At 53.9% G+C, this 109,489-nt stretch overlaps 4 protein-coding genes across 6 annotated transcripts; 2 read left to right on the top strand and 2 right to left on the bottom strand.

The window, feature by feature from the left end:
- The first annotated feature begins 581 nt into the window (after positions 1-581).
- On the top strand, positions 582-13,046 carry CDC6 (cell division cycle 6). The gene is made up of 12 exons (XM_084863706.1): positions 582-690; positions 1,727-1,916; positions 2,810-3,091; positions 3,215-3,414; positions 3,664-3,839; positions 4,801-4,907; positions 5,353-5,492; positions 7,009-7,109; positions 8,267-8,331; positions 11,002-11,204; positions 11,871-12,011; positions 12,315-13,046. Exons 2-12 carry the CDS (start codon positions 1,739-1,741, stop codon positions 12,402-12,404), a joined length of 1,683 nt encoding a protein of 560 aa, XP_084719832.1. The 5' UTR covers positions 582-690; positions 1,727-1,738; the 3' UTR covers positions 12,405-13,046.
- A 5,790-nt stretch (positions 13,047-18,836) lies between these two features.
- Positions 18,837-64,386, top strand: RARA (retinoic acid receptor alpha). Of its 3 annotated transcripts, none has more exons than XM_084863711.1 (9): positions 18,837-18,923; positions 40,567-41,085; positions 56,097-56,245; positions 57,516-57,657; positions 59,813-59,973; positions 60,133-60,309; positions 61,813-62,017; positions 62,679-62,837; positions 63,614-64,386. In XM_084863711.1, exons 2-9 carry the CDS (start codon positions 40,908-40,910, stop codon positions 63,829-63,831), a joined length of 1,389 nt encoding a protein of 462 aa, XP_084719837.1. In that variant the 5' UTR covers positions 18,837-18,923; positions 40,567-40,907; the 3' UTR covers positions 63,832-64,386. The 3 variants fall into 3 exon arrangements, with proteins under 3 accessions (XP_084719837.1, XP_084719836.1, XP_084719838.1); XM_084863710.1 differs by lacking the exon at positions 18,837-18,923 and adding an exon at positions 27,708-27,844; XM_084863712.1 differs by lacking the exons at positions 18,837-18,923; positions 40,567-41,085 and adding an exon at positions 50,715-51,350.
- Positions 64,387-66,282: 1,896 nt separating this feature from the next.
- GJD3 (gap junction protein delta 3) lies at positions 66,283-70,164 on the bottom strand. Its single transcript, XM_084861858.1, has 2 exons — positions 69,992-70,164; positions 66,283-69,249 (listed from the first exon to the last, which is right to left on the bottom strand). The coding sequence occupies exon 2, from the start codon at positions 69,243-69,245 to the stop codon at positions 68,337-68,339; it is 909 nt and encodes a 302-aa protein (XP_084717984.1). The 5' UTR covers positions 69,246-69,249; positions 69,992-70,164; the 3' UTR covers positions 66,283-68,336.
- An 8,940-nt stretch (positions 70,165-79,104) lies between these two features.
- On the bottom strand, positions 79,105-107,088 carry TOP2A (DNA topoisomerase II alpha). Its single transcript, XM_084863694.1, has 34 exons — positions 106,933-107,088; positions 105,516-105,671; positions 105,180-105,270; positions 104,572-104,635; positions 102,606-102,751; positions 102,083-102,180; positions 101,766-101,978; positions 101,446-101,619; positions 101,167-101,268; positions 100,925-101,062; positions 99,121-99,259; positions 97,818-97,975; positions 96,954-97,079; positions 96,521-96,631; positions 96,272-96,377; positions 96,070-96,179; positions 95,753-95,845; positions 94,663-94,777; positions 94,438-94,559; positions 92,864-93,012; positions 91,591-91,822; positions 91,270-91,404; positions 90,959-91,159; positions 90,584-90,779; positions 87,543-87,634; positions 87,283-87,441; positions 87,078-87,161; positions 85,798-85,980; positions 84,524-84,614; positions 82,057-82,209; positions 81,695-81,818; positions 81,535-81,578; positions 80,613-80,812; positions 79,105-80,051 (listed from the first exon to the last, which is right to left on the bottom strand). Exons 1-34 carry the CDS (start codon positions 106,951-106,953, stop codon positions 79,929-79,931), a joined length of 4,449 nt encoding a protein of 1,482 aa, XP_084719820.1. The 5' UTR covers positions 106,954-107,088; the 3' UTR covers positions 79,105-79,928.
- Positions 107,089-109,489: the final 2,401 nt, after the last annotated feature.

Here is a 109,489-nt window from a genome sequence, read left to right as displayed (position 1 = left end):
AAAGCTCCTAGCATCATACCTGATCCCCAGAACCGTCCCCAAAATGATAGGGATATACCCTGTTTCCCCGAAAATAAGACAGTGTCTTATATTAATTTTTTCTCCCAAAGTTGCGCTAGGTCTTATTTTCAGAGGATGTCTTATTTTCGGAGAAACACGGTAGTAGCTCTTTAAAAAATGTAGCCATTAGGATAAGGAAAATGATTTAAGTGCAGCCCTGAGAAGGAACGACCACATCTTTGTACCTCCCATCGAGAGAAAGGCAAAGTCGCGTGCGGTAAAGACTACATCTCCCGCCGAGCTTTGCGGCGTGACCAGTTCGCCTTACGCAGAGTCGCTCCCTTCACGTCTTTCCGGCCGAGGTCCCGGATGTAGATGCCTTCTCTCTCCCCCCCCCCCCCCCCCGCCGCGGCCCGCTCCGCTCAGTAGGCGTGGCCTTAAGAAGGCTCCGAGACACTCTCTCATTGGCTGTGCATTGGACGCAGGGGAGGGTGGGCGTTGGCTTAGGCGCGCGGCATTCCGGCGACAGCCAATCGGAAACCTGCCTGGCCTTTGGCGGGAGGCCGGAAAGCTGCGGCTGTGCACATTTGGCGCGAATGTGTCAGGACTTCGCTGCCGCCGGTGTGTTCAGGGGCTTGTGAAGAACCCCTGGAGCCCTGTGCGGAGAGGAGGGAAGGATCCGGCCCTGAGGTGACGCAGCCCTGCGGGGAGGAGGGAGAGGATTGCCCCGGGAGGCTGGGGGCAGAGGGGTGGGGGCGATTCGTGACAAGGCCCGCTGGTGCAGGGAGCGGAGCGGAGCGGAGCGGAGCTGAGCTCAGATCCCGGGAGATGGGAAGGGAAGGGAAGGGGAAGGGTTGGGGAAGGGGAAGGGGAAGGGGAAGGGGAAAAGAAAGGGGAAGGGGAGTGTGCGCTGTCGGAGCATCCTGGCAGTTGTGCTGAGGTGAGGTGGGAGGGAGACGTGCCGGGTGGGGTTGAGAGCTGTGTGCCGTGGAGGCTGAGTGCTGAGTGGGGTCAGGGGGTGGGGGTGGAGAGGAGAGAGACTGTAATTCTGGAAGATGGTGGGCTGGGGTCAGGGGGTTAGAAGTGGATAGAGATCAATAAGGATAAACCTCTTGCATCGCTCCGGGGAAGTACTGGGAGCCAGAGTGCCCGGTTCGCGGTGACTTCGGGCCTGTGTGCTCTCAGTTTTCTCGTCTTCGGGGTCATTTTAATAATAGTACCTACCCCTAAGGTAGTCATATTTGTGAAACTTTGATGAGGCTATACCTAAACTGTTCTCTTTTAAAATACATATATATATTTTTTTTTTATTGATTTTCCACAGAGAGGAAGAGAGAGGGACAGAGCTAGAAACGTCGATGAGAGAGAAACATCGACCAGCTGCCTCCTGCACGCCCCCTACCGGGGATGTGCCCGCCACCAAGGTGCATGCCCTTGACTGGAATCGAACCCGGGACCTTCCAGTCCTCCGGCCGATGCTCTATCAACTGAGCCAAACTGGTTTCGGCACCTAAACTGTTCTTAAAGCTTTGTACACATAGCTGGTAGACAAGTTTTTGCTATTCTTGCATAGATTTGGATGGGAAGCAGAACTGGGTGCTCAAGTATTGCTATCATTTAGGTATGAAATAAGTGCTGGTCACCAGCTTGAATTCTATGCGAGGTGTTTTTCCTTCAGTTTTACCTGTTGACTGGCTTTCCTTCCTGTTCTCTTTCCCGTGCCCAGTGTGTTGCCATCATGCCTCAAACCCGATCCCAGTCACAGGCCACCATCGGCTTTCCAAAAAAGAAGCCGCCTCGGACGTTGGACAAAGCTAAAACCTCGAGTGACACCAAAGTAGAGCTGACCAAGGTCAAGGCCAACCCCCTTACTCCGTGTGCAAAGAGCCTGCCTCTCAGCCCCAGGAAGCGCCTGGGTAAGCCATCCTCTGTGGCCTCCCTTCACTCAGTAATAAGAATGCTTCATCCTTTGAAGCAGGGAAGTTCTGTGAAGACCACTTGATTCACTTTGGGGTTTTTTCCAGGATGGTTGCTAAGTTCTCACTGAATTTCAGCATTAAGATCACTTATTCAAGTATGTTTTAGGCCTGATCTCCAGTGTCTTCGTTGAACGTAGTTCTGTCGGTATTTTAAATGACCTTACATGCATAGCCCATGGACCCAGAATAGTGGGGTGAGGGCTTGGGGTGGGGGAAATATTGGGGACATCTGTAATACTGTCAACAATAAAAAAAAATAAACTTGTTAAAAAAGGGACCTTGCCGTTAACTGTACTGGATAGTATTTGTGTATTTTTGAAACCTGCCTGAATGGTGGTGAAATTAAGAGACACGGGGATGCTCTTGTTTTAGAAAGGTAGTTGGTAATCCTTTCTTGTGTTAGAGTTTGTTTTTAAGGAGGGGTGATTGGATAGTCGTATCTGGAAACATTTTTGCTTGTGGAAACTGGGGAGTGCTACAGGCATATAGGATAAAGACCAGGGATGCTGCTAAATATTCTACAGTGCACAGGGGACACACCCAAGGACCATTTGGTCTAATATATTAGTGGTGCTGACAACGAGAAACCCCGTTTCAGAGCCATCTTAGAATGTCATCCCACCGAAACCCGTTTGCTTTCTACCCAACAACAGTAAGGCTCAGTGCCGCCACCTGGTGGCCAGCGTTTGCTTCTACAATGAGAGGCGTTTTATTTTGGCGGCTGTGGCTGAGGCGGGAATTCACCTCTTTCTAGGGGAGGCCGGGGCCTTTGCAAGTCCTGTCCTCATCACTGCCACGAATGACCGCGCTTTGATCTTAATGTGTTTCAGGTGACGACAACCAATGCAATACGCCCCGTTTATCATCCTGCTCGCCACCAAAGCTGAGCAAGAAAGAGAACGGTCCCCCTCACTCCCACGCATCCAGGGGACGCAAACTGGTATTTGACAACCAGCTGGCAGTTAAGTCTCCGGGCAAGAGAAGACAAGCCGGAGTTCACCAAAACAAAACGTGTTCCTCTGTTCGGAAAGGTCAGGAGATCACGGCACACCCTGAGCAGAGACGGCCCCCGGAGAAGGAACCTGCGTGCGTGAGGCTGTTTAAGCAAGAAGGTTCGTCCTCCCACAGCAGCTGTCTGTGCAGCCTCGCACCGAGGCTGGTGAACCCGGAGGAAGCCCAGCGGGTCTTCCCGGTCGCCTCTGTCGTATCTAATTGTCCTTTCCTGTCTGGAGCAGGCACTTGCTACCAGCAAGCAAAGCTGGTCCTGAACACAGCTGTCCCCGACCGGCTGCCTGCCAGGGAGAAGGAGATGGATGTCATCAGGAGTTTCCTGAGGGAGCACATCTGTGGCAGAAAAGCAGGAAGTCTTTATCTCTCTGGTGCTCCCGGAACTGGAAAAACAGCCTGCTTAAGCCGGATTCTGCAAGACCTCAAGGTACCTCGAGCGTCTTGAGTTATGATGCTCTTGCTAAAATGGCACTTTGTTAGGAAAGGTTAAGAAAAAGTCAGAAGTCTTACGTGAGATTTTCCCCCCAAAAAAGACATTTTCGGTTTCGTTGTCTGAATCTTTCCCGATGAAAGTGGGGCTTATTCTTTCTCGTTTGCTGTTAACGCCTCAGACACGTCAGGTCCCATCAAGTCTTTATCCGAGGCTAAAATTACTCCTATGTTTGCATTTTTCTAGAAGGAGCTGAAAAGTTTTAAAACTATCATGCTGAATTGCATGTCCTTGAGGAGGGCCCAGGCTGTATTCCCAGCGATTGCTCAGGAAATTGGTCAGGAAGGAGCATCCAGGCCAGCTGGGAAGGACATGATGAAGAAACTGGAAAACCATTTTACTGCAGAGAAGGGCCCCATGGTGTAAGTATTGCTCTGCTGCATGTTGTTCTCTCTAAATCTGCAAGGTCTCTCACCCACAAACTCACATGCTAATCTCTCTCTCTCTTTTTTTTTTAAAATATATTTTATTGATTTTTTTACAGAGAGGAAGGGAGAGAGATAGAGAACTAGAAACGTCCATGAGAGAGAAACATCGACCAGCTGCCTCTTGCACACCCCTAGCCGGCGATGTGCCCGCAACCAACGTACATGCTCCTGACCGGAATTGAACCTGGCAGGCACCTTTCAGTCCGCAGACCGACGCTCTACCACTGAGCCAAACCGGTTTCGGCTCACATGCTAATCTCTTGAATTGAATGTATTGGTTTTTCATAAAAAGACATCCTATATAATAAAAGCCTAATATGCTAAGTATCAAACTGTTTGTTGGACCGGTCACTATGACACGCTCTGACTGGTAGGTTAGCTTGTTGCTGGGATCCAGCCAATAGGGACTGGGTGAGACGGGCCGGACATGCCCTAGAGCCCTCCCTGGCCCCCATCGTGCACCTGTGGGGTCCCTTGGCCTGGCCTGCACCCTCTTGCAATCTGGAACCCCTCAGGGGATGTCGGAGAGCCAGTTTCAACCCAATCCGCACAGGCCAGGCCAAGGGGAAAACACAATGATGTACCAGGTCTCTAGTTTCCCTATATTTGCTCTGTGAATGGTAGTTACATAAGCTTGAAAGGAAAAAAGGAAGGAAAATAACATCTAATTTTAAATTGGAAAAATGTTTTTAAACTAAGTGCTTGAAAAACATATAATGGTACATTTTCATGATGGTGGAGGTGAGACCATTTGTAACCATGACTGGAGACAGGACAAATTATGATCTTCAAACTGGTTTCTGCTGTAGGAATGTGACCTAGAGCCAGCCCAGCCCAGACAGATGGAGAGCTGGGGAAGTGCATGCGGGTACTAATGGTTTCTCCTTCCGTGTAGCGTGCTGGTGCTGGATGAGATGGATCAGCTGGACAGCAAAGGGCAGGATGTGTTGTACACACTGTTTGAATGGCCGTGGCTGAGCAATTCTCGATTGGTGCTGATTGGTGAGTGCTCACTTGTTACTGTTACATGGTGATTCTTAAGAATTCCTTTTTAATTTCTTGTTTATTTATCACCTATTTTATTTTAAATCATCTTTCTTATCAAAATAAGAACATTACTCTAAAATAATAGTAATTTTCATCTAAGGAAAATCAGTTTTGTTAAGTCCGAATGGAAATGACATCAAACTACATTTCAGAGGTGTGCAGCGTTGATTTTTGGAGTGTCTGATTCTGCTTTCCGGTGAACAACCCTAACTTGAAAAGTGCATTCTGTGCTGACTATATACATCTGACCTAATGAGCATTGGGCGGGGAGGAGGGGGCAGCAAGTGGGAAGCAACAATTGGAATGCTGGATTATAACTGGAAAATTTATTCAGCTTTCAGGTGGTTTATTTTTCCTCGTAGGATAGTTTGATGGTTAGTGTTATTTATCTCCTCCGCAGGCATTGCTAATACCTTGGATCTCACAGACAGAATTCTGCCAAGGCTTCAAGCTAGAGAGAAATGTAGGCCACGGCTTTTGAACTTCCCACCTTACACCAGGAATCAGATAGCCACTATCTTGCAGGATCGACTTAATCAGGTGAGTGGCACATTGTACCAAGTTGTGTGTTCCTGGGGGGAAATCTAACAATAGCTCTAAAATGTTTTGTTTGGATGGCATTACTAACCATGCAGTTCCTATGGGCCGTAGGGAGGACATTTTTATAAGAATTTCACCCATGGCTCCATTTATTGGGTGCCTCAGTGTTGAAATAAAAATAAGAGAGGAATCACTCAAATGCTTCTTTTTCAAAAAGCGTTCTCTTTGGAAAATGACCAAATAGGTTTTATTAGTTTTGTTAATTTAAGGTCTGATTGCTTTCTTTTTTCCATTTATGAACATGCTAGTGGCCCAGTGCATGAAATTCATGCACATTAAAAGGGGATTAATTAGAGGAAATATTTTAATATTGCTATTTGCCCTTTCTCTATAATAGAAATGTCAGAGGAAAAGAAAATTAGTAAAATGTATATGAAAATCTCCCTCCTGTCAGAGTCTGGGTGTGCTGTGGGACCCAGAGTCAAGTCCCTACTCACACATGCCTTGAAATTGCATGAGACCCAAACCTGCTAGGCCCACTCCCAGTGGGTGAGATCCAGCCCCAACCAGCCCCATCCCTGTCAAACTCTGCCCCCTTGGGGGGTGCACCCTCAGGTCCCTGCTGGTCACTTGCTACAGGAACCCCACCTCCACTGTGGGTGTGGCCATCTGTGATGGTGTGAGAGTTAATTTGCATATTATCTCTTTATTATATAGCTATACCAGTCTCATAAGTAAATCTCCATTTACTTATTTTTAATATATATATATATATATATATATATATATATATATATATATTATTTATTTTTATTTTTTTTACAGAGAGGAACGGAGAGGGATAGAAAGTTAGGAACATTGATGAGAGAGAAACATCCATCAGCTAGCTGCCTCCTGCACGCCCCCTACTGGGGATGTGCCCACAACCAAGGTACATGCCCTTGACTGGAATCCAACCTGGGACCCTTCAGTCTGCAGGCCGATGCTCTATCCACTGAGCCAAACCGGCCAGGGCAAATCTCCATTTACTCTAGAGCAGAAAAGGCATCTCTTAGACCAGTGGTTCTCAACCTTCCTAATGCTGCGACCCTTTAATGCAGCTCCTCATGTTGTGGTGACCCCCAACCATAAAATTATTTTTGTTGCTACTTCATAACTGTAATTTTGCTGCTGTTATGAATCGTAATGTAAATATCTGTGTTTTCTGATGGTCTTAGACTCTACTCGCCTAAGACCATCGAAAAACACAAATATTTACATTACGATTCATAACTAACAAAGTGACAGTTATGAAGTAGCAACAAAAATAATTTTATGGTTGGGGCTCACCACAACATGAGGAGCTGCATTAAAGGGTCACAGCATTAGGAAGGTTGAGAACCACTGTGCCTTAGACCCTACAGGGTGGCCAAATCCAACATGGACTTACATGTGAACATATTTATGCCTGGGATCTGAATTACAAAGCGGGGGACTCTTATAGTTCAAACTGTCGCCTTCTATGTCTTGTCCGAAGGTCTCCCGAGATCAGATCCTGGACAGCGCTGCGATTCAGTTCTGTGCCCGGAAAGTCTCTGCCGTTTCCGGAGACGTTCGCAAAGCGCTGGATGTTTGCAGGTGAGTGATGGCCCCGCTGGCTGCTTTTATTAAAAAAAAGAAATGCTGCTTAATCGTCTCGCGTAACTCAAGTGACTGTGGTTTAAGAGGCTCCGTTCTGCCACTTTTTTACGCGCAGAAAAGAGGGCTTGCTTCTCGGCGGGGAGTTCTGCATGTTTCCCGTGTTAATGTCTGAAACATTATCAGTCCATTACCTACCGAGGGAGGAACAAATGAGATGTTGCTGGCACTCCCCGTGGTGATTATAGATTGGTTAATTACACTTGTATTAAAAAAGACTCCAGTTTACTTTTCCATTAGCTGGTCTCAAGCAGGTTTATTTATGGACCTGAACCATCTTTGCCTTTAGACATTTTTTTTTTTTTTTTGGCCTTCCTTTGCTTTTTTTGTGAGCACCCCTTCAGCCAGCGGTCCCCACAGTGGTGCTCCAGACCTCTCTCCCTCCCCATCCCCCTGTCCCTCCCGCTGGGGACAGCCTCCGCACTGACTGATGAAATCTCTTTCTTCCCAGTAGGGGCACTGGGTCCATTAAAATGATACTTGCTGTGCTGGCCCGCTCGTCCCACCTCCCCCTACTGCCATACAGAAGATCCAGGTCTGGCTTGTGGCTTCCTGTGGGCAAAGCAGTTTGGAGAGAGCAGTGGGAGAGGAAGCTCTTCCTGCTGCTAGATGGCATGATCCTAGCTGGATCTGAAAGTTTCCCCTAGTCAGCAAACTGCCTGGGTAAAAACCAGCTCTGAGCTAGAGTCCTGCCGGCTGGCGTGGTCTGGCCTCCACAGATGGCAGTGTCTGAAACGGAGGACTCTCTTGTCAGGGCTGGTCCGGGCTGTCTGTAGTCCACTGCCCACGCTCTGTATTCTCTCTCCTATCCGTGATGTTTCTCCTCATCGGAGTTGTTCTCATTGGCTCCATGTATGATGGCCTACTTGGCATCCATCAGAGGAAACGGTAGTGTGGAAGTTCTCGAATTGCCTGGTCTATGAATTATTTCAGGACAACTAAGTCGCCTTCCGCTGAGACATAGCCTAGTTCTGTGTGGGGGCTTTTAAATGATAAAACATGTCTTTCTGTTAATATGTCTGATTTCGAGCCGAGTGGTTTGGTGTGGTGTTTGGTTTGGCTCAGCCTAAATTAATTTTAGAAATATTTCTTTATAGGAGAGCTATTGAAATTGTAGAGTCGGATGTCAAAAGCCAGACTATCCTCAAACCACTGTCTGAATGTAAGTAGTTTATCTCCTTCCCATCTTCCTTTGTAATAGAAGCTTAGCTTTTTTTTTTTTTTTAAGCTTGCTTAACTTTTCCGAGGAAAGAGCTAGAAAGGTGTAATGAACATGGTTAAATCTACGTAAATGGTTGGGACAGAATAAATTTTCTTTGCAAGCTCTATGAGTGGGAACTGTAAACAGCAAGGTTGGATCAGCTTCTCTCCCGGGAGCTTAAGTTGTGTGGAGTTTAGGTATCCGCATAGGTAAAAGCAGAGCCTGGTAAATAAGAGTCAGACAGCGAGAGAATTGGGTTCCACTTGGGATATCTCAAGCCTCGAACCAAGTCTAGGAGGGTGCAGGTGTAAGGATGATATTGCTGCAGTAAACGGCAAGCTATTACCAAAATGGAAAAATTAATTTTCCTTTTCCTCGGCGGTGGCAGATATAAAACAGCCACGAATGACATACCGTGACAGTGTTTAATATCCAGGGTTAATCTTGAGAAGCCCAGCACCCTGATTTGATTGTTTCTCCCTTCCTTCCTGCACTGGCTGAAAGTTATTGAAATTGTTTCGAGCACTGTAGTTCCACAGAGAACACTTTTTATTTTTTCATCACCTTGTTGAAAGGAAATTAATAAAAATACTTCAGAAGTAGCCAAACTTAGTGCTTAGGATTGTCTCCTCCGCCCCCCCCCCCCCCCCCCCCTACCAAATGTGTTAGTGAGCACTGCCAACACACACACAGCTAAAATGGGTTATAAGTTCCTGGTGTAAATTGTTAGGCTAATCTAATTCCTTGACCTCTGGAATATATGATCAGCTCTTAATGGCTCTAGGAAGCTATAGGGAGCCTGACTTCAGCTATATACAAGTGCGGCAGAAATAGGTTTACAGTTGTTCATATGGGAAAATAATACAGCCCTGGCCAAGCGGCTTGGTTGGAGCGTTGTTCCAATATGCCAAGGTTGCGGGTTTGATCCCTGGTCAGGGCACATACAAGAAGCAACCCATACCTGGCCGGTGTGGCTCAGTGGTTGAGTGCTGACCCATGAACTAGGAGGTCCCAGTTGGGTTCCCGGTCAGGGCACATGCCTAGGTTGCAGTCTCCATCCCCAGTAGGGGGCATGCAGGAGGCAGCCGATCAATGTTCCTATCTCATCATTGATATTTCTATTTCTCTCTTTTTTTCTTCTCTGAAACCAACAAAAACATATTTAAAAGAGAAAAGAATCAACAAATGAATGAATATAAATAAGTAGAACAACAAATTGATGTTTTTCTCTGTCTCCTTTTCCCTCTCCCTTTTTCTCTCTAAAAATCAATAAAAATGATAAAATAACACAATAATTAATACAAAAATAATACAAGAACAAACGCTGTTCTGGGTACTCACAACTGTAAACCTACGTTAGCCCCATCCTGTATAAAAGACTCTAATAAGTAGCACTGACTGAGCTTTTTTGACACGTCGTGGGCTGCCCAGCATTGAAGATACTCCAACAAAAGCTGGATAGATGACCGCTGGTTGGTCTGTTTTAGAGCGGGCTCAGCCATGGGCACAGGAGCCAAACCGGGCCTCTAAATTCTTCCAGCCTCAGATTCTGCTACTTGATCAGTGATCTCCAGTTTCTCCACTACTGTTAGCCCTCCGCAACGTCCCATTCGTTGTAATAAAATAGAAGCAACTGGTTTGGGACAACTGCACATGATCTCAGGAAGTAACTTCAGGCAAAGGTTGTTCCCAAGCAAACCCCTCCCGCCTTGCAGTTCATGCATCTCCAAACAATGGGGCCATAGTGCCAGGCAGCCTGTTGGCTGTTTCCCAGCCTCCGGCTCTGAGATGCTGCTATCTGCTGAGATATCCAATGACATTTTCTCAAGTGGAGAGATCAGCTTGGGCAAGTGAACCAAACCTCAAAGGTCACTTGTGGAGGCTCTCTCCAAGACGTACTTAGGCTTGACTCTCCTGCCCACATTTAGCCGCGTGTTTGATTCAACATATGAGGTAATTTCCCCGGCTTTTTTCTTTCTTTTTTTTTATTTTTTTTATTATATTTTATTGATTTTTTACAGAGAGGAAGAGAGAGTGATAAAGAGTCAGAAACATCGATGAGAGAGAAACATCGATCAGCTGCCCCCTGCACACCCCCTACTGGGGATGTGCCCACAACCACGGTACATGCCCTTGACCGGGATCGAACCCTGGACCTTTCAGTCCGCAGGCCGACGCTCTACCCACTGAGCCACACCAGTTTCGGCTCCCCCGATTTTTTCTTCCTTAATACCTGGGCATAGCCATCTTTGCTTCTAGGTTCTGTTCGTCTTCACCGTTGAGATATTAGGAACCCCCAGGGCAAGATACACTAGCTCTTTGTCTGGTCCTTATTCTTTTAGGAGGTGGGTTTTTGTCTCTCTGAGGTTAAATTGTGTTCTGCGGGGCAAAACAGCTCCCCATTCTGCCCAGGAAAAGGATGAGCCTCCTTTGAAGTCACCCACGTTATCCTGGTCCCTTTGGGAGGACAGCATCGACTCATTCTTCCGTTTCTAGTTACAGAGCGGGAACCTCTGCTTTGCCCCTACATGACTGCACCTGAATTTCCTTCAGCTCAAACTTAGTGTCATCTGTCATAACGCACTCCGTTTTAAAAATCTAATTATGCCCGACGTATTTATTTATTTATAGGTAAGTCATCCTCTGAGTCACTGGTTCCGAAGCGGGTTGGCCTTAGTCACATATCCCAGGTCATTTCAGAAGTTGACGGAGACAGGATGACTTCGATCCAAGACGGAGCACAAGACTCCTTCCCTCTGCAGCAGAAGATCTTGGTCTGCTCTTTGCTGCTCTTGACCAGGCAGTTGAAAACCAAAGAGGTCACTCTGGGGAAGGTGAGCTGGGGGTGTCGGCAGATGGCGCTGGGGGAGAGGTGAGACTCTGCAGAGTAGGTAGATGCTTTCCAAAAGGCCCATGGCGCTCCAGCTGATAGGAATTAAAAACGGATTTTTTAAAAAATATCAATATATATTTTATTGATTTTTTACAGAGAGGAAGGGAGAGAGATAGAGAGCTAGAAACGTCGATGAGAGAGAAACATCAACCAGCTGCCTCTTGCACACCCCCTACTGGGGATGTGCCCGCAACCAATGTACATGCCCTTGACCGGAATCGAACCTGGGACCTCTCAGTCCGCAGACCGACGCTCTACCGCTGAGCCAAACCGGCTTCGGCTAAAAACGGATTTTTAACCGTAAGAATAAATACCGGAACCATGTAAAAGGCAGCTGACTGATTTCTCTTGGGTTGTGGTTGAGGATTCAGTTAATCTCCCCAGCCATTTCTGCCTCTTGACGAAATATAAAGCCCCTTTCCTGCATGACAGCAGAGGTTTTGGGCGGTATCTACGGGATGCCCGTCCAAGGATCCTGAGGAAGAGGGAGGATTGGGCATCGAGATAACTTTTGTTTGCAAACCCAGACTCACATTTTTGAAAGATTATAACTAGGCTGCAAGAGATAGGACTAATAAACAACACTTGTTCTCCCTCTTCCTCCCAGCTCCACGAGGCCTACGGCAGCGTCTGCCGCAAACAGCAGGTGGCGGCGGTGGACCAGTCCGAGTGCCTGTCCCTCTCGGGGCTCTTGGAGGCCAGGGGCATTTTAGAGTTAAAGAAAAACAAGGAGACCCGCCTCACCAAGGTACAGCCGGCTGCCGCTCGGTGGCATTCCCTTTAATCGTCCTGTTTGGAGAACCTGTGTTTTGCTAAAGAGTTTAAAATGGCCGTAATTAGATCAATAATTTGTTTCTTGTTGCAGAGAGTGTAAGACCTGTGAGGATGGGACTGGGGCGGAGTGAGGTGGTCGTGTGTGGGGGCCATTGGAAAAGCAGCGTTGAACCCGCTGGGCTCTCGGGAGGACGGTTTGATGGGCAGACCTTTCTGTGCTACGGACTTGGCTTTTGTGAGTTCTCCGCGGTGATGTCTTTTTCCCTCTTCTTTCCAGGTGTCTTTGAAGATTGAAGAGAAGGAAATGGAGCATGCTCTGAAAGACAGAACTTTAATTGGAAATATCTTAGCTACTGGATTGCCTTAAATTCTTTTTTTTTCCTACACTAATACCCCACCTGAAAGTAATCCAGTGTTATTTAGACCGTTATGAAGTCTTCTTGTTAGTACTTTAATGTATTCAGGTCTGAAAACAATCCTTTTTTTTTTTTTTTACTTGAAAGTGATCGATTTTAATTTATAGATTCAAGAATGTTTACACAGACTATAACATCTTTGGGTCTTATTATTTGGGGGGGAGGGTGTTCTTTTTTATGCATTAAAAATGAAGGTCTTATTATTCTTGTGCATTAAAAATGACCAAGTAGACCCTTTTAAATTATATTTACTACCTTAAGCTTGCAAGGATATAGATTTATGTTGTGGACTGTGCATATATTTACCCCTTTGTTCCCTCAAACATTGGTGTATTTGAAAGAACTTTGGTACTAAAATCAGAAGAATGGAAAAGGGCGATCCAGCCAAACAAGCAAGTCCTCGTGGCAACATGGAGGACACTTCGTGATCAAAGGATTTCTTTCTTTCCGGAGCTTCCTGTGTTCGCGTTGCAGATACTTCCACATTGTGGCATTTTAAAGACTCACTGCGTTTCTGAGGCCCTCCCCACGGAAGTGGGGGTAGTAAACAGAATGTAACTCTACAGATTGTGAATATATTTATTTTCAAGTTGCATTCTTTGTCTTTTTAAGCACATTTCCAGAGGAGAACTCAAGCTTTGGTAGTGGGAATTCTTCCCTAAACTGTCTCAGCAGTCTCGTTGCCCTCCATTGAAGCTGTTTGTCTCAAGACGCCTTCGTGTGGGGTTGGATTTTTATCTAGCTCTCCTTTTTCTAGTCTTGTTAGATAAGTTAGTTCATATGGTTACCCGAGACTCCTCTCTTCTGGGTTTGTTTTCTGGTGACATAAAATGGCAATTTGAGATGGGAACGCCAGAGGGCGCCATTACAGCACTGACCGCCTTGAGAGTGCAGGCATGGGGCTGCAGTGTTGAGAAAGGGGGAGGCAGGCTTAAGTTTGATTCATTTGGGAGATGGCTGTAGTTTTATAACTCGAGCAAATCCTTGGAATGCAAACCATATGTGACATGGATGGTCTGAGAACCAGTGACCAAGCCTGTTCCCTGAGCTCTCCTGCCTCCTGCCTTTCCAACACGGGCTTGAGTTTGGGAACTTGATACGTGTACAAGTGATCTGTTGGCCACTGTTTCATTCATGCTGCCCACTGTATCCCTGCAATGCGATCTGGGCTGCAGCAGGTGGTACGGGATGGAAGGAGGGCACGCAGAGAGCCCTCTGAAATGCACACTCCCCACGGGTGGGGAGCAGAACGCGGTGCATAGACAGGAGTCTGTCTGAGTGTTCCCACACTCCTGGCGAAGGAGTCACTCCCTCCGAGGGTGACTGGCGAGCGGAGAGCACTGTTATCCCGCGCAGCGTGGAAAGGGTCTGGGGCGACAAGGGTTAACAGGCATAATTGCAAAGATTGTCCGAAGGCTGATGGAAAGCAGAGACTGTATGGGATTGGGAACAGATGCGAGGCTTGATTTAAATTACATTTTATTGGATGCTGCAGCCTTAAGAGACGTGACTGCTTTACAGTTTGTTTCCACACTGTGGGCAGCTGCTGTCTGTTCTGTGTCCACAGGAGGATCCTGCCCAGAAAGGAGTGGCCTCCCCACCTCGGCGGAGCCGGGCTTGGCGCCTTCCTCGCTGTGGGGCTGGAGTCGGGAACACGGCTTCACTCGCAGAGGGGCCGCTCTGGATCCTCCGGGGCACGGAGCCAGGACTGCATTTGCAGATCCGAAGGGGCCAGATTTCTTTCCCTTCTACCTTCTTTCCCCTCCCTTCCCCCCGATGTTTGGAAACGGGGTTTTCTGCGTGCTGGTTTGTTGGTTTCTGTTCCTTCGGCTCTCCCCCCGCTGTCAATTTCTAGGTCACGGCTGCTCTTAAGACTTCAGCAGTCGGAACAGGGCTGGTCTGTCAGTGATGCGTGAAGCGTCCCTGCGTGGCTCCCGCCGCCCTGTGGGAGGAGGGAGAGCTGATGTACGTTTGTCAGTGAGTCTTCAGCGTCACTCAGGCAGCCGGGGAGCAGGCTGAGAGGAGGAAGGAAGTCCTTCTCTTGCGGGGTTTTCTCTCTGAGACCCGAGAGCTGGGGGAGGAGTGGGATTGGTGGTGGGGTGGGATGGGATGGGTTTGTGGTTCCCGGAGTTGGCCAGGACCATAGGCTGTTTCCCGTAGTGTAGCAGCACAGACGCTGACCTGCGTTCTTCCTGGTGAAGGGGGTGGGCGCGAGTGTCCATATCCTGGTTTCCTGACTTCCTTTCCTTCAGAGAAGCAGATGAAGCTTCCACAGCGTGTTGTTGGGGATTGCCATGGAGAGGACGCAGACACAATAAAGCTGGTGTGAGTTCCAGCCCCGGAGTTGCCGCCGATCTTTCTGCTCAATGAAGACATGCCTGTGGCCAGATAACTGGCAAGTGTGTGAGGTCCAAGCTACCCAGAGGTCAAAAAATTGGCAAAGCTCTCCTCTCCCCCACCACCCGCTGCTGCTCATGGCCTTTATGAAGTGCCCTAAGATACACCAGTAAGAACTGAAGAGACAGGCCTGGAGATTATTATTTTTTTTAATCATATAAGGGTATATTTTTATTGATTTTTAAAAAATATATTTTATTGATTTTTTATAGAGAGGAAGGGAGAGAGAGAGCCAGAAACGTCGATGAGGAACATCGACCAGCTGCCTCCTACACACCCCCTACTGGGGGTGTTCCCTCAACCAATGTACATGCCCTAGACCGGAATCGAACCTGGGACCTTTCAGTCCACAGACCGACGCTCTACCACTGAGCCAAACCGGTTTCGGCTATCGATTTTTAAAGAGAAACATTGACCAATTGCCTCCCATATGCACCCCAAGCAGTGAGCAAACCACAACGTAGGTATGTGCCTTGATGGGGAATCGAGCCCACATTTCTTGGTGTGCTGGATGACACTCCAACCAACTGAGCACTGGCCAGGGCCAGACTCGGAGGTTTTTTAAAATACATGTAGCCCAGCCAGTGTGGCTCAGTGGTTGAACATCAACCCACGAACCAGGGGTCACGCTTCCTGGTCAGGGCACAAGCCCGGATTGCCGGCTTCTTGCCCAGTGTGTGGGGCGTGTGGGAGGCAGCTGATCATGGATGTTTCTATCTTCTCCCTCTCCCTCTCTGAAATCAATAAAAATATATATTTTGAAAGTATACCTCTGTCAAGAGGTGTCACATTGCCTACCGAGAGAGAGGCGGAGACTGCCAAGCTTGAGGCTTTATTTATATTTGTATTGTCCCTAGGACTTAGCGCCTGGTACCTGGTAGGTGTTCAATGGGCAGATCAATAAACCAAATAAAACGCCGCCTTCCCCTCCACCTCGACAGGTCTGATCCGGAGATAAACATGGCTGGTGCTTTTCCACGGAGGTGGAGCAGGCCCCCGTAAAAAAAAAAAAAAAAAAAGAGGTGCTTCATCTTAAAAAAATATGTCTTGGCACAATCCTGGAGGTTTATTGGCCTCCCAGCTGCGTTCCAATCGCTCCCTGTGATGTGGTGTCTTGCTGGAGGCGATTCCTACCTTGCTCCCAGCAAGCCCTGCCTGTGGAGGGCGTCCCACACCGGCAGGGAGCGGGGTGCCTGCCTGGTTGCTCCCTCTGTCCCTAACCCTGGCCGGAGGCTGTGCCTCTAGCTGGCAAGGGATGAAGGAAGAACTCACCTTTGATGTCTCCCCCCCCCCCCACTTTTTTTAACTTTTGGGGAGCATTGTAACCTCAGGTCCCTCCCGAAAAGGTGTCCTCTAGACATCGTCTTTTAAGCCGGTCTCCCTCTTCGCGGGAAAGGTGCGTAGGGGGTGGCGGTGGCGTTCCCTCCGGCCTCCCCTTGATTTCCAGCCCCAGCCCCAAGGCGCTGGCGGTGGAGACTAATTGGGCGCAAGAGGCCCGGGCACAGGCTGTCTGCAGACTGGCAGGGGAGAGCCCTCGCTCCCTCTTTAAGGAGCTCTAATTGAGTTCTGAATCAGCCCGCTCCCTTTGATCCCACCTCTTTTTCCCACACGGCCCGAAAGCGCTGGATCAGCACTTTACAGCCAGGGTGCGCCTGCTCCCCACGCCGCCCCCCTCCTGACGCTCTCCCCGCGGCCGCCGTCCCCTGCTTGTCTCCTTCGGTTAAGATAATGAAGATGCTGAGAGATAAAATGTGTATTTAATAAGGGTGGGGGCGGGGAGCCGGGAGGGGGCAGCCAGGGCCTTCCCTCGCGCTGGGGCCCGGCCAAGACTCTCGAGCTGAAAGCAAAGCTCCAGTAAGACTTGGCCCCAGGGTGTGGGGGTTTCTGGGCCTCCATCCAGCTGACTTCACTGCCTGCTGTTTGCCCTAAATTCCCCCACCTCCACCCTCTCACCCCCACACTCTTTTCTTCCCTCTCCCCTCTCTCCCGGTGGGAAAAGGGAGGCTTGCTTCAACTCCGGTTTCAGTTGGTAGCGTGGCCTTTGGTGTGGGGTGTCCCCCCCACCCCACCCCAGAGTCAGCTGCGAGGTCGGGCTGGGGCAGCCCCCCGCCAGCCTGAGCCTGGAGGAGCTGCGGGTTCACAGTGTGGGGTGCAAGACGCTGGAGCTAATGGAGACCAGCTGCTCGTCTGGGCGCTGCCGGGCCGGCCTTCGGAGGTGGTTAGAGGTGTGGGGGTGCACGGCCCCATCCCTGGGCGCCAGGATAGCCCGTGGCAGCGGAGGCTGGTGCTCTCGGGGCCGGTGTCATCAGTTTGGAGGAGAACAGTCTGTTTCCCTCTTCCCCTGAGCCTGCCCTCCCCACATCACACTCAGCCCTTCTGGAGCTTTCTAACTGTCGTGGGGCCCAGCTGAGATCTGAGGATCTCCCAGCACCCTGGTAAACACTCATTAGCTCCCTGGGAAGCACCCAGGGCCCTGTTTAACAGCTGGGAGGGAACTGAGGCACATCGGGGTGAAAGGCTTGACCTGAGCTCACCCTGTACCGGGCTCCACCCTGGGGCCCTCGGTCCTCTGGTCGGTTCCTCCCGCGGCGCTCCCTGCAGCACGCAGAGAGAAGTAGGGCAGGCCGCTGCCCTCTCCGCTTCTAGGAAGAGGCCGTGCTTCCCGCTCCCTCATGTCTGTCTGACTCTCCCTGGCCCTTCACCCCATGACATTTCCCCAGCTCTGTGCCTGCTGCCCCAGCTCTGCGCAACTGCCCTTGCAAAACACTGGCCCTCCAGCCCGCCGAACCCTTCGCACCCACCTCCCCCTGGTCCTTCCCACCCACCGGGCCCACCGACCCCGAGTTCTCCCTTTGGAGCGACTGAGGTCAGCTCGCCTCTGCTGGGTCTGTACTTGTGCTTGAAGTTGATGTACTTGTGCTAAGAGGCCCTTCTGCCCCCTTTATTTATCCCCAGTGCTACCTGGGAAAATGCTCTCACTTACACATTCTGGAAAAGTTTCGGGATCCTGTTAAGGACTGGGACCCTGGCTGGTTTGGCTCAGTGGATAGAGCAAGGACCAGCCGACTGAAGGGTGTGGGGGAGGGGCAGGGTTTGATTCTGGTCAAAGGCATGTGCCCGGGTTGGCAGTCCATCCCCAGTAGGGGGCGTGCAGGAGGCAAGCAGATCAATGATTCTCGTCATGGATATTTCTCTCCCTCTCCCTCTCTGAAATCAATAAAAATATATTTTAAAAACCTACTAGTTTCTAACTAACATCAAGTTGTTCTGCTCCGCCCTGACTGGTTTGGCTCAGTGGATGGAGCATCTCCCTACGGACTGAAGGGTCCCAGGTTCGGTTCCGGTCAAGGCCATGTACCTTGGTTGCAGGCACATCCCCAGTGGAGCGTGTGCAGGAGGCAGCTGATCGATGTTTCTTTCTCATCGATGTTTCTGACTCTCTGTCCCTCTCCCTTCCTCTCTGTAAAAAAAAAAAAAAAAAAAAAAAAAAAAAAAATCAATAAAATATATATTTTTAAAAAGTTGTACTGTTTCTTTCCTTGCTGGGGTGGCCCCCGGGGCATTTAGGAACAGAGGGGGGGATGGAGAGGGTGCTGTGTGTGTGAGGGAGGGTGGACGGGAGGACCTCTCCCCAAAGGGAATGTCTCCTTCCCCCAATCCTCAGTAACTGAGCGGTAAGGAAAGCGGTATCAACCCCGAATTCAGCACCAAAGCCCTCATTCATTTCCTCTGGGCGGCCAGGAAGACATGCCCAATTCCTCCAGCCTGGTCCTCAGCGGAAGTCATCCATGCACTGTGTCTGTGAGGCCGGACTGTTCCCGTCCCCATGACTCAGACCCCGTCCTCCTCCCGGTGCGTCCCCCCCTCCCAGCCCCCCGCCCCCCCAGCCCCGGCGGTGGCTGCCTCGCACCCGCTGACCCGCCGGCGGCGCGGGCGGGCGTTAGGACCCGGCGGAAGCCGCGCCTCCTGCAGCAGTCTCACCCAGAAGCAAGGGGAATCCTGAATCGAGCCGAGAGGGCTTCCCCGGTCCTCCCGGGAGCCCGCCGCCCCCCTGCCGGCGCGCACCTGAGCAGGTAGGACCAGGCCACCCCCTCCCCGCGCCCCGGCCGCTCCCGCCGGGCCTCTCTCTCCTCTTCGGACCCGCGGCTTCCTCCTCCCGGTGCAGGCTTCCCCGTCCTCCTCCCCCACCGCTCGCCGTGGTCCTGAGCTGGGAGCCTGGGACCGTGGGTGTCAGAGCGGTCAGAGCACCCCCCCCCCCCGTCCCTCCAGCCGCCCCCCCTGCACTTCCTGGGATAGAATAGAAAGTGGGGGCGGACTGCCCAGGCCCCACGCCCTGGCACCCTCCGGTGCGGGATTGCCCAGCGCCCCTTCCCCCACCGCGCCTCCAGGGCCGGGTGCCCGAGGCCGAGGGGCACGAGCTGGACGGAGCTCCCCGCCCCCCCTCCCCTCCCCTCCCCGGGGATTTCTGCCCTGCTTCCTCCTCGCCGCCCGGCCTCCGGCGCTCAGGACTTTGCCCCCCGCTCCCTGCTCACCTTGAAGGAGCGGTAACGTCTCCCGCCCCGCACGCCGCGCCCTGGGGTGGCAGAGGCGGTGCCGGAGGGGGTGGCGGTGAGGGGGAGTGGGAGGACCTCTCCTCCAGGGAAAGTTCTTTCAGCTCAGAGCCCCACGCCTGCCTGCACCCACTGCGTGTGTGTGTGTGTGTGTGAGTGTATGTGTGGACCATGCGTTCGGTGGTGAGACCTGTGAGCTTTGGCTGGAGGTGGCTGAGTGCATGAAGGGGAGAGGTCCCAGAGGACCGCCCTGTCCGTCCGGAACAGGCTCAGCCCAGGTGGCTGGGGCAGGGGGTGTGGACCAGACCAGGGGGACGCCCAGCCCTGCCAGCTCCCTGGGCTCCTGGGCTTTCAGAGCCTCAGCTCCCGTGTTACACCCCCCCCCCCCCCAGCTTCTTCCCTCCCGCAGGCTCCGGGGAGAGGGCTGCATGGCACCTACTGATGGCAGCGGTGTCTTCCCCTCCAGCCTGGGCTCTGCTCCCATTCTGGTTCGGTGGGTTTGCAGCGGGGTGTCTGAGTAACCGCGTGTGAGCGTGCCCAGGGCCTCCGGGCATGGCGGGGAGACTGGGCAGGGAAGTGACGCAAGAGGCTGGTCACACTTTGGGGGAAACCCCGCTGGGTGGTGGTGGTGGGGTGGCATGGCCTCCAGGGGTCCAGGTGTGTGTGTGGGGGGGGTGCTCTGCAGTCCTCTCAGCTCCCCGGGTCCCCTAAGGATCGGTCCTGGGGGGAAGAAAGGGTGGAGACAGCCGTCACTCTGCTCTTGGCTCGGAAAAAAAAGTGGAGATTCTGAGTGTGAGCAGAGGCCTGCCTCTGAGGCTCAGCCAGGCCGAACAGGGTACAGCGTCTTCGTTGGTAAAACGGCCTATCAGCAAAATTGGCCCTGCAGGATGAGGCTGTCAAGACCCCGTAAGACAATTTATCCTGAAGCTCCGTGCACAAGGCAGTGATGGCGGGGAGGGTGCCCGGATGGGGTTCTCCTCCCAAATCTAGGTCAGTCTCTGTGCCGTCAGTGTCCTTCCCCATCCTGGCCCCTGGGGAGCAGGGGGGGGTGGTGGAGGAACCAGGCAGGGCTGCTCCCCCGGGGCCTTCAGCACCCCCCCCCCAGGACAGGTGGCAGCTGTCCAGGGAGCCGTGGTCAGAGGGACGCACCCTCCCCCGCCCAGGCTTTCCTTCCTCCGGCTGCACACCAGCTCCGCCATCCTCCTGCCAGTCCCGCTCAGCGTCCTTGTCCCCGTCTCTCCCCTGCCCGGTGGCCTCCTTGCCCGGCTCACTGGGCAGGAGACCTAATCGGGTTGGACAGCGGAGATATGTGCGGCGGCCGGGAGCAGGCGGGAGGGAAGCCAGTGGGAGGATGGCATGAGGGCTGCCCCTGGCACTGCCCAGGCCTCCCGGGCACCACGTGGAGCCGTGCTGACTCCCGGCTTGGCGTGGCTCCAGGGAAGGTACGCCCGGGGAGGCTCAGGAACGGAGGGGCTCGGGGCTGGAGGCGAGGGGCGGAGGAAAGACACCCCCTTTGAGAGCCGGTGGCCTTCGTGTCCGCATCCCTGGCACTGCCAGGGCAGAGAGGACAGACAGCAGGCGAGAGCCAGGCTCCTTCCACCCCCACACCTCGCTCTCCTCTCTCTCTCTCCTTCTTCAGAAACGTGTTCCCTTTCCCGCCCAGCCCCTCGGGCCATTTCCTCCTGGTGGGTCACCCCGGGAGCTGGGGGCCCCGTGTGTCTGCCCCCCTCTGGGCTCTGCGCTCCTCCCGCTCGCTCTCCCAGGTACTCCTCTCACTCGCTCTGGGCCGGGCGCCAGGCCTCCTGGGTTTCCCGCCGCCTCCTGGCGCAGGGCTGCCCTGCCTGCCGGCCACCAGAGAGTGGCTAAGCTGGTTTCCTTCCTCCGTGTGGGGAGGGCCTTCTCCCGGGCTGGGAGGTGCCAGGAGTCCCGGGTGGGAGATGGGTGGGGGCCCCAGAGCCCCTTCCAACCCCTGACTGAGTCGGGGGCAGCACATGCCCAGCCTGACCCTGTGCAGCGGGCCTGTCCTGGCCTCTGGGCGTCCATCCTGACATGTGGGTACCCCAGCTCTCCGGCTGTCCTCTTCAGCTTCCCCCCATGGCATCGGGGGCGGGGGGTGTTGAAACCCCTCTCTCTGCACCCACACACGTCAGGATTAGCATCCTTGAGGCTGGGCCCGGCTTCGTCTTCCCTCCGGCCGGGCCAGGATGCAGGGAGCCGATTCCCTCTGCCCTCAGGAGACCGGTCCCTGCAGCCAGCCCTGCCCTCTGGGTGCCCACAATGTGGCTGGCACTGATTTGTCAGAATTGGGAAGGCCGCTCGCCTCCTCTCTCTTCCTCCCCGGGGCTGGGCCCGCTCTGTGATTGTGGGCACTTATGGGCAGGCCCCCCCCTAGGGAAGGGGTGTGGGATGCCCCCGAGACGGCCAAACTGGCCCGGGTCCCAGGCCGGAGCACTGGCCGTGGTTCCGAGCCGGGAGTTTTTGGGGGGGATGGAGGAGGACATGGGCGCCCTGCCCCCTCGCTTCCTGCTCTCTGGGCAGCTGTGGGCGAGAAAGGCTGCGGGACTATTTTTAGTTGGTCTGTCCCCTGGCAGGAGGGACGTGCAGAAAGGCACGGGGCAGGGAGAGGGGCTGGCCAAGGTGAGGGTACGGAGGCAGCTGCAGCCTCGGGAAGGGCCAGCGGGGCCGCAGGAGACGCATGGGGCAGGGTGGGCCCTGGTGGAGGGGTGCCCACCCAGGGAGATGGGCCGGGCCGGGCCGGGCCGGGCGGAGGAGTCCTGGGGGTCCCTCTGGTGGACTCTGTCCAACCAGGACTGGACTTAGGACCAGAGGGGCTTCAGAGGCCACATCTCCCCTTACAGAGGGGGAAACTGAGGCACGGAGAGGGGATGGGACTCAGCTGGTCCTGCTCCCCACACCTGTCTGCGCCTCATGGCAGGCAGGAGGCCCAGGCCAGACTGGGCCTGCCTCCCTCCGCGTGTTTGCTGGGGTCTCGGGCAAACCCCAGCTGGGTGTGTTTACGGGCCTCGGCCATGTGGAGAGCGTCTGAGTCCAGGTTGGAAGGAGGTCAAGGTTGGGGTTTGCTTAGGTGGCCGGTGGCCACTGGTGTGAATGGAGGGGCTGGGCAGGTGCCAGCAGACTCCCAGGCTGCGAGCTTGGGGAGGAGCTTCCTGTCTGGCTCCATGCAGAGGCCCAGGAGGGCCACCGGTCTGCCCCCCGCGGTGGCGGGGTGGGCCGGGGACAGACCAGGGACCCAGGGGCGAGGATCTGGGAGGTGGGTGTGCAGGTTCAACAGCCCCCCCTACCCCCCGTGAGCCCCCATCCTGCCACGCCTGCCTGCTCACGGTGGTGTTTGCCCATCCCCTCGGCAAAGGAGGGGCGCAGGCTGAAGAGCGGGGAGCGTATCGGAGGCCCACCTTGAGGCTGGGAGAAGGGTGCCGAGGAGAAAGGACGGTGGAGCTTGGTGGTCCCTCCAATTCAGCCTCCTGCGCAGCCTCATTTCCAGGGCCACCGCGTTGCATGGCTGCAGGAGGTGCCCTTCTGTCGACTATGGTATCAGTGGCGCCCTCTGGAGGTGTTCGGGGGGGGGCCCTGCCTGTGTAGCCCAACAGGACGCGCTTTAGCGCCCCTCCCCCACTTCTTCGAATCACCTTCAGATCCAGCTGGAAAGAGATGCTTGGCCTGGTCTTAATGCACCACCCACTCCCCCCGCAACCTCCCCACTCCCGCCTCCTGCCACTCAGCCCATTCCCCTGCCCCCCCCCCCCCCCCCCCCGCCCCAAGCCCATCTCCCTGGCCACACACTGTGGTGCAGCAGCCCCTCCCCCCCTCCTCTCCGTTTCTGTCTCTGGGGGGCTGATTTATCATGCCCCCCCCAGGCCTGCCACAGAGTGTGAGAAATCAATAGTGCAAATGGATTGAGGTTGTTCAGCCTGTCAGCCCCCTTGGGCCCCACCTACTCCCCCGGGGCCTGGGGCGTTCCTCTGTCCCCTCCTTCTGGCTCATCCTGCAGACAGACCCACCTCCACCTCCCGGCGGCAGCCGGAGCGCCGAGCACAGAGCCATTCTTTCTTTCTGTCCATCTCTGTCTGTGTGTCTGTCTCTCTCTTCCTCTCACATCCCGGGCTGGTCTTAGCGTGACAGACACCCTCGAACATCTCCCTTCCAGCTTGGGCGGAGTGGGGGCGGAAGGGCCTCGAGGGCAGCAGGCTGCCAGCCAGCGGTGGGAGGGAGGCAGGTGGGTGAGGGAGCCAGTGCCCGGGAGGAGGCCTCGCTGGGGGAGGGATTGGGTGACAGCCCACCCCATCAGCCTCTGGTAACCCAATCCCTGCACCCACCCTCCCGGCTCCCCTCCTGCTCCACCGCTCCAGCAGCTGCTGGCTGGAGCAGGGCTGGCGGGAGGGTGTCTGAGTGCATGTTGGATGTGGGGGTGGGGGGGTGAGAGGGGCTGTGGGGGCAGGAGGTGCTGCCAGGACATGTTAAGGGAGACTCTTAGCCTGGGTACAACTTGGGTGGCAGGAGGCGGGAGGGCTGGTGGGGGAGTGGGTGGTGAGTGATGGGCAGGGGGCAGGGCAGCCCAGGGGGTCTCACACAATGTGTCTGCCCTGGAGCGGGGCCTGGCGTGGTGAGGGTGGGCATGGTGAGGGGGCAGGGGCCGATCCAGCCATAGATCCCCCCCCACCCCCAGGATTCCTGTTCTTCGCCAGGGGGCGCATGTACCCATGAAGGACACAGCCTGTCTCTGTCCCCAGGGCCCCGGCAGTGCCTGCTGGGCATCACAGTCTGGGTGACTAAGTCACTTCTGTCCCGGGGCTGGCGAGGGGCCAGCCATAGCTCTGCTCCTCTTCTCGGTAGGTGACTCACTGCCCTGGCATCTCCCCCGGATGCAGCTGAGTCACCCGGCTGTGCCTGCTGGGCAGGTGGGCACCACGCTTGGGGTGGGGCTGGGGGGGCCCTTTGCATGGTCCCAGTGTCTTCTCTGCTCTCTCTCTGCCTGTCCTGGCCCCACGCAGGGACCTGCAGAGCCAGCCAAGGGCGTGCTGCTCCCGTGTGCCCTGCTGAGGGGAAGAGGCGGCAGGTTCTGTTTGATTTGGAGGGAAGGGGGGTGAGTTAAAGAGGTGACTGCGGGTTTGAATTATCTTAGCTCTGCCACTGACAAGACGGTTTCCTTTTTGAGCCTCAGCTTCCACATCTGTGCAATGGAACCAGGAGCCCCCCACCCCCACCCCCAGGACTGTGAGAACCAGAGGGGGCGGGGCCCGGAGGGTGCTTGTGGGAGGCGCTCCTTGGGATGAGCTGGGAGGCTGGGGAGGGAGGAGTGGACTGAAGCCGGGTCCAGGTCCAGCAGCATCTCGCTTGCACCTGCGTCCAGGTGACTGGGCCTGCAGTGTCCCCGGCCTCTGCTCACAGGACCGGCAGTGCGAGTCCGCGGGGGCTCCCCAGAGACTGAGGGAGGCCTTGTTTTGCTAGAAGTGAGGGCCTGCTGGGTGTGTCAGAGCTATTTTGTATCTCCTTGGACTGCGGGGGGGGGGGGGGGGGGGGGGCTGTCACTGGCCTCCCTCCTATCTGGGCTCTCAGGTTTCCTCTTGTTTGGAGAGAGATCCCTGTCCTGGGAAACAAGCAGCTCGGACTCCTCCCTGGGCCCCCCTCCTGGGAGCTGGGGGCAGGAGAGTCTTTCCCGAAGAGGGAGCCATCCCAGGCCTGAGGCTTCCCCGCTCTGCTGGACTCCGGCTGCCTCCTCCACTGTCTCCCTCCGGCCTTGGAGGGTGGGGTGTGTGTGGGGGTGGGGGTGGGAGACCCACCGTGGCCCCAGCACAGCTGGAGTGCAGCTGCTGCTGCAGATCGGCCTCCTGGCCTCCTTCCACCTGGGACCTCTCCTGCCCCCAGGAGACCAGCCTGAGGAAGGCTGATGTTGGAAGGCAGGCAGGACAGGAAGGGAGCACACCCAAGGCCTGCAGGGTGGGTGCTGGGTCACCTGCGTGCCAGGCTCAGGTGCGTGTGTGTGTGTGAATGTGTGTGTGTGTGTGTGTGTGTGAGTGTGTGTGACCCCGGTGGGAGCAGGTTTGTGGATGCATGAATTTCTTCCCTCATCTGCACGTGGGTCTGCTGCTATGTCTGCTCAGGAGTGTGCCCCACCCTCTGCCTCCTGTCCTTGTGTGTGCACAAGTGCCTGTCTTGTTTTTCTTTTGTAAAAGAGAAAAAAGGAGAGAGAGAGAGAGAGAGAAACATGGATTTGCTGTTCTACTTCTCTATGCACTCATTGATTGACTCTTACATGTGCCCTGACCGGGGTCAAACCTGCAACCTTGGCATATCAGGCGATGTTCCGACCACCTGAGCTGCCCGGCCACGGCACACATGCCTGTCTGTGTGCTCATGGATGTGCACACATGGGCGCCCTGGGCATGCACACGGGGGGTATACACATGTGTGTCCTGAGTTTGCATTTGCACACCTGACTCTCCTCATGTGCTCGCAGGTGTATGCGAAGGCCTGCACGGTGGGAGGCGGTATGCCTGTGTTTGTGCACGCTTCCATTTTTGTGTCCATAATCCTCCCCCCTGGCCCCTCAGCTGGAGGAAGACTGGTAGGATCTAGGCCAGGGGGAGCCTGTGCAGGCCAGGGGGAGCTGACCCTGAGTCCCCCCTTGTGCCCCCCCCCCCATCCCAGGCTGGTCCTCACCAGGTGGCGCCCCCTGCTGCTGGCCGGGCTCATGCTGAAGGCCTGGGTGTGGGGGGGGGGGGGGTGAGGAGAAGGGGTTAAGCGTTGGCGTCCACATCTGGGAGCCATTGGCGCATTCCTGCCGGCTGAGCGCATGTTTGCGGATGGATCTGGACGGGACGGGGCGGAGGGCGGGGCGGGCGGCTCGCACCGGCGGACGGAAACCCAGACGGAGCGGGAGGCCGCCGGCCCGCGGGCGGGAAGGGCCGGGGCTGCGGTGTCCGGGCACCTTTCCCTGCGCAGCGCGTCCCACGGAGCCGGCCTGTCTTACCTCCCCGAGGCGGGGGCTGAGGCTGGGGGAGACCACCAGATCCCTCCAGCCCAGACCTGGGGTGCAGCCTGGGCAGCAGGGGACCCAAACCCGAGTCCCATCCCGGCCTGGGGTCCCCTCTGCAAAGCGGGGGGCCTGTCGGCTGAGGCGGAGTCTGCTCCCCGGGCTGAGGCTGGGAGGGTGGCACTTCCCCTTCCAGCGGGAAGTCCGGTGCGGGCTCTCTGGCCACTTCTCTGATGGGAAAGGGGGTTCCCTAGTGATTCCGCTTTCTGCCCGCCCCCCCCGACTGCCAGGAGAGCAGCAGGCGGGGCGGGGCGGGGAGCAAGGGGCTGTGTTGGGGGCTGGGGTCCTGCAGATGGAGAGTGAATCAGATCCTGCCCAACTGGAGCAAGAATTCGAGCTTTAGTGGCTCCCAGCCTGGGCCCGGAGGGAGAAGCTGAGTGCTCTAACATGGGGTGTAGGGTGTAGGGGTGTGTGGGAGGGTGTAGGGGTGTGTGGGAGGGTGTAGGGGTGTGTGGGAGGGCGTAGGGGTGTGTGGTCTTGCCGCCCTTGACTTTGGAAGATGCAAGAGCCACTGCTCGTTTTTTTGGTTTTTTTTTGGGGGGGAGGGGAGGCTGCTGAGCGGTTGCAGTAGGCCAGAGATCCTCTGACTGATGACCCACTCGGGCTGGAGAGGTTTTGGGGGGGAAACTGGGAGGAGTGCACTTGAGTGAGGTCTATCTACTCTTGTACTCCTTTTTTTTTTTTTTTTTTTTTCAGATGAGAAAATTAAGATTCAGAGAAAGGAAATGACTTGTTTAAGGTCACCCAGCTTTCAGCTCCCTCTGTGGGGCGGAGGATTATAATCTGGGGAGTCTGGGTTTGACAGCTAGGGCCAGAGGCACTGCCTTCACTTCCCAGGTTTGTGTGTGTGTGTGTGTGTGTGTGTGTGTGTCTGGGGAAGGGCATGTGACGCCACACACTGCAGTCCTTTCTCCAGCCAGCCCTTTTCCCACTCTCCCCGCACCATTCCAGCTCCTCAGGGCTCTGCAGCTCTCCCTTTGGGGCGGAGGGAGGGATTCTCGCAGGTTCCCACGGTCCAGCCTCCCGGAGAGGCGCGGCTCCTTTAAGACTCACCCAGTCTCGGGTCTGTTAAGGCGAGGAGCGTGGGGCGTGGTCCTGCGGGCCCGCCCCTGGCTGGTGATTGGCCAGTGGGCGGCCGGGGGCGTGGCCTAGGGACGGGCCTCCCTCAGCCCCGTACCCTCCGCCCCCCAGTCTGGGGCTCCGGGTAAAGTTTCAGCCTCCGCACGTGACTCGCCATGGCCGCTGCCTCCGGCCCGCGCTGCTGAGCTCGGCCCCCCAGACGGCTGCTCCCGGGGATCCCGCACCCCTGACGCCGGGCGGTGCCGAGGCGCGGGGCCAGGGCAGACGCCGGACCCGCGGGCGCACGGACGGACTGCGTCGCCCCAGCTGCGAGGTACCCTCTCCCCCGGGGGGTTTGGAGAGCCCCCGGCTCCCACGGGCATCGGGGACCCTCGCTCTCGCTCCGGATGGGAGCTGCGGGTGGGGACCGGGAGCCGGGCGGGTTCCGACGGGAACCCCGGGGTTTCCTGGGCTTCCCAGCCCGCGGCCGCCGCGCCCGGGGTTGGGGAGCCCCGTCTGGGCGCCTGTCTGCGCCCGTGTCTCCGCGCGCGGCCGTGGGGCGTCCGAGGCCGCCTCGCCGCGCGTGTCCGCGGCGCCGGAGCCGGGGCAGGGCCGCCGCTGGGGACTCCCAACTCGCTCCCCTTTCTCTTCGGAAACGAGCAAAACAAAAAAGACTTTCAAACCTGTTTGGGGAGAGATCGGATGCCCAACGGACTAGCCCCCTCCTTCTCTCTCTCCCTCCTGTTATCTGAGCTGCTCTGTGGTTTGGGGAGAATCAGCCCGGGGGCCCACCCCCACCCGAGGCGGCCGGCGGGGGGGCGGGGCCGCTCAGCTGGTGAGCCCGGCGGAGCGAGGGGAGCCGTCAGCATGGGGTGGGGGAGCCGGGACGGCCGGCCCGGAGAGGGAGGACTGGGTCTGGTGGCTATCCTGGGGTGGTGGCAGCTTTCTGGGTGAGAAGAGGGTGGAACAGACTGGCCGTCTTTGCTTTTGCTGAGGGTGTCTGGGACATGGTGCCACCCACGAGGCCGGGAAGCTGCTAGCCAGATGTGTGTGCGGGAGGGGGGGCGCTGGAACACCAGCTTGGCTGTGCCCCCTCTCTGGGCACTGCCCTATTGTCAGGCTGCTCCGTGGGAAGGAAGGGGGTCGGGCCACCAGAGTGCTAGGCTGGGGATGTGCCCCAACCCATATGGAAATCATGCCGAAAAGCAGCCCCCCCCCCCCCCCCGCCCCCTTCCAGCCGCTTTCCCATCCATTCTCTCTGGGATGGGATACCCACCTGGTGTGGCTTCCTCTTCTGCAGCTAGCTGTGTGCACATGTGTGCGTGTGTGCGTGTCTATGTTCTGCAAGGGACTTGTTCCTGAGAACATTCCCCCACACCCCCACTCCTGCTGTGTACCCCCAACCCTCACTCCTACGGCCTACTCCAGGGTCCTGGTCAGGGGGCTCGGGCATGTCTCCTGCCCCCTCCCCTGGCTGCAGTGGTCGTGGGGCAGGGTTGCTCTGGGAGAGCGGGGTGTCTGTGGGGTGTGTTGGGGAGCACTGTCTGAGGTCTGGGGTTCAGTAAGAACCCCGGGTCTTCCTAGGAAACGGGCTCAGGCCTTCAGCTCCCCCAGGGCCTTGTGCTTGGTGGGGAGGCGGGCGGGGAAGCCCCAGGCTGGAGCAGGGATGCCTTGGAGCCTCGGGGCTTCCCCTGTGGAGAGGGGGCGGAGAGGGAGTCTGGAGCTGGGGGAGAAGGTGTGTGTGTGTGTGGGGGGCGGGTTGAGGAGTCAGGGAGTTTGTGGTCAGGGAGGTGGTGGCGGTGACAGATGTGGGTGCTCTGGGAGGACTGGGACATAGTTCTGTCCGGGAACCTGGGCCGTGTGGGGCCTGGGACAGAGCGGCCCCTGGGAGCTGAGGGTGTTGGATTTTGCGGGATTTTGCGGGTGTGAAGGAGCCCCACCAGTGTGCACTGTCCCTGCAGGAGTGTCCCCACCAGACCGGTGAGGGCGGCGGAGGCATTGGCAGTTCTGCGGAGACGCTGGGCTTGGCACGGCTGGACGTGGGCACCTCCTCCTCTAGCCCCCAAATCTCTGCCCCTCAGTTTTGCCCTCGATGCCCCGGCTGCTGTAGGGTGCCTCCCCGGTCCCCCTCCCACTGCCAACCATGTGGCAGCCTGGCAGGAAGCTAGCTGTGGGCAGCACCATCCTGATCACCCCCATGCATTCCCCGTTGGGCACAGTCACCCACATGTGCCATGACGTGGTTCCTGCCGCCCTGTCTGGTGTGGGGAGAGGGCATCGTCTGAGTGGGCCTTCAGGGCTGCTTTGGGGGGGACTGGCCCACGCTCCTGCCAGTTAACTTTCCTTCCCCTAAATCACTTGGTCTGGTGTATTAGGAGGCTCGAAGCTGGCTGTGCCCTCTGGCACCCCCCCCCCCCGCCAAGCCACTCCTTGCTCAGACTCTAGGGTCTTAGGTGGGGTGCTCTTCAGAATGGCGTGGCATGAGGGTGTGCCCGGTCCCTGTCCTCTGGGTGGCATGGGCAGGGCAGGACCAGGCTGGGTGTCTGTCTGTGGGGGCTGTGGGTGAGCTCTGCCTGAGGTCTGGGGAAGGTGACCCCATCCCTGGGATGGACAGACAGCCCAGCACCCCGCACCCCGTTCTGACGGTGGTGGGTGTGGGGGGGTGGGAAGCTGGCGGGGCCCTGGCAGGATGACCAGGGTTGCCTTGACGGACTGGGTTTTGGGGAAGGAGTGTGGCAACCCGGCTCCAGCTTCCAGGGCCCTGGCTGCACAGCCCCTGCTGCCTGCTCTCTCCTCCCTCCGCCCCCTCCGCCCTCTGGCTGCTGTCTGGAGCCCACACGGGTGGGGGGGCGGGAGAGGGAGGGCCTGGATCTCCGTGTGTGTCCGGGGAGTGTCCTGGGATTGGCAGGGCTGGCTGAGGGTGTCTGGGTGTCCCCGCAGGGCGGGCGGTGTGCGGGGACCAGTGTGAGAATGTGTCAGGCTGGTGCATCTGTCCCAGTCTGGCCCGGGTGTGGGTGTCTCTTGCTCCGTCTGGATCTCGCCTCCCGCTCCAGTCCCCGCCCCCCCTCCTTCCCCAGCTGGGACCGCCTGCTCCCTCTCCCTCTCTCTCCGCAACTGGAGCCTCCCTTGCTCCTTCCTGGAATTTGGAGAGGAGGAGGAGGAAGAGGCAGCAGACAGACCTCCCACACGCTGGCCTGCCCGCCTGGCATCGCGGGGAAATGAAATAGGCGCTCTGGAACCGAGGGCTCCTTGGCTGCCCAGGGCCTCCGACACACAGCTCGGGGCGGGGGCAGGTCTCACCGAGGGGCATGGCTGCCCCGCACCCACCCAGTGGGAGCCAGGCCTCCTCCTTCCCCCCAGCATCCTGCCCGCCCGCCCGGGCCCTCTGGTGGGCCTGAGAGGGGGGTGGGGGGATTAGGCTGCTGCCAGCCTGGCCAGCACCTGTTGCCAACCCCCAGCCCTGTAACCGGAGCTGGCTGGGAGGGGGCTGCAAAATGACAGGTGGAATTTCTGCAACCAGGCAACCCCCCCACCCACTGGGTCTGCCTTTCCCTTCCCAGAAGCCTGCCCCCGCCCAAGGGCCAGCCTGATCTCCCGGATGGTGTCCCCTCCTGAGGGTGGGGGCAGGGCCCGGGGGATCGGGAAGGGGATGGTTCATTGCTATCTGCCCAGGGACCCCCCCCCCCCCCCACTGGCTGCAGAGCCGGGCGGCCCTTGTCCACGTGTTCTGAGCTCTGCTGCTCTGGCAGGGCCGGGGCGGGGGGAGGCGGGTGGGGGGGCGTGTGGATGGAGGTGGTGGTTTTCTGTTAATGTTTTAATTGCATAAAAACTGGGAGCTCAGCTCTGGGCCAGTGGGGAGTCTGGGTCTGGCTGGCCTCCCGGTTTGGGCTAAATATAGTCTGGGACATCTGCAGAGGAGGGGAGGGGGCAGAGGGAGCTTCCATTCCCCCCACCTCTGGCCAAGGTGCCCTCTCTGGGCGGGCACCTTGGAGCAGGGAAGGGGATTCTTCAGCACAAAAGGCAGGGGAGAGGCGGGTGGGGGCTGGGCTCCGCAGGGACCTCTCGGGTCTGGAGGCCGGGATGGACCCAGAGGCTGGGGACGGCGCCTGCCGGCCGGAGTGGGGCACCCGGGGCCGGAGGGGGGGCTCCGCTCGCCTGCCCGCCGAGATGCCTCCGCGTGTCACCGCGCCCGGCTGGCTGGTGTCACCGCGCCCCGCTCGCCGTGTGCCTGTGTGCACACACCTACCGCGGAGCGGCTCCCTCCCCCAGGGCCGCCTCGTCCCCCGGGTCCTCCTGCTGGCTCCCAGCCCTCCTTCCTTTGTCCCTTGCCCCACAGTGAAACCTCCAGCCCAGGAATCGAGACTTGAGAAGGGGAAGCTGCGGTGGGGAGTTCTCTGATCTCCAGTCACGGCAGGAAGTGGCGGGGAGGGGGGCCGAGGAGGGGCCCCGGGCGGCGGGCGTGGAGGGTGGGCCCGGCAGGTCAGCCCTGCAGCCGGCCTTGGACGCGGTGGTGGGAGGGGGGGGGGGAATGGGCGGCCAGCCGCCCGGCCACCCCTCGCCCCTCCGGCTCCAAGCAGGGCCAAGCTCGGGAACAGCTGATTTCCCAGGGGCTGCTAACCATCGCATCACCCTCCCCACGCTGGGAAAAAAAAGCCTTCCTGTCATGTGACTGTCACTTCCTGTCCCACTGTGGTTCCCGGGATGTTTGTTGTTGGTTGCCATGGAGACGGCCGCTATAGGCTTTACCCTGGTTCTTGTGGGGAGGAAAATGCCCCCCCATCCTGGACCCGCAGTGGGGGGCGGGCTGGGGGCCTGCCTTGGGGGCTGTGTCAGGCTGGGTGTGGGTGGTCTCTGGTGTCCCAGCCCCCAGGGCCCCCCAGGCTTGTGTCTGTGGGAAGGCGTCACAGCTCTCTGCTCCGATGGGTGCTGGGGCGGCTGTGAGCATGTGGCTGAGCAGACCTGTCCCCTCCGGCCTGGCTCCCGCGCTGCCAGCTCCTGCCTCCTCTTACGTTCGTCACTTCTCCCATCCTGTGTGCTCATGGAAACTGGCCTTCCCGGGGAGTCTCCGTGACGCCTTGGGGTCCAGGCTGGAGTGGGGGAGGGCTCTGGGCAAGACCTCTGGTGGTGTGTGTTTGGGGGGGGGTGGACAGGGAGAGTGGCGCCCCCCCCAGCCTGCACCCGCTTCTCCCTGACCCCAAAGGCCCTGTGGACTCGGTGACCCATCCTCCCCACCCGCTCCTGGCTCCTGGGCTCCTTCACTGGGAGTGGAGTGGAGAGGGGGGTGATTCCCCCAGGTTTTAGCCCCGGCTGAGTAGGCGTGGAGTAGGAAGTTCCTGGGGGGTTGCTGGAAGGGGGGGTGTGGGGCCCGGCAGAGTCTGACTCAGGCCTAGTCTGGGGTCAGAGCCAAAAGGATATCCTGAAGCCGGGGAGGGGGGCGTTCCCGGCTTCCCTGCAGCCGGGTCCCCGGGGAGGGTGCCGGCCGGAGGGGGCTGGGGCAGGAGTCCTGCTGGCAGCCCGTCTGGCCCAGGACTCAGCACTGGGGTATAGGCTCTGGGTTGGGGCAGAGGTGAGGGGATGGGGATACTGCTGTCACCACACACACACACACACACACCCCAGAGAGAGACACACACACACACACACACACACACACACCCCGGAGACACACACACAGACACACACACACACCCCGGAGACACACACACAGACACACACACACACCCCCCGGAGACACACACACACACACACACACACACACACCCCAGAGAGACACACACACACACACACACACATCCCGGAGACACACACACACACACACACACACACCGGAGACACACACACACCCCGGAGACACACACACACACACACACACACACACCCCGGAGACACACACACACACACACACACACACCGGAGACACACACACACCCCGGAGACACACACACACACACACACACACACCCCGGAGACACACACACAGGCACACACACACACACACAGGGGCACACACACACACACACACACATCCCGGACACACACACACACACACACACACACACACAGGCACACACAGGCACACACGCCTCCTGCGTGCTCCCTCCACCCCACACCCCCGTCGTGGGAGGCGTGCTGCCTGCACGGAGGAGGTTGGGAGACGGTGGTGAGGGGGCAGCTGCCAAGGTGAGGGTGGGGAAAGCCCGTGCCAGGATGGCTGTGAGGACGGTGGTTTCCACGCTGGGGGGTCCCCTTTGTCTGCGCCCCCGGCCCCCCTGCCCGGACAGGGCTGCTTTGTTTGGGCGCACACTCCTGTGGTCTGGCTGTGGCCTGGGCTGGCTCATCTCTTCCTCTTCCTGTTTCTGCCTTCCCCAGGCTGCGCCCTGCTCCGAGGCCTGGGCTGCCCCCTGCCCTTTCACCTACTCTCTCCCGGCGCCCAGGCTTCCCCGGGCCTGGCGGCCCTGAGCACAGCTCCCGGGCTCCGGGGTGTGGTCCCCGGGGTGCAGGAGTTGGGGCATCGCCCCGCCCACCAGAGACCCCCCCCCCCTTTCCTCCTCCTGGAACTGGGCCTGCCCTGGCCTTGGGCTTGTCCAGTTGCTCTTTCTGCCCGTGGCTCAGTCACTGCTGCGCGTGTGGCCCTGGAGGGCAGGCAGGGCCCAAGCTGGGGAGGCATCAGACCCTCTCTTCTCGAACCCGAACCCATTGCTCGTCCTGACACCCTGGGGCAGGGCAGCCTCCAGAGGAAGAGCCTGGACTGCAGCCCTCCCCGTGCCCCTCGGAGGGTGTGCTCAGGGTGTGCTCAGGGCCGTCACATCCTGGGAGCCGCTTTCACACGGGTCCGAGCCCCAGCGGGGCGGCCTGGGGTTCTGAGGGGCCGGTGGAGGAGGGCTGCCCTCCAGCTGGCCTGCCCCAGGGGGTCCTCTCACACACCGGGGGGCCCGCAGCCCAGACCCTGGTAACGGGACCAGAGTGGCCAGCGCGTGGGCCTCCTGGGAGGAGAGGGACCCCGGGAAAAGGGAGTGGTGGTCAGCACTGCTCCCCAGCCCTCGCCCGCAGATCGGAGGAGCGTGGGGGAAGGGGGCGGCTGTGGCTTTGTGTGTGCGTGTGAGTGTCTTTTCCTGGAAAGTTTATAAATAGACACCCAGCCCACTGCTGGGGTTTGAGATCTGCCCTCTCCCGCCCTGCCCTGCTCCAGGCGGGGAGGGGTCCAGAGGGGCCAGGGGTTGTCGGCTCCCAGGGCTGGAGTTCCCATTGCCATGCCCGCCCCCCCCCCCCCAGTGGAGCTGAGCCTCGGGTGTCATTTGCATATGATTCATGGGCTGTCTAGAATTGTCAGGAAACCCCCTGTGCCCCCTTCTTTGAAGCTCCCCAATCCTGGCTTCCTTCTCTGAGCCCCTCTGGGGCGGCCTGGCTTCTACTCACTGGGAGCCATGGTTTCAGGAGGGCCTGGGGAGTGGAGAGGAGAGAGTAAAAGGGGGGGGGAGGCCTGGGCCAGCTGGGTTTGGGGACCCCCGGCTCCTGTCCCCTGACAATAGGGAGGAAATGGTCAATTTCTCTTCCCCTCCTCCCCTCCCCAAATCCAAAGGTTTCCCTTTTTTGGTTTGCGAAATGAAAGAAGGGAATTTAGGAGAGGGTTGTGGTCAGGCCTCCGCCCACACCCCAAATACCCCTCTCCCCACCTCCCTCTCCTCCGTCTGGGGGAAGCAGCCCCTGGAGAGTGGGCAATGCCCGCCGAGGCCGGGGAGAGGAAGGGAGGGCAGGCCGCCCGGGAGGCCCTGGGTGGCGCTGGGAGGTGGAGGGGTGCGGGCAGCGGGTGGGGGCTGTCACCCGGCACCTCCCGGGTGGTGTGCCAGGCACGGTGCTGGGTGCTTTCCAGGACTTTATCTCTCCAATCGCACAGCCAGCCGCTGAGGTAGCTGGTGCACAGGCGAGTGAACAGCTGCCGGAGAGGTTAAATGACTTGCCTAAGGTCACCCAGAGTGGCAGAGCTGAGATTTGACCCTTCAACACCTCTGCTCTCTTCTGCCACCTTCAAGGCCCAGCCAGCTGCTGCCTGCTCCTCCGGGCGTGTGGGCCCGGGGCACCCGGCCCTGGCAGGGATGTGGCACCGCGGGGAGGGGGCCCCGGGGGCAGGGGCGTGTGGCTGGCTGGCGGCAGGTGCTTGGGCCCCCGCCCCTTTCTGCTGGGCTGAGCCTCGCGGGCTCCGTGCAGGGGAGCTGTGGGCCTGCGGTTTCTATCCCTCGAGGGAGGGTGCCCCTGGGCCGTGGAGGTGGCGGGCACAGGGTGGGGGTGGATGTGGGTAGCTTGTTTTCCCTTTCGTGGGTGCCGGTTTCGATTCTGTGATGGTGTCTTCTCCCCCCTGGGGCAGGGCCTGGGGCCCAGGCGTCTGTCTCCTGGAGGGTCGTGGCTCCAGGCGGAGCTTCCAAGGCTCTGGAGCTTCCGAGGCAGAGCCGGGCGCCTTGGCTCTGCCCCCATCCTCTGTGCCCTTGCCCATCCCCGTTCCCTCCCCAGCCTGGCCCTCGGCCCGTGCCTGTGATCTTTACCCCTCCGGCTGCTCCGGGCCCTCCCCGGGGCTGAGTGACTGCACTTGAAGGTGGAGCTCCGATGGGGTGGGGAGACCTGCCGCCTCTCCCGGGGTGTGTGTCTGTCTGTGGGGGAGTTTGAAGTTCGGTCCAATTTCAGATTCCTCGGGGGCAGAGGAGTTGGGGCATCCAGGGACTGTAGTTCTCTCTCCTGTGGGGGGGGGGCAGCAGTGGGTTCCAGAGGACTGAGGGGTCCACCCCCAACCCCCCCCAAAGAAAAAAGCTGGGTCAGGACGCCGGAGTCTGAAGCGACTGGCTTTCTGGGCCTCACCCCGGGCCTCATCGCGGGGAGGCGGCCGGCGTGGATGTGGGTCCCCCAGAGTGTCTCTTTTCGGGGCACCTCTGTGTTCGGGGAGCGCGGTGTGTGGGGGGCCTGGACCCCAGGGGCAGGTACGGAGGCCCCCGGCTGTGTGTCTGCGGGGAGCGGAGGCCGGGGCTGGCACGCAAGCCCAGAACTGTGTTCTCTGTGTGGTGGGGCCCAGGTGTGGAGAGATGGTATCTGCAGGTTCCCTCTTCTCCCGAGTGTGCTCCCCCCACACACAGGCCGGGTGTGTGTGCTCCCCCCCCAGACTGGGTGTGCGTGCCCACACACACACACACACACACACACAGGCCGGGTGTGCGTGCCCCCCCACAGACTGGGTGTGCGTGCCCACACACACACACACACACACACACAGGCCGGGTGTGTGTGCTCCCCCCCAGACTGGGTGTGCGTGCCCACACACACACACACACACACAGGCCGGGTGTGTGTGCCCCCCCCAGACTGGGTGTGCGTGCCCACACACACACACACACACACAGGCCGGGTGTGCGTGCCCACACACACACACACACACACACACACACACACAGGCCGGGTGTGCGTGTCCCCCCCCCACAGGCCGGGTGTGCGTGCCCACACACACACACACACACACACAGGCCGGGTGTGTGTGCCCCCCCCACAGACTGGGTGTGCGTGCCCACGCACACACACACACACACAGGCCGGGTGTGCGTGCGCGCGTGCGCACACACACACACACACAGGCTGGGTGTGCGGGCTTCACACACACACACACACACACATACACTCTCACAGGCACACACACACAGGCCGGGTGTACAGGACCCCCACACACACACACTCACAGGTCGGTGTGCGGGCCTGCTCTGGCCCACCTGCACGCTTCCCATAGCCCTGCGTGCATGCATTTCTGTAAGTGTGTGTGTGTGTGTGTGTGTGTGTGTGTGTGGGCATGCACACCGGCCTGTGTGTGTGTGTGAGTGTGTGTGTGTGTGTGTGTGTGTGTGGGCACGCACACCCGGCCTGTGTGTGTGTGTGTGTGTGTGTGGGCACGCACACTGGCCTGTGTGTGTGTGCGTGCGTGTGGTGTGTGTCTTAGTCTGACTGTCAGCGCTGATGAGGCTCCGCCAGCCCCTCCTTCCCTCGCCTGAGTTCCGTTGTGTGGGGCCCCACAGGGGTGTGGGGGCCTGGGTGGCAGTTTGCCCAATGGGTGGGGCCTGGTTCCTCTGACGTCAGCCCTCGCACCCGGGAGGGGATCCACAGGGGCCTGGGCGGGGAGGGGCACTCCTCGGGCGTAAGGACAGAGTCCGATGGTCGTCACTGTTAGTAACGGCGAAAATCACGCTCCTTCTCTAGGCCCAGGCCTCGCCGGACTGACTCAGTGGCTAGAGCATCCATCTGCAGACCGAAGGGTCCCGGGTTCAGTTCTGGCCAAGGGCATGCACCTCTGTCGTAAGCTCCCCTCCCTGGCGTAGACCTCGGGGGCTCTCTGTCTTTCCCTCTCTCTTCTACTCTCCCTAAACATCAAGGGGAAAATGTCCTAGGATGAGGATTAACAAAAACAAAGACAAAACAAAACAAAACAAAACAAGGTCCAGATTTCACTCCTAGGACCGAGGCCCCCGCCCAGCACGTACCTGTCCCACCTCCCCCGCCCTGGCACCAGCTGCCCGGCCCAGCTGGGCCCCGGAGCCCTGGCCTCGTCCCCGGCGGCCTTGGCAGGAACTCCCCCTTCGCAGGCCTGGTCCTCGGCCAGATGCTGGCCGTGTGCGCGTCCCGGACTCCGGGACTGAGCCCGGGGAGCTGGGGGCGTGGAACCTGGGATGGCTGGAGCTTGGGGGGTGGGGTTGGAAAGAGAAGCAGTCCTTACTTGGGGTCTCTGTGGCCCCGTTACTTTGCCCTCCCTCCCTCCTCTCTGTCTTCTTCACAGCTTTATTGAGATGGAATTCGTGTGCCATAAAATTCACCCTCTAAAGTGTGCAGCGGAGCGGCTTTAGTGTGTTCCGAGTTGTGCAAACCACCACAGGGCGTTATAGAAAATGTCCGTCCCGGCAAACTGAGGTGCCATCCCTCTCGGCAGCCACTTCCCACTTCCCTCAAACCCACACCCAGCCCCTGGCGAGCCACCATCTGCTCCGTGTCCTTGTAAGTGGCCTGTTCTGGACATTGTATGTAAATGGCATCAAACACTGTGTGGTCTCCTAGACCCAGCCGATGTGTTTCCGGGGTATCCGTGTCGCAGTGATGTCAATGCCCTAGTCCTTTTTCCTGGCAGAGTAATACTCCATGGTACGGATCTAGGTGTCCTTTACCCATCCCTCAGTGGATGGGCATTCGGGTTACCTTTTTGGCTGTTAGGAACAGTGCCGTATGCACATCTGTGTGTACATTTTTTGTTTTTGTTTTTTTAAATATATTTTATTGATTTTGTACAGAGAGGAAGGGAGAGAGATAGAGAGTTAGAAACATCGATGAGAGTCATCCATCAGCTGCCTCTTTCACACCCCCTCCTGGGGATATGCCCGCAACCAAGGTACATGCCCTTGACCGGAATTGAACCCAGGACCTTTCAGTCCCTAAGCCGACGCTCTATCCATTGAGCCAAACCGGTTTCGGCCCATGTGTACGTTTTGTGTGGACTGATGTTTTCCTCTCTCGTGGGCAGACACGGAGGAGGGGATGGTCGGCTCGGTATAGGATAATGCCGTCTGACCTTTTGAGGAACTGCCGCCCTGCTGTCCAGAGCAGCCGTGCTGAGTCCCCTTCCCTCCAGCAATGGATGAGGCTCCAGTTTCTGACATCCTTGCCAGCACTGGTTATTATTATTATTATTTTATTTTTTAATATATTTTTTATTGATTTTATACAGAGAGGAAGGGAGAGAGATAGAGAGTTAGAAACATCGATGAGAGAGAGTCATCGATCAGCTGCCTCTTGCACACCCCCTACCGGGGATGTGTCCGCAACCAAGGTACATGCCTTTGACCGGAATCGAACCTGGGACCCTTCAGTCCCCAAGCCGACACTCTATCCACTGAGCCAAACCGGTCCCGGCTAGCACTGGTTATTATGTCAGTCTTCTTTACTGTAGCCGTCCGAGTAGATGTGAAGTGGTATCTCATTGTGTGTTTTTTTTTTTGTTTTTGCGTTTTTGATTGGCTGTTCTCTGTGTGTGTGCGTGTGTGTGTGTGTGTGTGCCTTTTCTTTTATCTTTCATGTGTGGACTACATATGTATGTATAGATGCATGCATGTATCTGTTTTCGGTGTGTATGTGCCAAGCGGATTGGAAGCCTCTGCCTGTGGATCTGCTTCCTTTGTCTCCCTTGGCCGTCTTGCTGTGTGACGGAGTCTCTGGGTTCACCGCCGTCTCTCCCCACCCCGTGGCGTTATCTGTGCGTGTCCTCTGGTCCCAGCTGTTCAAACAGGGTGTGGATCTGTGTACACACTGGTGGGGGACAGACATCTGGCCTTTCATCTGGGGCCCACCCCTCACCCCCTCGGGGGATGCTGCTCCTGCAGACAGTATGTGAGGGAACCGAGCTTAGCCTCCCTCACCCCTTCAGGGCGGGCCCTGCCCTCCGGACACACCGCCCCCCCCGCCCCCCTGCTGTCAGGCTGGGCACTGGGTGTGATGCCCAGGAGCCCTCAGTTCGCATTTCCCTATTTTCACGTGTGTAAACAGGCCTCCTCCCCTGGGCTGTGGGACAAGCCCATCTGGGGTGCTGGGGCTTGGATTTGGGGGGGGAAGTGGTGTGAGAGGGGCCCCGGCTTAGGAGTCACTTTTCTGAGAAGTGCCAGTGCTTTGGGGAAGCGGCCTCTCCTCCCCTCCCACTCCCCTCCAGCCTCACTCTCTGCGCCGTGACCTCAGGTAACCCACGCGGGAAGGCGCTCCTGCCTGCGCGGCGGAGCCTCGGGGGTGGCACCGCGGACCCTGCGCCCGCGGGATTGTGGGTGAGAGCCCTCTGCGGCTCCGAGCGCGGCCCCGGCTCCGCAGCCCGGCTGTGCCACCCCCAGCGGCGTCCGGGCCCCGCTCCCGGGCTGTCTCTGCCCGCCGGCACGGGGCCAGCTGTCTGCTCCGCCGGGTGCCACAGGAGGACCTCCGGCCGCCCAGGGCGGGGAGCTCCGCGGGGAATGCCCGTGCGCCCGCTCCTCGGTGCCCACTCACCTGCCTCTCCTCTCTCCGCAGCGCCCCGGGACATGGCCCCCCCAGCTGCCTAGCCGGGGCCCACCTGGGAGAGGCACCCCGAAGGCCAGCTCTGGACCCTCCCGGGGAAGGGCCAGCTCTGCAGAACTGCTCGACCCGAGGACCAGCTCGTGGGACGGCCCCCAGCCCCTGGCCCCCGGGGGCTCCGGGCGGCGGAGATTAGCCTGCGAGCGGCGGACTGCGGCCCCGGGACGGACAGGGGGGGTGGGCCGGCCACCCGAGCCCCCTTCGGGCCCCGGCCCCATGCCCCGCGGAGGGGCGGCCTGAACCCGCCGGAGCGCCCGCCGGACGGCCCGCCCGCCTCCTGACTGCGGCCGCTGGGCATGGCCAGCAACAGCAGCTCCTGTCCGACGCCCGGGGGAGGGCACCTCAATGGGTACCCGGTGCCCCCCTACGCCTTCTTCTTCCCCCCCATGCTGGGCGGGCTCTCGCCGCCAGGCGCCCTGACCACTCTCCAGCACCAGCTTCCCGTCAGCGGCTACAGCACACCCTCCCCGGCCAGTAAGTGGGGTGCAGGGCGGCTCGGCGGAGTGGGGCGGGGGGCCCTGGCGGGGGCCGGCCTGGGGGTCGGCCTCGGGGTACGTCTGTCCTGCAGCGGCCGCGAGGTCTCCTGCGGACGGGGACGCTGTCCTTCGTGTGGGGGCTCCGGGAGGGGACGCGTGTGGGCCGGTCACACGGCCGTTGGATGTGGGGGCCGTGGAGGGAGAGATGAAACAGGGTTGTACCGAGGTGCCCCCCGCCCCGCTTCTGTGCCGAGCCTTTGAGGGCCTTATAAATAGCTCCAAGGCCTGGACACAGCCCCGAGGCGAGTAAACAAACCTCTCGACATTTGGTGGAAATGGCAGCTCTGCCGAGCGTGCACCCACCTCCTCCTGCCGATGGGATCGGAGTGGAGGGGGGCGGGCTGCTGGAGCCCCCTCCCCTGCCAGCTCCGCCCGAGGGGGGGAGAGGGAGGGAGGAACAGGAGCAGCCCCGGGGACAGGGCCGGTGTCCCAGGAGGGGCGCTGGGCTCGGACTGCGGCTGTGGACACATGCATGGTCTTGGCAGGGCCTGTGTTTGCTCTCCGCCCCTCCCTCTGCCCCGGGGGCTGCCTGAGTGCCGGGCGGGGGTCTCAGTGCCCTTCCCCGGCCGGCCGAGCCAGGTAGTGGGAGGTGTCGGCAGCTCCGGCCAGCTGGCAGAGTCCAGACCTCGGGCCTGCCAGGCCGCTTACAGTAACTCTGGCCCCCAGGGCCCGGCTGGGCGCCCGGCCAGGGCTGGGGGGGAGGAGGGAGCCAAGCCGGGGCCTGGCCCGGGGCTGGAGGAGGGGAGGAAGCAGCCGGATAGACCATGGACCAGCGGCTGCACAGACCGGCAGGCTGGCGGGCCTGGCGCTGACCGGGGAGACCTGTCCCTCTCTCCTGGTGGGCAGGGACCGAACGCCCTGCCCCGGGCACCCCCTGCCCCTCCCGCAGCCCCTGGCACGCTGCCCTGCCTCCCTGCCGGGAGCCTGGGGGGGGCAGCGCCCTCTCCCCAGAGCGGGGAGCCTCTGTCCCGGGGGCAGGTCCTGGCGGGCGCCTCGCTGCCCTCACTGGCCGGGCGCCCACCGCCACCACCGCCTCCCGGTGGCCGCCCCTGGCTCCGCCGTGGCCCCCTTGCCCCGGGCCCCGCCAGCTGCTGGGGCAGGAGCCCTGCCTGTGCCCCTTTAAACCCTGGGGATCAGGGGGCGGGGGGTCCCTGTCAGACACTGCCTCAGTTCCCACCACCGCCCCTTCTCACACCTCCGCCGGCTGCTTCCGTCCTCTCTGCCTTCCTCACTCGCGGAGGATGAGGCGGTGGCTCAGTGACCGGGAGCCGGGCACTGAGTCTGGCCGGGCCTGGCCGTGGGCGCCGGTGACGGCGAGGCCGGTCGTGGGCTCAGGGGTGCCGGAGGGGGTGGGTGTGGCGGTGGTTCTCAGTCTCCCCCGGGGGCAGTTGCTGTGTCTGCAGGGCCTGGGCTCATGTTTCCACCTTGGATAAGGAGCATCTACCTCCTGCGGGGGGGGAATTAGGGAGGAAGTCGGGGCTGTAACCTGCTGTCTGTGGCCCGTCCTTCCCCAGGTGATGGAGCAGAGTCCCCCCCCACGGCTCCCCGGGGCCTGCTCCCTGCGGGCGGGAGGGGCCTGCCGGCAGCGGGCACGCTCTGCCCTCCTTCGGGTGTTGCAAGCTTCTTCCTCTTTCTCAGAGGTGGGTGGGGAGGGCTTCCGGGTCCCCACTTCCCACCCTGGTAACCTTTCCCCCCCGGGGTGGGGTGCCCACGGTTCAGGCAAGTGAGGGCTGCTCTGGCTCTCTCCACCCCGTTAGGCAATGCCCCTTCCGGCCCCTCCCCGCTCCTCTCCCCTCCTCGTCAACAACAACAAGATCTTCCTACCCAGGCCCCGGCTTCTGAGCTTCTCCCTAACCTCCCCCTTTCTGGGGCATCTCCCTCCTTATGCAGAGCTGGCGGGGGGGGGGGGGGTCTGGATCCCAGCTCCGGGTATGGAAGCATGACGGATCAGGATTCCCATGCATGGGTCAGCCTCGCCTTCCTGCTGCCCCATTCCTACAGGGAGCATCGGCGGACTCGGGCCCTCTGCCCCCCCCTTTTAAAAAAAATATTTTTATTGATTTTTCACAGAGAGGAAGAGAGAGGGATAGTTAGAAACGTCGATGAGAGAGAGTCACCCATCAGCTGCCTCTTGGATGTGCCTGCAACCAAGGCACATGTCCTTGACCGGAATCGAACCTGGGACCTTTCATTCCGAAGGCCGATGCTCTATCCACTGAGCCAAACCGGCTTCGGCTGCCCCCCTTTTGTAGGAAACCCCGCTGATGAGGCTCCCTCCCCCCACTTTCCACCAACAGCGGTGCTGGGACATCCCTCCTCCCCCTCCTGTCCTTCTCCCCAAGAGGAGGCTGGGCCTGGGGGGTCTTGGGGGGCCCCTTCAGAGAGACCCGATGGCCCATGGAAGGACTTAAATATACTGGGGGTGTTTGCCCTGCTAGCCTCTCAGGAAGGGCCCCGAGACGGTTCAGGAGTCTCTACCCCAAACCAGCCCCGGGGCCCGGTCTCCTCCGGGGCCTGGTGTTTACCGTGGAGGGCTGGACCCTGTGTGCGTTGTGGTGCGGGTCAGGGCCTGTGTGCTTAAGGGGCGGGTGGGTCAAGGCCGGTGTGTGTCGGGGAGGGAGTTAATGGTTTATGTGTATTGGGTGAGAGGGTCACAGGGCCCCCCCGGCGTGTTTTGGGGGGATCCAGTCGGGGGAGCTGGGAAGGGGTGTCACAGCGTGTGTGCGGAGGGAGGGGCCTTGGCTTAGGGCTCAGCGCGCCTGGGGGGCGGGGCCTGTGGAGGGTGCTGGGGGGGGGCCTCCCTTTCCCATCATCCAGGTGGCAGGGGGAGCTAGCCTGCCTCTTCTGATGCCCCCCCTCACCCCCCGCCGAAAGCCCCCGGCGGGGCAGGGCAGTGTGAGCTCGGCTTTGCCGCTTGCTGATCGGATGGCCTCTCTGAGCGTGCTGCCCTGTCCGTCCGTCTGTCCGGCGGGGATCGGACCGGAGCCCCCTCAGAGGGCTGAGACCAGGCCAGGCCATCCACGCCGTCTCCTAGCCGTCGCACAGCTGTTGGGACCGTGAGAAGGGCCGGGACCTCGGGGCCCTGGGGGCCTCCTCGGTGGGTTGCTAGCGTCGCTGGAGCACCTCCTGTGTGTGGGACCTTATCTTCGGTTCGCCGTCCTAATCCTCACAGCCGGGGAGCGGGGCGCTGTCTCCTCCGTGGAGGGGGAGGCTGGTTCCAGGGCGGGGAGCCGGGCTCTTTTCCAACAGCCGGATTGGCAGCTCTGGGGGGGGGTATTTTGAGGGGCACTCCTGGGTGTGGGAAGCCCGGAGCGGGCAGTGCCTCTGCCGAAATCCCCCCATGGCCCGGGCCCAGGCCCTGCCTCCGGAACTCCCGCCTTCCCCCAGCAGGGGGCGAAGGCAGCACCCCCCCCCCGCCCCCCCCAGCCTCGCCCTCTCTTCTCTGTGTTGGATGCTGAAGGCTGGAGGGAAAGAGCGATAAGAGGCCCGGGCCAGATCTCCATCCTGTCCTGGAAGCTGCGGATACAGTCTGTTCACACCCATCCCCGCCCCCGAATCTGCCCTCTGCCGCCGCCCGCGGGAGTTTGCCGGGCTCAGCTCAGCAGGCAGCCTTCCCCCGGCTCCAGACAGACACTGCAGGAACAGAGTGTAAAAACCACAGTTCATAGTCTTATTTTGTTTCAGTGTGTGGGGCGGGGGCAGGGAAGCTGGAAGCAGGCAGCGGAGGAGCCGGAAACGGGAGCCCCGAAAGGCGGGCAGGGTCTTTCCCTCCCTGTCCCTGTGCTCGCTGTGTGTGCCCTCAGGCTGGGCATGGCCCTAGGGCCCGAGACCTGGGGAGACAGAGGGAGGGGTGTGCCCTTCTCCTCTGCCACCCTGTCCCCACCGCAGGCTGCACCCTTTCCTCTCCCTCCCTCCCTCTCTCTCTTTCCCTGGACAATATGGGGGGGGGGGGGGAAGCCCAGGGGAGGTGGTACAGCTTCAAACTATGGCCCGCGGGCCACATGCGGCCCGCAGAGGAGTCTGATCCGGCCCGCCAGGTTTTTTGGGCAGTGAGCGCAGCCGAGGTGTTACAGTAGGGATTAGTAGTTCATATAGTCCGGCCCTCCAGCTCTCTGAGGGACCGTGATCTGGCCCCCACTTTAAAAAGTTTGAGGACCCCTGAGCTAAGCCATGCCTTTGCTGGGATCCAAAATGTAGAGTCAGCCAAGACCTTTGGATGGAATGTTTTAAAAATATATTTTATTGAGTTTTTACAGAGAGGAAGAGAGAGGGATAGGAAGCTAGAAACATCAATCAGCTGCCTCTTGCACACCCCTCCTGCACACCCCCTACTGGGGATGTGCCCGCAACCAAGGTACATGCCCTTGACCGGAATCGAACCTGGGACCTTTTAGTCTACAGGCCAACGCTCTATCCACTGAGCCACACCGGTTTCGGCTGGATGGGATTTTGAATGAAAAGGGGGCCCTCACCTTTTACCTGGCGGCATTCCTCATGCACAGGCCCTCTCTGGGCAGGATCCCGGCAGGGGCTGGGGGCAGGGGGAGACTTGGGGAAGGAAGCCTGCCCTCTTAGACTGGCCCGGACCTGGGGCACCGTAAGGGCCCTGTGCCCGCGGGGACGTGCCGGCGAAGACCTGACCATCTTCAGGGGTAGCCATGTAGAAAGAGGAAGAGGTTTCCCTTCTGCAAACGGCTTTGGGGTGGTGCCCACCCCGCCTTCCTCCTCCTCCTCCTCCTCCTCCTCCTCCGTGGAGCGAGCAGGTGGACGGCCGGCGGAGCTGTGGCCCTCAGCCCTCACCAGATCAGAAGTAGAGCGCCCCCCCCTCCCCCCGCATTTTGACCGCTGGGCGCTGGGAACCTCAGACCGAGGCGCTGTGGGCAGCAGTCTCACAGGGAGCGCTTTCTGTTTGGCTTGGGCAGGTCACCGAACGCTCTGGTCTGCTTCCTCCTCGTTAGAGCAGTGCTCCTCGCCCTTCTGGCCGCGGGGACCTGCGTGCTGTGCAGGCTGGGGGAGCTCAGAGGACCTGGACCGATGAGCCGTGGTGATGAGGGGCGGGCAGAGCCAGGCATCGTCTTGGGCAGGGGTCCTCAAACTTTTTAAAGTGGGGGCCAGATCACGGTCCCTCAGAGAGCTGGAGGGCCGGACTATATGAACTACTAATTCCTACTGTAACATCTCGGCTGCGCTCACTGCCCAAAAAACCTGGCGGGCAGGATCAGACTCCCCTGGGGGCTGCATGTGGCCCGCGGGCCGTAGTTTGAAGACCCCTGATCTTGGGGGATGGCCCCCCGGTCCTGGGACCTGGTTCAGGGCCTCATGGCTTCCTGTTTGTGATCCCCTCCAGATGGGGGTGGGGACAGGAGGGAGCCCTGCCTGGCACAGTGGGGGCCAGTGCAGTGAGGGCCCGCTCGGCACACAGCCCTGGGGGAGCTGTGGGGGTGCTGCGGAGGGGGGCCCAGGCCTGCAGCCACCGGCCAGCTGGCCTTCCTTTCCCCCCCTCATCTCTCCCTGCCCGGGACTCCGGGTTCTGCTCTGACCCATGACCTTGCTGTCGCCCAGAACAGGTATCTCACCCCCACGTTCTCCCCTTCGGGTCCAGAAATCCTATCCCTCCTCCAAGGAGCACCCAATCCAGTCTCTTTCCAGAAACCTCCAGAGACGCTCCCCTCAGCTTGCTGCCCTTTCTCCCTCATTGGAATGCCTGTGGGTCTTTATTTTTTTTTAAAAAAATACATTTTATTGGCTTTTTACAGAGAGGAATAGAGAGTTAGAAACATCGATGAGAGAGAATCATCGATCAGCTGCCTCTTGCACACCCCCTCACACACACACTGGGGATGTGCCCGCAACCAAGGCATATGCCCTTGACCGGAATCAAACCCGGGACCTTCCAGTCCACAGGCCGACACTCTGTCCACAGAGCCAAACCGGTTTCGGCGGGTCTTTATTTTTTTTCTCTTACAACACTCATCCCTGCCAGGAAGGGGCGGCTCCCCACCCGGCTCCTGCTACGAGCTCGCATCCTTTAGGAGACGGTGTCCCTATCCCAGGCCTGTGGTGGCAGGGCCAGTCTCACCTCCCGTGGTGGACACAGAGCCTGGGCCAGTGGTCGGCAAACTCATCAGTCCACAGAGCCAAACATCAACAGCACAGCGATCGAAATTTCTTTTGAGAGCCTAATTCTTTAGACTTAAACTTCTTCTAACGCCACTTCTTCAAAATAGACTCGCCCAGGCCGTGGTATTTTGTGGAAAAGCCACCCTCAAGGGGCCAAAGAGCAGCGGTTTGCCGACCGTGGGCCTAGAACGTAACTGATGCCCAGGAGCTACATCCTTTGGGAGGAGAGACACCAAGGGCGGTGGAAGCATCTGCCTTCTCCCCAGCAGTCTCACTCACTGCCAAGGCTGGCGTTCGTGCCCCGGACCCTGGCATGCCACCGGCCGCTCAGACCTCACGTGGGTGCGTCTCACTTTGCAGCCCCACACTCGCCTGCTCCCCCGCCCAGGAGGCTTCTCTACTTTTAGTCTCAGGAACGTGGCTGGTGCACAGGCCACACACGAGTCCTCTTTGCTATCTCCTTTCCTAGCCCCACTCACCCTGCCCCCCACCCCCCATTCTACCCTCAAAAACTTTTAAACCTGACTGTGTTGTTCAGTGGTTAGAGCATCAGCCTGCGCATCAAAGGGTTGTGGGTTTGATTCCTGGCCAAGGGCACATACCTGGGTTGCAGGTTCCATCCCTGCCCTGGTTGTGGCATATTCCCCGAGGCAGCCAATCCATGTCTCTCTCTCACATTGATGTTTTTCTCTCTCTCTCCTCACCCCTCCTTCCTGTCCACTCTCTCTCTCTCTCTTTTTTTAAAAATATATTTTATTGATTTTTTACAGAGAGGAAGGGAGAGAGCTAGAGAGCTAGAAACATCGATGAGAGAGAAACACCGACCAGCCGCCTCCTGCACACCCCCCACCGGGGATGTGCCCGCAACCAACGTACATGCCCCTGACCGGAATTGAACCTAGGACCCCCTCAGTCCGCAGACCAACGCTCTGCCACTGAGCCAAACCGGCTTTGGCCTGTCCACTCTCTTTAAAAATCGATGGACAGCCGAAACCGGTTTGGCTCAATGGATAGAGCGTCGGCTTGGGGACTGAAGGGACCCGGGTTTGATTCCGGTCAGGGGCATGTACCTTGGTTGCGGGCATATCCCCAGTGGGGGGTGTGCAAGAGGCAGCTGATCGATGACTCTCTCTCATCGATGTTTCTAACTCTCTCTCTCTCTCTCTTCCTCTCTGTACAAAATCAATAAAATATATTTAAAAAAAAATAAAAATCGATGGACAAATGTTCTCAAGTGAGGTTTTAAAAAAAAGTTTCAAGAATCCACCTTCCCCTGTCTATCAACACAGCCAGTTTCCTAGACTGCACTACCGTTGTGTGCTGTCCAGACGGCTGCAGGAGCTTCTAACTGGTCTCTCCTGCCCTCCGACAATCCCTTCCTCACCTATCTGCCAGAAAGATCTCGTAATGCCTCTCCTCTGCTTGGGATTTTCCTGTGGGTTCTCCTTGCGTTTAGGATAAAATCCGAAAGTCTGAATGAAGCTCACAGGCCCGTTTTGTGGTCTGAAGCCTCAGCACACCTCTGCAGCCTGGTCCTGTGCCCCTTTTCCTCTTGAGTTTTATGCTCCGTCTACTCTGTTCCTCTGCCAGTTCCTCGAATGAACTCACCAACTTCTGTAACCCCAGGACCTTTGCACAGGCTCGTTCGTTTTAAGAGACTGCCCTTCTTCCTATTTTTTAAAAAAATATATTTTATTGATTTTTTACAGAGAGGAAGGGAGAGAGAGAGAGAGCCAGAAACGTCGATGAGAGAGAAACATCGACCAGCCGCCTCCTGCACACCCCCCACCGGGGATGTGCCCGCAGCCAACATACATGCCCCTGACAGGAATCGAACCTGGGATCTTTCAGCCCACAGACCGATGCTCTATCCACTGAGCCAAACCAGCTTCGGCTTCTTCCTACTCTTTGCCTGACTAACCAGGTCTCTGCTTTGAGGTCCTCCCTGACCCATCAGTACCTACATTAATTCTTCAAAGCATGCGATACTTGTGTCCCACTACCCATTATGTCAGTTTGCAAACACACACACACACACACACACACACACACACGTATAATCAATATTTGCTTAATGGCTGTTCCTCCATAAGGACTGCAAGGGCAGGCTCACCAGTGTCCACATAAGAGGTGCTAAAAAAAAAATACATTTTTATTTCTTGAATGGGCCCGGCAGGGTAGGAATATGGGCTTTGACAGCAGAAAGTTCCAACACACGGCCCTTTCTCGGTAGTGTGGCCGGTGGGCAACCCACCTCGCCTTGCTGAGAAACAGGATTAATGCCTCTTTTCTCTGGGATAGCTGGGAGGATTCCGTGACCATGTGCACGTGTTGAGAACCGGCTTCTAGAAGAATGTCCTTGGGAAGCAGGTAGATCCCATCCCCTGCGGGGATGAGGGAGGGTCGGAGGGAGTCCTGGGATACCCTCTCCTCCAGGAACACGCCCCCCTTCCCGGACCTACCCACCTGGGCCTTTCCTCCCGGGCCTTTCCCCCGGGGAGCAGGCGCCGGAGCTCCCAGAGGAAGTGGTCAGCTGGAGAGCACCGGCCCGTCCTCGGATCTCCCGGGGCTGGGCGGTGCGGCGGGCCGATCCCGGTTCCGAGGTGGGAGACACCCCGGGCCGGGCGCGCTCTGCTCACCGGAAGCGGCGGGAGGGGAGGCTCCGCGGGCGGGCGGGCGGGCGCACATGATGTCACAGACAATGACACAAGCCGGGTGTCTCCATCCGACACGGCGTCTGAGCCGCACAATGTCACACCCGGGACGCCGCGTCCCCGTGGCCACACACCGGCCCTTCCCGCCGCCGCCGGGACCGCGCTCGTGCCTCCGGGGGAGCCGGCCCGGGGGATGGGGGGCCGGCGGCGAGCCCCCGGGCGGGCGCGCGGTGATGTCACGGCCGCGGTGGGTGGGTCACCCGGAGGTGAGGCGCCGCCGGGCGAGTTCAGCGAGAGTTCAGCCGCATGGCATTAGGCAAATGAGGCGGCGGTGCGCCCGGGACCCCGGCCACCCTGCGCCCGCGCCCCACCGTCCCCGCGGCACCGCCGCTCCGGGCCGAGCTCGCCCGGGGGGGCCTGGCAGCCGGAACTGGGGTGGGGGCGCCGCCCCCTTCCATCCCCGCCCCGCGCCCCCTCCTCCCCGCGCACCGGGCACCGGCCGCAGCCTGAGCGGGCGGCTCCCCCGGGCGCCCGGTCCTCCCCGCCCGCCTCTCCGCCCTCCCGGCCCCCCCGCCCTGCGCGCCCGCCCCTCTCCGGCCCCGGCTCCCTCCCGCCGCCGCCGCCGGGGAAAGGGTTAAGCGAGGGGCGGCGCCGGCGGAGGGGGGAGGGAGGAGTGGGTCCGGGGAGGGGGCTCGCGGCGGGGGCGGGGGAGGTGGGGGAGGTGGGGGCGGCGGCGCGCCCCGCCGGAGCCCCAGCGGCGGGTCCGGGAGGCGGGGCCGCGCGGGGTCCCCCCTCCCCGGTGTCCCGGCCCCGGAGCAGCCCGGGCGCCCCGGCGGGAGGAGGAGGAGGAGGAAGTGCCCGGGGCTCCCCGCCTCCCGCGCCGGTCCCGCCCCCGCCCGGCGCTCGGGGCGCCGCGGGACTCTGCCTCCCGCGCCCGCAGACTCCGGACGGCCGGCCGGGAGCCCCCCTCGAGGTGAAGCCGCCGAGTCCGGGGCTCGGCCTGGCGGCCCCGGGGGGGAGCCGAGGGGCCCCCGCCCCCCCGCGCGCACAACTTGCCCGCGTCCCACCCGGAGCTGGCGGAGCGGCCGGCCGAGCGGACGCGGGACCCGGGGCGGCGGGCGGGCCCCCGGCCGGGCCGCCTTTCGGGGCGGGGGACGCGCCCCGCGCCCCCGGCCGCGCTCCCTGGATGGCGCCGGCGCCCGAGTGAGGGAGGCGGCTCCCGGGACCCCCCCGCCGCCCGGACCGCCCGTCTCTGCGGGGATGTACGAGGGCGTGGAGGTGGCGGGGCTCGCCCCCGCGCCCAGCCCCTTCCTGGTGGTGGATCTTTACAGCCAGAGCCGGGCCTGCCTGCTCCCCGACAAGGGGCTCCCCGCGCCCGCGCCCTACTCCACCCCGCGGCGGACCCCGCTCTGGACCGGCTCCAACCACTGTAGGTACCGGCCCCGCTCCCATTGTGAGGGTGGGGGGGCCGGGGCGTCCGCTCCTGGGGGCGTGGTGGGGTCTCGTCTCCCCGCTTCGCCGTCCCTGTTCTCTTGCTGGAGCCCCGGTGCCTTTGCTGGACAATCGGACTCCGGGAATACCCCGGCCCGGTCCTGAGGTGGTGTACTCCGGGGCTCGGGAACTTTGGGGGTTCCTCCCTCCAGGAAACATTCGTGCGCTGAGCCTCCCGCTTCTTGGCGGGGAGAGGACGCCCCCGCCCCGCTCCAGGTCTTCTTGCCTGGAACCCAGTCGCCTCACCGCAGCGTGGTCCTTTCTCCCACCCTAGAGGGTGGGGTCAAGGTCCCGTTTGTGGGCCCGTCTGCCCCGAAGTGGAGGGGCCTCCTCCCCGGGTCCCAGGCCTTGTCCTGTGTCCTCAGAGGGGGTGTCCGGGAGGCGCTGGCGGTGGGGTGTGGCAGGCCGGGGCAACTTCACCGACACCCCTCTGCCATGCTGAGGCACCCTGCCCTCTTGGGGAGGGCCCCTGCCCATCGGGGTGCAGCCCCCGGCCCGAGCCACTCCGAGCTGGCATCCTGGAGGGTTCCGTCCCAGGAGGAGGGGGAGAGCTGCCCTGGGCGGGAGTGTGTTTTTGGGCTCCTCCGGACCCAAGTACCTCCCTTCCCAACCAGCCGTGTCCTTTTGTTACCCTGTGCTCACTTGGGGGCGGGGGCAGGTGCTGGACGCTCCCTTCCTGAGGGGGGCTGCTGAGAACCCCAAGTCCTGGCGGGCTGCTCCCCTTCTCACTGCCCGTGTCAGGGTTCAGGTTCCTCTGGGGGGGGGGCGGGGCTCTGGGCCCTAGGGGAGCGGTGAGCACCGGGTGCAGGGCTGGGTGTGTTCAGACCCAGCGCTCAGACCTGGGTGGGTGGGAGCTGGCACCCCGCTGGGGAGGGGGGTGGTATTGTTACAAGGCGGGGGTTTCTTCCCCGCTCCCCTCGGGCTTCACTCTTCCCGGGAGCGGCTCCCATCCCCCTGAACCTGCTGTCTCCCTCCGGAGGGCCGAGCAGGTTCTGGGGGCCTGGCAGGTTGGAGAGGGGTGCAGGGCAACCCCCAGCTCCTGTGCGCTGGGAGAGAGACAGAGAGACACCCCACCGCTGCCTCTCGGAGAACCACCGTAACCTCAGCCTTCGCTTTTGTCCCGGCCCTTGACCTTTGCCTGGGGGGTGGCGGTGCAGACCGGCCGGGAGGCTGCAGGCTGCAGGCTGTGGGAGGGACAGGGGTGTGAGCGCGGGTTTGACTTTGGAAAAAAAAAAACCACACAGAGAGGTGAGAAGTATGACACCAGGAGCCTTCTTCCGTCCTCCCAGAGCTGAAGGAAGGTACCCCCACCCCCATTGGGTCACTGGCCTTGGCTGCCTTCCCAGAGGACTGGGCCTTGGGTTCCAGCCCCAGCTCTTCCTTAGCTCCGGGGCAGCTCAGCTCTTCCCGGTCCCAGCGGAAGGGGGTGGGGGAGCGGGGAGTCCAGGCGTCTGAGGAGCTGGGGGGCAGGTGACCGGGAAGTGGGGGCCTGTTCACCCCCCCTCCCCCCCCTCCCCCCCCCGTCTGGGGGCAGAGCTGCAGCCTGGCCTGGGCCTGGGCCCTCTAGGCCGTGGCGGTGAATGAATGCATGTGGGTGGGTGTCAGTGGGCTCCGCTCCGGGCTGGGAGCTGGGAGGGGGGTTCCAGCCCTGGGAAGACCCGGAGGCCGGAAGTGACTAATGGGGGGGGGGGGCGGACAGCACCCTGCCTTGGGGTCCTCTGGTGACAGGAGCCCTCTGCCTCCGCCACCCAAGGTGGGAAGCGACAGCAGGCCAGTGGAGACAGTCTCCGTCCTGCGGGGCCCGGGACGTTGCCATCCCCCGCGGAGCTCTGTTTGGGGGGCACGCGAAGACGAGGGGTCCACAGGATGTGGTTCCCCGTCTGTCCCCCGCCGATCTCCGCTCGCGCCTCCGCCCGCTCCAGACGTCCAAGAATGCGAAGCACGTGGCCCGCGGGGGAGGGGAGATGTTATCGGGCCGCGGCCCGGGGCCTCTGCCTCGCCCCCCACCCCCGGAGGGAGGGGAGCACGGAGGCCCCGCGCCCCTTCCCGGCCCGCCAGGGGCTGCCGGGGAGCCGCCGCGGGGCGGGCGCCAGCCGGGGCGGGCGGGGAGCTGCTGGCCGGGGGCCCGGCCTGTTTCCTCCGGATCCCCTCCAGGAAGCCGGCCTGTGCGGGCTGCGGGCGCTCCGGGGCGTGGGGAGCGGGCCCCGCCTCCTGCCCGCGGGGAGGGGCGGGGGGCGGGGAGGGGCGCCCCGGGACCCCGGCTCCTGGGCCGCTGCCAGCCGCGGGCGCTGGAACTTTGAGCGGAGAAGGTGTGGCTGCTCCGCTTCTCTCTGCCGGGAGAGGGGTTGGGGGGCTGGGGCCTCTGGGAGGGAGGTGGTGGGGCGGGGCTGTGTGGCCAGACCTAGAGCTGTGCGTCCTTAGGGTGCCCCGGGCTGCTGGCTGGAGGCCTGGGGAGGTGGGCGCTGGGCCCGGACTCAGGGTGCACTAGGAACCCTCAGCTGTCACCTGGTGACAGGCAGGGGCGTGTGTGTGCTGGAGGCGGGAGCACAGACCAGGTCAGAGCCTCCAAGGCAGCCAGGTGGGTGGAGGGGGCCTCCCCCAGGCCACACTGTAGCCCCGCGTGGGGTCAGGGTCATCCGCCCTAACCTGCCGAACGGACAGGCACATTCTTCCGGCCCCAGAAACACCCTCCGGACTTTGCCTGAGCTCCGGATTTCTGCAGACCTTTGCCCCACTGGTTTGACTCTGACCTCAGAGCTGTCTGTCTGTCATCCTGGTATCCTGTGTGCCTCCCCATGCCCCTCCTCCCCTCCTCATCCCGCTCTGGACTCTCTCCCCCTCCAGCCTGGTCCATTTCGGGGGGGGGGGGGGGGGGCGCGGCAGGCCAGTGCCTTCACCCTCTGCGCCTGGGATCTGGGACTGGGATTCTAGGCCACAGCCCTTCCACCCCCTGCCCCGTGTCCTTGACACCCCCCCCCCACACACACACACACCAGTCTGGATTGTCTATTGTTACTCCTTTTACGTCTTGGAAAAAGTTAGCACAACAAAGGCCTCTTTTGTCGCTCACCCCTCTGCCTCCCGGCCTCCCCCGACCCCCCAACCCTGCCCCCAGCCCGGCAGCTGTTCCCAGGCCTCTCGCCTGTCTGATTCGCTTGTCTGGCCTCCAGGAGAGCGCGGTGGGGCGAACCAGGCCGGGGCAGTTTGGTGTTGGGTGAGGGCTGGGAGGGGAGGTCAGCGGGGAGTCTGTGGACCGATGGGGGTGTGGGCGCCCCCGGTGTCTTTGCTGTGGGCTGGCCTCTGGGCAGGCACGGGGCATGGGGCCACCACAGCGCTGGTTGGCCAGGCTGCCCAGGGACGTGGTGCCCGGGCCCTACTGAGAGCCAGGAAAGCCCTGCCAAGGTGGTTGGCCTGGTCCCCTGCCATCCACCTCCTGGCCATGCGTGGGTGGTGTGCCTGCAGGTAGGGGGCGGGGTGCATGCATGCAGTGGGCCCCCGCGTTCAGGCTGCTTTTCTCTGGGCCTGGACCACGGGGGGGCAGGTGACCGATGGCTGTAAGGTGCTCGGGCCAGGAGCTCTGGGCCCTTTGGCATGCCAGAGCCTTGTGTGCTGGTCTTTGGGGTGAGACCGGGTAGGATTCTGGGGGGTGGGGGGAGGTGGTCAGGCATGCACCCCGCCCCCTGGGGAGGCATCCTTGAGCTTGGACAAGCGGGCTTAGCAAGGCCTCAGGAGGGTGCTGGTCACAGTCCTCCATCCAGCACAGTGTACCCCCGGCTGCCCGGGCTCTGGGCACAGACAGCCCCCGCCCAGCCCAGTCCTGCCCTGCCTGGGGTGATGGGCACGGGGCCAAGCACTGGGGAGGGTTTGGCTAGTGAGGGCTGCCTTGCTGGCTGGGTCAGCCCTCCTGGCTGCCCTGGTGGAGCTGAATAACGGGAGGGGAGGGGGCAGTAACCCGGACATAGTGTTGAGGCCAGACAGACAGAGCATTGATGGGAACAGACCCCCCATTGTCACGCCGCTCCCCCCCAGACTGGGCACCCAGAGCCAGGGGCTTCCGGGGCCCGTGGGGACCCCCTCCTCGTCCCCTGCTTATCAGGAGGAGTCCCGCCTGCTTCGCCCTGAACATTTGCAACTTTTCTTTGCTCACCGGGCCTCAGGCCGGGGATTGTTTGGGTGGAGGAGGGGCTGTGGCTGCCGTCAGCGAGGAGGGGGGAGCGGAAGCCGAGGGGGTGGGGGAGTGGCCGCCTTTGAATATCCTGTTGACCCCAGTTTCCTCTGCCCCTCGCTTATGTCCTCTTCCCTCCCTCCTCGTAGGCCTTAACTCCTTCCTCACGGGAGAGGTGCGGCCGCCCAGGTGCCAGGCGCTCTGACCAGGCCCCCTGCCCAGGTGTAGCCGTGTCCGCACACGGTTTATCCGCCGGCCTCTCTGGGCTGGAAGGTGGGGTCTGGGGAGCAGCCAGGAGTGTGATGGGGTGCCGAGGGGCTCGTTGGCAGCCTCCTTCCCCACGTCTGGCTGGGGAGGCCCAGCGCTCCTGAGCCCGCGCTCCTGCCCCTGAGTTTGAACCCTGGGGCTGCGGGAGGGGCTCCGGGAGAGAGCGGGAGGCAGGACTGGCGGGCGGGCGGGCGCGGCCTTGAGGATGGCAGCCTGGGTCTCTAACCGCCCCTCCCTCCTCTCTCTCTCTAGCCATCGAGACCCAGAGCAGCAGTTCCGAAGAGATAGTGCCCAGCCCCCCCTCGCCTCCCCCCCTGCCCCGCATCTACAAGCCCTGCTTCGTCTGCCAGGACAAATCCTCGGGCTACCACTATGGGGTCAGCGCCTGTGAGGGCTGCAAGGTGAGTGAGCCCCTGGGGAAGGCGGTCCTGATGAGATCAGCCAGCATCCCCGCTGTCCCATCCCGGGAGTTGGCTGTTGGGGGTGCAAGGGGGGTGTCCTTGAAGCTTCTGCACTTGCTCCTACGTGGCAGGTCGCAGCAGCTATGGGGGGGGGCCTGCAATAAACCCCCCATGGATGAGCAGGCAGGGGGTCCCCCAGACCCAAGAGGTCCCCTCCTGCCGAGCTCCTTTCCCTGTCTCCATCCTCGAGTTGGCAGGGTGTAGGTCTGCTCTGCCACCGCGGCCCAGGTTGCCATGGTGAGCTGGCTGCCGGCCGGCTCTTGGCTGGGGACCCAGGAGGCCTGCCCCCAGTGGCCCTGCCTGAACCTCCCCACGGCGGCCTGGCAGGAGGCAGCAGGAGCAGGCGCCTCGCCGCAGCCTCTCCTTCAGACTCCCAGGCCGGGGGCTCCCCGGGGTCTGGCTGGACTTCCCTGCGCCCACGTCAGGCTCCAGGGTCCAGACGCCGCTGCCACCTTCCCGGCGGCTGTGGGCATGGCCTCGCCGCACCTCCCAGGGCCTGAGCCTCGGTACCTGTTTCTGCCCCGGAGGCTGGGGGCTCAGAGGCTGTACAGCGTGGGGGCTTGGGCTCCTGCCTGCCTCTCCGCCTGGAGCAGCTGTCCCCCCAGGTGTGGGGCTAAGATCAGGGGCAAAGCAGCAGGCCTGGGGGGGGGTGTCTTTGCCTGTCCTGCCTGTCCCTGGTCTGTCACGTCTCCTCCAGTTAGCCCGAGTGTGGAGCCTCTACCCAGCCGGGGGTCACGTGCGACCAGTCCGTACACATCCCCCTGGTTGGCAAGCGTGCGTCCTGCTGCTGGTTCCTGACACTGTGTGTCTCCATCTCCATCCCCCCTCCAGCCTGCCTGTGTCCCTGTGTGCCTCCTCCCCCTGCTTTCTCTCCCCGTGCTCTGAGCCGGGGCGGAGGGTCCCGGAGCTCTGCCTCTCCCCTCTCTAGCCCCGTCTCCCCTTTTCCTGGCGCGCTGGCAGCCCTGACATCCTCTTCCCAGGGAGGGAGGAGGCAGGTCTGTGGGTGTGGGTTGGGGGTGCTCGCAGTGTGGGGGCAGGCATTGCAGTTCTTTCGGGGGCGTCCTAGTAGGTGAGCCCTCTCCCACCTCATCTGGCCTGCTCAGGCAGGTGACGGCTGAAGGCTTGGCGGCAGCCGCGGCCTGGCCTCCGGGCCCCTGGCTGGGGCCCCGGGCTGGTGTGGCTGATCTGACTCCCTCCCCTCCATGCTCAGGGCTTCTTCCGCCGCAGCATCCAGAAGAACATGGTGTACACGTGTCACAGGGACAAGAACTGCATCATCAACAAGGTGACCCGCAACCGCTGCCAGTACTGCCGGCTGCAGAAGTGCTTCGAAGTGGGCATGTCCAAAGAGTGTGAGTGCCAGGGGCCGGGGGCCAGGGGCGGGGGCCAGGCCGCCCGCTGGACAGGGCTGTGGGGCTCCTGGAGGCGAGGGGAGCGGGTGGGGGGAGTGTGGGTGTGTGTGTAGGGGTGTGAACTTGCATGCTCGTGGTATGGTGTGTGGGCTCCTGGCTAAGGATGGTTTGTGTATATATAGCTGCAAGGACCTGCCTGTCTGTACATACACCTGGCTGTGTCCGTCGCAGACTCCGTCCCTGTTTGCACATGGCTGGCTGTGTGCTCGTGTGTCTCCTGCAGGCCAGTTGGCTTCCGGGCCCTGCTGGGCTCTGGGGCAGGGCTCAGAAGCTTCCCCAAGTCCCTTCGGATTGTGCATCTTAGCGAAGGGCCTGGACCGAGGGTGTGTGTGTGTGTGTTGGGGGCGGTGCGGCTGGCACCGGGATCTAAAAGCCATTGTCCGGTGACAGAGCCTGGGCCCTGGGGCTTCCAGAGAGAATCAGGATGTCTCAGACCCCTGAGGGATGGGGTTTCCAGTTTGGGCTCAGCTGAGGCTGGAGGGAGGAGGGAGGAGGGAGGAGGGAGGGCTGGACAGGGAGACCCTCTTGTGTTGAATCATGAGTGTTGCCGTGGTGACCAGTGATTGATGATGTCAGAGATAAATGACGCTGACAGACGCCTCCTTGTCTGCGTGGCCGTTGCCATGGAGCCTGAGCCGTGGGGGATGGGGTGGGGGAGGGGGCCGCAGGACCCCCTCGCCCTTTGTAGGTTGGGCAGCGGAGGAAGAAAGTGGGGACGGAGGGGTCCTGCCTCACACTGCCGAGGGGGGTGGAGGGCAGGGGCTGCCGGGTAGGAGCCCAGGAAGTGAGGGCTCCGTGCTGCATCAGGGGGACACTGGGACCCTTCAGGGCCCAGCACCGCCGCCTCCCTCCGCTCCGCCACCTTCCGCTCCCAGAGGAGCTTCTGTGAGCAGAGGGACCAGGGTGGGGACCCTCTCCCTCCCACCGCCCTCCCCCCTTTCCCTCCCTCCCGCCCTCCCTCCCTCTGGTTGCTCTGTGCCCCGGAGCTGAGCAGCTGCCATTTCAATAGAATTAAAGCTTCCGAATGATAAACGTCTTGTCACAGCTGCAATTTTCTCTTCCCAAATTATCCCCCCACTCTCCCTCTCCCCTCTCTCCCTTGCACTTTATTGAATTTGCAGAATCGACATGAGTGATCTCCAAATTATGCCAGCTCCCCCCACCCCCCACCCCACTGCCCCCCTCCCGGGGCCCCCACCCCCACCCCTCTTCCTCCAGCGTCAGCAGCCGCCGCCACTGGCCCCGTGAGTGATGGTGTGTCTGGGATAATCGGCTGGTAACGACCCCATCGCTTCTTTAAAGCCGAGTGGTGTGTGCGGCTCAGCGCCCCCGGTGATTTGTCAGCTCCCCCAGCTAATGGGCCGCGAGACTCTCCCACCCGGCCCCCCACTCCCAGGCTGGGGAGCCCTGCGCAGCCCCTGCCCCAGGAGAGGAGCTGCCTCCTCTGCAGGCCAGTCCCGGGCCCCCCCGGGGGACACTGCCTGCAGGGCTGGGCCCGGAGGCTGCTTGTTCTGGGGCAGAGGGAGGGGGGGACGGGGAGGCAGAGCGCGAAGGTGGGGACCGCACACTCGCCTTCAGACGGGACCCGCGCTCCCGGAGTGTGGCTGGAGCGAGTGTGGGCACAGCGGGCGGTGCCGTGGCCGCGGGCCCTCGGGCAGGACGTGTTGTGGGTCAGGTGGGCATGGAGGGGTAGAGCGTGAGTTGACACCTTGTCCACCTGCACACACGTGCGTCTCTGTGTGTGCGCACATTGTATGTGCATGTGTGTGCACATTGTTGTGTACACTGCTGTGTGTGCACATTGTTGTGTACACTGCTGTGTGCACATTGTGTGTGTGTCTGTGTGTGTGCACATTGTGTGTGCACTGCTGTGTGTGCCTGTCTGTGTGCACATTGTTGTGTGCACTCCTGTGTGTGCACATTGTGTGTGCACTGCTGTGTGTGCACATTGCTGTGTGCACTGCTGTGTGTGCGCCACCAGGTAGTGACTCCTGCAGCCAACACCTCTGGTGGGAGGCGCTTGGGCTGAGGATGGCTGGGGCCTGGGGATGGCCCCCTGCCGGCACCTGCTCTCACCACGGCCTCGCCCCCACAGCCGTGAGGAACGACCGGAACAAGAAGAAGAAGGAGGCGCCCAAGCCCGAGTGCTCGGAGAGCTACACGCTGACGCCGGAGGTGGGCGAGCTCATCGAGAAGGTGCGCAAGGCGCACCAGGAGACCTTCCCCGCGCTCTGCCAGCTGGGCAAATACACTACGGTAGGTATGCTTCCCCTGGGCCCGGGTCCCCCCACCCCCCTCCTCCCGCTTCCTCCGGAGGAGTGCTCAGGAAGCCCTGGCGGGCGGGGCGGGCGGGCCGTGGGGGCTGGCAGAGGCGGAGGGCAGCCTGGAGAGGCCTCACTCTCCCCGCCCTCTCAGAACAACAGCTCAGAACAACGTGTCTCTCTGGACATCGACCTCTGGGACAAGTTCAGTGAACTCTCCACCAAGTGCATCATCAAGACGGTGGAGTTCGCCAAGCAGCTGCCCGGCTTCACCACGCTCACCATCGCCGACCAGATCACCCTTCTCAAGGCCGCCTGCCTGGACATCCTGGTGAGGGTCTGGGCCCTGCCCCTCCGATAGCCACCCTCCCACACAGCCGCCTGGAGGGGACCTGCCCCGATGCCCCGCCCACCACACAGCAGCCCCCTCTCCACTCCCGGTCAATTTGCTCACTTGTCTCCCTGGCCACTCACCCCTCCATTCATCCACCCTCGCCCCATCTTTCTATTAAGCCTTCCCCCCAACCGCCCATCGTCCCCTCTGCTCCGTCCGGAATAAAGGCTCACCTGGGACCCTGCGCGGGCAGGCCCGGAGCTGGCTGTCAGGAGCAGAGGGGACACGGCGCTACCCCCTCCCTGGAAAACCTCCTTTAAAAATAAATAAATAAATAAATATAAATATATATATATACATATACACACACACACATATACACACAGACACACACACACACACACACACACACACATATATATATATATATATATATATTTTTTTATAGAGAGGAAGGGAGAGAAAGAGGGACAGAGCTAGAAACATCGATGAGAGAGAAACATCGACCAGCTGCCTCCTGCACACCCCCTAACGGGGATGTGCCCGCAATCAATGTACGTGCCCTTGACCGGAATGAAACCTGGGACCTTTCAGTCCGCAGACCGATGCTCTATCCATTGAGCCAAACCGGTTTTGGCAAACGGTGGCGAGCTGTGATAAGAGCTGGCTGGAGGGGGCGGGATGTCCTCCCTCATGCAGACGGGAGCTCCAGCTGTGGGCCCCGGGGAAGGTGTCAGAGGGGATGACACTGAGGGTGCGGAGGGGGCCGGGGAGAGGGCGGCTGACGGAGGGCAGGCTGTGCGAGGCCTGCTGCGGGAGGTCCTGCTGGAGGCGGGACATGGGGGCCAGAGGCTGGGCTGGGCTGGAGGCAGAATTGGGGCTGTGGGGATGCCCACGCCTCCACTGACAGGACTCTCCTCCCTGCCATTCATTCATCCTGCCCGGCTCCTCCCTCTGGCCCCTCCAGGCTGGGGAACCGGGGTGACTTCCCGGGAGGAGCGGGCAGGTGCAGTGCGTGCTGCCCCCACCCCCACCCAGGCCCCGGATGCAGAGGCAGGGTCAGGGTCTGACACAGTGGAAGCCGATGCACATTTATGGAGCGCCTGCTGTGTACCCTGCCCTGCGAACGGCGGCCATACATTCGCTACGACTCTTGCCCGGGAATTCCCGTGTCTGAAGAATTCTAAATCCTCTGCGTGGAGACAGGGCAAGGCCGATACAGAAGCCGCGTGCCCGGCGTGGCTCTTGTAATTCACTAAAACGAAATCCAGGCGGCTCCTCGGGAGCCCTGGCGTGGTTTTAAGGGTTCGATGGCCACGCCGTGGCTGGCAGCCCGTGTCTGGACGGTGCAGACTCAGGCCGTTTTCATTACCGTAGGAGGTTCTGTCGGGCCGCACTGGGCTGGCCGCCTGCCAGGTGGGCCTGTGGGGACGGATGCTGCTGCTGGAGCTGCTGGGGGGAGGGGCCGCGTCCCTAACCTCGTGCCTCCTCTGCACCCAGATCCTGAGGATCTGCACGAGGTACACGCCCGAGCAGGACACCATGACCTTCTCGGACGGGCTGACCCTGAACCGGACCCAGATGCACAACGCCGGCTTCGGCCCCCTCACCGACCTGGTCTTCGCCTTCGCCAACCAGCTGCTGCCCCTGGAGATGGATGACGCCGAGACGGGGCTGCTCAGCGCCATCTGCCTTATCTGTGGAGGTGGGCAGGGGCTGGGGTCCCGGGGCTGGCGGGGGAGCCCCTCACCAGGGAGTCCAGGGAAGCATCAGCTCAGGAAGGGACCTCGGCCCCTGTCGGGTCCTGTTCAGAGGGGGGGAATTGAGTCACAGCGAGGGGGTGGCAACGGAGACCTGAACTGGGGTTCCCTGCCTGGTCAGACCACCCAGGTTCACATCCCGGCCGGCTCTGACCTTGAGCAGGTTTGCCAAATCCTCTGAGCTGAGCCCCCGTGTCTGCAGGACGAGGCCAGAATGGGCCGAGGAAGGTGGTCGTTAGTAGCGAGGGTGCGCTGTGCCAAAGGAAGACGGGGTGCATGCTGGCTGCTGTCGCTATGTCATTGTTACGAGCTCTGCCATGTCGGGCTGGAGACCTGCCATGTCGGGCATCTTCCTCTGCTGGGTCCCACCCCCATGAGCTGGGCCGTCAGGGCCGGCGGTGGGCAGCCACAGCCTCCGCTCCTCTGCTTATTAAGAGCCTGTATCCGAGCACACAGACCCCGCCACTGCCCTCTGCGGGGAGGCCCCGGGAGCAGACGCCCAGCTTGTGGCCTGGGCACGCGCGCCCCCCAGTGGCCGCGGCCGGGAGCGCAGGTGTTCCTGGCCGGGCCAGGCAGAGAGGTTCAGGGGCTGCTCTGCTCCCTCAGACCGGCAGGACCTGGAGCAGCCGGACCGGGTGGACATGCTGCAGGAGCCACTGCTCGAGGCGCTCAAGGTCTACGTGCGGAAGCGGAGGCCCAGCCGGCCCCACATGTTCCCCAAGATGCTCATGAAGATCACGGACCTTCGAAGCATCAGTGCTAAGGGTGAGTGAGGCTCCTGGCGGGATGCCCCCTGTGCCCGGCCGGGCTGGGCCCCAGCAGCCGGCCTCCGTGAACCCCGGGGCCTCTGTGCCCAGGACAGTGCCCCCCTCATCGGGACCCGGGCTGTCCCTCTCCGTCTAGGCCCCGACCCCAGAGGCCCCGCCAGGCCCGGGCGACCTGCCCCCTGTGCCGGGCGGGGCGGGCACGGCTCTGGAGCCAGATGGCAGGGGAGCGTGCCCTTGACCAGGTCACTGAGCAGCTCTGAGCCCATCTGAGGGGAGGACGGGGATGGTGTTGACAGGGCGGCTGTTTGGAGGCGTCAGCAGGAGATGCCGTAGCACACGGCACACGGGCAGGCCCCGGTGTCAGGCCGGGCGGTCAGAGTCAAGAACCACGTTCCCTGGCCGAAACCGGTTTGGCTCAGCGGATGGAGCGTCAGCCTGTGGACTGAAAGGTCCCAGGTTCGATTCCGGTCAAGGGCATGTGCCTTGGTTGCGGGCACATCCCCAGTAGGGGGTGTGCAAGAGGCAGCTGATCGATGATTCTCTCTCATCGATGTTTCTAATTCTCTCTTCCTCTCTGTAAAAAAAATCAATAAAATATATTATAAAAAAGAAAAAGGAAAAAAAACCCACCTTCCCCGCTGCCTCTCGGACTTGGGGACTCGGAGAGACGGGCCCCGAGGCAGTGCACGGTGGATGCTGAGCGGGGGCGCTGGTCCCCGGGGCGCCCCGCTTGCCCCCGGGGCGTGTGCTGACCTCCGCCCTCCTCTCCCACAGGGGCCGAGCGGGTGATCACGCTGAAGATGGAGATCCCGGGCTCCATGCCGCCTCTCATCCAGGAGATGCTGGAGAACTCCGAGGGCCTGGACACTCTGAGCGGACAGCCGGGGGGCGGGGGGCGGGAAGGGGGCGGCCTGGCGCCCCCACCCCGCAGCTGCAGCCCCAGCCTCAGCCCCAGCTCCAACAGAAGCAGCCCGGCCACCCACTCCCCGTGACCGCCTGCGCCCCACGGACACGGCCCTCGCCCTCGCCCTCGCCCGGCTTCTCTCTGCCTTTCTACCAACCGCGCGGCCCCGGCCGGCCCTGCCCCTGCCTGTCTCCCCTCCGGGGACGGGGGGCAGGGGGAGGCGGCGGCTCTGGACAGAGGCCCCGTGCCATGGACTGTTCCTCTGCGGCCTGGCTCGCCGGGGGCAAGGCCAACGGACGGACTGAGTGGGGACCCCGGGTCCTGGGTCTCAGGATGGGGCCTGGGGGCCTCGTGTTCATCCAGACACCCCTCCGCCCGCCTCGCCTCGTCGTCATCACCAGCAAACGCCAGGACCCGGCCCCTCCGTCCTCAGAACTTGCAAGCCATTGCCCCCCGGTTGGGGACCCCCCCATCGCCTGGGTGGGCGACGGGGGGGGTGGGCCGGGGCGGGGGGTCCCCCCTGTATATACCCCGCCATACCAACCCCCAGGTATTACCGCTGGTTTCGTTTTTATTTTAAATTTTTTTTTTTTTTTTTGGTTTTGATTTTTTTTTTTTAATAAGAATTTTCATTTTAAGCACATCTATACTGAAGGAATCTGTGCTGTGTATTGGGGGAGGGGGCGCTGGATCCAGAGCTGGAGGGGGTGGGCCCCGGGGGTGGGCTGCGGCTCCAGGGGGCTCCCACTCTCTCCCCATGTCCCCGTGTGCCCCCGGCCCCCTCCCCCCAGCCTCTGTCTCCTCAGTTTCCTCTTTCAAACTGTGAACCACTCACTTTCCGGGGCCCGCGCTCCCCTCGGCGATGGGGGAGCAGCCAGCCCCCTCTCCCCGGCCTAACGGCTGGGCGTGGGCAGCTCGGGCCGCCCCGAGGGGAGGGTGCCCCCCCAGAGGCGGGTCGGGGCCCGGCGGGGGGGCCTGCAGAACATACACGTACACGTTCCCAACCTGTGTCCTTCGCTGAGCTGCCCCTCTCCGGGCCCCCAGGACCTCAGCCCTCCTGCCCCCCACTGTGAAGGGGCTGGCCGAGGGCTCTGAGCTGTCCCTGCCCCCAGCCTCACAGCCACCAGCACCCCCACAGGGCCCCCAGACACACACACACACACACACACACAGGCCGGCGGATAACGGCCTGAATTCCTCCACTTCCCTGGCCGCCCCCCCAGGCCCCCCCCACACCGTGCTCCCTCCTTGCCCCGCAGGACGGGCCTAAGGGGGGCCCCTCTCATCCCCCGCACCCCTGGGCTCCGGGAGCTGGCTCTGCCCCGCCCCCCTTGCCCCAGGGTTGGGGTCTCGTCCCCCGGAGCCCGCTGGTGCACCTGTTACTGTGGGACTTTCCACTGAGATCTACTGGATAAAGAATAAAGTTCTATTTATTCTACGCCTGCCTCAGCCTCGCTGCCTCACTGCCTTCCCTCGGCCTCCGGGCAGGGGCTGGGCCGGGGGGCCCGAGGGGAGCCCTGGGGGCCCCTGTGCTGTGGCCCCTGAGACCCCGTGGCTGGAGATGGGGCTGCTCTGAGGAAGCCCTTCGCTTGCGTCAGGGAGCCCCCGTCTGGAGGTGGGGAAGGGAGAGGGGGAGAAACTGCCCGTCAGGGAGGTGCTGGCCCCAGATCTCAGGGGAGATTGGGTCTGGGGCTTGTTTAACAGCAGAGGAGTTTGCGGCCTGGGTGGCTCAGTGGTTGAGCGTTGACCCATGCACCCAGGGAAGAGTGGTTTGATTCCAGGCCTGGGCACATGGCTGGGTTGAAGCCTGATGCCCAGTAGAGGCTGTGTGGGAGGCAGCGGACGGATGCTCTCTCTCATCAATGTTTCTCCCCCCACCCCCTCTCTAACATCAATTTAAGAAGAGAAGAGTTCTATTTTTGGAGCGAATACAGATGACCTTCACTGCAGAGAGGTAGTTGGCATGGGGACCTGGATCAGGGGCTCATGGCCACCTCACAAGAACACAGGATTGGGAGGAAGCTCAGGAGGCCAGCCTGTCATCCCGCGGCCCCCAGGAGGACCGTCCTGCCCTCTGCCCCCCCCCCCCCCCCCCCCCGCGAGCAGGGAGCAGGAGAGCCTGGTTGTGAGGGTTGAGTGTGGCAGCCCTCAAGGGTCCTGAGGCCAATTATGCCCACCTCTCAGACACCACACATCAGGGCTCAGAAAGGGCAGTGCCCTTGTCCGGGGTCACACAGCAAGTTAGGGGCAGATGGGGGGCAGTACTCAGGGCCCCCACCTCTCAGCCAGGGCTCTTTCCTGGATCCCTGCGGCCCCGAAGGAAGCGTCCAATGCCGAGGTCGGGGGGCTGGGAGGTGGCAGTGGAAGCTGAGTTTGGAACAGTTGGCATCGAGGTTGGGCAGGCTCCAACGGGTTTATTCCCCCCCCCCCTTCCGCCTGCCATTTCTACATCCAGCCACCAGGTGGCGGCAGCGCCTCGTTTATCTCACCACCTGGCCGTGGCTGGCGTGAGCATGGGACAGAGTCACATTTTCTCACGTTTTCTTTGTGAAACGGAAATGAAATTTAACACAACATACCTACACAGGAGGCGTGCATTTCAGTCTGTAAATGCCTGGGCACCACCACAGGGCAGATATGACACAGTCCCATGTTTGCTTCTGTTTTTAATGAACACATTTGGATGTGAAGGAAGGAAGGGGGTCAGAAACCACGGTATACGTGAAGCTCAGGACAGTTCAAGAGTATGGTTGGAGGTTGCAATTAAAACTGACAGTGGGTAACACAACCATGCGAACCCCCTTTCCCACAGAGACCCCCCCTTAATGGCCTGAATGGAAAACAGCCAGGCTTTCACGATGTCAGTGTTCAGGGGAACATGCTTTAGCGGGGAGCGCCTCTGGGCATCCCGAGTCCCTGCCCACTAAATGCCAGCAGGGTCCCCCTCCCGTGACAGAGCCGTGGCCCCTGCGTTTACAAAGTGCCTCCCCGGGGCAGTCCCTTTGCTGCCGGGACCCTCCAGAGCCTGAGGTGGCCCACAGTGGCCACAGTCCATCGCTGTGGGGCAGCTTCTCGGCCGCAGCACACGTGGCATCGTGTGCCCAGGGCCGTCCTGGGCATTGCAGGACGCTCAGCAGCGACAACCCTGGCCTCCGCCCACTTGGAGGCAAAACGGGTCGTTGTGTGAGGAGGAAGAGCAACTTGGGTGTGGACTGGAGCCGGACACCCTGGGCGGCCAGAGGGGTGGGCTGGCAGCCTGAGAGGCAGGCCTGGGTGTGTGGGGGTGGGGGTGGGGGTGGGGGGCAGGAGGGCAGGGTGCCGGACTTACTCTGAGAACAGGGGAGCCCGTAGGGCAGAGGGAGGGCTGTTTAGATAGTGCCCGCAGGCTGCTGTGTGGAGTCTGGGCTGGAGAGCCAAGGAGGAAACTTGAAGGAGCACAGAGGAGAGGGCGGGGAGGACCAGGGCGGGGAGGGCCAGGGAAGTGGGGGAAAATGGGACAGAGAGAGTCACGGCAGCTGCAGCGGGTCTGAGGGTGCAGTCAGAGGGTGGCCCCGGGCGATCCTCCGGAAAGCAGCCCCACTGGGGCAGTGACGGAGAAGGAAGGACAGATGGGGCAGCGGAGGGACAGGACAGAGGCAGGCTGCCACAGCTCTTCCTGTTCCCCCAGGACGGGGAGGACAGTGGCCAGGAGCCCGTCTTGGGGGGATTTCTTCTGAGTATGGAAGGGAGCAGCGGTGTTTGTGAGCTGGGGGACACAGCGGCAGGGCGAGGAGGGTGGAGCTAGGAGCGAAAAGTCTCCCCCCTGACCCACTGCCCACCCCCATTCCACCTCCAGGAGGAGGGCCCTGCCTCCGGTGGAGGGTGCCCGGGAGCCGCCCAGACGGAGGCCTGCCCAGGTGCAGGGCACCTCCTCCCCGCCTTCCTGTGATGCCCTCGCAGGTGGGGAGGGAGCCACTACGGCTGCTGCTGGCTCCGACCCTGACCACCCACAGGGCGTATCAGATCCCCCCCCCCACACACACACACACACAGCTGACACGGGGCGCACACAGGCCCACACAGGATGTGCATGTGCATATACACGTGCACAGAGTTGCCACAGGATGCCACCTGCGTGCACACACAAGAGGGCTCCCGGAGGCTTTCCGTGTGCACAGGCACACACCTCCCCTGTGGCCGTGTGTCCACGTGCGCGCACACACACACACACACACACACACACACACACAGGGGGCCCGCCCGGACGCCACGCCTGCCTGCACGGGGGCCTCGCTGGAGTCGCCGTTGCTTTTGTCCCCACCAGAACCAGCAGGTCACCCCCTGAACCCCGCTGGACGCCGCTCCTCTCGCTCCCCTCCCGCCGGCGCCCTCCTTTCCCCCGGGATCGGACCGTGGCATCTGGACCTGCCCCGGCTCATGCCCTGTCCCAGCCGGGAGCAGAGGGAGGTGCGGACCGGGGCTGCGGGGCCCGCCGCCCGGAGGGAGGCAGCGTCCCGGGAACAGGTCTCGCAGACGCCACTGCTCGCTCCTGCGGCGTCCGCGGTGTCCGCGGTGCGGGGTCCCCCCCGCGCTCCCCCGCGCCGGGCGGCCGCTCTAGATGGTCAGGTCCCGGCGGACCGTGGCCAGCGACGCCTTGCTGCGGCCGCTGCCCTCGCTGTCGCCGGCGGCGGGCGCGCGGTGCGCATAGGCGGGCGGCGCGCAGGGGGCGGGCGCGGCGCGGCGCGGGGCCGGGGGCGCGGGCGGCGGCGGCGGCGGCGGCGGCGGCGGCGGGAGCAGCCCCTGCGCCTCCTCCCCGCGCGCCCGGTGCCCGCGGGGGTCGCGCTGGGCGGCGCGGCGCGGGCGGCCCTTCCAGAGCAGGTGGCCCAGCTCGGCCACGCTGAGCAGCGCGGACAGCAGCCCCACGGCGAAGTAGAAGACCACGAAGACCGTCTTCTCGGTGGGCCGGCTCACGAAGCAGTCCACGGTGTGCGGGCAGGGCGCGCCGGCGCACGCGAAGTGCGGGGCCACGCGGAAGCCGTAGAGCAGCGCCTGGCCGGCCAGGAAGGCCAGCTCGGCCAGCAGGCGCAGCGCCACGCTCAGCAGGTAGCAGCGGCGCGCGCGGCGGGCGCGCAGGGCGGGCGGCGCGGGGCGGGCGCCGTCGGGGGGCCCCCGGGCGCCGGGCTTGCCCTCCTCGGCCCCCGCGCCGGCGCCCGGCTCCTTGCTGGCCTGGTGCATGGAGTAGATGACGAAGAGCACGGGCGGCGCCGACAGCAGCAGGATGTGGAAGAGCCAGAAGCGGTAGTGCGAGACCGGGAAGGCGCGGTCGTAGCACGTCTGGCGGCAGCCCGGCTGCAGCGTGTTGCACACGAACTCCTCCTGCTCGTCCTCGAACACCGCGCCGCCCACCGTGGCCAGCACCAGGATGCGGAAGATGAGCATGACCACCAGCCACAGGCGGCCCACCAGCGGCGACTGCAGCTGCACGGCGTCCAGCAGCGAGCTGAGGAAGGCCCACTCCCCCATGGCGCTGCGGGCGGGGGAGGGGGGGTCGGGGGGTCAGCGGCCGCAGGCAGGGCCTCCCCGCCCCCCCAACCCCATACTCCAGGGGGACCTCCTCTACCTTCCCGGTGAGTCAGGGTCAGCGAGGTCTGGGTTTAGCAGGCGTTTGTGGGAACAAAGCAGTTAGCAAGGGGGGCGGGGGCAGGAGGGGTTTGGTGGGTCTCAGCCAGGGGTGCCCCTCTCCCTGGGGCCCATGGGTGCTGGGAGAAGCCCCCCCTGGTGCTCCAGCCTGACCCCTGGGCCTGCTCATGGGCCGTAGGGCCCTCCAGAGCCTAGGCTCTCAGGTGAGGGCCCTGGAGGCCCCCAGGGCCGCCCTGTGGAAGCAGAGCCCAGCTGTGCCCCATGTGCTTTCCCCGGGCGGGAGTGGTGCCTCGAACCCAGGACTCCAGACCCAGTGTGGTGCCCTGCCGTTCTCTTTCTCTGCCCTTTCCACTGAAGTGGGTTTCTCTCTGGATTGTGACACAAAGTGGTTTCTCTTTGGGGTGACACAAAGGCATCCTACCCCGTAACTCCACCAGGAAGGCTCCCTGTCCTGGGTGTCCCCTGCCCGACGCCCCCACTGAGGCAGGAATGTGGCCCGGGCCTCTCCCCCCTCCCCCCGGCACCCCCGGCTCCCGGCTCCCCACGTCTCCTGAGAGAGGCTCCCCAACACACACGCACACAGGCCCACAGGCCCCGGGCGCCCCAGACCCGCCGTCGGCCCCACTCACCCTGTCCCTGGAGCGGAGGTGTTAAAGCCGAGTGAGGGATCCTGGGAGATGTCTGGGACCTGCTCCTCCTGGTCCCTCTTTCATTTTCCCTTTCAGATTTGGCCGGGATGGGTGACAGGACAGGATGGCCTCCTGTCCGAGAGGGGCTAGCTCTCCCCCCTCTCTTAAAGGGACAGGGTCCACCCTGGGGAGCAGACGTAGGGACACACCCCTTACTGGATCCTGCCAGCCCTCCCTTCCCCACCCCCTCCCCCCAACCCCACAGCTGTGTCTCCATCTGGACACGGGGGAGGAGGAGGCTGCACCCCTTATTGAGGGAACCTTACAGAAGCCGGTCCCCGGCAGACTCCCCCAAACTGGAAGGCCTAGGCCCGCTATCTCTTTAAAGGCGGTCCCCGGGGCCGGAGGGCGTGTGGTGTGGAGTTGGGGGCGCTGGCATTTCGGAGGCAGCAAAGCCGGGAGCCCCAGTTCCAGCTCTGCTGCTGACCTTGGACAGTCACCGAGCTCCTCTGGGCCAGGGTCTCCTGGTGGGTCAACCCAGCGACGGCGGCCGACCCCCAGCTCCCTCCCAGCTCCGCGCCTTCACGCCGAGGTCCAGCCCCGCACAGAGGACAGGACCCGGGCCAGAGAACCCCCACGGACAAACATTTAGGTACCGAGAGGGCCGCCTCTGGTGGTTAGAGAAAAGCTGCTACTTCCTGCTTCCTGCAGGTCCCTGGGGTCCTCGGAGGAGCTGCTGTCTTACAGCGTGAAACAGACCGAGGCCCCTCCCGGAGGCTCCGGCTCTGGGATGCCCCACGGGACCCGCGCAGCCGGGGAGCGGGCGGAAGAGGGAGGCCCTGTCTTTCTAGGCACACCAGGCCCCTCCCTCGCACATGCACCTGCTCTGGGCCAGGCCCCGGGCGGGGGCAGGGGACGGGATGACCTTGGCGGGAGGGAAGCTGAGACCCAAAGGACCTGAGCCACCGTCACATAGCGGGCCGCAGCCTCAGGCCTGACCCTCCAGGTTCTGAGCTCACCCTCGTAAGCCCGTCATGGCCCTGGCCTCCGTGGAGCCTGGCTGCTCCCTGGGGGCGGCCTGGGCTTTGTCTGGGCGGCGGGCTTGGCCCCGGGTGGGCCTGCCTGCCCTCCTGCGCGGGCAGGGTGCCAGGACTCACCTGCTCGGCGGCGTTTCCTCTCCCCCCCAGCCTGGGGGCCTGAGGGTTTTCCATGTGGACGGGGACCCCCGGGCTGGTGTCAGGAAGGGCTGGGAGAGGCACCCTCTGGCTCAGGGGCCCGGCCCAGCCTGGAAAAACCCCGACTCTTTCCACCGGCGGGCCGCGTTCCCTCGGGAACGGGCGGCTGGGGAGGCACCGTCCTGGATGGAGTCCAGGGAAAGCACATGTGGGGCCACCCCCCCCCACACACCACACACACAAACAGGAAGTGGGGTGGGGGCCCTGCAGACCTCCCCCCGTGACCTCCCCCTGCTCCTGGCAAAGCTGCTTTCCAACCCCCAGCCCCCGTCCGCAGCCGTGGGGCTCCGGGACACACCTCACCCCCCGGCTGTCCAGGGACGGTCCCTGCCCTGTCCCCCGCTCCCTGCTGGGCCAGCCCACCGGCCCGGCCTGGAAAAACCCCGGGGACCGGCCCGCCCGCCCGCCCGCCCGCCTGCGGGGGGGGACAGTGGCAGAGGGGGTGATGGCGAGGCCGGGGCGGGCGGCGGAGAGCCCGGGATCGCCCTGCCATGCCCCCGGCCGCGGAGGCCACCGGCCAGACTCGGGAGACGCTGCAATCACGGCTGTCCTCCGCTCAGATAGCGCCGGCCGCCGGCCCGGGCGGAGGTGTTGCTGATGCTCACCAGGCCGGCGGCGTGCGGCTCCAGGCTGGGCCGTGCTGCGGCCCCTGCTGCCCTGGGCACGTTCCACCCCTGCCCCAGACACCGCCCTGCCCGCCTGGCTGTGGAGCCGCTGCCCGTGTCTGCCACACGCGGACACACACAGGCGGCACGTAATTGTTTGCACCCAGTAAGGGGCAGCGTCAGGAAGCAGCTGTATCTCCTCCTCCCGGGGCCCCTCTAATGGATAAACGTCTTTACGGAAATGGTTGTTGCCTTTGAGTGAGGCCCTCACCGCCACCCTCAGTGGGATTTAACCCCCTACTTCTTAGACCTTTCCTCAGCTTTGTTTTCTTTGCACTGATCACTGGATAACATGCTTTTTGTTGTTTTTTTTTTGTTGTTGTTTTTTTAATGTTTTATTGATTTTTTTACAGAGAGGAAGGGAGAGGGATAGTTAGAAACATAAAGAGAGAGAGAGAGAGAGAGAGAGAGAGAGAGAGAGAGAGAGGGAGAGAGAGAGAGAGAAAGCCTAGAGTGAGTGAACTGACAGATGAGAGAAACAGCTTTGGGGTTGGGTTGGGGAAAGGGTAAGGATCTGACTTATCAAGAGGCGTTTTCCAAAGTCCCTTTCCCCTCCAGCAGCTCTGAACGGCCCCTGTGTGTAAGTGCCCGGTGATATAAGCAACCACACTCTCTTCCTGCAGCCATGGGTCCCTGACCTTCTTTCTCCCCATCAGCCCCAGGGCAGAAGTGGGATCAGATGAACTCAGGATCAATGGAAGGGCACCAGTCCCTCCCTAAAAGCAATACTCCTGGGTCCTAAGGACAGAAAGTTACCAGAGTGGCTCCGGCTTTCTTTCCTCCTGCTAAAATAACATTTCCCGGTATATCTTTTTGCATTCATCAGGACGCACTGGGCCACTTTGAGGCCAGTGAAGATACTGTCTTACTGACAAGAAACAAATCTGACTTTGGAAAGTACTGAGGACAAATGTAAGGGGTATGTAAAATGATACAACCTCTTTGAAAAAGTTTGGCAGTTTCTTATAAAGGTAAGCATATCTATATCTATCTATCTATCTATTTATATGTATATAAAAGCCTAATATGCAAATTGTCCCCTTGGGAGTTCCATCACTCGCTATGACGAGAGCTGACCACCAGGGGGTGGCGCGGAATGAAGGAAGGCTCCTGCAGGCAGCTGCAAAGCCTGATTGACCCTGATCACAGGCCAGGCCTAGGGACCTTACCCCTGCATGAATTTTGTGCACTGGGCCTCTAGTACCTTTATAATGACCCAATAATTCCAAATTGAGTATCTACCCAAGATAAATGAGAAAATATGTCTATAAAAAACATGCTAATGTTCCTAACAGCTTTATTTATAATAGGCTCAAACTGGAAACAACTCAATCTATCAACAGGTAAAAAGATAAATAATCCGTACAATGGAATAATATTCAGCAATTTAGAAAACAACAACCAGGGGACTACCCTGGCCTGTGTGGCTCTGCTGGTGGGAGCATCACCCTGTTCGGGGCACATGCTTCGGTTGCAGGTTCAATCCCAGGTCAGGGTGTGTGCACGAGGCAACTGATGGATTGATGTTTCTCTCCCTTCCTGCCCCTCTCTAAAAAGAAATAAAATAAAATAGGAGGAAACATTTTTGTTGTTGTTGTTAACCCTCATTTGAGGATGTTTTTTCCATTGATTTTTTTTTTAGAAGGGAGCGGGAGAGACAGAGGGAAACAGCGATGTGAGAGAGACACCTCGATTGGTTCCCTCACTCGTGACTAGAATTCAACCTGAGACCCTTCAGTCCTGAGGCCAACACTCTAACCACTGAGATAACCGGCTGGGGCAAGAGGAAACTATTGATACAAGCAACTGCATTGATGAATTTCAAAAGCATACTGCCAAATGGAAGAAGCCAGACATAAGCACACATACTGGATAGTTCCATTGATATGAAGTTCTAGAATAGGTAAAACTAACCTGTGATGGTGAGATTCAGATCAATCCTTGTCTGGGGTTGGGGTTAAAGAGACACATAAGAACTTTTCTGGGAGATGGAAATATTTTGTCTTGGTTGTGATGGTGGTTATGCAGGCATTTACATTTGTCAAAAGTCATCCATCTGTACACTTAGAAGGGTACATTTTATGCATGTAAATTATTCCTCAATAAAGTTGCTCTAAAAAGGAGAAAGTAATGTTGGTCTGTCCTGCAACTCTTTTGAGGGGATAGGAGGGAATAAGACTCTCGCTGAGTCATCGTTACACACGACTCTGTCCACCTCTGGGCAGGCTTCTTTCCTCTTCTTCCTCCATGTCTGTTAGATGTGACCAGGGTCTCATGGTCTGGGCCATTCTTACTAAATGCTACTCTTGCTAAATGTTGAAAGGTAACACAGTGCCGAAACCGGTTTGTCTCAGTGGATAGAGCGTAGGCCTGCGGACCAAAAGGTCCCAGGTTTGCTTCCGGTCAAAGGCATGTACCTTGGTTGCCGGCGCATCCCCAGTAGGGGGTGTGCAAGAGGCAGTTGATCAATGATTCTCTCTCATCGATGTTTCTGATTATCCCTCTCTCTTCCTCTCTGTAAAAAATCAATAAAATATATTTTTTTAAAAAGGTAGCACAGTATTTTGCAGACCAACTGTAAACAGGATGAACTCAACCAATACGTGTAGCGCACTGCAAAAAAGTCAACATGCAATGGACTAGAGCTATGGTCGGCAAACTGCGGCTGGCGAGCCACATGCTGAATGTGGCTCTTCCACAAAATACCGCGTCCTGGGCGAGACTGTTTTGAAGAAGTGGCGTTAGTTTAAAAAATGTGGCTCTCAAAAGAAATGTCCATCGTTGTCCTGTTGATATTTGGCTCTTGTTGACGAATGAGTTTGCTGACCAGTGGACTAAACAAATAGTGTCTAGTTTTCAAGAGCAGCTTGACCTCCTTGCTCTAGAGATGTCATTGTCAGGAGTTACGGCTGGCCAGCCTTTTGCAAATGAGCTGGAGTGGGGGGGGAGGAGGGCTGCTTTTACATCATCTGTGAATCCTTTTGTATCTGAGCGCTGTATAAACAGAAAAGACTGAAAAGGCTCCTCGGAAGATGCATTGTGGGTATATCCTCCCTTCAGTCACCCCACCAGCACCCACTTTACTGTGGCTGACAAGGTGAAGGAGGTTCTGGGCTGAACACAGCTCAGCAGCTTTGCAAACTGTTTCCACAGGTACATTGTCAGGTGGGGGCTGCACGAAAGCTTTCTGCTGGCACCCGGAAGCGAACTTGTGCCACCAAGCTTGGCATTTTTAATCCTCACAACTGAATAGGCAAAACTCAACAATTCTTTGCATTTCTTCTTTTTCTTTTTTTCTTTTTCTTTGCTGCAAAAAAAGCTTTATTGTTTCCATTTGGTCCAAAGCCTGGGAGAGGCTTCAGGGAGAGGCTCAGGTAAGAGCCAGACGCCAGGGGGATGCCGAGGGGCCCCTCAGAGGCCGCTGGGCTCCACAGGCTCTTAAAGGTGCCTGAGGGGGAGCCTTTGAAAGAGGTACTCGCCCACCAGCCTGGGGGCCGGCCTGCGGAGGTGAGTCAGGTGTTGCCCATCTCCTTGATGAGGTTCACCTCCTCACCTGGAAGTGGTTCCCCAGGAAGTCACGAGCTGAGGGTCTGCGCGGGCAGAACCAGGGCCTGCAGCTCCCAAGGGCCTGGGTCAGGCTCCTCTCCAAGGCCAGGGCGGCTGCCATGGCCCTGAGTTTTGCCCACTCGCCTTGGGGAGGCTTCAGCACGTCCTGGAAGAGAAGGCGGCCACCAGGCTGGTTTTACAACTTTAAGAGCCGCTCAGAGCCCTCTCGCTTCTCCCACAACTCTCTGGGAAGAATGGCCTGGGCCCTCGACGACCACATCATTGCCTTCAAAACAGAAGCCCCGAGAGAGGCAGGCGCGGCGCCCGCGGATGCAGGCTGGCCAGGCGGTGGATCGCAGCCTCCACCTCAATGGAATAATTCCGACGAATTTGGAAGCTCATGGTTGTCCGGCAGTAAGGAGTTAAGGTAGGAAAACCCCGGTGTGTTGGCTGGCCTCGGAGGTGGTTCTGAAGGTGGTGACTGGTTAAGAGGCTGGTGAGAGGTCGGAGAAGGGACGTCCCTGGGTCTGTTACGTCCAAACACTGTAGAAGCAGGAGACAGATCTGGGACCGTGGAGGACACTATCATTTATTCTTTTTTCTTTTTAAGAAAAGGTCCCAGGTTCAGTTCCGGTCAAGGGCATGTACCTTGGTTGCGGGCACATCCCCAGTTAGGGGGTGTGCAGGAGGCAGCTGATTGATGTTTCTCTCTTATCGATGTTTCTAACTCTCTATGCCTCTCCCTTCCTCGCTGTAAAAAAATAAAATACATTAAAAAAAAAAAGTTTTCTATGTGCTTGTATTTCAGGAAAATGGCCAGAAATCACTAAAGTCTCATTGCACCAGGACAAATTTATCTAATACAATTTTTGAATCCCTTATTTTCTCAATAACAATTTTTGTAACTTATAATTGATGTAATACCTACTTATTTAAGCAATGTTTCATATTTATGTATAGAAATAACTACATTTTATAAAGGGTTTCAATGTGTATAATCACTTAAATTTATTAGCACCAAAATGTTAACTCCTAAGATGTCAGTGCCTTAAGGAATAAAGAGTTAAGGGCTGTATTATTCCCTTGGAGTCTTTTTATTTATTTTTTAAAAAATATTTATATTGATTTTGCCAGGACCGGTTTGGCTCAATGGATAGAGCGTCGGCTTGGGGACTGAAGGGTCCCGGGTTCGATTCCAGTCAAGGGCATACCTTGGTGGCGGGCATATCCCCAGTAGGGGGTGTGCAAGAGGCAGCTGATCGATGACTCTCTCTCATCGATGTTTCTAACTCTCTATCTCTCTCCCTTCCTCTCTGTATAAAATCAATAAAATATATTTAAAAAAAATATTTATATTGATTTTAAAGAGGGAGGATAGAAACATCAATGATGAGAATTGTGAGTTGGCCACCTCTTACACGCCCCACATTAGGAATCGAGCCCTCAACCTGGGCATGCGCCCTAACTGTGGCCTCTTGGTTTATAGGTCAATGCTCAACCACTGAGCCATGCCAGTTGGGCCCTTCATGTCTTTTTAGTAAGCAAGTACTTTACTGATCCGGAGCAAACTTCTACTTTCTAAAGGGAAATGTTTCTGGTTATTTTTCTTTCTAAAGAGGGTGTATATGCTTTTCGTCCACTATTTATTTTATAAACAAATACACACTCTCCAGACAGGGATTTCACCTTTGATTTGTAACCGGCTTTCTTTTTTAAAATCTATTTTTATTGACTGGCTGCCTCCTGCACACCCCTGATATGTGCCCTGACTGGGAATCGAACCATGATCTCTTGGTTCATAGGTTGCTGCTCAACCACGAAGCCACAATCATTCTTAATGAGTAACTTCTATTCCTCATTGTACCATAATTTAAAATTTAGGTTACTTTAGATTTTATTTTATCAAAGAACTGTCAATATTTTGTATATGGCTTTTTTTGGGAGATAATTGTAGATTTACACATACTTGTGAGAATAATACAGAAATCCCTTACACACTTATCCCATTTTCCCCAATGGAAAGTATAATTATCAGCTTAACTACAATATTGTTTTCCGTGTTATTAGAACTTGCATTTGTGTGTTTTTACTTAGTTTTTTGCATGTCCAATTCTGTTTTTGAACTAAATTTCTTAAAGTGAGAATTGCTGGGACAAAGTGTGTGGCCTTTGTGTCCAGGTTCTGATGCAAGGGCTCATTTTTCCTTTTAAAATACATTTTATTGATTTTATAGAGAGGAAGGGAGATGGATAGTCAGAAACATTAATCTTACCCTTAACCAGAATAAAACCCGGGACCAAGAGCCAAACCAGTTAGGGCCCTTTCTCCCCCTTTTTTTTTTTTTTTTTATCAACAGTACCCTTGGGATATGTTTAGGATATCCCTCTGTAACTTGTTTACTTTTTTCCTAGTACCTTTAAAAAAGTTTATTTTAATTAATATACTAGAGGCCTGGTGCATGAATTTGTACATGAATTCGTGCATGAGTAGGGTCTATCCCAGACAATTGGGCCAACTGGGGCCAGCTGGCAGGGGTGGGGAGGGAATGTAGATCGGCCAGCCAACTGGAGGAATGGACCATTGGACGTTGGCTGGCCACAGGTTGGCTGTGGGAGTATACTGACCACCAGGGGGCAGCTCCTGCATTGAGCGTCTAACCCCTGGTAATCAGTGTGCATCATAGCTACTGGCCGGTTGTCAAGTCACAGTCTCTCAGGCTTTTATATTTTTATTGATTTCAGAGAGGAAGGGAGAGAGGTAGAAACATCAATGATGAGAATCATTGATTGGCTGCTTCCTGCACACTCCCTACTGGGGATCAAGCCTACGTCTCCGGCATGTGTCTTGACCAGAAACAAACAAGGCGCCCTTTAATTGGCAGGCCGATGCTCTATCCACTGAACCAAACCAGTTAGGGCTAAAAATAGTTTTATTTATTTTTAAATATTTTATTGATTTTTTACAGAGAGGAAAGAGAGGGATAGAAAGTCAGAAACATTGATGAGAATCATCGATCAGATGCCTCTTGCACAACCCCTACTGGGGATGTGCCCGCAAACAAAGTACATGCCCTAGACCGGAATCGAACCCAGAACCTTTCAGTCTGCAGGCCGACGCTCTACCCACTGAGCCAAACCGGTTTTGGCAATAGTTTTATTTTTGACATTTAAATATTTAGTATATTTGAACTTAACTTTGGTGTAAGATGTGAGGAGGGGTTGGATTTATCTAATATTGGTGTTTTTTTTCAATTAGCCATTTGCCCCAATTTACTGATATCAAGTACTAGTTGAGTAGGTGTATTAAAATAGTTGACCAACAAACAAGAAAAAAGTTGAAGTAGTGAGGTGTTTAAAAATACACACACAGTGTTTAAAACTCTTTACTGATGTAGGGCCAAGGCCTTTTGAGTGTGAAGAAAAACGCAGTACTCGTGTATAAAATCCCTGGAGGAAAAACTGATTGGCCTCAATTAGGTCATGGTGCCTCCCATCTCTTAGACCCGCCACTATGGCCAGGGGCAGTCAGGAACATTATAATATGAGCAGAATAGTTCTCAAAAGGAAGTGAAGAAAAGTGTCTACATGCTTATTAAAAAAAGAAGTGAAGAGGGATTTCACTGTACGAGAAAGGTATAATGTAGGGAGAAAAAAGGACAATCAATGGGTTGCAATGTTTAGAATGTTTTATTGTAGTACAAAATTGTTGGAATTAAGCTAAATAGAAATACATAGCAAATATTTACAAGAACATTGATAACACCACTGAAGTCACACAAACGTAAAAGGCAAAAAGGTCTTAAAAAGTTTGCAAGTTGAATATAGAGATTTCCTAAATGGATATAACAGTTCATTTCATTGCTGAGTATGGCATCAATAAAATACACAAGACCTCTGAGTAAATGTTGATCTCAGTTTTCTGCCATCCAGCACTCTATAGAAATTTGCTTTTGGGAAATTCAGACTCAGAGGCAGTAAGAAAAGTCAAAAGTTGAGATAGTCACATAACTTATGGTATAATTTCCTTCTTCCTATTATTGTCTGTGTTGAGGTTAAACAGCAGGGTGTTTTCCTTTAGCTTCTGCTGATATTCTGAAGAATATGAAGCATTTAAACAACTTATTACTTGAACAAAAATTCAAAAAAGGCTGAGTGGGGCGTATATTTTGTACCAGAACTACAAAAATCTATCTGATGGAAAATTACTTATATAACGAAGAGAAAACAGAGAATTAATCATGCTTTATCTCATGTACAGTAGGTAGAAATCAGATTTTAAAGACAAAAGAAAAAACAGACAAAGCAGAGAAAACAATGCCCATGAGCTGGATCACCCTTTAGATGGTGTTATAAAGGGATAAGGGACATTGCCATTGTGGTCTAGACACTTTGATGATTCCAGATTAAAACTCACTTCCCCAAACTAAATTCACAGGGGAGGAAACAAACAAAAAAAGATTGAGGTAATTTTAAATCATTACTTAACATAGTTTTAAAACAGATCTTCATCTGATTCTTCGAGGTACTTAATAGGTTTCTTTGTCCGTCCAGATTTTGCCCGAGGAGCCACAGCTGAGTCCAAGTCCAGTTGGAAGTCACTCTCCCCCTTGGATTTCTAAGAGGAAAGCCAAAGTAATTTGCACATGTTAACCTGAGAGCAGAATTTCAATGTAAAAAATATGTAATCTAAGTCTGAGACAACTCTCATGGACTAAGAGGTATGTATCTATATTACTAAAGTAAATACAGTAAAAGCTAATGAATTGGGATTTAAATTTTCTTACAAATGTGCTAAATTACTAAGAGCATAGCTTGGTTATGTTTTAAATACCTACAGCAGCTCTAACCAGGTTAGCTCAGTGGATAGAGTATTGGCCTGTGGCCCAAAGGGTCCCGGGTTTGATTCCGATCAATGGCAAGTGACTTGGTTGCAGGCTCCTCCTCATCCCGGGCCCTGGTCAGGGCTCGTTCAGGGGCAACCAACTGGTATGTTTCTCTCACATCGATATTTCTCTCTGTCTTTCCCCTTCTCTTCCACTCACTCTAAAAACCCATGGAAAAATATCCTTGGGTGAGGATTAACACACACACACACACACACACACACACACACACACAAACAACAAAACAACTAAAATCTACCCACAGCAAAGAATTAGTTAGGATAAGCACCCACCTTGCTTGTGACTGCTTTAGAAATCATTTTCTCAAAATTAGAATCGGAATCATCAGAAGTGGATGGCTTCCTTTTGCGGCGAATCTTGGTTTTGGGGGGATCAGGTTTTTGAGGGACATCAGAAGTCAAGCTTGGCTCCTTTTTGGCTCCTTTTGGTGCAGCCCTTTTTTTGGCACCTGTAGTGGAGGTGGAAGACTGACCTGCAAGGCAACACAAGCATTCATCATGGCCATGCTCAGATGAATTGTTCTCACTGTAAACTTTCTTTAGCAATCTGTTGACGGCTTATATAAATACAGGAAAATGACAAGAGCTGAAAATACATTAGAGAATCAGTGTTCTTAGGCATCCATTTAAAAAATAAGAATATGTTTTATTTTAAACATTTGCAAACTGTGTATAAATCCTGTTCCGGTCATAGCAACGAGCTAGATAATGTCTGGCATTTTGAGAAACATGCTAATCTTAAACCTTTTGACCACCCTTTGTTATTATAAACATCTATAAAGATTAGATTTGCTTTCATTTGGAATTTAATTTCAATATCAATAGTAAATTTTGGGGATAAAAAATTAAGATTCACTTGTAGCAACTAATATTAGTTAATCCCAATATTATTAACACATCTCTAAGACTTAGGCTTACTTTTTGTCGCTGTCTTCTTTACTGTCAGGTGACCTCCTGGTTCATAGGTCAACTTTCAACCACTGAGGCACGTGGCTGGGCAGCACATTATACTTCAACACCTTAAGTGTAGAACCTCTTTATTTGCAAAATTAAACCTAATGAACAACATCAATGTAATGCTAACAAGAACCCACTTTTATTTTCAAAGGCAGGACTTGGCTAATGTCTGCATTAGAACCCGATGGATCTGGGCACCCAGGAGAGCAGACGCTCACTCCTTTTACTTAATACACACCTGACGTGGCGCTCTTCTGTGGCTTCAGTTCTTTGTCTGTATGTCTAGAAGAAAAAAATTACATCCTGAAAACCAATTCTAAATGTGTCAAACAACAGAGAATACATAATCAGCTATTAAAAATAATCATGATAAAACCCATATTAGAAAAGATACTTACTTTGGGGAAGTTTTGGTCTTAACTGGACTAGCATCTGATGGAACAAAATTTTCATCTTCACTTTTTTTATCAATATCTGAAAAATCTTCATCTGAATCCAAATCCACCGTGAATTTGGCTTTTGCTATTAAAAACATACATATACAAAGAATCAAAGAGGATAACGGTCTATTTGATCCACAGATTGATATAACATTTTATGAAGATTTAAGCTTCAGTTTAATTTCCTAACAGATGATTTAGTTTAAAAAATTTTAATATAATTACTGCTCTAAAATAGAACAATTTCTGGGATTAAGTGCCCTGAAATATATTGGCCATTAAAATCTTAGTGTATCTACATATTCGTCAGTTTTTCTTACTTGCTGCTCTTCGTGGCTCTATTTCTCGTGGAGGGACATCAAAATCGCTTTCATTACCGCTCATATCTGATTCTGAATCAGACCAGGGGTTTCTCTTCTTTCCTTTTTGGATTGGTTTAAATGGCAATGTACTTTGTTTCTTTGCCTTGATACCTAGAAGGGAGATAAAACAACTTTACATATTCTTAGACCCACTTTTCTCTATCATCCATCCTTCAAATATTTCTGGAGCTCTGTGCTAGTATTGGAATACAATGGTGAACACAAACAGAAGTTTCTTCTCATGGAGCATACAGCTTGGTCAATGAACCCCATAATATGTGTTGCAGAAAACAGATGGTGGCGTAGGTGAATCACCTGTATTTGCAGCCTCCCACAGCACATCAAAATTACTAAAATACCGGACAACTATCATTCAGAACCGCCTAGTAGGGGGGCTGAATGGAAGTCCTATAACTAGAGAAGTAAAGAAGAAAGCATACTGACACTGGTACGAGGGGCAGAGGCGCTAAATGGGCTGGAATGCCTCCCACATGTGCCGCTTTTTTATTTATTATTATTTAAAAAATATATTTTATTGATTTTTTACAGAGAGAAAGGGAGGAGGATAGAGAGTTAGAAACATCAATGAGAGAGAAACATCAATTAGCTGCTTCCTGTACCAGCAACCAAGGTACATGTCCTTGTCCAGAATCGAACCCAGGATCCTCCAGTCCACAGGCTGGCACTCTACCCACTGAGCCGAACCAGTCAGCTGTGCTGCTTTTTTATAGGGAGGGAGACAGTCTCTGTGGTTGCTGCCTGTGAGGAGCTAGGGGTCCCAGTCCCATACCAGTCTCCCTTCTCCCCCAGCCCAGGCTCCCAGAGCTGAGAAAAGAAGTCCCCATAACTACAGGCTGTAAAACCCAGCAGGGATTGGGGCTCAGTGACACGGAGACTGCTGGAGACTCAGGTGTTCCTTTTAAAGGGCTGGTGCGGGAAGTGAACTGAATGTCTTGCTTACTCTGAGCTCCAGCGTCAGAATGAGGCTCTGCGGGACCCAGGCACATAAGGGGAGGAACTGGATTGCCTGGCATTGGGGCAGGAACTTTGGGGCAGCTTTCTCCCAGACCTGGGTTCTCACAGGGGTTCCTGTGCTGGGACCTCCCCAGTTGCAGGGCTGACTCATAGCCTTATCTTTTTGCTTCGCCTTGGTTATTCCCTGAGACCCTGCCCCATCTACGGTATTTTGCAATCCCACCCAATCTCTTTGCAGTGGCTTGTCCTTGCTCAAGCTTCAGACTTTGCTAAAATATCTCAAACAAGCTGCAGCTGGGCTTAGCAATAAAAGACGCAAGACCCTGCTGGAGCACGAGCCTAACTTGCTTCATAGCTGCACCTTGCCTGGGCACCTCCAAACCCAATACAAACAGCGCTTGCAGGGTGGCCCTAGAGCCAGTGCTCCCAGGGGACATCTTCAGACCATAGCAGACTATATCTGTACACATCCATTAGCAACGCACTCATGGGGCAGGCTCAGCAAGGACCAAAGTCCCACAGAAGCAAGTCCTGTTCCATAGGAGTGTTTCTGCATAGCAGCTCTCCCACTGTAGCCTAGCTGGTCCTCATAGCCAGTTTGGCCTGGAGGTCAATTCTTCCCAATGAAACAATCCAAATTCCTATCAATTGATGAACAAAACAAAATAGAGTATCTCTACAATGAAATATTATTTGGCAATAAAAATGAAGGAAGTATTGATACATGTTTACTACATAGATGACCCTGGAAAACATTATTCTAAATGAAAGGAGCCAGACACAAAAGAAAACATATTATATGATTTCTATTTATATGAAACGTCTGGAATAGGTAAATCTAGAGATAGAATTAGATTAGTGGTTGCCTAGGGAGAGGAGGAGTTGGGAGGAAATAGGGAGTGACCTTCAATGGGCACAGTGTTTCTTTTGAGGGGGCAAGAAATTGTTCTAAAACTTTGGAGAATACCAGAACCATTCATTGGTCCACTTTAAAGTGTGAATTTGGCATGTCAATATGTCAATGAGGAAGTTAAACAAAGTAGATACTCAACAAAGGCATTAATCTTAAACTCTAGGGATAATACAAACATGACTAAGATGTGATCAGTATACTCAAGCTTTTAACTGGCTAGAAGGCAGAATCTAATGAACTGAGTTTGTTTTCTTTGTATCCCAACTGAGGAATCAAAGTTGCCAAATTAACAAATATTCATTACAAAATGATCTCTACTCAAACCAAATCCCCAAAACAAAGTTAGTTAGGTTCAAACTACTTCAGATGTAGCTCTCTTTCATGTCATACACTAAGAATTTATTGAGGTTCAAACTACTTCAGATGTAGCTCTCCTTCATGTCATGCACTAAGAATTTATTGAATATCTATGTGGAATGTGATAGGTAACAAACACAATTTTATCTCAACTTGACCATTTCCTTAAAAGTTTAATACCTGGTTCTCTTTTCTGTTTCTTCTCTAATCTTTGTTTTAGGCTTCCTGGTTCCACACTGTCCTCTTGAGGGCTTCCTTCAGTATTTTCATTCTAAAGGACAGCAAGATGAGAATGGTCAAACTCTGTCAAATTTTATTACAGTAGAACCTCGATATAACATATATTCGGGAGAGGGGGGGTGCCTGTTAAAGCTGAAAGTCCATTATATAACAAAATAGATTTTCTGAATGTGCATATTTAAAATTTGTCAAATTAGTGAGTTTATCCGTTTTCACTTGTGTAGACACGTTTGTGTAGTTAGAAGTTTAATGTCACAGAAAAATTTATATATTGAATAGATCTAATCAACGTGTGCCTTCACCCATCACTTCGAGTAAACAAGTGCACACTGGTGGGGCATGCCTTAGTACATGTCAGAACATTGACTTAGCATGTATTAAAACTACTGCAGAAAGTCACGCCGCTGACAAGAGAACCAATTACCTTATACAAATGCAGTGTGAATACTTGCTAATCATGCATTGAATATTGTTTATGAGCAGTGACACTTTGATTTAAATATGTAGAGTATAGTTATGGAAATGTAATCTTTATTTATGCTATCAAAATCACTAGTGTTTTTCCCAACCTATAGCCTATTCCCTAAAATTTGTTAAAAATAACAATGAATTAACAAAAAATATAACTTGTTAACTTAATTATAAGTAAATCTTGGTTAAAAGCATTTAAAAGTTAATAAGGTGTTAATTTTCACATGTGACATACAGACTAGAAATTTTGTCCATTTTGAGGTCTGCAAAAATCAAGGGTTTACTGTACTTAGAATAATATAAGGTCAAGTATACAAATCTATATCAGGTCAAAGAGTGATTTTCTTTGGGTCTGGTTAAGAACTCTGAATAGGTATAAGTATGACTTTTTCAAGATATTTAAACATTAAAAAAATCAGGCTAATAAGAAAGGAATGTTATACCCTGGCTAGGCAGCTCAGTTGCTAAAGAGTGTCATCCTAATATGCCAAGGTTGTGGGTTCAATCCTCAGTCAGGGTACATGAAAGAATCAACCAATGAATACATAAATAACTGGAACAAACCAATGTTTCTCTCTCTCTCTCTCTCTCAAATCAACCAATATATTTTTTTTTTTTTAAAGGAATGTTATGACTAGATAGAGGATAAATTCCAAACTATGGGAGTAGAAAACATAATTTGTTCAATTTTATGTGAAAATAAGCTTACAGTGTTTTATGTATAATGTTTTCAGGAGTATTACCTTAATTTTCCTTTTAATCTTCTTTTCTGCCTCTGCTTTCATCTCTGTGGTCACCATGGGGACGACTCTTTTTCCACTTGGGGAAGGCAAAACTTCAGCCATCTGTGTTTTTTTCCCTTTTCCTTTCCCCCCTTTCCCAGGAAGTCCTACTTGTTCATCTTGTTTTTCCTTGGCTTCAACAGCCTAAAGAGGGGATAGAAGAAAGCAAGTTTATAAGCTAAAAAAGGCATTATAACATCTTTATTACTTTATAGGGAGAGCATAAAAGGTAGCAATTAAATGGGTTTCAACTAGTTATATCTTAAAATAAATTTGTGACAACCTGTTCCATAGCTAAGGATACCACTACAACATGAAAATATAAATAATTAAGACACACTTTAAACAGTGTGGGTATAGAAGACTGGGTTTGACTCTGGATTTTACCACTGAAATTTTCTGAGGATAAAAAGAGCAAAGTACGTTAGGGGTAAAATTTGTAAACTGAAATAAAAAATAAGGATGTAATTCTAGTCATGTATACTTATCCAATCCACTGATTATAAGCTGCACATCATACTGAATGCAATAATATAAATTTCCATGTTAATCCTTTTAACTTCATTTATGAAATGCTTTTTCTTACGTCAAAATGTAGGAAAACCGAATAGTGAAATTAACAAGATCTTCGAAACTACTAATTAGCTAGCCCTGAAGATAAACTGTTTCTGTCCTTTAGGATGATTTGGAGGACTGGGTTGGGTTGATCTTCTTTCACATTTAATTTTTTTTTTTTTAATATATTTTTATTGACTTTTTACAGAGAGGAAAGGAGAGAGATAGAGAGCTAGAAACGTCGATGAGAGAGAAACATTGACCAGCTGCCTCCTGCACACCCCCTACCGGGGATGTGCCCGCAACCAAGGTAAATGCCCTTGACCGGAATCGAACCCGGGACCTTTCAGTCCGTAGACCAACGCTCTACCACTGAGCCAAACCAGTTTCAGACACATTTAAATTCTTATCTTCTTAGTCCCATTAGGTCAAAAATCAACTCTTGCCCTCCTTTCCTTTTCCTCTTTGTCCAGAAACTTCCAGATTAGTATGTCCCCAGCATCATTTACTTTATTCTATTTAGTTTAAAACAGTTTGTTCTTTTATGTGTTATCTTGGAATATTTCATTTTTTACCTCCATATTCTTTCTACTGCTAATTGTGAAATTTCTTGATAAAGAGGTATATTGATAGAATCTATTGTTTCATTAGTAAAAGTTCTAAAATGGACATTATAAGCTACACACCTCTAGCTCTTCAATAAAAGCAGCCAAGTCTTCTTTCCACAAATCTGATGGACTCTTTCTCTTTAATGTTTCCAGCTCTTGTTCCTTCATAAGATAGTCAGCAAATTAAGAGTTAATTTATATGCATAAACAACATTTTCATGAAGCACACGCTACTTTCACGGTTAAAACATAACTAAGCAAAATGTACCATCCATCAACTCACTTTTTCATTTCTTTGTTTACACAGTTCATCTTTCTTTTCTTTAGTTAGGTACCACAGAGGCATATCAAGAAGGTAGTTGAAAGTTGGTCCAGTTGTAGAGTCACTTTTCTCAGTTTCCTTTTCATTGTCACTCTCTTCATTTTCTTCTTCTTCTGTAACCTATGGGAAGAATTAAAATGTAGTTTTAATAGGAAATGTGAAACATAGACACAAGATTATACAGCCTTAATAATATATAAAAATGTTAACCAAGAAATTACCTTTTGCTGGGCTTCTTTCCAAGCCTTCACAGGATCCGAATCATATCCCCTCTGAATCAAAACTTTAATTAATTCTTTTTTGGGCTTATTTTCTATTTACAAAAACATAAACAAAGGTAACAGTTGGTTTTGAGTAATATTTTAGGAAAGTAATAAGATCTTACCATACTAATTCAAAAAGATTAGAACTGGAAACAAGTAAACTATTTTTATTTTGCATTAATTTGTACATTCTGATATATACAGCTGACCCTTGAACAATGTGGGGATTAGGGGCACCAACCTCCTGAATAGTTGAAAATCTCCATGTAATATGATTCCCCTACTACTTAATTCTAATAGTTTACTGTTGACTGGAAGCCTTATCAATAACGTCAACAGTCGGTTAACACATATTTTCTGTGTTATATGTATTGTATACTGTATTCTTAAAATAAAGCTAGAGAAGAGAAAATATTAAGAAAATCATAAGGTTCATCTTTTTTTTTTTTTAAACTGTCACAAACCTTCCAGAATTTTCCAAAATATTAAAAAAATTAGTGTACCCACACAGTTCAAATTTGTGTGGATCACCCTGGCCAGGTGGCTCAGTTGGTTTGAGCATCATCCTGTACACCAAAAAGGTTGTGGGTTTGATTCCCGGTCAGGTGTGTATTGGAGGCAACCTAAGAATAATATTTCCCTCTCAAATTAATGTTTTTTTCTCTCTCCTCCTCCTCCTCTAGCTCTAAAAAATCAATAAAAATGTATCCTTGGGTAAGGGTTAAAAAAAAAAAAAAAAAAAAAAAACACCAAAAAAAAAATCCCATGTTGTTCAAGGGTCAGCTACAGTCAAGTATTCTCCTTAAAACCAGTGATTTTAAACCTTTTTCATTTCATGGCACACATAAACTAATTACTAAAATTCTACTGTACATAAAATTTTTTTTTGCTGACCTAACAAAAAAAATAGGTGTAATGTTAATTCATTCACACTGGACAGCTATTGTGTTGGCTGCTATCATTTTTTAATTTGACAATCTAAGGGAAAGTGGTCAGTGCCCCTGACTAAATAGTCAGGAATTGCATTTTTAAAAATTCTTGCAGCACACCAGTTAAAATCACTGCCCTAAAATACTGAAAAATGTAAATTGCCACAAGAGGGCAGTCAAACCATATGAGATTATGATCTAATCATAACTCTTAACAAAAGATAATCCAAATATTTATTTTTGTTTTATGGACCCTGGTTTTTAAAAATTTCAATATCTGATCAGGCAAGTTTTTAGTGCCACCATCCAAATGTTGATATTTCCATGTTGCATTTGTTCCCCTTTTCTTACAAAAAAAAATTAAAAATTAATTTTTTTTTTTTTAAAAGTTTACTGATTTGAGAAACATTGATCTGTGCTCCACCTATCCATGCATTCATTGGTTGATTCTTGTATGTGCCTTGACTGGAGCTCAAACCTGCCACTGTGGCATATCAAGGTGACACTATCTGAGCTACCTAGCCAGGGCTCATTCCCCTTTCCTATAAAACCTCTCTTCCAATGTTTACAGTAGTCAATATAACCTTTGCTTTTTGTTTTTCTTTGAGTCATTTCTAATATTACTTATTTTAGCCTTGAAATAATAGCTGTGAAATTAAGGGGCTGATATACTAGTGTTATTTTTAAAAATATTCATGAAATCAAAGACGTAACAAATTAAATATTTTTGTGTAACAGCAAAAAATTTCCTGTAATCACTAGGAACTCGTGTTGTCATGTTTTGGGGGATTTGCTACTATAACCTAGTAGCAGGAGTTAGTTGCCCAGCTTTCCTAGTTAACCTTGGTCAGAACTAAGCTATACACCCCCCCCTCCCGCTTGTGTGTGTGTGTGTGTGAGGTATTACGAATTTATTTGATCATCCAAACACCAGTTGGCTGAACCTGGATGGCTCCAACCCACCTTCCTTTTATTTCAAGTTTCTTGGTCAATGAAACCCCTGAATCCCCACCTCAAAAAAAAAATTTTTTTTTAATTGAGAAAGGAATGGAGAGAACTGATCCATTGCCTCCTGCATGTGCCCGACCAGGGGTGGACCCTGCAGCCTGGGTATGTGCCCCAAACCTGCCGCCTTTTGGTGTAGAGGCCGATGGTCCAACTGAGCCACACCAGCCAGAGCTAGAATGTCTGTAAAAAATCCCTAAGACATGACCTTTCAGGCTTAAGTACACAATTTACTTATAATAGAAGCCATTTATAATCTTACTTCAAAAGCCCTTTATCCTGTACTAGAGGCCCGATGCACGAAATATGTGCAAGAGTAGGACTTTCTCCCCCCAGCTTCTGGCACCAGCTTCCTTCACAGCCCCGGCTTTGTCCAGATCATCTGGAAAGACGTCTGGTCGAGTTAGCATATCATTCTTATTATTATAGATAATTACAGATAAAAGCCTAATATGCAAATTAACCAAATGGCAGAACAAATGGCTGCTATGATGTACACTGATCACCAGGGGGCAGATGCTCCACACAGGAGCTGCCCCTTGGTGGTCAGTGCATTCCCATAGGGGAAGCACTGCTCAGCCAGAAGCCAGGCTCACAGCTGGCGAGCGCAGTGGCGGGAGCCTCTCCTACCTCCATGGCAGTGCTAAGGAGCAGCGAGCAGGCAGGCAGTAAGAAGCGAGGGGTCCCAGACTGCAAGAGGGATGTCTGGCTGCTGGGCTGAGGAACCCTCCCCTGCCTCCAAGTGCACGAATTTCATGCACCGGGCCTCTAGTTTCCTATAAGACTTTTCTCTTGATCAATTAGTTTACATAGGAACCTCTTCTAGCTCTTTTCTGTCTAAATGTCAACTAAATCTTGAATTCTCAACATGTTCAATCTAGTAAAAACTGTCTTTCAAACTATAAGACACCTAATTAAGTTATTTCAAAGAAATGCTCATTTAAGTAGCCAGCCAACTAAATGGATTCTGTGCTCCCTCCCCACCATTACTCTCTCCAATAATGTTTAAAGGAAGTTTGGCACAAATGTAGTTTAGTTCAGACAGTTATTATCCCCAAAACATACCAATGATTATTTTGCCATCTATTTTCTCTAAGATAAAGCGGGCCTGATTGTTCAGTTTAGCAGATTCAGCGCCAAGCATTCCTAGAAGCCATTCTTTTCTTAATCCATAATATTTAAGCCTGAGTTCATAGAAGTCTCTTAGAATATCAAGCACTGTTTCATATTTCTTTAAACAGCCTACATGATCAAAAAGCACCTGGAAAAAAAACACACAAGAGTAGAGTTAAGAATAGCTAAATTGGCTAAACTTTAATGATTTTAGAGAAATGACTTTATTCTTTTAAAATATAAATGTAGACTATGATTTCCTTTTAAAATTGGTATTATCTTCTTAGTATAAATTGTAAACATATGGATCTATCTCATAAGACATACCATAGAGTTGCATGTAAGACTAGTTTGGAGTTTGAAGACTTTGTGTAGTCCAACTCTCTCAGCCTCAGCCAGTTTTTCTTCAGTCATCTTCACAACAAACTTCACAGTGGTATCTGTATGGTATTCCCTATAATCTGTTATGAGAGGTGGCGTCTTCTCAGTGCCATTCAGCATGGGTTCTAGCACCTGTTCTTTGTATGTCTAAAGAAATAATCCTTTTGTAAGTATCTGAACACCAGCTCCTAAATAGTTAACAAGCATTACAAAAAGCATTTGGCTGATCACACACACATGACTCCCCCATTACTTACCTGGGTCCATGTTCTGATGGGAAGCTCTGAGATTTCAATGGTTGTGGAATTAAGAATAGCCACTTCACCACAAATCACATATTGATTTGGAGCCAGCTCTTCAATAGTACCCTTGAAGTTCTTATAACTTGGAAGCTAAATTGGTATTTAAAAAAAGAATGTTTTTTAAATGTGACACTAAAAACACAAATCACAATAGCATAAGACAATAAATCTAACATTTCAGTGTGAAATTGTATACTTATAGCCTCTTTAATCATATAGTCTACTGAATTGAAACCAGAGGAAAAGGAACATTCCTAATAAACACAAAATAGTTACCATTGGCAAAGGTTCTTCTCCATCCATCAGACGCCTGATGTTATTCACAACTTCACGAATATCAAAGTTGGGGATTTTGCAGGACCACCCAGTACCAATTCCTTCAGCACCATTTATCAGCACCATGGGTATAATGGGAATATACCATTCAGGCTCCACACGTTGGTTGTCATCATATAAGAACTTTAATGTGTTATCATCTTTTGGTGGAAATAACAACCGAGCCAAAGGACTAAAGGAAACAATCAAAGAATGTTATTTTACAAAATTACTGGCTTTGGTATTTAACTTTAATGAAAAGGACATATGCTACCTCATATCAATACATGGCTTTACCTCAGCTTTACTTGCTAATGTTCACTTAACAATATTTATTGAGCACTTTCATTGTGCCGGCACTACAGACTTAACTCTCAGCTTCCAAGGAGCTCACATTCTAATATAGGAGCTAGACAATGAACTTAGATTTTGTAGGGGGTGCAATAAATGCTAAGAAGAGAAATAAAGTAGGTAAGAGTGATTGAAGGGGTGCAAGAAATGGTAGGTACTTTGACAGGATAATGTTTGAGAAGAAAAGAAATCAAGAGAATCAGCCGGGAAGTTATCTGCAGAAAGAGTATTGCCAGCACAATGGACCAGTAAAGTAAAGGCCCTGAAGAGGGAGTATGCCTGGCATGTATAGACAAAGAGGCTAGGTGTGTTCATGCAGAGATAATATGAAATGGAATAAAAAATATGGGGAGTGGACTTCAACTGTGGTATTAAGGAAGAATCAAGCCCTTTATTATGCAAATTCTCCAGCAAGGTCTCTCAAACTTGACACTAATGACATTTTGGGTTAGATAATTCTTTGTTGGGGGAGGGTTGTCCTATGCATTGGAGGGTGTGTAGTAGTATTCCTAACTGCTGCCCACTAGTTGCCAGTGGCATGGCTCTCCTAGTTATGACAATCAAAAATTGCTACATGTCTGGATAAAAGAAAATATAAGAAATGTATGTAAAAGCATTTATATTGTAGTTTCACAAGGAAATAATACTTCTAAAGGATACAAAGGCTATGGCTATCAAACTGAAATAGAATTTTGTCTTTCTGCTCATTGCAAAAAGTAGCATAATTAAGCTTTAATGAGTAGTTTTTAAAAAATTAATATTCTAAGCATCTGCATCAAAAGTACATTTTCTGATTGAATTTTTATATTATTTTGTCTACTAAATCTCATATTACTTCAAAATTGAAAATGGCAATTCACTAGAAATTGAAAGCATTACCCACCTGAGCATTGTGAAGATGTATCGAGGACTAGCAGAATCCTTGCCACCATGCAGCCTGGTACCAAACTGACCAATGGGCTGCAGGAGGTTCAGATTATTGCTACCCACAAAATTCTGAGCCAAATTGATAATGGTCATCATTAGTGACATCTGGGGAAGGAAAGATTTGTTAATCTGATCTGTAGAGTTTTAATAATACATACCCATTATTATGACTAAGCCTCACTATAATCCTATAAGGGTTTTATGAGATATAGATGTTTACTGATTTTTCACAGGTAAGTACATGGCAGATGTAGTGCTTTAACCCAAGACTTAGGGCTCCAAATTCAGGGTTCTTGCCTTCCAATAATTTTAATCAAGAAAGGCACAGCTCCTTTCTTCATTCAGAGTAGAATAAAAAACTACTTAAGTTACAATATTTCACTCATTTCTAATCTAGCATGTATAACTTTATTCTATAGTTGTGTATTGTCCCTCTTGATTATACTGTGATTATACCTTGAAGTAAGATACATATTTGACTTATCTTTTGTACCTGGTGCATGGTAAGCATTTAACAAATCACAATCATTTACTAGGTCCCCACTATATTTTATTATTTTTTTAATAATAGTTTTATTGATTTTTAGGGAGAGGAAACATCAGCGTGAGAGCATAACTTCAATCAGCTGCCTCCTGCATGCCCCCTACCGGGGAGGAGGCTACAACCCAGGTATGTGCCCCCAGCCAGACTCAAACCAGCAACCTCTCAATGCACGAGACAATCCCCAACCAACTGAGCCATAATGGCCAGGGCTACCACTATATTTTTGAAAGCAACAAGCAAGACATTTAAAGTTTAGAAACTTATAGACAATCTAGTTCTTTAAAAAAACAATTCAATCACAAAATAAAAATGTATGTTTGTATAAAGTCAAACAATTCAGATATCTATAACAAGTTGGAATATCGCTCTTTTTAACTTCCAGGGCTAATAACAGTCAATAACTTTGAACCTATTGTTCTAGACAATTTGCTTTAAGTATTATTCTACCCCCTTTTCCCCCAGCTGACAATAGGACATGGACATTCTTCAATGTTAGTATACACAGCTTTACTTGTTATATCAATGATGCTATGCATAGATGTGTCACAGTTTATAACAATTTCCCAATCATTGGACACTTTTGATGTCTAAATTTAACATCAAAGTTATAACAAACATCTTTGAACACAGATCCTTGCGGACTTATGAATATCCTTACAGGAATATTTTCAGAAATAGATTTGTTAGGCCAAAGTGTAAGCACGTATCTACCCTATTTCCCTGAAAATAAGACAGTGTCTTATATTAATTTTTTCTCCCAAAGTTGCACTACGTCTTATTTTCAGGGGATGTCTTATCTTTCAATGCACTAGGTCTTATTTTCGGAGGATGTCTTATTTTCGGGGAAACACAGTAATTTGGCAGATTTCACCAAATTATTCTCTACTACAAATGTACCAGGCTTATATTTTCACTAAGTGTTTGGAGAATAATTTTGCAGATATTCCTACTATAATGCTTTCTGGAAACATAGATTGTGTGTTTACCTCACCATGATGATAAGAGGACATCTCAGCCACTGAACCAGCTAACTGGGCAACCTTCACCTCTCGCTTGTCATTCCGTTTGAAACATGTAAACAAAACCTTTCTCTGACCTGGTTTCAAACCTTCAAAATGAAAGAAGTGCAAATATTAGTATCCTCAATTTAACCATTTCTGGGCATTGATTTCTATGTTATGACAAAAACAGACTAAATAATTGGAACTCACCATCCACCATAGATGGGATAGATCTCTCGTTATCAGAATTTGAGAACAGGATAAGTTCCTTGTTTATGAAGTCATTGTACGTCAGATATGTGGTAGTTTGCCCATACAAGTAATCCTGAGGGACCAAAGAGAGTATTACATGATCTAGTTTAAAATAATGAAACAAAGAAACCTCTCAGTATTTTTAAGATAGTTATTAAGCCCCTTAAAAATTTAGTATTGCCCTCGCTGGTTTGGTTCAGTGGATAGAGCATTGGCCTGTGGACTGAAGGGTCCCTGGTTTGATTCCAATAAAGGGCACATGCTGCGTTGCGGGCTCTATCCTCAGCAGGGGGTGTGCAGTAGGCAGCCAATCAATGATTCTCTTTCATCTTTGATATTTCTATCTCTCCCTTCCTCTGAAATCAATAAAAATATATTTAAAAAATTCAGAAGTATTTAAAAAATTTTTCAGAAGTATTTTGTTTTTTAACCCTTTGCACTCCGCTGTCCCCTCTCAGGGGACATCGGAATTCTAGCATATCACTCAGAAGTCCCCTCTCAGGGGGGACATTGCAGTTTATTAGTGATTACGGGGAATTGAGTTAATTCAACGCATGTTTCCGCCGCAAAGTAGCGTCGAGTAGCTGGTAGCCAATGTCCAGAATGGTTCGGAGTGCAAAGGGTTAAATATATTTTTATTGATTTTTGAGAGAGAGAAGTAAAAACATTGATTGGTTGCCTCCCATATACACTGACAAGGGATCAAATCCACAATTGTATGTGCCCTGACTGGGCATAGAACCAGTGACCTTTTGATGTACAGGATGACACACCCAATCATCAACTGAGCCACACCAGGCAGGGCAGAAGTAATTTTGTTTTAAAGATAAAGCAAATTTAATTACTGCACAATCAGAAAATAGTGCACTGTCTTTGTAATTTCTTTTATGCCGAATACATTTATGTAGCATTCTAAATGAGAATACTTATATAACTATCGATTACTACACTTTTTACTAAAATAGCTACTGAGTAACTTAAATTTGTTATATCAATCCTAAAAGTTCAGTAAATAGTACATTTTGTGGAATATATTTAAAATTTTTACCTCAGGAAGGCCAAGTAGCTTCCGTTGTCTTCTGTCCTCCATGAAATGAGTTAACCATTCCTTTCGATCATCTGTCTGTTTTTTGCTAAAGGCCTATAAATTAGCAGATGAAAAAGATGTCACTGTACTAATAGATTCCAAAATATTTCTTGTATGAAAACAAAAACAACAAAAGCTCAGTTTTCTAAAATATCTGGTTCCTTTCTCTGGGATATGCTTTCTGAAAACATTCTATTATACAAAAATATCTCAACTGACTAGCTAATGCAGTGATTTATAAAACGAGAGTGTATGTATGAAATACAATTCAAACTCACCAAGCTGATTGCAGCATCATCTTCAGGACCAGAATATTTGAATTGGATACGATGTCTTTTCATATCTGCAAAGTATTCTTTAGCTTCTTTTGATGTGCTGGTGCCCAAACCTACATAACCAAGAATACCACGTTATTCCATATAATCTTTTATAGAATGGTATATTACAAAATGAGAATTCTATATGAGTTTCATTACAAACCTTTGTAATACTTGACTTTCCATTTTTTATGATTTGGTGTGGAATTCTTCCATTCTTCAAATTCAGGAAGACTATAGAAAGATATTTCTTGCTTGTTTTTAGACACCTGTGGTAAAGTACACATTGCTGAGGCTTTGCACTGTGCTGCTACTCCTACATACCACCATACTTCACTGGGGTTATGTGTGTATGTAGGCTTGAGAAGTAGGGCCTTAAAATATCCTTTATGTATCTTAGAAGTTAATATACCTTTACAATGGGAGTGATAAATTCCTCCAGAAAACGATGTCGCAGAAGAGAGGGCCAGTTGTGATGGATAAAATTAATCAGCAAGCCTTTGATATGGGAACCATCTTGGTCCTAGAAATATTTGGAAGACCAAACATAGAACTGTTTAGGAAAATTATGAGTGACATATTGAGTAATTTCTCAATTTTTTTCTCCTATGGGGATATATAAAAAAGGCAATTAAATATTCAAAGACTATTCGAATCCAGACTATTAACCTGTATATGTAGTGTACATATGACATAAACATAATACTATATCTGCTTAGATATTGATTAGATAATGACCAGACCTCCAAGTTAAGTAATTTCCTTTCACTGCAGGAAAGCAATGCAACAATAAGGCATGTTTAATTTACTGTAATAATCTATAGTATCTGAAAAGCAAATCTGACCTGATCTGTCATAATCATTATCTTCCCATAACGAAGAGTCTTCAGTGAATCTTCATCTTCATAGTTTTTCTTGTACTGAAGACCCACAATCTTTATGATGTTATTAATTTCGGCATTTTCCATTATCTGAAATGGACATATATTGTTTATAAATATGAAAAGAACAAAGAAATACAATAGTGTATGTTGCCTGGATTTTCTTGAACCCTGGTATTTTAAGTTATTATTAGCCTAATAGAGGCCCGGTGCACAAAATTCATGCACTTGGCGGGTATGTGTGTGTGTGTGTGTGTGTGTGTGTTTCCCTCACCCCAGCCTGTGCCCTCTAGCAGTCTGGGAGCCCTTAGGGGATAGCCTACCAACGGCTTAGACTTGCTCCTATGTGGAGGCAGGAGAGGCTCTTGCCACCTCTGCTGCACTCACCAGCCAAGAACCTGACTTCTGGCTGAGTGGCACTAACCCTCTGGGAGCACACTGACCACTAGGGGACAGTTCCAGGACTGACCACTCCCCCCCACCCCCTTGGTCAGTGAGCATTACAGCAACCAGTTGTTCCACAGTTTGGTTGATTTGCATATTAGTCTTTTATTATATAGGATACTTTAATAACCAGAAAGATCCAATTAAGACATGGTAATAGCCCGGGCCAGGTGGCTCAGTTGTTTGGAGCATTGAACACAAAAAGGTTATGGTTCAATTTCTGGCCAGGGAACACACATAGGTTGTAGGTTCTGTGTATCCAATTTCTTAAAATAACAAAAACTATCTAAAACACATTTTAAAATGCCCAATGAAAGAATGAAACAAGCACCAAGTCCTGCATTATAAAACTATAGCGATTCTGAAGATAGTTTTATATTCTACCTGTTTATGAGAAGCTTCTCGAACATTGAGTATTTTTCCTCTAAGAGGGAAAACCCCGTACTTGTCTCTCCCAACCACACCTAGGCCTGAAACAGCCAAGGTTTTAGCTGAGTCTCCCTCAGTCAGAATAAGTGTGCAGTCAGAAGAGTTTCGGCTCCCTAAAATAAAAATACACAAATTATTGGCACATTTAGTTCAACCTCAAATATTAACTCAGACATGTCGTTAACAGCTTTGTGATAAAACTCAAGTAATTTATAGTTTATAACAAGGGGCTTGGGAGTAAAATGGAGCTAATAATCTATAATAATAAAAGCATAATATGCTAATTAGACCGGATGTCCTTCTGGACAACCTTCTAGACGAAGCCAGGGCTGCAAAGGAAGCCTGGGTCCTGGGTACTAGAAGGAAGCCGGAGCTGGCAGCCGAGGGAAGGAAGGCCTACTCCTGCATGAATTTCGTGTATCAGGCCTCAAGTTAGATATATATTTTAGCTAAAGTTCATAGTAAATAGAAGTCTTAGTTTCTTAGGCTAATTTTTCATTTTATACTGCTGTTAAACATTTATTTGATCATATTATATGAAAAATATTGTTAACGATGGGGTTTATTACATGCTACTCCAAAATATGGTATCTTGGCTTATATTTTAAGCTAAAAGAATTTTAGAAAATGGTAGAAGGAAGATTTCTCTGACTTCATCCCTCTTGAAGCAGGTCATAAGACTCATTGTGAGAGGGGCCCTCCATATATCCAGAGGAAAGGAGCATTCTTAACTTTAAGACTGAGGGACACTGAGAAGAATCTCAGTAAATAGGCCTCATTGAGCTTCCCCAAGTTTATTGCACTTAGCTCATACTCTTTACTTTTCCTATCTTTCCATGACTTTCCCCTCTTCATTAAACCTGGCATAAAAATACCCAGGTTTAATTATTTAATTGGAGCTTCATTTCCTCCTGTGTCATGTAAAGTTTACATTAAATTAATCTGTACACTTTCCTCATGTTTGTCTTCATTAGTATAATTTTCAGACCAAGCCAGGGACCTAAAAGAGTCAAAGTAAACTTTTCCCTTTCTTATAGATCAATATAGAACTTTCTTGTTCTATATCCCAAAACAATCACCTCGACATTATTTTAACTGGAAATGACCTAAATGTTTAATAAAAGGGAATCTACTGATTTTTTAAGAGTAAAAATATTCTCTTTATATTAATTGCCAAGGAAAAAATACTCATGTTTTGCTATTAATGAATAAAACAAATAACTATAAGATTTAAAATTTGGAAACATGAAATGTGTACCTGCATCATTGGCATCATCAAGTTTGGGAATTCCCTTGATTCTGTTATGTTTTACAGCTGAACACTTCTTGTTTAACTGGACTTGAGCCTTAAACTTCACCCAGTTTAGTATGCTTTCTACAATACCACAGCCAATTGCCTGAAAACAAGATTATTTGTGTTAAGGAAGAAGATTTCAGTCAGAAATGTAGAATATAAATAAGCTCCCATAAAAATAATTTAAAGATTGAAAAGAGCCCTCACTGGTTTTGCTCAGTGGATAGAGCTTCAGCCTGTGGAGTGAAGGGTCCTAGGTTTGATTCCCATCAAGGGCACTTGTCCCTATTGTGGGCTCCATCCCCAGTAGGGGGTGAGCAGAAGGCAGCCAATCAATGATTCTCTCATCATTGATTTCTATCTCTCTCCCTTCTTCTCTGAAATCAATTAAAAAAAAAAGTACATTTAAAAATATATATATATTGAAGAGATAGAAATACAATCTCTGGATAGAGGGTGGCACATCTTCCTGTCTCAGTTTATCACTACCGAGGAAGCTGGTTCCATTGGGTTCATCCATTCAATAAATACTTATCGACTACACACTTATATTGTGCCAGATACTGAACTACATGTTGAAAATCTAGCAGTTAAAAAAATTAGAGATGGTCCCTTTCTTCATGGAGTTTAATATACAACAAAGACAAGACAGAAATAAAATGAGAAATCATAAGTATAATGGATGTTATGGATAAAAGAAAAAAATGTGCTGCATATAATAGTGTATGTCAGTGTTATACTGGAACAAACTTAGTAGGGGAGAAGTGTAGAAAGTAAAGGATTTTCTGAGGAAATGACACTGAAGACCTAAAGTAGTTAACCAGATTTAAAGCATTTCAAGGAGAGAAATAAGCATGTGAAAAGTTATGAAAAGGAAGAGTACTTTGCTTTGAAGTAATTTAAAGCCGTAGGGAAAAGTGCCCTGAGATGAGGCTAGAGATGGTCCTGCAGACCAAATTAAGCAATTCAAAGAGTGAAAATCACTCAAAGACTTCCAAAAGAGAGTGAAGACAAAATGTGTGCTTGAACATAAAAAGATTACTCAAGAGCATTACAAAGAAATGACTGAAATTGTATGAATGTTAAGAACCTATTAAGAAAAGAGATGATAATAGAAGGCTACTGAGATATCTAAGAGATGATCCTTTTTTATTACTCCTTACCTGAGGATATTTTTTCCACTGCTTTTTCAGAGAGAGAAGGAAAGTGGGAAGGGGGTGGGAGATAAAAGGGGTAGAAGAGGGAGGGGGGGAAGAGAGAAACATTGACTGGTTGCCCTGCACACAGCTCCAACCATGGACGAGGGGTAAACCTGTAAGTGAGGTATATGCCCTTGGCTGGGAATTGAACCCACAACCCTTCATTGCACGGCCAATGCTCCAATCACCCAGCAACACAGGCCAGGGCCAAGAGATAATTTTTATTAGATAGAGGGGATAAAGAGAAGGCTCCCAGCTTTCTTATGCAACCTAGTGGTTGGTTGGTGCCTTTTTACAAAGATAGGAAATAGGCTTTTTTTTGGGGGTGGGGGACTTCCTTATACGGAGATCAATTGAATATAGAGAGAAGGAACTGATTTTTGAATGTGTGATTGAGAGCAACTTTAGGCATTCAATGTTTGGAAAGTAGATGGGCTGAATTCAGAAGTGATCTAAACTGATTGTGATATGAAATACTATCTATCTATCAATCATCTGCAGAGCTGAAAAACAGTAATGGAAAATAAAGCAAGGTATTTCTATTATTTTATTTTCCGCTATGTACTCACAGCTTTGATGAATTTTTCACTTAATTGGCATGTTGATCCAAAACTCTTGGCTTGTAAAGTCATGTTTTCTTTTGTCTGAGAGTCAAAGGTTGGGTTTTCAATTAAGGCATTCACAAAAACCCACATGTGATTTTTCACCTGCAATAAAAGTTGACATTAAATCACTAAAAAAGTACTCATATTTTATAGCCTGTCTTTTCTTCCTTGCATTTGGAAAAAAGAAAACTGCTAAAATACAATACCTGATGTGCTTTTACTGCAACACCGCCCTTGTTCTTCTTCTTCACAACATCAACAAGTTTAGTCACAATCTGATCAGTTACATAATCAACATGTCTGCCACCCTAATGAGGAAAAATAATTGACTGTAAAGCTCAATATCCTCAAAATTACAATAATCAAGCACAAAAGTCTAATTTAGCTTACTTTATACCAAATTAGCCAAATATCCAAGTTCATTTTATACATATTAAAAAATAACACGTACGAAAATATAATTAATAATTCAAGAATAAAATTACCTTGGAAGTAGCAATGCTGTTGACAAAGCTAATTTGTTGAAAGCCTTTTTCACTCATTGTTAAACATACTTCCCACCTGTGGTTTACTTGTTCATGAATAACTTTCAATGCATTGCCAGTTTCATCTACCTTATCCTTCAAATACATATCCACATAGCTACGGAATCCTTTTACCTGTATAGGAATTAAAATGGTACCAAAAAAATTAGACTGAAGAATAGACTAAGATTTTTTCAAAACTAATGAAATGGTTATTGAATGAAAACCAATTTTGCCTTTGACAACGATCACACATTTCCTCATGTGCAGAAAACACTTACTGGCAGCTTATTTCCATTGAGAAAGACTTTGACATCTTTAGTGCACCCAGCAATATCATATGCTCTTCTAAACATTAGTGCAACAATGTCTTTGTCTAGGCTTTGCATTTTAAATTTAGGCAGATCGGGCTGGAAGGTAATACATGTATAATCTTCTCCATTAAAGGGCTTGAGTTCCATCTCACCAGCTCTCCCCATGTTATCCATCCATGTCTATAAAAGTAAATAGGAAAGATAAAAAATTCGAGTGACCTTACAAATAAACTAGAACTAAATAACACAAATTGCTATAGTACAATATACAACTATTTACTTGCCTGTTTGAACTTTTTTTTGTATTCTCTACTGGCTGTTTCCACAGTAAATTTGGTACTGAATATGTTACACAATTTGGCTCCATAGCCATTTCGACCACCTGGGCAAATAAATAAATACTATTTGTTATCGGATGAACAGGTTCATTTCTTTTTTTTTTCTTTTTAAAAAAATATATTCTATTGATTTTTTACCAAGAGGAAGAGAGAGGGATAGAGAGTTAGAAACATCGATGAGAGAGAGTCGCCAATCAGCTGCCTTTTGCATACCCCCTACTGGGGATGTGCCCGCAACCAAGGTATATGCCCTTGACTAGAATCGAACCTGGGACTTCAGTCCGCAGGCCGACGCTCCATCCACTGAACCAAACTGGTCTCGGCGTAGGTTCATCTCTTCATCACTGGGTAAAGTGATGCAATTATAAAGATTTTAAAACTTTATGCTACAGATAGTCATTTAAGTTTTTTTTTGTTTTTGTTTTGCTTTTTAGCAACAATATGTTTGTTTTTCTCCTCAGCATCCTACCTGTTACTTTCTTTTCATCATCATCATAGTTACTAGAAGTTAAGAGCTGTCCAAAGATGAGAGCTGGGACATACATCTTCTCTACTTTGTGTTCAACAACAGGAATACCTTTTCCATCATTCCATATACTAATTAAATTGTTTTCCCTAAGAAAAGAAGATTGGAATTTGTTAAGCTAGTGCCTAAATATGTATTATATTTAAATATCTTTATTTCTAAAATTCAGTCTTAATTTCTTTATGGCTCTTGTATATATTTTTCTTCTGAAATTTAGCATGAACACTCTTTCCCACCGTGCTTAATTCCTGATACTCCTGAAATAGGAGCTAAGAGGGAAATAAAAATTTAAACCTGTACCAACACCTGGGCTGACACTGATAATGTTGAAAAAACATGAAATTTTAAAATGTTAGGATAGACAAAGGGAAATGACTTATGCTCAATGGAAAGATAACAAAACTTGGAAACTATTATTATATTAATTTTTTCTTTAAAAAAAATTAAATTTATTGGGTGACATTGATTAATATGATCATATAGGTTTCACGTATGAGTTTCTATGTTATAAGACCTGTCTATTGCACAATGTACCCACCACCCAAAATCAAATCTTTTTTTTTTTTTTTAAATATATTTTATTGATTTTTGTACAGAGAGGAAGGGAGAAATAGAGAGTTAGAAACATCAATGAGAGAGAGTCATCGATCAGCTGCCTCTTGCACACCCGTACTGGGGATATGCCCGCAACCAAGGTACATGCCCTTGACCAGAATCGAACCTGGGGCCCTTCAGTCCCCAAGCCGATGCTCTATCCAGTGAGCCAAACCGGTCCCGGCAAAAGTCAAATCTTTGTGTTTGTTTTTTTATACTGCTTTTAAGAGGATCATTGTACTATTTTAGCTCTTAGCTTTCCTATACAACAAATCTCATTGTAAAACAAATATGAAAGGGAAAAACATCAATTGTAAATTTCCCTGCTTACCAATAAAATGCTAAGAATTTATTTGGACTTTGAGTAGGCTAATAAAAAGGTGAATCCCAGGCCAATGAGGCTCAATTGGTTGGAGCATCATCTCATCCTGCAGAAGACAAAGGTTCAATTCCCGGTCAGGGCACATATCCAGGTTGCACTTCAATCCCGGGTGGAGGCAACCAATCAATGTTTTACTCTCACATCCATGTTTCTCTCTCGCCCTCTGCCTTCTCTCTCTCTCTCTCTCTCTCTAAAATCAATAAATATGTGTCCTTGAGTGAAGATAAAAATAAAAAAATGAAACAAGCATTCTGACCACCCACAAATGGACACCCAGCATTTATAATCAGAAATGTTAGATCTCTAGCACCACCTGCTGATTTATTATTTGAATAGCATTATGTGGAGGAAAAAATTCAAAAGCTCTAAACTCCAAAATACTTCAGGTAATTATTGGAGATGTTATGGAAGTATTTAGTGTCTTAAAGCATCATAGTGTCTGTAATTGATATTTAAATTCAGAAAAAATATAGATGAAGCAAATATGGCAAAGTGTTGATAACTGTTGGATCTAGATAGTAGGTATCAGAGATTATTAATTTTAGCACTCTGTCCTGTTTTTCTTTTCTTCAAACTTTTATTTTAAAAAGTTAACTTTATGCCCCATCTGGATGGCTCAGTTGGTTGGGCAGCATCCTATACATCAAAAAGGTTGCAGGATACAGGCTCCCAGCCCACCATGGCGGGACCTCCCGTTCAGGCATATGCCCCGGTTACAGGTTCCATTCCTGTCAGGGCATGTGCGGGAGGCAGTGGATCCATCTCTCTCTTTCCCTCTCTCTCCTCCTCCCCTTCCTCTCTAAAATCAGTAAAAACATTCTAGGTGAGGATTAATAAATAATAAATAAGTCAACTTTACTAAATTCCAAGAAAATGCAACTAACAGTAACAATGAACTATAAGAAACCAAAGACTAATAAGCAAGAGACTTACGGGTCAATTGTGACTTTAATACAAGACATTTTTGGGTCCCTTTGTTTGTTGTCTGCAGCGTTGACTAAAAAAAAAATAAAAAAAAAATACACATTTGTAAAAAATTAAAGTATTTTTAAAAAAATTCCTTAACTATAAGACATAGAAAGACAACATAAACTGATGAACAAAAACAGATCCAGAGACATAGAAGCATCGATCAGGCTGTCGAATCTCAGAAAGAAGGTAGGGGGGAATGGGGGTAAGGAGGAGAGATCAACCAAAGGACTTGTATGCACACATATAAGCATAACCAATGGGCACAGGCAGCAGGGGGATGAGAGCATGAGTGGGAGGGAAATGGGGGGATAAGGACACATATGTAATACCTTAATCAATAAAGAAATTAAAAAATATAGAAAGAAAAATCTCAAGCAAAAGAGTAGCACCAACAAGGTGTTAATTCAGCAATTTTTACTCATAGTACTGTTTCTAGGAAAGAATTCAATGTCACTGCATCACTTCTCCCAACAACTGAAATGACAGCTCTGGGTAAGAGGGTTTGCTAGGAATGAAACTTCTTATAACGGATCTGACCAGATGATCTTTACGTACGTGAATTTACTCACCTAGAATCTCATCAAAGATTTTGTACAAACCAGGAACAAAAGTGACTTCCCTATAGTTAATGCCAATATCTTCATCGTAAACCCACATTTGCTAGAAATAAGGCAAAGGGACATAGTTATTTTTACCCTATATTTATTCTGTCTCATCATCATGATTACTGTAAGTTCTTCTGGAAAAATACACACACACATACACACACACACACACACACACACACACACAATAGTTTAGGCTAATTTCAGTGGACACTCAAAGCACGCACAGGTATAGAAAATTAACCAGGAAAAGCACACATTTAACTACGTGGTCACTGCGTTTCAGGGGCTTGGTTGTACCTGGGTCACTAATTCCACAGAGCCAATGTAGGTGTCTGGACGGAGCAAAATATGTTCCAATTGCGTTTTCTTTTGATAGATTCTTTCAATAGACAGTCTTTTCTTAGCATCTTCATTTTTCTTTGTCTTGCTGATTTGCATATTCTCATTTATAGGCTAGCAATTTAAAAAAAACGGTGAAGAAAAGGGAAGTTTAATTATAGGTTTATCAGAAACTATGATCATGTCTATAGTAACGTGCTTAAGCGCACTAACAAACCACAGTCTCCGGGTGGGCTTGGGTGGAGCTTACATCTTTTTGCACAGATTTAAGGTCACTGTGGCCGGGTTCCTAGGTGTCTGTCCATTTCTCACAGGTGAATTACCTCATTTCTAGGTGTCTGTCCGTTTTCACAGATGTGTTACCTCACTATGTGTATGTGACAGGGAACTATTCCCATGTTTTAAATATCATCAATGAAATACACCCACTTCTTGCATCTACACTGGGTACGGGAGGATACCCAATCAACTGAGTGCCTACTGTGTCCCCAGTCAACTGAGTGCCTACTGTGTCCCCAGTCAACTGAGTGCCTCAACTATGTACCCAATCAACTGAGTGCCTACTGTGTCCCCAATCAACTGAGTGCCTACTGTGTCCCCAGTCAACTGAGTGCCTACTGTGTCCCCAATCAACTGAGTGCCTACTGTGTCCCCAGTCAACTGAGTGCCTACTGTGTCCCCAGTCAACTGAGTGCCTACTGTGTCCCCAGTCAACTGAGTGCCTACTGTGTCCCCAGTCAACTGAGTGCCTACTGTGTCCCCAGTCAACTGAGTGCCTACTGTGTCCCCAGTCAACTGAGTGCCTACTGTGTCCCCAGTCAACTAGTGCCTATGGTGTCCCAGGCACACACACAATCGATGCTGGCTCGGCAGCACGCGTTTGGGCGGCCATCGGGGGGCCGCGTTACCGCGGTGAACAAGGGATGGGCACATTTTGAACAACCGGGACCTGCCGGCCCCCCGTGGGGACACTGCGCCCAGCTCGGCACTTTTCAAGGTCAGGACCGTTCAATCCCCTTCTCAACCGGAGGGCAGGAGAAAAACATCACTGGTTCTGTGGGAATTCGCAAGCGGGCCATTACACCACAGAGCGACTAGAGGGGCCAATTGCATCCTGTGCCTGGAAACCGTTAAGACAAAAGACACCCCGAGAAGCCAGGGAAGCCGGTAACACTTCACTATCAGCACCGCAAAGGGTTCCCCCCTTTTCACGATCACACGCAGCGCAGGAGGCGGGGGGGTCCACACAGAATACAGACTCCCAAGCCCGTCGTGGCGGGAGGGACCCCAGCCCGGGAGTCTCACCCCTGACGGGGCAGCCGGGGAGCTAGCGGGCCGCGCTGACTCCACAACCCGCCTCCTCCGCGAGCTGTACCTGCAATGGTGACACCTCCATGGTGACGGCCGTGGAAAGGGCTCGAGAACCCTGCAAGCGACTGAACCGGCAGGACCCACGAGACCAGCGCGGAGCGAGCGGCTTCTCCACACACGCTCGTCTCGTCGGTTAGGTTAGGTCGGCAGCTCCACTGCGATTTGAACTTTCCTCCAGCCCGCCCAAACCAGGTGAGCCAATCCCAGCTCGTTCTCAAGGCTCCGTCTGAGGATCCGATTGGTCTTTCACATCTACCAATGAAAGGCGGCGTTGGTCGGGGGTCTGTTCGAATGAACCAATTAGATAAGGGATCCGGGGCTAGGGGGTTGGCCAAAGGCAGCACGTAGAGGCGTAACGGAGAGACAGACAGGGAATCTGGCCAATGAGGAGGGCAGCAAGCTCTGAGGAGTCCGCGGTGGAATCGTGAAGGGGTTTTCTGAGGGGCGGGCTGGGGTGGGAAGAGAGAGGAGTATGTTCGTTCCCTCGGAGCGGCTCATTTATTTCACGTCTCTAAAACCTAAAATCCGTCCTCGGTCCCAGTTTTCCCGAGGGAACTTTCCTCATTTTCTTGAGGAAGACCGAATGCCGGCTTTGTGGACGGGCAGCCTGGCAACACAGGTTCGGGCGTCTGCCTCAGCACCCCTTACGATAACTTATTTCTAAAGAAACAAAAGTGGCCCTGACCGGTTTGGCTCAGTGGTTAGAGCGTCGGCCTGTGGACTCCAGGGTCTCAGGTTCGATTCCGGTCAAGGGCATGTACCTTGGTTGCGGGCACATCCTCAGTGAGGGGTGTGCGGGAGGCAGCTGACCGATGTTTCCCTCTCACCGATGTTTCTAGCTCTCTCTCTCTCTCTCTCTCTCTCTATATATATATATATATATTTTTTTTTTTTACAGAGAATAAGGGAGAGGGATAGAGAGCTAGATTAAAAATTATATATATATATATATATATATATATATATATATATATATATATATATATAATTTATATAATTTTTTACAGAGAGTGAAGTGCTTCAGTCGTGGTTCAAAGGGTGTAGCAAGGCCACGCGAAATAGAGAGCAGCATTGGGCTGCAACTGAATAATTTATAGTTACCACCTCAGGAACTGAGAATGGTTTAGGGGTCATTCTAGGGCTAATTTTATATATATACTTTTTATTGAGTTCAGAGAGGAAGTAAGAAAAAAAACCACATCAATAATGAGAGAGAATAAATGATTTGCTGCCTCCTGCACGCCCCACACTGGGGATCAAACCGTGAATCCCACTGGGAATCGAACTGTGACCTGATTCATAGATCTACGCTCAACCACTGAGCCACGCAGACCTGCTGATTTATTTATTTTATTTTTGTCAAGTTCCCTGGATTCTGCAGTGGAAATGTCAAAGACTAGAGTTTTTTATTACTCTGATATAAAAGTATTTGGGTGAATTTCTTTCCACAATGTGAAAAGGATGGGAAGAAAAAAAAAGCTGTTGCCCTTACAAGATGTTAGAAAAGATAACCGCACAATTTGCATGATTGCTAATTCTACCTGAGCCACCCACCTCCTTCCAGTCAGCATTCCCTGAGCTTCAGTTGGAGCGGGGTAATTGGCCAGTGATGTGATCTTGATGGAGATGGCTTCATGATGCTTTTGTTCCCTCTGCTAAAGCGGTGTGTGTGTGTGTGTGTGTGTGTGTGTGTGTGTGTGTGTGTGTGGTGGTGGTGGTGGTGGTGGTGGTGGTGTATTTCCTTAAAGTTGTATGAGGATTACATGAAATAAATGTAAGGCATTTGGAATAGTAGGCTAACAGTATCAGGAATTTTCCTCAGGCTGGCATGGCAATTTGGATTTAATGCTTTTTATTTTCTTCTTCTAAAAGAGGTAGATTTTCAATATACTGGGGAACCTGTACCTAGATACAGAAGTTGCCTCAGGAGGAATCTGGGTTCTTAGTTTGAGACTCTTGTTGCCACCTTTACCCAGACCCCTGGCTCAGAGGACTTCAACCACCCTTCTACCCAAAGAATGCTATCCTTATGTCATCCATCATTCACCCATTCACCCAGTCAACATTTAAGTAGTTTTTTAAGAATATATTTTTATTGATTTCAGAGAGGAAGAGATAGAAACATCAATAATGAGAGAGAATCATTGACCAGACCCTCCTGTACGCCCCCTACTGGGGATCGAGCCCACAACCCGGGCATGTGCCCTTGACCAGAATCAAACCTGAGACCCTTCAGTCCGCAGGCCTTAGCTTTATCCACTGAGCCAAACCCGCTAGGGCCACCCAACATTCACTTACCATCAACCTCCCACCAACAACACACCGTCCATCCCTCACCTCTGGTCTGACTGCTCCTTCCAAAGGTGAGGCTGGTGGGCTGAGAGGCCAGGGATCCCTGGGGCTCCTGGGATTCCCCACAAGTTCCTTCTCACCAGCAAAGCCAGGGGCTTGGTCCTGGGTCCTCCTCTTCCCTTGCTCTCCCTTTTGGAGCAGACAAGGTATGCAGGAGAGATACCAACCAGGATGGAAGGGCTTTCTATCTCACTCCTACTCTTCAGTCT

The sequence above is a fragment of the Pipistrellus hanaki genome (assembly GCF_964339955.1).
Source record: "Pipistrellus hanaki genome assembly, chromosome: 16".
In the NCBI taxonomy this organism is placed as follows: Eukaryota; Metazoa; Chordata; class Mammalia; order Chiroptera; family Vespertilionidae; genus Pipistrellus; species Pipistrellus hanaki.
The sequence above is the reverse complement of the archived record's forward strand: the minus strand, read 5'-3'. Positions and strand labels throughout refer to the sequence as shown.

Excerpts from the sequence above, each read along its gene's own strand:
- RARA (XM_084863711.1), top strand. The coding sequence starts at position 40,908 with ATGGCCAGCAACAGCAGCTCCTGTCCGACGCCCGGGGGAGGGCACCTC. Across the intron at positions 60,310-61,812 it reads CCGCCTGCCTGGACATCCTG|ATCCTGAGGATCTGCACGAG; the intron begins GTGAGGGTCTGG and ends CTCTGCACCCAG. Across the intron at positions 62,838-63,613 it reads TCGAAGCATCAGTGCTAAGG|GGGCCGAGCGGGTGATCACG; the intron begins GTGAGTGAGGCT and ends CCTCTCCCACAG.
- CDC6 (XM_084863706.1), top strand. The coding sequence starts at position 1,739 with ATGCCTCAAACCCGATCCCAGTCACAGGCCACCATCGGCTTTCCAAAA. Across the intron at positions 3,840-4,800 it reads GCAGAGAAGGGCCCCATGGT|CGTGCTGGTGCTGGATGAGA; the intron begins GTAAGTATTGCT and ends CCTTCCGTGTAG. Across the intron at positions 8,332-11,001 it reads CCTCAAACCACTGTCTGAAT|GTAAGTCATCCTCTGAGTCA; the intron begins GTAAGTAGTTTA and ends ATTTATTTATAG.
- TOP2A (XM_084863694.1), bottom strand. The coding sequence starts at position 106,953 with ATGGAGGTGTCACCATTGCAG. Across the intron at positions 101,269-101,445 it reads ACAGCATTGCTACTTCCAAG|GGTGGCAGACATGTTGATTA; the intron begins GTAATTTTATTC and ends TTTCCTCATTAG. Across the intron at positions 96,378-96,520 it reads TTATCACTCCCATTGTAAAG|GTGTCTAAAAACAAGCAAGA; the intron begins GTATATTAACTT and ends ACTTTACCACAG.
- GJD3 (XM_084861858.1), bottom strand. The coding sequence starts at position 69,245 with ATGGGGGAGTGGGCCTTCCTCAGCTCGCTGCTGGACGCCGTGCAGCTG.